The following is a 144179-nucleotide window of genomic DNA, read 5'->3' as shown; positions in this document are numbered from 1 at the left end:
AATTGCCATGGCACAAGGAATGGATAGGTAGCCTGGACTGGCACTACACTTCCATGGGAAACCCTCAGAGCTTGCGTCCATCCCCATGGCTACCACAGGATTCCCGCTAACCCCGTTCCCATGCAGCTCTCTAGTATGGAATAGAGACAGTTTTTGTGTTCCATCTTGATGATCATCACAAAAACTATAACAAGGGATCTGCCTCAGAATTAGTTTGTGGATTTCTCACCAGCCTTCAACACTGTGGGTCATATTATGTTTACTAAGCTGGCAGAAACAGGTATCAATAGAAAATCTGTTCCTGGACCTGAATTTACTTTGTTCATATAAAGGTTGAAGTCATCTAATACCAAAAGATGACCTCTTTGTAAAGGACTAGCAGAAATTAGTTTGGTCATATCATTAACATGCTACTGTTCATTTTGTTTCCTCCTCAGCTCTGGTCGTCTTCACTATTTCAATATCCTCCCCATCTCTGGCATTTTCTGTCTAGTTCTCTTATCTCTTCACCGGCTTCAGAATCATCCTCAACAACAAAAATTCCAGGAGGTGAAAACCATTAAAGAAGTGAGTGTACTCATACTTCATGGCTCTTGACTCTTCTCCCCTGTATTACCCGCTTCCATTTTACAGAGGATGCGTTTAGGGGGGAAGGGAAGAAGAATTGTTATGGATTCCAGAACGTCAGCTAACTATTGTAGGATAAGGAGAAGTCAGAGAATGGGCTCTTATCTGTCACAATGTTTCCTCCTCCTCTTGATCCATAAGGGTCAAAGTAAGAGCTGAGAGAAACATAGGCAAAAATGACCTGTGCTTATCTTTCTACTTGAGATCCCAGGTCATCCACATTATTCCAGCTCAGCTCTGAAGAGCAAGGAGTGGAGAGGTAGCCCAATGATTGGTGCAGCAGCCTGAGAACCAGGGGAACTGGGCTTGATTCTCAGTGCAGCTCCTTGTAACACTGGGCAAGTCACCCAATCCTCCTTTGCCCCAGCTACAAAATAAGTATCTGCATGTAATATGTAAAGCACTTAGATTGTAACCACAGAAAGACAGTATATCAAACCCTATTTCCCCTTCCCCTTTTCCCTTTCCTTTGAAGGACTTAGAGAGCAACAAGGGAGCAGGTAGAACTTGATAAAATTAAATATGTGTACCTTCCCTTATTTTTCTAAGGAGACACATGCCTATAATATATGGTACAATTAAACCCGTAGAAACAAAAAGGTGAGATTTAAAATATACTGGTAAATGGGAGGGGGCGGGGGAATAATCCAGTGCAGTAGAACCATACAAAGATAAAATCCATTCTTGTGAATGTTTCCAGTTTGAACATCAGCCTTAATCTTGGTTTGGCCACATGAGGGCAGTGGTGCCACACTACATTGAATGGGTCTACCACACCAAGGCTTCATCTCTACAATATTTTCCAATGGGAACAAATTACAGAGCTTAATTACACGTTGCGTGAACAAAATGTTCTCTGATTCGTTTTAAATGTACTTCTTTGTAGCTTCATCGCGTGCCCCCTAGTCCTAGTATTTTTGGAAAGAGTAAACAAGAGATTCATATCTACCTGTTCCACTCCACTCATTATTTTAAAGACCTCTATCATATCTCCCCTCAGCTGTCTTTTCTCCAAGCTGAAGAGCCCTAGCTGTTTCAGCCTTTCCTCATAGGGATGTTGTCCCATTCTGGAGTCAAGGACTGTATCAGAATTTAAAAAAGGCATGGAATAAGCATGTGGGATCGCTTAGGAAAAGGGGTTACAGAGGATGGGCAGACTGGATGGGCGTTTGGCCATTATCTGCTGTCATGTTTCGATGTATCTATCATTTTCTTCGCCCTTCTCTGTACCTTTTCTAATTCCACTGCATCTTTTTTGAGATGCGGCGACTACTATTGAACACAACATTCGAGATGTGGTCGTACCATGAAGCTATACAAAGGCATTATAACATCCTTATTTTTGTTTTTCATTCCTTTCCTAATAATACCTAGCATTCTATTTGCTTTCTTAACTCCTGCAGCACACTGATCAGAGGGTTTCAACATATAACATGGAGTAGCAGTGGGATTTGAACCAGCCACCTCTTTGTGAATCGAAATGCAATATAATACTACCACATAACAGAATGTTGCATTTTGGTGCTTATTTTAGAAGTGTTATTCAGGTTTTATATCAGACCTGTGAGTTCTTGTACCAAGTAGAGTGCTGCCGAGCCTGGTACTCGGACCAGGTTCTGCTTGGCGGCTGGACAACCCTGGGTTTCACCTGCGCTGACCGCCATTCCCCAGAGGTTGAGCCCCTAGGTGCAGCGGGCAGCGGGCAGCCTGCAGGGCTTACGAGATGGAGCAGGAAGCGGGAATATGAACGTGATGGCCAGACAGGCAGCAGGCAAGAGAGTGATCCAGGTACAGGCAGAGTCAGTAGGCAGGCAGCAGGTACAAAAGTAATCCAGGTACAGGCAAGGTCAGTAGGCAGGCAGCAGACACAAGAGTAATCCAGGTACAGGCAAAGTCAGTAGGCAGGCAGCAGACACAAGAGTAATCCAGGTACAGGCAGAGTCAGTAACGAAAAACAAAGTAGAGGAGAAGCACACTACTGAGCAAGTAACACCTACCAAAGTAGAAGCCGAAAGATGGGCATCCATCTTGTTTCAAAAATACAGGTTTCCCCGCCCCTAGATTTCACCGTTTTGCAAGGACGTCCAAATCGCAATTTGGACGTCCCTTTCGAAAATGCCCCTCTAAGGGTGCACTGACAATCTGTCTATTAATACAGCTTATTTTTATTTATGATGCGAGTTTTGATCGTACGCTTCATATTACCTATATAGACTAAATTACACAGGCAATGGATGGCATAAATAACCTGAGTGTATTATAATCGTAGGAATGAAACAATTTGAAACTCTTCTTGGTCTGTGGATCTGTAAAAGAGGTATCAGTTAAACAATGTTGGTGTACCGAACAGTGGCCACACCTACAATGTCCCCCAAAAGTGACTGCAGTGGATTCAAGCACTGGCAATGAAGAAGGTACTAATTTTTCTCTTGAGTTCTTACTCCTAGAGTATGCTATGGTAGGTCTTTTCTGCTTGAACGATTTGTGATTCTCTAAAATATACCAATGTCTCATGATGTTCCTCCTAATCTCACATGACAGATGTGAGTACTTAAGGGTGCAAACAAAATCAGGCTTAACCTTTTGCTTCCTTTCTGTTAATAAACTACCACAATTTGTAGCTCTTGTTTTCCTAAACCCATTCTGAATACAATTAACTGGATAGCCTCTACAGCAAACCTTTGCGCCATATCAGATGCTTGCTCCTCAAAATCATCAAAATCTTTGAAATTGGCAAAAGGGCTGATTTTGTTTAAGACTTCTAGAATTAATACTCTCTTTTCCTCTTCTCTTTTTTCTTCCTGTCTTTAAACATTTCCCCTTGTTTTTCTTTTATTTTTTTTATCCCTTTTCTTCTTCCTTTTCCCTCCCCATTGTTCCCCCTCCCCCTTTTTCTTCCTTTCTCTCCCCCCTCCCACCCCTGGTCTGACACAAGAAGGATGGTTTGACCTCCAAACATTAGTGAAAAATGTATTAAAATTAGTTTAAGAAAAATTCACTTTATTTCCATTTTCTATATTTATTAATACAGCTACCACACTACTTTATCCTTTTTTCTACCTTTGTTGTCTGGCCATTTACTTTTTCTAATTGTGTTGGTCAGTCTCTGGTTTCTGCTTTCCTCGTCTTCTTAACTCTCTTGGCAAAATTTCCTGTCCATTTGTAATTTTTCTGTCCTTTCTTCTCCTTTTCCTTTCAGCTTTTTTCTACTTATTTTTCTGCCTCTGTTCAGATTTCTTTCCTTCTATACAGTCTTCAGTTTCCCTTTTTTTTTTAACTCTATCCTCTTTCTTGCCCCACATCCAGCATACGCCTCCTGTCTCTCACACTTCCATCCAATATATGCCCTCTTTCTCTCTTCCTTCCAGTGTGTGTCCTCTATTCCCCTGTCCATTGTCTGCCCTTTCACTCCCCTCCTCTGTCCAGCATCTGCCCCCCTCTCTCCCTACTTCCATCCAGTGCCTGCCCTTTTTTCTCTTCTCCTCCTCCATCTAGTGTCTGCCCTTTTTCTCTGCTGCATCCAGCATCTGCCCCTTTTCTCCTTCTCTATCTCAGGGTCTGCCCTCTCTCTATCCACCTCCCCTTCCATCCAGCATCTGGCCCCTCTTTATCTGGTCCTTTCTATCCAGCATCTGCCTTCTCTCTCCCGTACATCATCCAGCATCTGTCCCCCTCTCCCCCTTCCGTTCAGCATCTGTCTACTCTTTCTCCCCCACATCATTCAGTGTCTGTACCTCTCTCCTCCTCTCTACATCGTGTCTTCCATGTCTCTCCCACCTCCCTCCCACTAAATACCTCTGCCGCCACTTCTACTGCTGTTTCTCCAGCCTAAGAACAGCAGCAAAACAAAGTTAAAGCAATCATGGGGATGCTCTGTTCATACTCACAGCTGCCAGCTCTGCCCTAGAACAGGAAGTGATGTCAGAGGGGGTGGGGCCAACAGCCATGAGTATGAACGGTGGTGGTGAGGTGTTGGGTGGGAGTGGGGAGACCTTGGTTCTCCTGTTTCACTGTCATGCAGCTTAAAGGAAACACTGATTTTTGAGGGTCCAATAGCACCCATAGCTCCCCGCATTCCAATGCCTTTGTCCAAATGGAACTATCATAGGCAGAGGACTCTCTTCTGCCCATGTTGCTTCCAACTGAAATATGTCTGCCAGGGCCTCCTGTGGTAGTCTTGCGAGGCTGCTGCAGGAAGTCTCAGCAGCCATTTTGCGATTGGAACCAACGCGGGCAGGAGCAAGTCCTCTGCTCGTGTTGGTTCCTGTCGGAAAATGTCTGCCAAGACCTCTCATGGCACTCTTGGCAGCCTTTTGGATTGGAACAGCACATCGGGCATGAACCAGTGGGGTCCATTCCTGCCTCTTAAGAGGCCACTAGACCATCAGAACCTCTTTGAGGGAGCAGCAGCATGAGGCAGGGGGCAGGAATGAGTGGGGTTTGTTCCTGCCCCCAAAGAGGCTAGGGCTTCATTAAGGTAGGCCTAGGGAGGACTTATGTGTGGTCGTGAAGGAAGGAGGGTCTCAGGAGAGTTATTGTGGAGGAGGGATACTATGATCATGGGGAAGGAGTGGGGAGAAGGACAATTTTATTTATGGTTTTGGTTTGTGCCAAAAGAGTGGCTAATTTCGGGTGCAGATTCGGTTTCGGCAGAAAAAAAAAGATCCTGGGTTTGGTTGTGCTCTAATGGCAGTCTTATCAAAGCATGACCTGGTGCAGAATCCTCAGTAAAATCTAGGTAAAGGCTTCTGGGCCTATGTGATAAGGATGGCTCCTGCTAACTCACATCCTCCCTCTCAGCCTCAGTCAACAGGGCCTGCACTGCCCACTCCATTAATTTGTCCATGACTATACCTTCTGGCACCAGCCAAACAGCTTGTCCTACCATCAACACCAGTATGTTCCCAGCTCTCACCAAGGAAATTGTCCCATCACCAACACCAGTGTGCTCCCAGCCCCTGCCAATCAACTTGTGCCACCATCAAACACCAGTGTGCTCCCAGCCCCCAAAGTATGCCCTCAAGACCACACACGCACACACCACCAGTACACAGGTCCACTGATATACACCACAGTACTTGCAAAGTGTCACAGCAATACAGCCAGTTCAATGGACATTCTAGACACAAGGACAATGAGAGACTGGGAGCAAGTAGGTTTGCAGGAGGCAATGGGACAGGGGACACAGATGAACAGGCATACAATAGGGCAGGCTGACCAGACAATAGGGTGGGGGAAGGAAGCAGTGGGAGGTTGGCAAAGGATGGATATGGCATACCTGCCAAGTCTTCCGCATTTAGCGGGAGACTCCCGCTTTGGCGGATCATCTCCCACACTCCCGCCAAAGCAGGAAAGTCTCCCGCTGAATTCTGCTGCCGCTTCTGTTGAGCAGCAGCAGGAACAAATGCCGCACTGAGCCGGAGCCACTGCTGCCGCCATTTCTCTCCATAGCCAGCATAAGAACAAAAAGAAGCGCGGTGCCGCAGCAGCCTTCAGGCATGTGCTGTCGGCTCTGCCGTCCTCTGACCCTGCTGATGTCAATTTCCCATTCCAGGGGCAGAGGACCGGCAGAGCTGAAAGCGCATGCCTGAAGGCTGCTGCGGCCCTGCGCTAGTTTTTGTTCTTGTGTCAGCGCGCCGCTGCTGTAAAGAGGCCAGGAGGGAGAGAGAAACATAGCTGGGAAGGGTAGGGGAGTGAGGACGCCGGAGGAGAGAGAGAAAGAGAGTGGAAAAGAGCAGGGGAGAGCCAGGGACATGGAAAAGAGCAGGAGAGAGATGGGGAGAGAAAGAGGGGACATGGGCAGGAGAGAGAAAGAAGCTGCTGGGGAGAAACTGGGGGAGACCCTAGCTGAGAAATGCTGGATGAAAGGAGGGAGAAAGAGGAAAATGCTGGAAGGAGGGGGCAGAAAGAGGGAAGACGCTGGATGGAAGGGTAGGGAAAGAAAGAAAGAAAGAAAGAAAGAAAGAAAGAAAGAAAGAAAGAAAGAAAGAAAGAAAGAAAGAAAGAAAGAAAGAAAGAAAGAAAGAAAGAAAGAAAGAGGAAAGACACTGGAAGGATGGGGGGAGAGAGAGGACATGCTGAATGGAAAAGGGTCAAGAGAGAGAACTGTCTAGAAGGAAGGGGAGATAGAGGGAGACAATGGATAGAAGGAGAGGGAGACAATGGATGGAAGGATTGAGAGAGGGTAATGGGTGGAAGGATGGAGAGAGAAAGAGGGATGACACTAGATGGAAGGGTAGGAGAGAAAGCAGGAAGGTGAAGGATGGAAGGTTAGGGAGAGAAAGAGGAGACACTGGATGGAAGGATGCAGAGAGAGAGGGTGAGACACTGGAAGGATGGGGAGAGAAAGAAGAGAGATTCTGGATGGAAAGGGGGAGAGGATAGAGTTGGTGAAAGACTGGAGAATAAGAAGGGTAATGGGGAGAACAAAAGTAAGGAAAAGCCATAGATAGATGAAGTAAAAAGAGGGAAATTAAAGAATGGATAGTAAGAATGAATTAAATGTGGACAGAGAGCGAGGCAGAAAAAGAAATTGAAGAAAATAAAAAAAAAGGAGAGAAAATGACAAATGGACAGGAAACCCTGGCAAGAGAGTTAAGAGAAGACAAAGGAATGCAGAAAAGAGACTGGGACCAACACAATTAGGAAAAGTAAATGGCCAGACAACAAAGGTACAGAAAATAATTAATGTGGTAGCTGTGTTAAGGAAGGATAATAAATACAAATAAAACACAAAATAGAAAATAAGGTGATGCCTTCACTGATTTTTAAAACACTTTTGATTAGCCTTCAGAGACCAGCACTTCCTTCCTCAGGTCATTAGAGGATACCATAATAGCATTATACTGTCCTGACCTGACATGAGGCAGGAGGTTTTGGCCTCTGAAAGCTAATTGAAAAGGATATTAGGCTATTAAATAAAATATTTTCTGAAATAGCTGTGGGACTGAGGTGTGTCAGGGGGTGGGGCCATGTAGAGTAGGTGGAGTCAAGGCAGAGTGGGGCGGGGCTGGGGACGTGTACTAAAATCTCCCTCTCAAAAATTGGGACCCCTTGGTAGCTCTGGATCCAATATGGAGGAGGGACTATCTGTGTTTCTGAGGGCGTGGACACAAATGGCAGGACAATTGGAGTTTGTAACTGACAAACTATAGCAGACAGTGATGACAATTAGGTCACAAGCTTGTTCACCACTGTCATTTAGTCAGCAACAATTCAAGTATTCCCTAAAGAGGACTGTGTTTGTGAGGATCTACCTAAAACTAAAGGTAAACAAAGCGATGGGGCTGGATGGCATGCATCTGAGGGTACTGACCTTTTCAATGCTTCTCCACAGTCGGCAATGGTCCCAGAGTTGTGGAGAAGGGCAGATGTGATCTCTCTCCACAAAAGCAGAAGAGGTTGGGAAATACAGCTGGTAAGTCTGACTTCTGTAGTAAGTAAATTAATGGAAACACTTTTGAAACAGAGAAAGGTAAAGTTAATTTAAGCAACAAGGTGGAATCCTTGGAAACTATGGTTAGGTGTTCAAATTTATGCCTGATCAATTTTCCAAAAGTTTTCTTTGTTTCTGATAATGACATGTTTAAGGGATACCTCCTTGAAGGTTCCAATGACTTCTATCCCTCCATGCTCCAAGATTTATTGTTTGCCAAGTGCTAAAAAGAAAACGTCTTCATCCCCTCAACCATCTGGAGTTTCTATGGACAGTTTGGATTTAACTAATTTCTTGAAAGATCGGATGTGGAGGTGGTGACTCTGGCAGCTTTGTTGGTGCAGTTAGCCTTGGATTCAGATAGAGAATGGCTCATGAAATTATTTTTCAAAAATAGAGATGTTTTGTTTATGAATTGCAAGAATTGTATGTTTCCTGATGTATCTTGGGTTCCTCAAAAGAAGAGGAAACAATTTCTATTACTGAGGCCTCAGGTGTTGCAGTTTGGGGCTTCCTTTATCCTGCAGTATCCCTGTAAATGTGTTGACATATGTATTTTGTTGATCCTGCACAGCTTTCAGCGTTTGTTTCTTGTAGGACTGAAATGGACTCCAGGGCATCTCAGTAGTTGAGTATATACACTTACAGGCTTATTTTCGAAAGAGAAGGGCACCCATCTTTCGACACAAATCGGGAGATGGGCGTCCTTCTCCCAGGGTCGCCCGAATCGGCATAATCAAAAGCCGATTTTGGGTGCCCTCAATTGCTTCCGTCACGGAGATGACCAAAGTTCATGGGGGCGTGTCAGAAGCATAGCGAAGATGGGACTGGGGCATGCTTAACACATGGGCGTCCTCAGCCGATAATGGAAGAAAGAAGGGTGTCCCTGACAAACACTTGGCCGACTTTACTTGGTCCTTTTTTTTTTTACGACCAAGCCACAAAAATGTGCCCTAAATGACGAGATAACCACCGGAGGGAATCGGGGATGACCTCCCCCTACTCCCCTAGTGGACCTATGATGTGGCTGGCACTGATCCCCAAGCCTCACCAGAAAACTCCCAATAACTGTCCCTCCTGCATATGTTGTAAATAGCAGATCTTCACCTTCAGCGAGTAGCAACTGATACGTACTGTTCGCACCAGAGCCACAGCCTTCCCTCTGATGTTTCCCTCTGCATAAACAGGAAGTTGCATCAGAGGGAAGGCTGTGGAGCCAACATGAGCAGTGTATTAGTTGCTGCTCGCTGACAGTGAAAATCTGCCATTTAAAAGGTATGCGGGGGAGGGGGATTTTTGAGAAACCATATGGCATGGAAGCGAGAGAGGAACTGACCAAATCACTTGTGGGACAGAGCGGAGTTCTTCTGCCCACCCATCTTGAGCCCAGGCCCCACCCAAAATTGGGTGTCTGGCTACGCCCCTGCATCAGAGGAGGCAGGACATGTCATAGGGAAGACCAAGATCCTGAGGCAGCTCCTTTTAATAGCTGCAGTGCCTCTATCAGCAACAATCAAGATATTAGTAGCAGCAGTGAACTGCGGAGAGCAGGAGAGCTGCTGGTAGCAGGGCAGTGCATGAACTAACAATCGGGGGGGGGGGGGGTTCTCTGGTGGAGCATTGCACTAGCCGTGCCACTTTTGTCAGGCCCCAAAATATTGGGGGTGCTTGAACATCCACAGAGCCTGTGCCTATGAAGAGGACTGGCAGTGTTAGTGGAGGGAGGGGAAAACATAGAGGGAGAGAGGAGAGGGTAGACACAAGGCTGTCTTCAGAATGGCTTGTTTGGCAGCTTTTTCTAGAACCTTCACAGGGAGATGGTGAAATTCTGCTGAAAAGAAATTGAAATCTCTACTTTCCTCTCATCTGTGTGTGTGTGTGTATTTTTTTTTTTTTTTTTTTTTTGCATTTGTGACTAATTACTGTAGGGTTTAACAAAAACAATAGTTTGTTTCTGTTCTGCTACATGTGACTAGTTCATCATTTCAGCTGCTCTTTCACAATGTCTATATGTGTTCTTTTGGAGAAGTGAAACTTCTTCTCTACCTTTTAATGCCTCTAAAACACTTTGGATTTGTGTATCCTTATTCCACGTGGTTAAGTCAGCTGCAACCCAGTTTGCATTTTGATCCAGAAAAGATAGTGACATGTGATCCAAACCATATCCTTCCATGAAAACATTTTTTTTGCATTAGCACCAGGGGCGGCTGAGTGTGGTCTGGGTGCCTGGGCAGTGAGGACCAGTGCCCCCTCCCTGGTCCTACTGCCTCCCTCTCCCCCTGGCACTGACCTTTTCCTTTGGTCCTGCAGCTAAATTGGTTCATCTACCACTGCTTGTGGAAGAAGGAAGTGATGTCAGAAGGGGACGGGCCACGGCAGAGAAAAGTTCCGGCGATAGCAGCAGATGGCTGATTTAGTTGCTGGTGCCCCCATCTGCGAAGGGGGGGGGGAGGGGGTTCGAGGATGGGAGCACAGAAGGGGGAGGAGACGGGGATGTACCGGTCCCAGTAGAGAGAGAAACAGGTGGGAGGGAATCACTGGGCCCCCCACAGCCCTGGGCCCTTGGACACTGCCCGGTTGCCCAAATGGTCAGTCTGCCCCTGATTAGCATTAGGATTCTGGAGACACACGCATAATTTATAGTTATGTGCGTAAGTTTGCACTCCAATCATATGAATATCCACCTGCAAATTATGCATTATTGAAGATATGCATGTAGTTATAGATAGCACATAGCCGAATTTCTGGTACTTACACAAATATGTGTACACATGCATGTTTAATATATGCTGAAATTCTTGTCATTTTAGGGGTAGATTCATGAAAGAGATCCATACTTAAAGTGGCGGGATTATATTTATTAATTTAATTTATTTATTTGGATTTATTTACTGTCTTTTTGAAGGAATTCATTCAAGGTGGTGTACAGCAGGAATAAGTCAAACACAAGCAATAGACAATTACAGCAGTAAAAATATTCAAAGTATAATACAAAGTATGGCATAGTATGCAACATTGCAATGTCAACACAATACACAATAAAACATTTTAATAGACAGCATAGGGTGTAAGCAAAAATGGAACATACCTAATATAATAATTCGCACCTCCAACATTCTGAAGCTGACTCCGTGGCAGTGAAGCTGTGTAGTGTTCGTAGTGTTCGTAATCGCCCCGCCCTTGAGGGAATACTGTATAGTTGCCAGGGAAACAAATGCGACGTCAGAAGGAGAAGGGACCAACCACAGGCAATCGCACTCGCTCTCACTGCCCTGCCCTCGAAGGGAAGGGAAGGCTGCATATAATATTCACCCACCGGAAGTTCGTTTCCTCCCTCCGAGTTCCAGGGTTGTCGTCCGTCCCCCCTCCCTCTCAGTTCCAGGGTCATCGTCCCTCCCTCCCTCCCTTCCAGTTCCAGGCCCTCTCCCTCCGAATTTTAAAAGTCATCCTGACTTACCTCGCGCGATAAAAAGCGTGCAGGCTCGGCACTTACTTCAGTTTTCCCTTCTCTGTCTCTCAGCTCTGGTTCCGCCCTTGCGGAAACAGGAAATTAGGGTGGGACCAGAGCTGAGAGACAGAGAAGGGAAAACTGAAGTAAGTGCCAAGCCTGCACGCTTTTTACCGCTGCTGCCGGCCACCGTAATCCCGACGAGGTAAGTCAGGATGACTTTTAAAATTCGGAGGGAGGGGGCCTGGAACTGGAAGGGATGACGACCCTGGAACTGGGAAGAAGGGAGGGGGGACCCTGGAACTGGGAGGGAGGAGGGAGGAAGGACCCTGGAACTGGGAGGGAGGGAGGGAGGGAAGGACCCAGGAACTGGGAGGGAGGGGGGACGCTGGAACTGCACTTAAAAACATTAATGGCAGAAGGTGATTACCTTGCTAGCGCCTGTTTCATTTCAATGAGAAATAAGCTTTTTCTACTAGTAGATAGATAAGATAGAGTAACTGGAGTAAGAAAATAAGGTACTAAGGGGCCCTTTTACTAAGCCGCATAGGCGCCTACATGCGCCCAACGTGTGTCAATTTGGAATTACCACCCGGCTAATGTGTGGCCTGGGCAGTAATTCCATTTATTACGCGCGTCCAATACGCATGCCAGAAAATTCTGGCGTGTGGCACTAACTGAGCAGTAAAGGGCATTCTACGTGCATAGACCATTACTGCTAGGTTAACACGTGAGAGGATTTAAAAAAAAAAATTTCCTGCTCACTTAACACTTAAATTTTAATTGTATAAATCAATATACAGTCAAAATATATCCTTCTATGGTGGGATGGGCTTAAAGCCATTCCAGATATAGGGTTTCAAGTTATATGTAGAGCTTATAGTGGTGGCCAAATAGCAGGTGTACATTTTGTATGGACATCTTACCTGTACAAAGTAATAAAGGTATATTCGGAGATAGCACTTGTATGTTTATTGCTGCGGAATATAATTTTGTACAGATAATTTATCCATACATTATTTGAATGCTCTAATTTATCTACACAAAGTTATTATACACAGGCTTGCCACTGAAAATTGACCTCAACAATTCGAACACCTCTATGCGCTAAGCACTGTCCCCTCAACCAGTCCTCGGGACACACCAGACCAGTCTGGTTTTTATGATTTCCACAATGAATATGCAGGAGAGAAATTTGCACTCACTGCTTCCATTGCATGCAAATTTTATCTTGTGCATATTCATTGTGGATATCATAAAAACCTAAGAATCCCTTTTACTAAGCCGCGTTGGTGCCTAAGCGCGCAAAATGCGCATCAATTTGAAGCTACCGCCCTGCTACCATGTGGCCCCCCCCCCCCCCCCCGGCGGTAATTTCATTTTTTACGTGTGTCCATTACGTGCTAACCGGGTGGTGATCGGCATTGCATACACATAGGCGATTACCATGCGGTTTAACACGTGAGACCTTACCGCTAAGTGAATGGGTGGCGGTAAGGTCTCAGACCCAAAATGGACGCGCACCAATTTTTATTTTGCCGCATGTCCATTTCCGGGTCAAAAAGAAAAAGCCATTTTTTTCAGGCTCGCTGAAGAATGGATCTGCACACGTCCAAAACACACGCCTACACTAGCACAGGGCATTTTTCAGCGCACCTTAGTCAAAGGACCCTAAGTGTGTCTTGAGGACTGCGGTAATTTTCATTTTTTACGTGTGTCCATTACGTGCTAGACCGGGTGGTAATCGGCATTGCATACACATAGGCGATTACCATGCGGTTTAACATGTGAGACCTTACCACTAAGTGAATGGGTGGCGGTAAGGTCTCAGACCCAAAATGGACGCGCGCCAATTTTTATTTTGCCACATGTCCATTTCCGGGTCAAAAAGAAAAAGCCATTTTTTTCAGGCTCGCTGAAGAATGGATCTGCACACGTCCAAAACACGTGCCTACACTAGCGCAGGCCATTTTTTCAGCGCACCTTAGTAAAAGGACCCCTAAGCATGTCTTGAGGACTGTGTTGAGAACCTCTGCTCTAAGGTGAGTGGGTGTCCTGTAACTGCACTTCTGCCAGTGGAGGGTGGTGCTTGAATATTGTTTTTTCAGTTGCTAGGGAGATGCAGGGTCCCTTGAGTCATGCAGAGCATGCCTGTCCCTCACTACTGAAAATGTGATAGTGAAACAGCTCCCCTCACTGGCAGGACTGTAGGTGGAGGACTCCTGCTGAGCGTAGAGGGAACAGTGGCGCTAAACACAAGTTCTATAATGGCAGTGCTGTGTAGAAATGCTGTTATAGAATACTTGCGTCAGTCTGAAATGTCTTCACCTAGCTTTAGGTGTGAGCATTTACACCATGTCAAAGGCTGGTGTAAGTAGTTGTGTTTAACTGTTCTCAGTTAGGCACCTAACCTCCTCTAGTATTTTATAATCTGCACCTCTAACTCCTAGGCATGCCCCTGGCCCACCTAGGCCCCTCCCATGTCCAGGACAAATAGTAAATGGACAGAACATCTATGCATTGCTACCAATCACATAAATAAAAAACAACATATATCTTATTTTTATGTGATTGGTAGTAATGCATAGATGTTCCGTCTCTTTAACATTTTTCCTGAATATAGGATTTATAGTACTTAGCTGTACTTTTTACTATTGTATATGGGGCACATTTTCATTTGTTATATTTATGTATCTTTAATTTTCCTATGCTGTTTTACAGCAGCGATGTTTGAAGGACATTTGTATTTCACTTTTTAATGTATGCATTTTAAGTTATAATCCTCTTGTCCTTATAGTAGGCAGAAGCAATATAAATATATGGAATGAAGTGAAATGAACAAAAAAAAAAGCACAAATGAGCCTTCAAGTCTGGAACAAGAGAGAATCCTTTAATGAAATAGATCAGACAAGGGCCGTGTTTCGGTTCAAAGTGCGCCTGCCTCAGCGGCCTGACAAGAAAATAACATTAGAATGCAATGTAAGCACGTTTCAAATAAAGTAGCCTCTATCTATTAGTGGGTGAAAGAGAGAGCCAATTTCCCGATCAAATTCTCTTCTGTTTATTTCAAGTGTTTGATCATTTTAATTTCAATTGTTTTCCCATCCTGGGCACTCCTGAAGTTTCATTTAAGCACCCTGTAAGACTGCAAGGATGTTACCAAATTGTTACTGTTGCAACGTACCAAACGTGCTTACCCTGATGTTTGGTACGTTGCAACAGTAACAATTTTAACTGATGTTTTTATATCCACCCATTCAGACAACAGTAATGAGTGCTGGATTGCCTGATTAGTGCTTCTGAATCAGTTTTTTTCATGGTCACTATGTAGTTCTTTTTAATCATTTATTTTTAACTAGTAAAAAAGCCCCGTTTCTGATGCAAATGAAACGGGGGCTAGCAATGTTTTCTTCTGTGTGCATGTGGGAGTGTGTGTGTCCCTGCCCTCTGGCCTCTCTCCCCTCCCCCCTCTGAGTCCTTCACTGTTACAGAGCCAGCGATTTGATTTCGTGCTCTGCTGTTTTCCTTCACTGACTGTGTTACAGAGAGGGCGGGGCATACACTCATAGGGAAACCGGATATCTCGCCCCCTTCACACTTCCGGCTGGAGGCTTCATAGAACGTTGGTGTTGCCTTTTATATAGAGAGATGATATCATCATCAGGGTATATGTGATTGTCACAGAACAGTATGATGTTTTTAGGTAGTGTTTACACGAAAGTTAATTTTTATTAATTTCTATTGATTTGAGTTGCTATCTGTTAGAACATGGAAACCCACTGATTCTTACTTTTTAACAAAAAATTACTAAATATTAAATGAATATTAATTTCAATATTTTTAGATCATTGAATGTGCATAAGAGATGGCGATTGAGGCTAAGCATTATGAGATTTTATTTTATTTTATTTTTGCATTTTTTAGGTGGCTATATGACTACTTTTAGGGGTTCACTTTGCTTTTTATCCCTACTAGGTAGGTGATATTTAGTATGTACAGTCACTCAGTTATTTTAGTGTTGTATATCTCCACCTATTTGTCTTATGCAGTTCTGTTGATATATATTTTGTGTTGATATTATTTTTTGTTGATATCTTATGTCTTGTATTAAAATTATTTTATTGCATGCATATTTAATCTGAATGTTTTTAACTGATATTGATTTGATATTACATTTTATTGTATTATGTTTTTAGATTTGATCTGTTTTTATTTTAATGGACCCCCTGAATTTCAGCGAAGATGGGTGTACTCAGAATATCTGTTGTTAGTAGTCATGACCGACATCTAAACTCACCCCGCTGAAACTTGAGGGACTTACAGGTCACTAACCTCGCCTTTCACTCCCATGAAATGAAAGGGGAAAAAAAACCTAAAATTGGATTTATCTTTGTTAGGGAAATAACCAAACTTACTGATGAAATTAATAAGGTTTGAATTTATTTGTCTAAATAAATATATTTTTTAAATCTAAGGGTTGTCAAATAATGTTTGTAGCTTAATCTATACCATTCAAAATACATACATTTTTTAAAAACATTTCATAAACAAATATCCTTTTAACTCTTTGTCACTCTTTCTGTTTCAGAATTCTTTTCCAATATCAACACCATGAAGGAAGTTCAGATAAGTACATATATACCATTATCCCTAACTTTTCAATATATCACTTCTTATGACCACAGGAGTTCAAGTGCTTAATGTTTCTTTTTTTCCCCTCTCTATCCTCTCTTTCCCATTTTTATGTGGGTGTGACTATTTCTATTAGGAATTTGATTCTTTGTGTTTTTCTCTTACAGGTTCGTCTAGAGTTTTCACTCCCGGGAGACTTTTCAGGTAAGTTTGTATTTTTTTTCTCGCACTATTTAACCCAGTTCACTTAGCTGCCAGGTATTGCCGCAGTTCACAGAAGACTTTCTTGCGTCGGGGCCCTTGTCATCTTCTGATCACCAGCCGGTCCTGTCTGGTCGAAGGTTCCACCTAAACCTCACACTTAAGCAACTCAAAGTGGGCAAAACCCTGTCTTTCCTACTTTCTGGAATATCCTTTTCACTGGTGGGGCATATTAACAAATACTGTGGCCAGTTACAATCTAACAAAATAAAATTAACTATAACAATCCCTAACTGTCCTGTTTCGGTTATTGGTGAGCCCTTAGGTTCCCTGAGGCCTGGTAAGACCTCTGAGGACCGCCGCGCACCCCGAATCTTCACCCGCGGCGACCGCCGTTCACCGAGGGTTGAGCCCCCAGCTGCAGGCGGACAGCAGGACTGCTGGAACCGCGGGGTGACGGTCGGCCTGGCAGGTAGTCAGCAACTCAGCCTCTAAAGGGCCGCTAGCAAGGACGGCTAGCGCAAAAAGGAACACAGCCTCTGAAGGTGGCTAGCGAGGACGGCTAGCTGAAGAGGACACAGTCTCTGGAGGTGGCTAGCAAGGACGGCTAGCTGAAGGGAACACAGTCTCTGGAGGTGGCTAGCAAGGAGGGCTAGCTGCAGAGGACACAATCTGTGGAGGTGGCTAGCAAGGACGGCTAGCTGAAGAAAACACAGTCTCAGGAGGTGGCTAGCAAGGACGGCTAGCTGCAGAGGACACAATCTTTGGAGGTGGCTAGCAAGGACAGCTAGCTGAAGAAGACACAGAGGCTCATTTTCAAAGCACTTAGCCTCCCAAAGTTCCATAGAAATCTATGGAACTTAGCCTCCCAAAGTGCTTTGAAAATATGCCTCCCTGTCTCTGGAGATGGCTAGCAAGGATGGCTAACTGAAGAGGACACAGTCTCTGGAGGTGGCTAGCAAGGGCGGCTAGCTGGAGAGGACACAGTCTCTGGAGGTGGCTAGCAAGGGCAGCTAGCTGGAGAGGACACAGTCTCTGGAGGTGGCTAGCAAGGACGGCTAGCTGAAGAGGACACAGTCTCTGTAGGTGGCTAGCAAGGACGGCTAGCTGAAGAGGACACAGTCTCTGTGGGTGGCTAGCAAGGACGGCTAGCTGAAGAGGACACAGTCTCTGGGGGTGGCTAGCAAGGATGGCTAGCTGAAGAGGACACCGTCTCTGGAGGTGGCTAGCAAGGACGGCTAGCTGAAGAGGACACAGTCTCTGGAGGTGGCTAGCAAGGACGGCTAGCTGGAGAGGACACAGTCTCTGGAGGTGGCTAGCAAGGGCGGCTAGCGAAGAGGACACAATCTCTGGAGGTGGCGATTCCGATCCACTGCGTAGGCGTCTGACGAACGAAACGGAAGCACTGACTCTTCCTGTTTCGTGGTTTAAATCTCCCGCCTGTTCCTCCCTTTCTAGAAGAGGAACCAATCCCCTCAGCTCTGGCAGGCAAGGCGCGCCTGGATAGGCCAGGCCACCTTGCAGGCGGAGTCTTTCGCTGCACTGCGCCAATCCGGTGCAAGTAGGCGGAGCTGGCTCGCTGGTCTGCGCTGAGCCAGGGAGACGACGACGACGCCGACGACGCCATCTTGGCCGGCGTGCTCCCTTCTCCGAGGCCGGCGTTCGCTCCAGCGGTTTGCCGGCCTCGGAGCAGCTCGCGGCAGCGCCAGCCCCGTCGGCGACTCGTCCCTGCCGCCCTGGATCCCGCGGCCTCCGCCGATCTTCGCCCCCCGCGTTGGGAGCCACGGTAAGGACCCGGGACGGGACACTAACACTTCCAAGCCTAGCTAATTTGTTTTTTTTATCCCTATGCTATGCAAGAGAGTCATGACAGCCACTCTGTATCATAGAATCATTCAAGCACTACACTAGCTCTCTCACACCGTTACTCTCACTCTCATTTAGATACTTTTATCACTCTCTCTCTCTCTCTCTCTCTCTCACACACACACACACACACACACGTTTCTTTTTCCACAAAATTCCTCTATGATCTTCTCACTCACAGCAGCACATCCACACGCTTTCACTGCCAGACACTCTCCTCTACAAACAAACACCCTAGTCTTACAGCTGCTTTAGTACCTTCAATCACCGAAATTCCTTTAAAATCTTTCCCCTCTCTTTCATCAAAATAAGCCTTTACCTGCTCACACACAGCACACCAGCTACTCTCACCTTGGCAATCAAAAACACTCTGCCACATCCCAGCACTTCCTCTCTCTCTGGCTGTCCAACTCACTCAGAGCTCACTCACACATCATCCTTCTCCTACAAAGCAGCAGGCTCAACACAACTGCCACAAACCCCCGTTTCCTAGGAAACTCCTCCTTAGCTTCCCATTCAAAACCCTTCTCAAAATTCCAAGCTACATTGCTGACTGGCGGAATGTTCGCCAGCACAAGTAAATCCCCATTTTACCACTTTGGTTTTTCTTCTTTCCCTAACCCCATGTTACCTTATCTATGATTTGATTGTGGTTTTAGATATGTTTTATTATAAAATATACAATGTGATGTTTATGTTTTATTCATTATGTATTTTTATTTTGTAGTTTTTTGTACCCCTGACGCAGCCTGAGGGCGAAACGTGGCCACGTCGGGTAACTTGTAATAAACCACTTCTTCTGTTACCCTCCTGTTCCATTTTTTTGTCTTTTTGATCTTTTTTTCTTTTGGTTTGCCTATATGTATATGCAGGGCCATGAAAGCACATCCTGTACTTTTATGCAACCCATGTGAAGGCATGCTTTGGCTTGGAATTTAGGTGGAGCATCGGCAGGTTTGCAGTTTACTCAAGTGGTTTGTAAAATGCATGTGTACTTTCAGCACTAACATTTAGATCCAGTCCCAAATAAGTCGATATTCGAAGTGATTAAATCGGCCAGAAACAGCTCCTAGCTGGTTAAATGGCCTTTTTGAGGCTAACCGGTCATTTTCAGTGGCACTTAACTGATTAGTGTTGCTGAAAATGTCTGGTTAGCACCTATCTCAAAACTGGCTATTTAGGGGGTGTTCAGAGGGTGGAGTCAGCATGGCTCGTTAAGTGCCAGTATTCAGCACTTCACCGGCCAAGATAACTGCATAAATAGGACTGCATAAAAGTCAGTCCTACCTTTTATGCGGTGCCCTATAGCCGGTTAAGTGCTGAATTTCACATTTAACCGGCTATCCTTAATCTCGCTCCGCAAACCTAGAAATTCAATGCCGAAGCATGGACATTGACCGGCATTGAATTTCCAGACATAACGCCAATGGTGGTGAGCAAAACGTGGCCGTTTTCAATCCTAAAAAAACATCTTTTTGTTTTGAAAATGGCCATTTCCTTTGATGTTTTTAGACATTATGCACCAAGTTAATTTTTCTTTTTTGATCATTTTCGAAAAAAGCACGACCAATTGAAAAATGCACAAAATCAAGCCATTGGGATGTAGGAGGAGCCAGCATTCTTTGTAGACTAGCCACACAGACATCCCAGCAGAGCAGTGGGTCACCCTAGGGGGCACTGCAGTGGACTTCACATAAAAGGTACCAGGTACACATCTCACCCTTATCCCCTTATATTGTATAGGGAGCCCTCTAAAACCCACCAAAAACTTACTGTACCCAACTATACACCACTACAAAAGCCCTTATGGCTGCAGGTGTCATCTATATTTATTTATTTCTTTATTTCTTTATTTATTGTTCATTTATATCCCACATTTTCCCACTCATGCAGGCACAATGTGGCTTACAAAAATTAGGCAAATATACAACCAAACAGATATACAGTGCAGAGGAGACAGAGGATAGACGATGGGAAAAAATAACTAGCAATAGAAAGCTGAGCAGGGTGGGGAGCAGGAGGGGGTTATCAATTTGCGGAGTAACTAGGGGCGTAGCTTATGGTAAAGAAGTGGGTTTTCAGCAGCTTCTTGAAAAGGCTATGGCCCATTTGTGCTTTAAGGTGCTGCGGGAGAGAGTTCCAGGATTTAGGGCACCAGTAGCAGAAGGAAGAGGTGAAAATCCATTTGTACTTGACACCCTTACAATTTGGGAAGTGTAGATGGAGATATGTCCGTGCAGCAGGCGTGGCATTCCTGGGTGGAAGGTCGATCAATGGGGGCATGTACTCAGGAGCCAACCCATAGATGATTTTGTGGGTTAAAGAGCAGAGCTTAAAAGTGATGCGCTCCTTTACAGGTAGCCAGTGGAGCCTGAAGCGCAGAGGCTCGGCATGAGCATAATGACGTTCTCCTAGAATCAGTCTCGCAGCAGTGTTCTGAACTGTCTGGAACTTTTTCAGTAAGGAGATCTTGCAGCCCGCATAAATTCCGCTTCAGTAATCCAAGTGGGAGAGAACCAGCCAGTGCACAAGGGTACGGAATAGGGCTCTGGTATGGAGGCATCGTATGCATCTTAGCCTCCACATAGCATGAAACATTTGTTTGGAGACCAAATGCACGTGATTATCCAAGTGGAGGTGCTGGTCCAGGTGCACTCCTAAGAGTCACAGACTGTTGGAAATTGGGAGAGAGTAGCCCTTTAGTGGCAGCATTGTGTCAGTAATCTGGGCATAGGTGGACGAGAGAACGAGACATTGAGTTTTTTCCTTGTTTAATTTAAAGCGAAACACCTGAGCCCAATGCGAAATGGTGGAGAGGCAAGAGTCGATGTGATCAGCGATTTCCGATATGGTGGTATGGAAGGGGATGTAGATAGTAATATCGTCTGCATAGATGAAAGGATTTAGGCCTAGTTGTGCTAGGGCGGAGGCTAGAGGTGTCAGCATAATATTGAATAAGGATGGTGAAAGGGGGGAGCACTGAGGTACCCCGCAAGAGGCTTTCCACGGTGAAGAGAATGCAGAGTGCGCTGTGACCTGGTAGGTTCTAGTGGTCAGGAAGCCCTCGAACCAGGGCAGAACAGATCCTCCTATGCCGTATGAGTCTAGTAAATGTAATAGTAGTTCATAGTCCACCATATCAAAGGTGCTTGACGTGTCAAATTGGAGCAGTAGTACCTTCCTTCCGATGGCCAATTCGTGTTTAAAGTTTGAGAGGAGGGTGACTAGAACAGTTTCTGTACTATACTGAGCAAGGAAGCCTGACTGCGAGTAGTGAAGGATGCCATGGTCAGCCAGGAAGTCAGTGAGCTGAGCGTTTACCATACTCTCCATTAGTTTGGTGAACAAAGGTATTGAAGCCACTGGACGGTAGTTAGAGATAACATCTGGCTTTGTCTGTTGGTTCTTCGGTATGGGGGTGAGGAGAATGTTACCATGGCCTGATGGGAAGGAACCAGAGCTTAACATAAAGTTTAGGTAGCAAGTCAGATCTTTGACAAAACACTTCGGGGCGGCTTTTAGAAGATGGGCCGGACAGACATCCAATCTACAATGTTTATTGGAGAACTTTCATAAAGCAGAGGATACGTTGTCGGGTAGCAGACGATTAAAATCAGTCCAAGTGCGATCAGCTGAGCAGAAATCTGTAGGCTTAACCAAGGAATCCAAGAAGTCATCTACATCCGAAAAACAACTAACAGTCGAAGACCGTAAGGTTAAGATTTTCTCTTTAAAGTAGGTGGCAAGTTGGGTGGCAGACGGAGTGACAGCACTGGAGCCTTCCAGTTTATGGGTATCAAGGAAGGAGCTTAGCAGCTAATACACCTTATGTATGTCACGGCCAGCAGACTGCAATTTAGAAGAAAAGTAGGTGCGCTTTGCTTGCCAGATTGCATATTTATTCTTGCGGTGACAGGTTTTCCAGGCCTCCAGGGTCAGGTCTGTTTTCCGTTTATGCCAAGCTCGTTCTAGTCTTCTCGTCTCAGACTTCAAGGCTCTAAGGTCCGCGGAGTACCAGGGTGTTGAGTTGTGGATAATATAAGTTTTAAGATATAAAGGCTCAATGGAATCTAGCACTGACTTGCATTTATTATCCCAGTCAGAGAGGTAGGTAGGCGAGTTTGGTAGTAACTCCCTGTCGTTAGTATAGATAGCCTTCCAGAATAGGCAGGGGTCAATGGTGCCTCTAGAATAATACTGGAGGATCTTGTGGGTCTTGGGGAGGCCTGAGCGTTGCCAACCCAAGGTGAATTGCAATTTGTAATGGTCTGATCAGGGAGTTTCAACCCATCCAGCATCATGCAGGGAAAAAAGTTGTTCGTCCAAAAATTTAAAGGAGAGGAGATCCAAAGAATGCCCTTTACAGTGAGTTGGACCAGGCATAGGGCATTCAAGGTCCCAAAGTCGAAGAAGGTCTAAGAACTGAATGGTGTACGGTGAAGTGGAGTGTTCTAAGTGGCGATTGAGGTCGCCCAATAGGAGTATATTCGAGTTGTCCAAGCAGATGTGAGAGATAAAATCCAGTAGCTCAGATTGACTGCTAGACCAAGGAACCGGTGTGGTCTATAGAACAGCACACAGACTAGGTGGTCATGAAGAGAGGAGTGATGGACGTGGACTGCTGCGATTTCCAGTGAAGCAGACAGAAGCTCTGAACTAGTTTCAACCATGAGGTAGGAGCAGTATATAAGTGCTAAACCCCCTCCTCTTTTATCTTTCCTGTCCCAGTGGATGATTTTATAACTTTTTGGGCAGAGATCTAGCACGATGGGGTCTTTAGGTGTTCTAATCCAGGTTTCTGCAATAAACAGCATATCAAGACCCGCAGAGGTGATCCAGTCAGAGATCAGTTCGGGCTTGTTCAGGATGGACCTTGCATTTATATACCCAACTCGGAATGAATGGAATGGTACAGACTTCGCTCTCTCAAGCGGTATGATTGTGCGATGATATGGCATATTAAGGGGGAGCCTAGATGAGACTGAAGCAGGCAGCTGAGCAAAAGGAGCAGCGGAGAAAGGTCGCATATGAGATGAAAGCCTCCTATGACTGGTGATGAGTGGAATGTAGGCGTAAGATTGATCAGTGGTAGTAAGGACTGAGTGAATCAAGGTGGACAGATAAAGAATTTGTATTGAAGATGTCGAGATCATGATTTGGTCATTAAGGGAACTGTGATATGTAGATACAGTAGGTTTTTGGTGGGTTTTAGGGGGCTGACACTTTCCACCACAAGTGTAATAGTTAGAGTGGATTATGGGCCTGGGTCCTCTTCTCTACAGTGTACTGTACCGACCACTAGGCTACTCTAATAGGACTGGCCATAACGTTTCACAGTGTTATAGAGGCTGGTGTGTATTGGGTTTTTTTCACATCTTTGGGGAGTGGGTGGGGGTTAGTGACAATTGGGGGAGTAAGGGAGGGTCATTCCTTTATTCCTCCAGTGGGCAATTATGGCACTTTTATGTGGCTTAGTAGTTTTAAAACAGGTCAAGCTCAAAACGTCTTAGTTTTAGTCCTGGACATTTTTGGTTTGTTCTATTATGGCAGAAAAACGTCCAAGTGTTAGGAACATCCACATCCCACCTTGACATGCCCTCCTTGTGATCTGGATGCACTGCCAATAGACTGCATAGAAAAATGTCTAAAGATGGGTTACAAAAATAGTGAATTGGATGTTTAGGGAAGAAAAACATCTAAATGGCACATTCTGCCATTTTTTTTTAAAGATGTTTTTCTCTTTTGAAAATGAGCCCCATGGGCACCTGGGTGTCATTATAAAATAGGCTGAAAATAGGTGCCTATCCAGCTTATAATCGAAAGACAAAAACGCCTATATTGCGACCTAAATCGGGAGATAGGCGTTTATCTCCCAGAAACGAATAACGCGGTATAATCGAAAGCCGAACTTGGACGTTTTCAACTGCACTCCATCGCGGAAGCGTACAAAGTTGACGGGGACGTGTTGAAGGCGTGGTGAAGGCGGAACTGGGGCGTGGTTATCGGTCGATCAGAGATGGGCGCCTTTCGCCGATAATGGAAAAAAAATATGCGTTTTTAGCGAGAATTTAGGGCACTTTTCCTGGACCCTGTTTTTCCACGAATAAGGCCCCAAAAAGTGCCCTAAATGACCAGATAACCACTGGAGGGAATCGGGGATGACCTCCCCTGACTCCCCCAGTGGTCACAAACCCCCTCCCACCACAAAATATGCCGTTTCACAACTGTTTATTTTCACCCTCAAATGTCATACCCACCTCCCTGGCAGCAGTATGCAGGTCACTGGAGCAGTTATTAGGGGGTGCAGTGGACTTCAGGCAGGTGGACCCAGGCCCATCCCTCCCCTACCTGTTACAATTGTGCTGCTTAATGCTTATTAGTCGTCCAACCCCCCAAACCCACTGTACCCACATGTAGGTGCCCCCCTTCACCCCTTAGGGCTATAGTAATGGTGTAGACTTGTGGGCAGTGGGTTTTGAGGGGGATTTGGGGGGCTCAACACACAAGGGAAGGGTGCTATGCACCTGGGAGCTCTTTTACCTTTTTTTTGTTTTGTTTTTGTAAAAGTGCCCCCTAGGGTGCCCGGTTGATGTCCTGGCATGTGAGGGGGGACAGTGCACTACGAATCCTGGCCCCTCCCATGAACAAATGCCTTGGATTTATTCGTTTTTGAGCTGGGCGCTTTCATTTTCCATTATCGCTGAAAAACAAAAACGCCCAGCTCACAAATTGTCGAATAAAACATGGACGTCTATTTTTTTCGAAAATATGGTTCGGTCCGCCCCTTCATGGACCCGTTCTCGGAGATAAACGCCCATGGAGATAGACGTTTTCGTTCAATTATGCCCCTCCACATGGCCCTTCACACACAGGCAGACTGTTATAAAATTACCTCCAGTGTTGTTCAAACTACTAGGTCAAAATACTTAAGAAAAAAGTAAAAATAAATGTATATTTTAATATTTAAGTAAAAGTACAGTGAACAACAAATTAAAAAATTTACATAAGTGAAAGTAAAAAAGTTATTGCTTAATATAATACTTTTTGAGTACAAAATAAAAGTACCATAATTACAATGAATGCAAATATTGTTAACGTTTTTATCCCAACAACTTTATTGCTTTATAATTCAATCCACTTTGATTTTACTAAAATTACATTTTACTAAAACGACTGTCATTCTTGTGAGTGTGCTTGGGAGTCATTAATTCAACACAGCTAAAACTGCACTAGCAGGAAGTGGATTATTAAGTCTGATAAAATGTTCCTTCAAATCAGACCAGGTTGCAATATTACTGATGTCTTCTGACCTGGTCTGCCGGTTTTGATCATGGGAATCTCTGAAACACTTGACTTCCATATCCTATATAATAATTCTCACCATCAACGTTCTAATGTGGGACTGCCTGTGTCCGTGCCTCCTGAGCTAGGCTCCGAAGCCCGGATGACGTCACTCACAGCTGATTCAAAGGCAAGGGCCTACTCCTCCCCCTGCCTGGGAATCAGCTGTCAGTGCGCCGCTCCCTGCCACTTCGGAGCAAATGGCAGGGAGCGGCGCAACAAAAAACTGCAAGCACAGCACCACAACCCACCCCTCTCGGCACATCACCAAATCACCCCCCCAAGCACATCAAACACCCCCCTCCCCCCACCCGAAGCACATCTACACCCCCCCACACACACACGTCACTCCCTCCCTCCCTCTCTCCCTGTTCAAGGCCCTCTCACGCCCCTCCTACTGAGATCCACACTGCACCCTCCCTCTGATTTCAACACCCCCCCTTCCACATTACTGACCCTTGGACCCCTCTGCCGTGACACTCTCGACCCCCCTTTCTGCCAAAAACCCTCCCCCGCCGCTGTCGCGTACCTGTGCTGACGGGGGACCCCCAATCCCCGACAGCCGAAGTCCGCTTCTCGACTGCACAGCATTGCTTGAAGAATGATCTGATCAAGTTTTTGTGTGTGCGTCTGACATCAGACACACGCACAGAAAGTTGATCAGATTCAGCAAGCAAACAACGCTGGCGCAGACGAGAAGAGGGCTTCGGCTGTTTGGGGTTGGGGTCCCCCGTCAGCAGAGATACGCGACAGCAGAGGCGGGGGAGGGTTTTCACCAGAAAGGGGGGTCGAGAGGGTCGCGGCAGGGGGGTCCAGGGGTCAGTAACGTGTAGGGGGGTGTTGAAATCGGAGGGAGGGTGGAGTCTGGATCTCGGTGGGAGGGGCGTGAGGAGGCCTTGAACTGGGAGGGAGGGGGAGGGGGGCGAGGGTCTCGCAGGGGACAGAGCGAGACAGCGAGAGAGGGTTGGGGAATTACCTTGCTAGCGCCTGTTTTATTTCCTACCGAAACGGGCCTTTTTTACTAGTAGCAAATAATACTTTATCATTGTTATTGTCATTATCATCTGCATTAGAAGTAGTGATATCTAATACATCACTTGCATCTTCACTTTAACATTGTCATGCTCTGCTGTCCAATTGCAAAGAAGGATTTCACAAAGTTAGAATCGATGTCTGTTGTTGTTCCAACAGTTTTTCATCTGACGGAAAACTGTTTGAATATCTTTGAGAAATGATACAAGAACGTCAAATGTGTGGGAACCCTTCAGTCTTAAGGTCAGACAAGCAGACTTCCTCTCTATAGACTCTAGGGGCCCTTTTACTAAGCCGCATAAGCGTGTACGCGCGCCCAACTCATGCCAAACTGGAGTTACCGCCCAGTTCGCGTGTAGCTCTTGCAGTAATTTCATTTTTGGCACGCATCCGGACGCTCGTATCAGACATGCGCCAAGTGGCATTTGATGCACACAGATCATTACCGCCCGGTTACCACATGAGACTTTACCGCTAGGTGAATGGCTGGCGGGTAAGGTTGCAGACCTAAAATGGACATGCGGCAATTTTGATTTTGCCGCATGTCCATTTTCTGCAAACATTTTTAAAAAAGGCCTTTTTTTACAGGCGTGCTGAAAAATGGACCGGCACGCGCCCAAAACCTGCGCCTACATTACCGCAAGCCATTACTCAGCGCACCTTAGTAAAAGGACCCCTTTATCAATCCAGTGGACAGTTGCGCCAATGTAAAATTTTTTCATGGGATGACCAGCAGTCTGTTGTGGTACTGATATATATCTGTTCACCAAGAATTGCTTCAGCTTAATCTCTGCATTAAGGTGACCCAACTAATCACTGCTCTGTTTGGTTGGAGACCAGTAAGGAGTTCAACAAACACAGGCAACTCCACTGTTCTCACAGGCTGTGTTCCCTGAACAGCAAAATTTAAGATAAGATGATCCACTGTTTGCATGATGAGATTTGCAATAGGAAGATCCTGTTCCCAGTTTTGCTGTTTTACTTGGTTTACTGTGGAATCGTCATTTACTTCTCGCTTCCGCTTGTACTTTTTAACTGCGTGCATCAGATGTAACTGAGTAGAAGTAGTAAAATTTGGTGAAATTATTACTTCAGTAAAAGTAACAAATGTTATCCTTAACTTCTTTACAAACAAGTAAAAGTAACAAAACGTATACTTAAGTACAGTAAATAGTTACTATGCAACTCTAACATAACATAAGAACATAAGTGTTGCCATACTGGGACAGACCGAAGGTCCATCAAGTCCAGTATCTTGTTTCCAACAGTAGCCAATCCAGGTTACAATACCTGACAAGATCCTGAAATAGTAAAATAGATTTTATGCTGCTTATCCTAGAAATAAGTAGTGGATTTTCCCCAAGTCCATCTTAATAGTGGATGGAGGAGTAGCCTAGTGGTTAGTGCAGTGGACTTTGATCTAGGGGAACTGAGTTCAATTCCCACTGCAGCTCCTTGTGACTCTGGGCAAGTCACTTAACCCTCCATTGCCCCTGGTACAAAATAAGTACCTGAATATATGTAAACCACTTTGAATGTAGTTGCAAAAAACCTCAGAAAGGTAGTATATCAAGTCCCATTCCCCCCTTATGGACTTTTAGGAAGTAATCCAAACCCTTTTTTTTTTAACCCTGCTAAGCTAACTGCTTTTACCACATTCTCTGGCAACGAATTCCAGAGTTGAATTACATGTTGAGTGAAGAAATATTTTCTCTGATTTGTTTTAAATTTACTACATAATAGCTTCATTGGGTGCTTCCTAGTCCTAGTATTTTTGGAAAAAGTAATCAATAGAAATAAAACATGGAAAAGAAAATAAGATGATACCTTTTTTATTGGACATAACTTAATACATATCTTGATTAGCTTTCGAAGGTTGCCCTTCTTTGTCAGATCGGAAATAAGCAAATGTTGGTAGATGACAGTATATATGAGTGAAACATCAAAGCATTTCAGTGATAGTCTAACAGGATGGGGGTGGATAGGTGAAAGTCAGGGAGACAGGAGAGAAATACAATTTACAAAGCAATACAATTTTATGCTTTGTAATAGGCTAGAAAACCCAGATCTTTGTTAAGTCCTGTCTGGTGGGTGGCAAATTATTTAATCATTTTGACTTCAAAGGTCTTACGTTCCTGTATTGTTTTATTTTATTTGTTGCATTTGTATCCCACATTTTCCCACCTTTTTGCAAGCTCGATGTGGCTTACATATTGCCGTTATCGGCGTTAGCCGATTCCGGTCTGAACAAATACATGGTACGAATGATTGATTATAAGGTGATGTTGTGGTAGATAAGGGGGAACATAGAGAGGGGGGGGGGGAGGAAGAGTCAGGTAATGTCCTTTACGTTCTTTGGTTGCATTGTGTCGCAGGTGTCCATGTATTTTTATGTTGGGTCGGTGGGGTATGCTCTTTTGAACAGGACCGTTTTTAGTGATTTCCGGAAATTAAGGTGGTCTGGCATGGTTTTTACTATTTTTGGCAGCACGTTCCATAGTTGTGCGCTGAAGTAGGAAAAGCTGGATGCATAGGTGGATTTATATTTGAGACCGTTGTCGCTTGGGTAGTGGAAGTTTAGGTATGATCATGTAGATTTAGTGGTATTTCTGGTTGGCAGGTCAATAAGGTCTGTCATGTATCCAGGTGCCTCGCCGTAAATGTATTCCATAATAAATTCCCTCTGTGCTTCTTTCAGGATCCTTACCATGAAATCACTGGTACAGTGTTCTGGTTTTCTAAAGTGCTGTCCCACAGGTGTGACATCTTTGTTTGTACTGGCATTTTTCATATGATGTCTATGTAAATTAAATCTCTTCTTTAGCATCTGACTTGTTTCTCCAATGTAGCAGCCTTCATCGCACTTTTTACACTGAATGATATATACCACATTGGAAGATAAGCATGTGAAAAATTTTTCCATAGGTTTTCCATAGTATCAGGAACCCTTGCCAGCGGCATCAGTGTGGTGCTGCAGGCCCTGTCAGCACAGGGAGCTCAAAGTCCTGTGCTGAGTTCTGCATTGAAGCTCCCTTGTTGTTGTTGTTGTTGCTGCTCAGAATCAGCCACTGCAGCCTCTTGTCTGGATTAAGGCATTCAAAACAGTGGTGTAGCTACGTGAGGCCACGGGGGCCTGGGCCCCCCCAAATTTCCTCTGGGCCCCTGGTTTTGCTGGCAGGGGTCCCCAACCCCCACTAGCTGAAGCGTCCAGCGCCGGTCTCTGGCGCCGCTGCATTGCCTGCCCTGCTCTGTCTTCCCCTCACATCCTGCACACTCCTTTTAGTGAAATTGAGCAGTTTCACTAAAAGGAGTGTGCAGGATGTGAGGGGAAGACAAAGGCAGGGCAGGCAACGAGGTGGCGCCAGAGACTGGCGCTGGACAACGCTTCAGCTGGTGGAGGTTGGAGACCCCTGCCAATCAAGGTATTTGCTGTGGCAGTGGGTGGGTAGCGGCAGGGCGGTGTGGGGGGGTGGCAGCAGACCAAATGTGCCCCTCACCTCGGGCTCTGGCCCCCTCCCACCGCGAAGTCTGGCTATGCCCCTGTAACAATGGCAACACTGGTGCCTATCATAATTTAGTGGAGGTCCACTGAGGCGGAGGAACGCTGAGATCCCACGGGAAATACAGATAAAAGCAAACAGTGGGAAATAGACCAAGCAAACCAGAGACAGACGAGGAAACTGATGACTTGAGTAAAATTTATGGATGAAGACTCGACACAGTACTGTGTTTCAGCCATAGGCCTACTTCAGGAGTCTTTGTGAAATGTCCAGTCACAGTGGTCCATCTCACAAGAACATGGAAAACTGCTGGTCTTTAGATTGTAAGCTCTCTTGAGCAGGGACTGTCCCTCCCCGTGTTTAAACTTGTACAGCGCTGCGTAACCCTGGCAGCGCTATAGAAATGCTAAGTAGTAGTAGTAGTAGTAGTGCTGGTCTTTAAAAAAAAGACCCTGGTTGCAATGAAGTTCGTTTGGATCCTGTGAATGCAAAATGGCTGCACCAGAAGCACTGCCTAATGCCTTTGCTGTTTATGCTTAAATCTGGGCCTGATCGTGGTAAACTTCTTAAATTTTGGAAAAATCTAAATTGGCGTGGAGCTGTCTTTGCTCTTGGTCCCATAAGTGTCTACTCCTTATTCCTAAGGCTCCTGAAGAAAGTCGTCCCCCACCTCCCCAAGAAGAAATCCTGGGAGCCCATGGTGTGTGTAGTGTGTGTCTGCAGTTTTGTAATTCTGTTTGCAGCGTGTATAATATAGTCTGTGGCGCTTTATCAGAGACAAATGATCTCTCACAGTACGTTCTGTAACTCTGTCCTTACCCATTAGCACATTTGGACAAAAGCCTGAACGCCCTATTTGCAGAAGTTCTGGTTTGCAAAATGATTTCTGTGCATTGTGTTTGCTTTACTGCTCTTCGGGAAATTGAAGTCCTCTGGCAAAATGATGCCACTGAAACCTGACAAAGCAATGTCTTGCAGCTTTCCTTTTTTTTGCCTCGCCCACTACCTGTGCTAGAAACGTAAATCAGTCCCTTTTAATGTTTTGCCAGTGTAGCATCCGTGCTGGACTATGACACCTCCTCCACCTCCTGCCCCTCCTCCTATCCTTTTTACACATACAGCAAGCAGTGCGTCAACAATCTGGCTATCAGTGTGTGGGGGACACAGATGATCCGAGTTTTGGTTCTCTTTCTCATTCTGATGAAGAGGAAATAACTGGAAAACCATGTTGCGTTCAGTCATGGATAACGTTGATCTTCAGGAGATCAAAATAGCTATTACTGGAGGAGGCTTGGTAAGAAACCAAAAATGAAACTTTTGTATCTTAAATGTGCCTGGTGCTACTGCTTTTGGCCTTGAAACTAATTCTTTTTTGTTGTTGTTGAGGATAACCTCTCTCAAAACTTCTGGGACTGCTCTATAACAGAAAATGATTAACCTTTGAGTGGCTTCTATGGGTTTAATCCTGCAGACTTTAAAAGCCAAAGAAACCGGTCATAAAGTCCTCCTTCCTCCCATATCATGTGATTTGCTCTTAGTCCAAAATGTATAATGATGGTTTCAACCTGTTCTGTTCTGGTAAGCAGTACCCTAAAGCAAACAACAGCTGACTTTAAATGTGTTTGCTGCCTCAAAATATAGCTACAAGGTGCAAAGCCTGGGGGCACTTTTTAACCCATGGACTGACTTTGCATCACTTTTCAGAGTGAGAAGCACACACTCATCATTTTCGCTTTGAAAATCACCAGCAGAAAAAGTGCCACAGACATGAAAACCTTGGGGTTTTTTTTTTCTGTGGCTCCCTTTCCAGACCGAAACAACATATGCACTTCTGAAACTACAAAAGTGTATTTGTTGTTTCCATCCCCACCCTCTCCCCAGCATCGGGGGACATGGACATGGCTGAAAATTTAAACTCAAGTTCCAGTGGTGGATTTATGCATATTGGGGTAAATTCTAGAAAAATTGGGGCTGAAAAAACCCCACAGTGCTCTTCGTTTTCAGGTAGCGCTTAAAACACTACCACCAATCAATTTTCATCACTGACTGAGTTTTTGACTGTCTGACTACACAGGTCTGTAGTAATTTTTAATTGCTAATGACATTATTTGATGTGTGTTTCTTGATTGATCTAATCTTGTAGTATGAACGTTTTGTCTGTTTTCTAGCCTATTTTAAAAGGAGTTCTAAGTAGTTTTAATTTATGTGTATTTTATTGTATTAACATGTAAACCATTCTGATTTGCCAAGCAATAAGTGACGGTATAGTAAAATAAATAAACTATATTTATTTATTTATTGCATTTGTATCCCACATTTTCCCACCTATTTGCAGGCTCAATGTGGCTTACATAGTAACCGTGATGGCGATCGCCAGTTCCGATATAGCAGATACAGAGTGACAATGTAGAAGGTTCATGTAGGATAAACACATCAGGGCATGAGGAGGAAGGGTTGGGTTGTGATCAATTCGAGCCTTAGTTTTGTTGTGTTGTGGGATCGAGGCATTTAAGTTGGGGCATCAGGGTAAGCCTTTTTGAATAAGTAAGTTTTTAGTGATTTCCGAAAGTTTGATAGGTCGTGCGTTGTTTTCAAGGTGTTTGGTAGTGCGTTCCATAGTTGCGTGCTTATAAAGGGGAAGCTGGATGCATAGGTTGATTTGTATTTAATTCTTGTGCAGCTTTTGAACAACAATATTGAAACAAGAATATTTTGAACAATATTCTATAAACCTTGCCTAAAGTTAGGTGTGGTTTATAGAATAAACTGTGACTAAAATTTAAGCATTGCCATTTACGCCAACTAAAACCTGGTGTAAATGCCCAAGCAAAACTTGGGTGCGGATCAGGCATATTCTATAAGAGTGCGTGTAAACTTTTAGGAATGCCCATGACCCGCACATGCCACTCCCATGGCCACACCCCCTTATGAGATCTCCACAGTAGAATTTACACATACCACTTTATAGAATACGCTTAGCAAATTGTGTGTGTAAATTCTAATTAGTGCCATAATTGCTTGTTAGTGGCCAATTATTGTCACTGATTGGCTTGTTAATTTGCATGTGAATTTTGGCTACATGGCCAAAATTGCACCTGCAACTTTACTCCTTATCAGTGGCGTACCAAGGGCGGGGAGGTGGGGGCGGTCCGCCCCGGGTGCACGCTGCTGGAGGGTGCAGTGAGCAGCTGCGCGCCTGTCGGCTCCGTTGGTTCCCTGCTCCATCTGGCCCGGAACAGGTTACTTCCTGTTCCGGGGCAGAGGGAGCAGGGAGCCAGTGGCGCCGACAGGCGCGAGCCTGCTATCTGCACCCTCCAGCAGCCAAGAATGCACCTGGGGGGGCCTGATGCACCGGGGAGTGGGGTGTCATTGCACCGGGTGGGGGGGGCTTGATGTGCCAGGGAGGGGAGTGTCATTGTGCTGGGGGGGTGTCATGCTGCACGCTGGGGGGACAGACGTCGCTGCACCCGGGGGGGGGAGGGGTGCGCAGCGGCCATCCGCCCCGGGTGGCAGCCAACCTAGGATTGCTACTGCTCTTTATATATAGATTCTGGGGGATTGTGGCACCTAAGCTGTCACATTTAAGTGACCCCTCTTGATTAAGTAGGAAGTAAATTTTTACTTTAGTTTTCTATGCTAGGGAAGCATGAGGCCCCTTGAAATGTGGGGCCCTAAGCAGTTCCTTGCCCACTTTATACCTAAATCTATTCCTGTTAAGTTCTACAATGCATAGTTGGGTTCAAAATAAGGTTAATTTCAGCTAATATGTGTTATCTGATTCCAAGAACCATTCCTGTATTATCAAGTTTTGTTAGTCTGAAAGTCTATATTGATTTTGGCCTTTCCTGTACAAAAGCCAGGGAAATGCAAACACTACACGCGGTAGTAAAGATCTGCAGGACAGAGACCCTATTTACCAAGTCAGTGCCCTTTTTTATTCTTTCCAACCCAATGGAAGTTGGAAAGAATTATACAAAAGATGTCGAGAATTTCTGTCTGTCTGGGGGCAAAATGCTCTGAAAATGTAACAGAATGGGATGACACTTGACACGAGGGAAAAACTGGTAAAAAGACAGTGAGTTGAAAATGGGCCAAATCAGACTGGGGGTCCCAGAGAAATAAGCCCCCCCTCCCCCATGAAATTGGGTCATTGCATTTCAATTTTGAGGAGGAATTGCAGCTTTTATAGCATTGCAAACCTAACAGAATGGGATGAAACTTGGTGTAACCTACATAAGTACTTAAGTATTGCCACACTGGGACAGATCAAAGGCCCAGCATCCTGTTTCCAACAGTGGCCAATCCAGGTCACAAATACCTGGCAAGATCCTGAAAAAGTTCAATACATTTTATGCTGCTTATCCCAGAAATAAGCGGTGGATTTTCCCCAAGTCAATTTAATAATGGTCTATGGACTTTTCCTTTAGGAAGCCATCCAGACCTTTTTTAAACCCCGCTAAGCTAACTGCCTTTACCACATTCTCTGGCAACGAATTCCAGAGTTTAATTACACGTTGAGTGAAGAAAAATTTTCTCCAATTCGTATTAAATTTACTACCTTGTAGCTTTTGTCGCATGCCCCCTAGTCCTAGTATTTTTGGAACGAGTAAACAAATGATTCATGTCTACCCGTTCCACTCCACTCATTATTTTATAGACCTCTATCATATCTCTCCTCAGCCGTCTCACTCGCTCAGTTCATAGGCACTGGCTAAGCTCTTTGGGCCAGGCACCCCGGGACCAGGATATACAAAAACAAAGTGTTCAAGGGGCTATCTGGATGTAGGCCGAGGCTGGGCTAAATCCCGGTAGGCCAAAGGGTGCTCTTTTCTGGGCACTGTTAATTACATTCACATACAAAATAGTCTCAGTTGCAAAAAAGTTCAACTTGTTTTACTTGATAAAGAACAGCTCATTACTTGTCAACTGGGTCTGTACAATTCAGTGTGTTTTTCTTCAGATGATCAGCACAGTGCAAAACATAGTCTGCACATGATATCAGAGCTTTCAAACTCACAGTTCTGTTTTGTATTAAATCTCCTCTGTTTGTAGCCTGGGTGATTATTTAGTTATTTATTTAGTTATTTATTGCATTTGTATCCCACATTTTCCCACCTATTTGCAGGCTCAATGTGGCTTACAATACATCATGAGTGGTGGAAATGCATTAGAAATTATACATTTAGTGTTTTTAGAAGGATCTTGGGCAACACGATAATGATAAAACACGATAGTAGTATAACAAGCATATATTGTAACACAGTTCTGAATATGTGTGGAGGAGTTATGTGTATTCACGTTGGTTTATCTTTGTGGTATGCTTGGTTATAATAAGTGGTAATCTGTAGTCTGCACTGCTCCCTTTCTAGTCATCTCTACATAGTCTCTTCAGTTCCTAGTCTGGCCCATCCTGGACCAGGGTCCATCCAATTCTGCAGTGCAAGTCCTGCCAGAAGTGAGGTATGCCCGCTCCCATTTCTCCCTACCACTGGGGTTTATTTTCCCACATTGAAAACACTACTGCAGGCGCCTTCTGCCTTGTGCAGAGGCTTCCAAACACCACACTTGCAAACTTCTCCTACTACTACTACTACTACTACTCCTGCCTTGGTACCCAGGACTTCCCCCTCAGTGCTATGGGTCTCAGTGGGGGAGGGCTACCAAAGGCCAGAGTTTTCTCCATGCAGTCTCTTTTATCAGCACTTGGCCCTGCCCTAGTGCTGGAATTTGTTCTGATTCTCCCACCAAGGCTGTCAGTGTTAACTCTGTTTCCTTAGTGACCACCCTGAAAATCCTTCTTCCCACTTTCTCAGCAGGGGCATTTTCTGGGGGGGGGGGGGGGGGGGGTCACATTGGTATGCAGGAAAAAAACAGTAAAAAGACATATGGTGTTTAAAAACAGACCAAATTGGACCAGAGGTTTCAGAGAATTGAGGCCCCCAAAATATGGGAAAAGGAGTTCCAGCTTCTGTAGCACAGAAACTTGGAGTTAAATTTAGCAGTTAGAGAAAAGGGCAAGACAGTTTAAAAGATCAAATTCCCCACTTTTCTAAACCCTCAAACTTCCCCTACCCTGACAAAGCTAGCCCCCTTGCAACTCCCCCCCCCCAAAAAAAACTGGTCCCAGAGCCCAAAAACTACCTGCCCCTAACTGCAACAACATCCTGTAAACTGCCCCATACCCCCAAAACTACCACCTGTAACTTCCTTACCATGCCGCAAACTACCCCTTCCCAAAAATTACCCCCACAACTGCCATACCCCCCCCCCCCACAAAATAGCCCATGTCCTCAGTGGCGTTCCTAGGGGGGCTGGCACCCGGGCGGATCGCCAATTCGCCCCGCCCCCCGGGTGCAGCGCCCCCCCCGATGCAGCGCGGACCCCCCCCCGGCGAAAGGACACCCCTGCGAAGGAACCCCCCCCCCGCCAGGTGCACACTGCTGGTGGGGGGGTGCCACGCGCGCCTCTCCTCCGTTGTTCCATGCTTCTTCTCTGCCCCGGAACAGGAAGTAACCTGTTCCAGGGCAGAGAAGAAGCATGGAACAACGGAGGGCAGGTGCGTGCGGCACCCCCCCGGCGGTGTGCACCCGGGGCGGACCGCCCCCACCGCCCCCCCTAGGAACACTACTGCATGTCCTAAATATCTCTGAGCAACTGCCATACCACCTAAAACTACCCCTGCAAAGTTCCCCACTCCAAAAACTACTCCCCATACTGCCCCACCATCCTGTAAACTTCCCCACCTACAAAATACCCTTGCAACTAACCCCAACCCTGCAAATTGTCAAAAATGTACCTCCCTTTCAACTGCCCCACCCTTAAAACTAGTGCCCCACAACTAAGGCTGACCTGAATATTTGATTGAGCCCTGAATAGTGCCATGAATACATTATTCATATTCGGTTGAATACTGATTTAAATTTGAATACGAATAATCCGGGGCTCTACTATGCTAAATCCTACTTAATGCACATTATTCGTATTCGGCCGAATAGTAACATATGCTATTCAGTACAGTTCTACCCCACAACTATTCTTTTATGCTGTGGGCAGGGCCAGATGAAGCCATGGACAAACTGCACATGCTTTGTGTCCACATGTTTAGGTGGGGAGGGGGAGGACCAGTGAGATGTGCTCAGGACTCAAGGAGGGTAGGATTGCCAACTGTCTGGCTTTTTTCAAAAGTTGGCAGAATTGTACATTAATGTCAAATATGTAGAAGGATGGGTAATACAGTGGGGGAAATAAGTATTTGATCCCTTGCTGATTTTGTAAGTTTGCCCACTGACAAAGACATGAGCAGCCCATAATTGAAGGGTAGGTTATTGGTAACAGTGAGAGATAGCACATCACAAATTAAATCCGGAAAATCACATTGTGGAAAGTATATGAATTTATTTGCATTCTGCAGAGGGAAATAAGTATTTAATCCCTCTGGCAAACAAGACCTAATACTTGGTGGCAAAACCCTTGTTGGCAAGCACAGCGGTCAGACGTCTTCTGTAGTTGATGATGAGGTTTGCACACATGTCAGGAGGAATTTTGGTCCACTCCTCTTTGCAGATCATCTCTAAATCATTAAGAGTTCTGGGCTGTCGCTTGGCAACTCGCAGCTTCAGCTCCCTCCATAAGTTTTCAATGGGATTAAGGTCTGGTGACTGGCTAGGCCACTCCATGACCCTAATGTGCTTCTTCCTGAGCCACTCCTTTGTTGCCTTGGCTGTATGTTTTGGGTCATTGTCGTGCTGGAAGACCCAGCCACGACCCATTTTTAAGGCCCTGGCGGAGGGAAGGAGGTTGTCACTCAGAATTGTACGGTACATGGCCCCATCCATTCTCCCATTGATGCGGTGAAGTAGTCCTGTGCCCTTAGCAGAGAAACACCCCCAAAACATAACATTTCAACCTCCATGCTTGACAGTGGGGACGGTGTTCTTTGGGTCATAGGCAGCATTTCTCTTCCTCCAAACACGGCGAGTTGAGTTCATGCCAAAGAGCTCAATTTTTGTCTCATCTGACCACAGCACCTTCTCCCAATCACTCTCGGCATCACCCAGGTGTTCACTGGCAAACTTCAGACGGGCCGTCACATGTGCCTTCCGGAGCAGGGGGACCTTGCGGGCACTGCAGGATTGCAATCCGTTATGTCGTAATGTGTTACCAATGGTTTTCGTGGTGACAGTGGTCCCAGTTGCCTTAAGATCATTGACAAGTTCCCCCCTTGTAGTTGTAGGCTGATTTCTAACCTTCCTCATGATCAAGGATACCCCACGAGGTGAGATTTTGCGTGGAGCCCCAGATCTTTGTCGATTGACAGTCATTTTGTACTTCTTCCATTTTCTTACTATGGCACCAACAGTTGTCTCCTTCTCGCCCAGCATCTTACTGATGGTTTTGTAGCCCATTCCAGCCTTGTGCAGGTGTATGATCTTGTCCCTGACATCCTTAGACAGCTCCTTGCTCTTGGCCATTTTGTAGAGGTTAGAGTCTGACTGATTCACTGAGTCTGTGGACAGGTGTCTTTCATACAGGTGACCATTGCCGACAGCTGTCTGTCATGCAGGTAACGAGTTGATTTGGAGCATCTACCTGGTCTGTAGGGGCCAGATCTCTTACTGGTTGGTGGGGGATCAAATACTTATTTCCCTCTGCAGAATGCAAATAAATTCATATACTTTCCACAATGTGATTTTCCGGATTTAATTTGTGATGTGCTATCTCTCACTGTTACCAATAACCTACCCTTCAATTATGGGCTGCTCATGTCTTTGTCAGTGGGCAAACTTACAAAATCAGCAAGGGATCAAATACTTATTTCCCCCACTGTATGTCTGTATATTGTTCTGAGTTCAAAGTTTCTTTCTGCAGTTCTCTAGTTCCCCCTCCCCCTCCTTCCCTGTAAGAGAGCCTGCCCTATCTGCTTCCATTGTAACTAGCAGCCAGGAACATCCTGAGAGCCAGAAAGCCTTCAAGCAAGGGAAGCCAGTAGTCATGGTGCCTCCACCTCCTTTGCATCTTGCACAGTCCCAGATACCTTGCTACGGCCCTATTAGCTGTGTTGCAGGAATTACCACTATTGTTAACAGAATCTGTGGTACTTCAGGAGTCAAACACCACACACCAGAATGAGAGAGAAATCTTCTTTATTTGCCAGCAAACAAAGTAGGACATCAGCACTAGGTCTCTCTTTCTCTTTCTCAGCTCTCTGGATCCTGCGTCTCCTGTCTGTCCTCTCTCGTCTCAGCTCCTTCTTCTAATGTAAGCTGCTTCTGCTCCCAGTTATATAGGGTCCTACACCTCTCTAGCCCCCCTTTCTCACCAGATGGTAAAGAATAGATTGATTACCCTGTCTTGAACTAATTATCTCTATACATTTACTCCAAAATATCAGTTACATAGGTTTAAGATATTTCCTAAACTGACCTATGACCTGGGGCCTCTCAAACTAGAGAATGTGGCACCTATCTCTTGCATTTTATTATTTCTCATATTCCCAGTCATAGCTTAAACTGCTAACTGGACTCTGGCATTCATTAAGGGGTCAAGGGGCCAAGGGGCCAGTCTTGCTTAATGGCACACATACATGATTTGTTATTACTTTCAGAAAACCAGTCCTTCATTTAGCTATAATTAATCAAGGAGAAGACTTTTCCTGACCTCTTTCACCTAGCTTCCTACACAGAACTAGCTAGGACTGTGGATAATTCAAACCAGATGATGACCTCTTAAACTGCAGACAATCTCACTTGAAAAGTCAGCCACTGATGTAACACTGAATTGAAAAGATATTCTACATAGAAATAGAACTTATTAATTACACAGAATAAAACATATTCTAAAATAAGCAGAAATCAGAATTCCTTATAAGACAAATTCTAACTCATCTAGAATTATTTATATCTAAACTATCTTCTTCTAGACAGCATTAGCCTAATCCTTTAATCTGCCTGCAAAACTGTCCAGTATGCCTTGCTTATAATGGCCTCCAGATGTGGTAAATAATACCTTTGAACTAACATTAACTCAAAAAGGGACAAAGAAAGTTTCATTTCTCTGACCTTTCTAACCTCTAGTCTAGCAAAAGCTAGACTTCTGAGCAAATTAAACCCAGATGACATTCCTCCACTTTACAGGACTGAACCAAAGTTAAACACCAAATTAATATGATTTCTTTGCCCAGGCTGCCTCAGCTGCAGATCCTGTAAGTAGGATCCAGGCAATGGGATAAGACTGAAGGACAATCAGGCCCAGTATCCTGTTTCCAGCAGTGGCCGATGCAGGTTGCAAATACCTGGCAAGATCCCAAGTAAAACAGATTTTATGCTGCTCATCCTAGAAATAAGTAATGGATTTTCACAAGTCCATCTTAATAATGGCTTATGGACTTTTCTTTTAGGAAATTATCCAAACCTTTTTTTTAACCCTGCTAAGCTAACTGATTTTACCACATTCTCTGGCAATGAATTCTAGAATTTCATTACACATTGAGTGAAGAAATATTTTCTCCGATATGTTTTAAATGTACCTCTTAGTAGCTTCAATGTGTGCCTCAGTCCTTGTGTGTTTGGGAAAAGTTAACAAACGATTAATGTCTACCTCCACTCAATATTTTATAGAACTGGCAGTCAACTCTAGTCACAGGAAGGGAGGAGGTGATCTGGAGGAGGTTTCTGTGCTATAGAAATTAAGTTTCTGCATGTGGTGGTGCCCCCTTGCCCCCAGAGGAAGAGAAATAAAGCCCTAAAAAACAATGGAAGAATCAGTTCCAGCAGCTACAGTATATATAGAGGGGCATAATCGAATGGGGCACCCAAGTTTTCATGAGGGTATCCAAGCTGAAAAGCCCTAGCCTCCTTAGTCTTTCTTCATAGGGAAGTCATCCCATCCTTGCTATCATTTTAGTCGCCATTCGCTGCACCTTTTCCAATTCTACTATATCTTTGTTGAGATGCGGCGACCAGAATTGAACACAATACTCAAGGTGTGGTTGCACCATGGAGCAATACAACGGTACCGCTTACAGTTCAAGCTTCTCCTACTCACCTACAAATGCACTCGATCTGCAGCACCTCCTTACCTCTCTACCCTCATCTCCCCTTACATTCCTACCCGTAACCTTCGCTCTCAAGACAAATCCCTCCTTTCAGTACCCTTCACCACCACCGCCAACTCCAGGCTTCGCCCTTTCTGCCTCGCCTCACCCCATGCTTGGAACAAACTCCCTGAGCCCATACACCAGGCCCCCTCCCTGCCCATCTTCAAATCATTGCTCAAAGCCCACCTCGTCAATGTCGCCTTCGGCACCTAACCACTACACCTCTACTCAGGAAAGCTAGACTACCCCAACTTGACATTTCGTCTTTTAGATTGTAAGCTCCTTTGAGCAGGGACCGTCCTTCTTTGTTAATATGTACAGCGCTGCGTAACCCTAGTAGCGCTCTAGAAATGTTAAGTAGTAGTAGTAGTATTATAACATCCTCACACCTGTTTTCCATACCTTTCCTAATAATACCCAACATTCTATTCACTTTTCTAACTGCAGCAGCACACTGAGCAGAAGGTTTCAGTGTATTATCGATGGCGACACCCAGATTCCTTTCTTGGTCCGTAACTCCTAACGTGGAACCTTGCATGACGTAGCTATAATTCGGGTTCTTTTTTCCCACATGCATCACCTTGCACTTGCTCACATTAAACGTCATCTGCCACTTAGCTGCCCAGTCTACCGGTCTCATAAGGTCCTTCTGTAATTTTTCACAATCCTGTCGCGAGTTAGCGACTTTGAATAACTTTGTGTCATCAGCAAATTTAATTACCTCGCTAGTTACTCCCATCTCTAAATCATTTATAAATATATTAAAAAGCAGCGGTCCTAGCACAGACCCCTGAGGAACCCCACTAACTACCCTTCTCCATTGTGAATACTGCGTTTAATCCCACTCTCTGTTTCCTATCCTTCAACCAGTTTTTAATCCACAATAGGTCATTTCCTCCTATCCCATGACCCTCCAATTTCCTCTGTAGCCTTTCATGAGGTACCTTGTCAAACGCCTTTTGAAAATCCAGATACACAATATCAACCGGCTCCCCTTTGTCCACGTTTGTTTACTCCTTCAAAGAATTGAAGTAAATTGGTCAGGCAAGATTTCCCCAAAAAGCCGTGCTGACTTGGTCTCAGTAATCCATGTCCTCGGATGTGCTCTGTAATTTTGTTTTTGATAATAGCCTCTACCATTTTTCCCGGCACCGACGTCAAACTCACCGGTATATAATTTCCCGGATCTCCCCTGGAACCTTTTTAAAAAATCGGTGTTACATTGGCCACCCTCCAGTCTTCCGATACCACGCTCGATTTTAAGGATAAATTGCATATCACTAACAGTAGCTCCGCAAGCTCATTTTTCAGTTCTATCAATACTCTAGGATGAATACCATCCGGTCCAGGAGATTTGCTGTTCTTCAGTTTGCTGAACTGCCCATTACGTCCTCCAGGTTTACCATGAAGTTAGTAAGTTTCTCCAACTCGTCCGCTTAAAATACCATTTCCGACACCAGTATATAGAAGAGGCCTACAGGGGACATTGCAGAGAAGTCCCACCTCCAGTCTGGTAGCCCCTGTGCTGCCTTGGAAGAGGTAGGTTTCCTAAAAGGAGAGCATCACTCTGGTGAAGCTGGAATTAATCCTGTAGCTAGGACCAGCCTACCAGGGGATGTAATATCCTCTCTCACCAAGGATGTTTCTCCAGGAGCTTCTGCCCAGGAGGGAAGGGTTAGGATGGATGTGTTCAGTTATTAGGCATGCAGATAGATGGGTGGTTGGTGGATGTGAGGATCACCTGGTCACTTGCCTGCCTGATGCAAAGGTGGTAGGCCTCACATGTCACCAAGGTTACCCTCCAATTCTAGCCAGATCATGTTGTGACCACCAAGGGACCAATGTCTGCCTCAGTCACCTGAGAAAACAAAGAATGAGAGATGAAAATATAATCAATGTGAGACACTGTTCCGTGTGATCTTGACAAGTGTGTGTAATCACTGGCCCCTGGATTTAGAGCTTGCCAGGGATCCACTAGCATCAATGAGGAACAAAGAAAAGGCAAACACTTAGAGCGGCCCAAATCTGGGATCAATCAATTTGTGGGTCCATTACTTGGTTAAAGTCTTCCACCGTTACCAAAGGCAAAGATGGGTCTTGTAGGCCCAACTGCACTAGAGATTTGAAAAAAGCATGTTCATAGATGTTCGGGGCATAAACTGTTAAAAGATAAAACTCCATAGATATCTCTCTTTATGAATTGAATCGTGCCATGCCATTTTTTTTAAAAGGACCACTACACCCCCCTTTCTATGATTAGTAGAAGAATAATACACTTCACCCACCCACCCCCTCTGTAGTTTCTGGAGTTCCTGGTCTGTTAATTTTGTCTCTTGTAAACATGCTATATCTTCCCCTTGATGTTTTAAGTGTGTTAATATTTTACTCCATTTTATCAGGGAGGTAATGCCAGATACATTCCAAGATAGGAGCTTTAGTTCAGGGCGTGACACCAAAGGCTATCCAACATATGATAACAGTACCCAATCTGAATCTCAATCCCTGGGTGCCCAGCCCTCACTCAAGGAGCATGGCCTTCTAGCGCAGCAAGCCCAAAAGAACACAAACCCAAAGTAAACCTTTTAGAGGCAGTCGAAACACTATAACCGCCCACCCATAAAATCCCTCCCCCAAACCCAACAACTTTCACCCTAAAAAAGCTACATAGCAACTTCCCCCAAAACATTGTAAGGAAAAAGTGCTGGTCACATGGCCAGTTCTCAGCGGCACCCCCCACCCACCTCAAGTAACACCACAACAACATCATATAAGAAATCTGTCGAGCATAATCGTTTTGTACCAGGCTAAATCCTGTCGATATAAAGCTAACCAAAATCAAATGAAACCGTTAAGTTTGTGTGCAGGTATGTAGGCTATAGCTAAGTTAAAGTACTTTCAAATTGCTAAACCATAGTAATGTCTCCAATTCTGCTTCTCAAGTATTAGCTGCCAGTTGGTTGATCCATTCTGTTGCTTGTTTGGCATCGTCAAACACTGACCACTGATCTCCAGGATAGATTTTTTAAATGGCCAGGTAGATCAGCATAAAATGGATATTACGTTCGCATAGTTTTGCACACAGTGGTGTGAATACTTTGCATTTCTCCAATAAACATACAGAATAATCTTGGAAAATTTTAATCGGTAGGAACTCAAATGCAATATCTTCTCTTTTGCATTTATAGTGGCATAGGATGCCCTTTATCTGAGGATAAAGATGGAAGTGTGCTATAATCGGGTAGAGTCTGTGCTCTCCCTCATGCTTACGGCCTACGCTATGGGCTCTCTCAGATTGGATCTTACATTCCGAAGCCACTTGAAGACATTTATCTGATAATCATTTTGTCAAAGTATCCAAGACTGCCGAATCTGGGATTGTCTCTGGAAATCCGATAAAGCCTAGGTTCTTCCTTCGGGCCCTGTTTTCAAGATCTTCAAGTTTTTCCGATTGCTGGCAAACAAGGCGTGCCAGGGACTCTAGTTCTTGTTTCTTGTGTTGCACAGTGTCTTTGAGGTCCGACACACGAACCTCTAATTCTCCAGTATGAGTGGTGACTTCTTGGATCAGTTGTTGCACACTCAAAATCTGCTGCGAGAGATGAGTAAATTTAGAATCCAGCACGTGTAGTACGAGTCTGTGATCTCAGCCATTAGCGCTTCACCCAATGGCCAAGAAGAGGTAGGAGACCTTTTCATGGAGGTTTTGCTGCCATCTTGTCGCTAGATTTAGCCAAAAACTTGTCCATAGAATCTCCACACATTCAGATACCAGTTGATATAGTTTTGAAGGATATGCTCTAAAGATATGGGGTGATGCAGGGGGAGGGGGGGGGGGCAGCCAAACAGCTTAAGCTAGCACAACCTGTCCTGCTCACAGCATCACGTGACCTCTTTGATTTTTCTTTTAAGGAGCATTGTAGTTTCACAATCTGAGGGAGACAAAAACATGGAAGCTGTTAATTTGTGTTGGAGCATTATTTATAAATATTTTTAAATTATGCATTTTTATTGTGAATGTTTTATTTGTTAGCCGCTGAGCGCATTTTAAGTAAAATAAATATTTTATATATAATAAAATAAATATTTGGGCTGAGGTCCCTTTAAGAGCTTACCAGGCCTCCCTTCCACTGGACTGTCCAAAGTGTCCACTGGTGCTGTATGCCCTGATCTGCCACTCCTGTTCCAGTCAGTTTGCATTGTTGGGAGAACCCTTTCTGCAGACTGCAAATGCACTGGGACTAGGTTGTAAGCTCTTGGGTACAGGGACGCCTCTCTATTATCATCACCATTTAGACAGGTTGTAGAAATAAGAATTGAGATGTGCAAATCAGTGTTTCTAAAGTTTCACTAGTATTTTAGAACAGAATCTGCCAATGTAGTGCCTATTCTAAAATACAGGAGAAATGGATGTATATGCACCTGGTGCATGCAGCACAAACATCCATTTTAGAAAAAAAAAGAAAAAAAAAAAAAATCAATGGGTTCAAACCAAGCATGTAACCAGTTCTGTTGTGCAATGGCGATGATTATCTTTGCAACCTTAGAAACATAACTGGATATTATAAAATAAAATAATGAGTGGAGTGGAACAGGTGGATGTGAAGTGTCTGTTCACTCTTTCCAAAAATACTAGGACTAGGGGGCATGCGATGAAACTACAGTGTAGTAAATTTAAAACAAATCGGAGAAAATATTTCTTCACCCAACGAGTAATTAAACTCTGGAATTCGTTGCTGGAGAAAGTGGTGAAGGCGGTTAGCTTAGCAGAGTTTAAAAAGGGGTTGGACGGTTTCCTAAAGGACAAGTCCATAAACCGCTACTAAATGGACTTGGGAAAAATCCACAATTCCAGGAATAACATGTATAGAATGTTTGTACGTTTGGGAAGCTTGCCAGGTGCCCTTGGCCTGGATTGGCCGCTGTCGTGGACAGGATGCTGGGCTAGATGGACCCTTGGTCTTTCCCAGTATGGCATTACTTATGTACTTATCCCGATTCTGTCACAGTGACCAGTTTCCCTTGTCAGTTTGGCATTTGGAGGGGAGGGGGGGGACAAAACCCCCTCCCCTCATCCCTTCAGTGGAGGACTGCTGAGTAGCAGCTGTTTATCAGATTCTAAACATGCTTGGTAGCAGGTGTAACTCCCAACTTTGATCTTTTAGGACATAGGTGTTTAGTTCCCTCCCTGAAATGTGAAGGGATGGGGGGGCAGAGGGGATGGAGTGAGGAGAGAGGAAGAGATGTTGGATAAGGAGGGAAGGGAGAGAGAGGGGGAAACGAGCGGGAGAGATGTTGGTCCTGGGAACAATTCCTTGTCATGCCCAAGACATGCCCAGCTAACTAGTGAACTAGCGTCAAACATAAGCAAGCTGTATATGCATGTTTCTCTATCCTAGCCCACATGTCTCTTCCAAATCCCCTATCTCTGCCTGGTACTTTCCTAGCTTCCTCCTGAACTTTTCCTTCCAAGACCCAGGCACTGGCAACCAGCAAACAAATGTACCCTCAAGGATGAAAACAAAGACAGCACAGTTTTCTCTCCAGATGTGCTTTCTTGATGCTGTGTGTGCACTGCCTACTTGTCTATCATTATGCTGTAGCCAGAGCTAAATCTTTTCTTTCCTGGCTTTAATTTTCACTGTAGCCGGTTCTGTTTTGAGCAAAATTACTATAGACCCAGTTACTAGTAATTGCTTGACTCTTCCTGTCTGAAAGTTTGATGCAAAATGGTTTTCTCTGGTGATCCTACCTGTGTCTTTCCAGCCCAGATGTGACATCCATTACTCATGGGATTTTGATGAGTCAGGCAAGGATAGATTGGCTGAAGTGCCTTGTGCATCCGCCTTCTCTCTAACCCCCTCGTTCTCCCCCTCATAGGTTTCTAGAGAGTTTAAGTTGACCAAGCAGATATAGCAGAATTAAAAAAGGTACAGAGAAGAGTGTCGAAATGATAAGAGGACGTTTTCCTGTGAAGAAAGTTTAAAGATGCTTGGGCTCTTTAGCTTGGAGAAGAGACGGCTGAGGGGAGATAGATAGAAGTCTGTAAAATATTGAGTGGAGTGGAAATAGTAGATGTGAATCACTTGTTTACTGTTTCCAAAAATACAAGGAGTAGGGGGCACACAATGAAGCTACTCAGTAGTAAATTTAGAACAAATCAGACAAAATATTTCTTCACTCAACTTGTAATCAAACTCTGGAGTTCATTGCCAGAAAATGGTAAAAGCAGTTAGCTTAGCAGGTTTTAAAAAAGATTTGGCTAAAGTCTGTCTATAAGCCATTATTAGGATGGACTTGGGGAAATCCACTGCTTATTACTAGTATAAGCAGCATAAAATCTGTTTTCTTACATAAGATCATAAGCATTGCCATACTGGGACTGACTGAAGGTCCATCAAGCCCAGCATCCTGTTTCCAAAAGTGGCTAATCCAGGTTACAAGTACCTGGCAAGATCCCAAAATAGTACAATACATTTTATGGCACTGGTATCTCTCCCAAATCTTCCTCAGTGAAGACTGAATCAAAGAATTCATTTAATCTCTCCATTATGGCTTTGTCTTCATTGTGTGCCCCTTTTGCCCCTCAGTCATCTAGCGGTCCAACTGATTCTTTTGCTGGCTTCGTGCTTCTAATATACCTAACAAAGTTTTTACTATGTGGTTTTGCCTCCATCGCAGTCTTTTTTTCAAAGTCGTTCTTATGCTGTTGCCTATTATTTTCAGTCAGATCCTTCTTCCATTTTCTGAAGGATTTTCTTTTAGCTCGGATAGCTTCCTTCACGTCACTTTTTTAACCACGCCAGCTATCATTTAGCCTTCCTTCCTCCTTTTTTAAAACATGGAATATAACTGGCCCAGCCTTCCAGGATGGTGTTTTTGAACGCATGCACGCCTGATGTAAATTTTTGATCTTTGCAGTTCTTCTCATTTTATCATAGTCTTGTTCTAGGATCTTGCCATATGTACTTGTGACCTGATTGACCACTGTTGGAAACAGGATATTGGGCTTGATGAACCTTCAGTCTGTCCCAGTATGGCAAGGCTTATGTTCTTATGTTCTTAGAATACTGGAAGAGAATGCTGGTAGGGAGCCAGTAGGAAGGAGATGGGAGCAGGAACACCCCTCCATGAGAAACAACTCCTGGGATCCACTGGAGAAACATAGAAAGAACCTTTTTCTTGTTATTAGAGGGGGGGGGGGGGGGGGGGTAAATGCTTTGAACTGATCCAAGAGTGGTGTGGGCCCTAGACAAACCATCAGCCTCTCTCCCTCCTCCCTTCAATTAACTTCCAACCCCCTAGCCTGCAGTCCATCTAAGATTTTGATAATTAAACTCAACAATTATCATCACACAAACTTCCTCTAAAAATGCAGATTAAAGTAAGCAATGATGGAGTTTTCGCTTTGTGAGGCTGTCAGGACCTATTGTTTTGCTTTGACTGAAGCTGCTGCTCTAGGCATCCACCTAGACTTTCTTAATTGTTGGGCCGGCCCTGTCAACACCTGATTGTTTCAGAGGTTTTCTGCAGTTCCTTGCAGAAGCACACCGTGTACCTGAAGGTGAAGTAGAAAATGAGCATGATTAACTTATGTTATACTCCTAAGAGTATCCATTCAGTACAACAGTGAAAGGAGATGGGAGACTAGTGGTACTGGTACTGGTACCAGAGTCTCCATGTATTGAGGTCTTCTTAAAAGCTCCTTTTTTCCTGCTTAGAAAACTGAGACGGATAAAGTGGAGGTTTTTTTTGGATAAGTTCTGAATTTTGGTTCAATCACTGATACTGTCAAAGTCGGATTATTGTAATTTTATATTTTTAGGTATTTCAAAACAAAAGCTGAAAAGGCTTCAGATGATACAGAATACCGTGGTCTGTCTGATGTAAAATAAGGATGGATTGAATGAGAGATTAGAAGTCAATATCGCTTTTTAAGGTCTCCAGATAGAAGTGGGAAATAGTATGTTTGGTATGCAAGAGTATGAGTGTATTTGAGTTTTAAATTGTTGGATTTGAATTATCCCTTTGCCATCAAAGGGAAACAGATTTTGTATAAAAATGTTTTGTAAGAATAATTCAAATAAGAATAAGAAAGGAAAGCAAGTCAAAATTGCAAGTAGTTACTGTTGATAGAAGTTAGTAATAATATGCATGAGAAATATATATTTGCATTCCCACCTCATCCATTATATGCAGATCTCTCTCATCCATATTCATTAGGGATATCTGAAAACAACATGTGCTTAGTATAAGATTTTTTTATAAGCTCAGGCAATTGAGGACAATAAGATCATATTTGCAACAGGAGGATTTCAGGTTTCTAGCTCAGACAGTTTTGCTGCCTCAACTGTATTACTGTAATTCGTTATACTTTCAGATTACACGTAAGTTACATAATCGTCTACAGTTGCTGCAAAATACAGCTCTCAGGCTGATTTCTGGGCTGGGCCGTTTTGATAGTGTGTCATTTTCTATGCGTAATCTTCATTGGTTATCAGTACATCAGCATATACATTTTAAGATATTATGTTTAATTTTCAAATCAGTTTTTGGATTAAATTCAGAGGGGCTAGGAGAATTGCTTTTTTCCTTTCTCTCAGTAGAAATTTGGGTTTTGTGAGAACTTTGAAAGTAGGCTTTTCTTCTTTGAAAAATGTACGTTTTAAAACTATTGTTGAGGACTCTTTTCCTTTCTTTGGGACAAGATTATAGAATATATTGCCATCCGATTTATTTATTTGTAGCATTTGTATCCCACATTTTCCCACCAATTTGCATGCTCAATGTGTGACATTCACCTTCCTACTTCGCTTTTAAGAAAGTTTTAAAGACTTATCTATTTGATCAGTAATTGGAATCTGCTAGTTGTATATTTTAATTTGTTTTATTATTTTTTCTCTGTTGTAGAGTTCCCTCAATATATTATTTCTCTCTATCGTAGAGTTCTCTTCTTATGTAAACCGCCATGAATCTTTTTTGGAAAACTGGCGGTATATAAGACTCCAGTAGACTAGAATAGAATAGGGGTATCCTGAAAACCTGGTTGTCTTGTAGCCCTCGAGAACTGAACATGGACAAGTGGAATCCCCTGTACTTTCCCTTGTCAGTAAAAATCCCCTCTGAACTTCCTGATCCTCTTTCCAGTGAGTACATTAGATGGAGTGCTACATTCATAATCAAACATTTTTTTTAATTCTAGGTTGGTGCTTTAAATGCTTGTTTCTTTGCCCAGAAAGGCTTTCAAGTTCATCTTTATGAAGCGAGAGAAGGTAACTGTAAATTACTATTTGACATACTTATAACAGGATGTAACAGAAATGTATTTAGCACCTCATTCATGTCTCTTTCATCAGAAGAGTGGGTAGGGTGCATTGCACAGATCACAGCATGCAGAAACTAGATATAACACCATCACAAATGGCTCCACAGTTATTACTGTCAGCGTATGGACAGTAGCGAGAGTTGCGTTACTGCTTACATATTTTTCAGGTACACTATTGGAAATCAGACATATGTCTACGTCTCCTTCAATGCTGGAAAAATTATGTGTTGCCAGTCCTCAGTGAACCTACAGTTCAGAGAACCAGATTCATGGGGTTACAGAACAATTTAAAAATATATATATTTCAGGGTCCCAAGAGCGGGGTTGGAGGGAGAGGGAGACTGTCCTTTAAGGATCTGTTCCTCTACCTGCTCAATGTCTTCCCATCCCTTCCCAAAATCTCCACTCTGCTGGGAGGGGTGGTTGAATGAGTCCACAGCATACAGTTATATGTCCCTGATTAACTGCTGAACAAATTCAGCTTGTACAGTACCTTTTTTATGTATTTATTTATTTGTTTAGATTTTGCTCACACCTTTTTCAGTAGTAGCTCAAGGTGAGTTACATTCAGGTACACTGGATTTCCTTGTCATCAAGCAGATGAATCCATTACGAATGGAGTTGTGTCCATCAACCAGCAGGGGGAGATAGCACTGAAAAACCATAGTGCCTCATGGCCAGCTAGCTCCATCTACCTCTTCAGTATTCTCTATCTCCCCAGTAGGGTGGTCGCAGCTTATTCAGCTCCTTCAAAAAATCTGCCTGGGGTGGCTCCTGTGCTTTGGCCAGTGGTAGCAGGGGTGTTGGGGGCTATTGCAGCTCCACTTTAAAGGCACATAGGTTCACCCTTTTCCCTGCCTTATCCGGCCCCCGATGTGGATGTAGACACATAGGTTTGCCCTGTCCCTGTCTTTTCCCACACTCTCCTTTGTGGATGCAGGCACATTGGTTCGTCCTTTCCCTGCCTTTCCCACTCTACTGATCTTCTGGAGTTGGAAATTTGCCTCTATTGCTGTTGCCTCTAACTTTCCTCACAGCGTTAAAAAAAAAAAGTCACTTAGCGCTTTGGTGCTGCGATTCCAGAAAAGAGGTTTTCTTCTGATTGTACAGCGTGACCGGAGCTCTGGGACTCGGTCTGGTGAGGTAAGAGCGTTTTGTAGCTCCTCTGGGGAGGGCCCGTGATTGGGACATTTTTGGCGCAAATCCGCCATTTTGAATTTTCCGCCATTTTCAGTGATGGCTGCGGAGGTTGTTAAGCGCTGTTCCCATTGTGGCAAGCGCAGATCAGCAGCAGGGCTCTGTAAATCGTGCTCTTAAGACATCAGGGCCGGCACGAGCATGGCGAGCGGTTTCTTCCCACTCAGTGGAGCTGGCAGCATGCGCCATTTTGGACGCGCTGCATGGCGTGACCCCCGCAGAAGCGGAGGGGTTTGAAACTGGAGGGGAGCCTCGTGTGGAGGCTAACAGGGGAGCTTCTATCTGTAGATGACCTGAAACTCTACAATTCCAATGACCAGCAATTAGCAGAACAACTCTAAATAGTGTAAAGCTTCTCAGGTGACATAAAGATGACTTTTAGGCTGGACAAAGTGCTAAGACAACTTTCCTTGAGGAAAGTTGAGCAAAACTTAAATCATCCCTCTGACTGATGACTATGAGATAAATGAGCTTGAACAAGAAGGTGTATATAAATATGTAGAAGTGGAGGAACAAGCAACAATCAAGCATAAATCACTGAGAGGAAAAATCAGTGAAGACTATTATAGGAGACCAAATAAGATGGAATAAGATACAAACCAATAAGCTGGCAATTCCTCCAAGACAGCTTTGGAATTGTAGATTGAACTTTGAAAGAGCTTGAAAAACTGGATGTATGAATGAGAAATCCGCTTCATGCCCATGAGGTAATTGTTGAAGCCATGGCATTATAAAGACGTGGCTAGATTTGTGTTTGCTGCCCGCATTCCCATTGGATTTATTTCCCACATTGGAGCAGATAAATGCAGCACATGCACTGCAGCGTTTTTAAATGTTACTCTTTTGATTATGTTTGCAGTGTTGTCTTGAGGAATATTGTTAACACTTTTTGTGTTTCTTTAGAGAATACTCACTCATATTGATTCCTGAGGAAGGCATAGATATGCCGAAACACAGCCTTCGGGTCTATCTATTTAAAGACTCTTGATTGTTCCAGTCTTGAAGGCCCATTTGTGCTTTTTTTTTCTCTGTTTCTGTTTGTGTACTTTTGAACCAGGGGCGTAGCCAGACAGCGGATTTTGGGTGGGCCTAGGCAAGAAGTGGGTGGGCACCAAATGTTCTCTCCCCCACCCCCACATCAAAAAAATATCTCAGCTGTTGGGAAAATGCTTCTCTCCAGTCTCCACCTTGGTAGTCTGCAGCAGGTATGCGCTGAAAACTGAGCATGCGAAGGTGCCAATATTGTGGAGAGCAGCATTTTCATTACCATGTTGTTGGATAGGCCTGAGCCCTAAGTGGGTGGGCCTCGGTCTACCTAGGCCCACCTGTGGCTACGCCACTGTTTTGAACCCTTTCTTCTGCTACCTAGTACTCTGTAAGTTACACATATAAGTGGAAGCCCCACCCATATCCTGTCCATGCTCATGTCCCCCCCCCCCCCCCATTGCATTTGCATGCCTTCCAAAAATATCCCACCCATCCAACTCTATGTCTGATCTTTGAATTTTTCATCCGCTACAAGGGCATTATTTTCTAAGGTTTCTACCCTTGATTTGATCTGATCAAAGTCTTCTTTTAGCAGCTCCAATTCTGTTTTTATTTCTGATGTATCCTGTTTGATGTCTGTCATCAGGTCTCTGAGGCCCTTTATTTCCTTCAGTATTATGAGTGAGGTCTCTTCTCCGGTTTGCCCGAAGTTGATTTTTGAGGTGACAAGGGTTCAATATTTCATCTTTTATCAAGCTGATCAGTTTTAAACCTTTTCAGCGTGATTTTGTTGTTGCTTTTCAATGCTTTTTATGTTTTCCTGCCAGAGCTACTGTTTCAAGTGGCCATCCGTCTCAGTGTTCTCCAGCGTCGTCGTCCCCCCGCCCCTGTATTCTATTCTTTTGATGTTTATATAATACTGTTTTTTCCAAGTAGGATTCATAGCAGTTAACAATCTCCAACATTTGAGAGATGTACAGTAAAAAAAAGTATACAAATTAAAAATAATCATAAGTTACCAATCAAAATATTTACAAATCTCTCTAGAAATAATTATGAACATTAGCACCTTTTTTCTTAGAAAAAAAGCAGTGTCTGAATGTACCTCACCTTGAGCTACTACTGGAAAGCATGAGCAATATCCCCCTCCATCCCCAAAAAATAATGCATAGGGGTTCTGAAAACACTTTGGGGTCAATTCTGTAACTAGATGTCTCCAATTAAGTGTCCAGAGGGTGTGCAGTAAGAGCCTGTTCCATAAAGCAAAGTAGGTGTCTGCTTTCACTTATAGGATTGTAATGGAACTGGGTATTAACATGATGGCCATAAAGCTGGTATACATGTGAATGCCTAAGTTTATTTATTTTTTTTATTTATTTAAAATATTTAGCCCTGGTATCTGACAATTCTAGTTGGTGTACAAAGTAAAACACATGAAATCAATAAAAACACAAAACAAGATCACAACAAAACTTAACATTACTTAAAACTTACATCATTGACTGTTACTTTCAAAACTCAACTAGCAGGTATACTATTAAAATCTAAAAATCTCAAGAGCCATCCATTTGTGAAAACAAGCAAGCTTTCAATTGCTTTCTGAACTGTAAAACTGAGCTGATAATTTGTATCCCGTATGGCAAAGTGTTCCAGAGTCGAGCACTTTCAATTTGAACCATTGCAGAATGATAAATATCAAGTCTTATTTGTCTGGCAGTAGGTACATCAAGGAGTAAGTACAGCAGGGACATGTGTAACTTGCAGTATTCTTTAAGTTATGTGTGTATGTGGGAGCCCCGCTTATGACCCACCCATGCTTCATCCCTGTGTATACCCCCTTGCAATTACATGCAAGTTAAGTGGGTAATTTGCAGACTAGCACATAGGCAGTGTGGTAGCATTTACATGTGTAAATATTCACATACGCACATAAGCAATAGTATTTTTTATTTTTGTTACATTTGTACCCCACACTTTCCCACTCATGACAGGCTCAATGCAGCTATGGAGGGTTAAGTGACTTGCCCAGAGTCACAAGAAGCTGCCTGTGTCTGAAGTGGGAATTGAACTCAGTTCCTCAGGACCAAAGTCCACCACCCTAACCACTAGGCCACTCCTCCATTATTTTAAACAGGGCTATGGAATCAGAGTCATGGAGTTGGAAGCATTTTTGGATGGAGTCAGTAAAAATGTATCAACTACAGCTTCAAAATAAAAACTTACATTGTAATATATGGTAAATGTATCATTTTATACATTATTGATGATGATTAATTATCCGACCTTCGCTAATCTGACCATCTGGCATATCTGATAGAGTCGTCCCCCCCCCCCCCCCCCCGGGTGCCGTCATTGCGTTTATTTTTATTAATAATCTTTGTTTTAGAACAAGCACATGTACAGTAATTTATGTTTTAGTGCTCCAATCATGCTGCAGAATATGCTGTAATGTTGTTGTTAAACAATTTTTGAAAATTGGGAACTCTATGCCTTTATGTATTGTTTGAAGAGTTTATTCATTGTTGTCTGCATTATCCGACTTTTCACATCCGACAGTGGGTCAGTCCCATTTATGTTGGATAATTGAGACTGTACTGTATATACATATCTTTCTCCTGGATCTAAAGTTATATATACCAGTACTTTAGAGTCCAGAACAAAAATTTAAAGCCTAACATCAGTAGGAGTCGGTGTTGGAGCTGCAGTCGGAGTCAGAGTCAGAAAGTAGAAAAGTAGAGGAGTCAAAGGTTTGGTGTACTGACTCCACATTTAAGATGTAATACATGTGTAAATGTGTCTAGGTCATAGATTTGTTTCCTTTGTGCAACTGCAGCAGGTGCCAGTATTTTTGTAAACTGGAGACAGGATTTCACCCACCCAAGATGAAACATGGAAAGTGCAGATCAATCTGTCATCAACAGTTCAGCAGAGTGGAAAGAAAAGCCATTCCTGATGGCAGTTTAGTGCTAATTAATGGCATTATGACTCCAGGCATAGGGGTAAACCCAAGAGAGTAAGATCATTTCCTGGCTTGACTACTGCAATGCTCTTTATGTAGGAATCAATTTGAAAGAATTCAAGCGATTACAACTTATCCAAAACACAGCCATTAAACTAATCACAGGATATAAAAAAATATGACCATGCTACTCCCCTGTTAAAGGCTGCCCACTGATTACCACTCACGCATCGCATTGAGGCAGCTTGGGCAAAGAAGTCATATTTGTTAATTTGGTGTTTAACTCTTCAGTCCTGTAAAGTGGAGGAATGTCATCTGGTTTTAATTACTCAAATGTCTAACTTTTGCTAGACTAAGAGGTTAGAAAGGTCAGTGAGAAATGAAACTTTCTTTGTCTCTTTTTGAGTGATGGACTGTTCATAGGTATTATTTACCACATCTGGATACCATTATGAGCCAGGCATACTGTAGTTTTAAAAGGATTAGATTGAATGCTGGTTAGAAGGAGATAAAGTAGAGATAAATAATTCTAGATACCATTATAAGTATTTAGATTTTGTCTTATAAGGAATTCTGATTTCTGCTTATTTTAGAATATGTTTTATTCTGTGTAATTAGTAAGTTCTATTTCTATGTAGAATATCTTTTAATTCAGTGTTACATTAGTGGCTGACTTTCAAGTGAAGCTTTGTCTGCCATCATCTGGTTTGAATTATCCACAGTCCTAGCGAGTTCTGTGTAGGAAGCTAATAGGTGAAAGAGGTCAGGGAAAGTCAAGTCATCTCCTTGATCAATAGCTAAATGAAGGACTGGTTTTCTGAAAGTAATAACAAATCATATATGTGTGCTATTAAGTAAGATTGGCCCTTGACCCCTTAATGAATGCCAGAACCCAGTTTGTATGAAGTTAGCTGGGAATTTAATCATAATAAAATGCAAGAGATAGGTGCCACATTGTCTAGTGTGAGAGGCCCCAGGTCATAGGTCAGTTTAGGAAATATCTCAAACCTATGTAACTGATATTTTGAATATATGTGTAGAGATGATTGGTTCAGACAGGGTAATCAATCTATTCTTTACCATCTGGTGAGAAAGGGGGGCTAGAGGGGTTTAAAAACTGTATATAACTGGGAGCAGAAGCAGCTTACATCAGAAGAAGAAGAGAAGGAGCTGAGACAGAAGCCACAAGACACAGAGAGCTGAGAAAGAGAAGAAGAGACCTAGTGCTGATGTCCTACTTTGTTTGCTGGCAAATAAGGAAGATTTCTCTCTCATTCTGGTGTGTGGTGTTTGACTCCTGAAGTACCACAGATTCTGCTAACAATAGTGGTAATTCCTGCAACAGCATCACTTTCAAACTTCTGATTCTGGTGTATAAAATTACTCCACTAAATAATTATTATTTGTTATATTTGTACCCCACACTTTCCCACTCATGGCAGGCTCAATGCAGCTTACATGGGGCAATGGAGGGTTAAGTGACTTGCCCAGAGTCACAAGGAGCTACCTGTGCCTGAAGTGGGAATTGAACTCAGTTCCTCAGGACCAAAGTCCACCACTAGGCCACTCCTCCACTCTTTTCTTTCTTGTTATATAAATCCTTACTTCCCTTCTAGGACTGCGGTCCTCACAATTAGACATCCTTGTTGTTCCTTCTTTCCACGAGATCCCTGCCACTGCAATTTGACGTTCTGTTTTTTCAGTTCAATAGCCATAGGAACCAATTACCTCATGCTCTCAAACTTCTTCCCTTTCTGTTCCAATTTAAAACTGACCTCAAAACCTTCCTTTTTATGGATGACTATGGTTGACTGTTGAGTACGAATTGCGCACTGGAACACACCACTATCCTTTTGTGCTTTCCCCTCCCCACTCTTTTTTGATGACATTGTATTTCTCCCCTCAGTCCTCATGTATCAGGTCCTGTTGGTCTCTTCTCTCTCACTCCATCATTTTTTTTAGATTGTAAACTACTCAGGCACACGTTTCATGGGTGAGGTAATAAACTTGATCTTTTGATTGTACTGCTGAATGTTTACTACTACTACTACTACTTAACATTTCTAGAGCGCTACTAGGGTTACGCAGCGCTGTACAATTTAACAAAGAAGGACGGTCCCTGCTCAGAGGAGCTTACAATCTAAAGGACAAAATGTCAAGTTGGTGCAGTCTAGATTTCTGAGTAGAGGTCTGGTGGTTAGCTGGTTAGCAAAATATGTTAACATTTGTTTTTTCTCTTTTGTAGATATTCGTACAGCCAAAAGAGTTAGTGGTAGAAGTATCAATCTGGCTCTTTCTTATCGAGGACTCCAGGCCCTTAAAGCTGTTGGAATGGAGGATAAGGTACTAGAAGGCAAATTATGTGGAAGTATAACAGTGCATTTATATCAAAGAGCATTTTCAGTGACTGAGCACTGACTAGTTCATATCCAGAGGGAGTAATATTGATTCTGTATACAGCAGTGGCGTAGCAAGGGCGGGGCGGTGGGGGCGGTCCGCCCCGGGTGTCATCGGGTGGGAGGGTGCTCCGCTCCCACTGCTCCGCCTTTAAAATTTTTTTCGAAGCGCCAGAGAGTGGCAGGCAGCGCACCTCGCGTCTGCCCGCTAGTAAAGAAGATCTCGCTGACGTCATCGCCCTTCCCACATTGAGTCCCGCCCCCCTCTGAGGCAACTTCCTATTACCGCGAGGGTGGGCGGGACTCAGTGTGGGAAGGACGACGATGTCGACGAGATCTTCTTTACTAGCAGGGCAGACGCGAGGTGCGCTGCCTGCCACTCTCCGGCGCTTCGAAAAAATTTTTTTTAAAGGCAGGACAGGGTAGGAGCAGCAGGAGAACAGATCTCAGCTGTTGGGTCGGGGGGGGGGGACTCAGAGGGGAGAAGGGGATTGGGGAGGGGTGGGGGAGCTCAGAGGGGTGCTTAAAGGGGATTAGGGAGGTTGGGGGAGCTCAGAGAGGGGAGAAGGGGATTGGGGAAGGGTGGGGAAGCTCAGAGGGGTGCTTAAAGGGGATTAGGGAGGGTGGGGGAGCTCAGAGAGGGGAGAAGGGGATTGGGGAAGGTGGGGGAGCTCAGAGGGGTGCTTAAAGGGGCTTAGGGAGGGTGGGAGAGCTCAGAGAGGGGAGAAGGGGATTGGGGAAGGGTGGGGGGAGCTCAGAGGGGTGCTTAAAGGGGATTAGGGAGGGTAGGGAGCTCAGAGAGGGGAGAAGGGGATTGGGAAGGGGTGGGGGAGCTCAGAGGGGTGCTTAAAGGGGATTAGGGAGGGTGGGAGAGCATCAAGGAGGGGAGAAGGGGATTGGGGAGGGGTGGGGGAGCTCAGAGGGGTGCTTAAAGGGGATTAGGGAGGGTGGGGGAGCTCAGATGGGTGCTCAGAGAGGGGAGGGGGGAGGGGAGTGCTCAGATGGGAGAAGGGGTCTGAAGCTGGAACTGGGGTCTGACAAGGGGGCAGGAGGGAAAATGGGTCCATGCCTGGGGCAGGTGGGAGAATGGGTCTGGGGCTGAAAAGGGGGGATGCAAGGCATGTGGTGGATGAAGGGGCTGAAACTGGGGACTAGGGGCTTTAAAGGGGACAGGGAGAACTGGCTGGGGCTGAAGCTCAGGACTGGTGAGAGAAAAGGGCTGGGGTTGAAACTAGGGGCTGAAAAGAGGACAGGGAGAAGTGGCTGGGGGCTGAAGCTCGAGACTGATGGGAGAAAAGGGCTGGGGACTGGTGGGATAGTGGGGCTGAAAAAGGGGGCATGTGGGAGATGTGGGCTGGGGCTGGAACTAGGGGCAGGTGGAATAAAGGGGCTGGAACTGGGGGCTGAAAAGAGGGGGCAGAGAGAGAAGGGATAGAAGGGGGGAGCGTGAGGGAGGGCAGACCCTGGATGGATGGTAGAGGGAGAGCAGACGGATTGAAAGGGCAGAGAGAAAGGGCAGATGGTGGGTGGAAGGGGAGAGAGAAAGAGGGCAGACTGGGGCAAATGGTGGATGGAAGGGGCAGAGATAGAGGGCAGATGTTGATGGAAGGGGGAGAGAGAGATGGCAGACTGGAGCATATGGTGCATGGAAGGGGCAGAAGTTGATGGAAGGGAGAGAGAGGGCAGACAGTGGATGGAAGGGGCAGAGAGAGAGGGCAGACACTGGATGACAGAGAGAGAGAGCGAAGACAGATGCTGGATAGAAGGAAGACAGTGAAAAGATGAGGAAAGCAGAAACCAGAGACAACGAACTGTAAATATATATTTTTATTTTTTTGCTTTAGGATAAAGTAGTATTGTAGCTGTGTTAATAAATGTTTATAATAGAACATGTAAATAAGGTAATCTTTTTATTGGACTAATTTTAATACATTTTACTTTCGGAGAACAAAACCCCCTTCCTCAGGTCAGGATAGGACACTGTAACAGTACTATACTGAATTGACCTGAGGAAGGAGGTTTTGGCCTCTGAAAGCTAAATGTATTAGTCCAATAAAATGATATTATTTGTTTTATTTCTATTTGTTAATTTGTAAAGTGGTGATTGGTATTTGTTAGTTTTTTCAAATTTACATCTGCTGTCTTTATATTTTGCACAGTACTAGAAGACATTTTCTGTTTCTGTGGTGTTGCATTGTATGCAGAGTCTGGCATCTTGGGGGTTCAGTTTAATTTTTGTCTAAATAGAAAGTTTATGATTACTTATTCTATAGTGGATTAGGGTGTATCTGTGTTTGTGAAAAAGACATGGCTTTCGGTTGGCATTGACTGTGCAGGATCGACAATCTGTACTAATCTGTCTGTTTTCGTTTTACAATAGGTGAATTGATGTTCTAGTGCTCACTGTAGTGTTTAAGATGCTTTCCTTTTCCTTGTGTGACTCGTCCAAATTACTGCTTATGGTATGGTAGAATTGCTCTATAGGTCCTGAGTGTTTTGTATTCTCGGTATGCCTAGTACTGGATTTCGGGGGGGGGGGGGGGGGGGGGTGTTAAAAAATGACCGGCCCTGGGTGTCAACTACCCTAGCTATTCCACTGGTATACAGTACAGCCTGCTTATTCTTTTTGCTTTATAACTCACCTTGCACCATTGTGCTGAAGGTTCAATATCAAAACATAAATACCACTTTCAAAAATATGGTACAATACTAAAATCAATAATCAGAATAAAAATGTGATAAAAGTACATTAGTGGAATGATTAAATTGCATTCCATTTAAAACCAAGAAATCATCCAAGAGTAAGAAATAAAAAATTGTTTTTATGCCTAAACAAGAGGATTCTCAAAGCGGTTTATAGACTAATCAATTAGAAAAAGGAAAGAACTCCAATTAAAAAAGAGATAAGAGAGGAAGGGAAGGGGGATAGAAGGGATAAACAGTTGAGACAGTGTTCTGCACTTCCGCTGCAACAGAAGGGGAGGAAAAGCAGGATGGATAATTCATAAGATCGTGACGTGAAGATATAACTTAAAAACAGGTCACACTAGACCAAAAGCTGATTGAAAAGGTATGTCTTTAAAGCACTTCTGCCACGCACCTGAGCATGCCCCATGGTAGCATATTTTGGTACATGGGAAGCACGCGTTAGTGCTTACCGTTTCTTAGTAAAAGGACCCCTATGCTTGGATATCATGACTCCGCCTGCGCTATTCCCAAACTCCCCCTCTGAACACACCTATTGTCCCCCCAGCTGTGCCATGAGTTTTATCTCTTGTGGCACTGAGTGGTTTGTCTATAGTCTGTATTCTCTATTTTGGTTCTGATGTACTCTTTATTTTATTACTGGTACTTGTAAACCGCTGTAATGTATTGTGAACAGGGCCGCCGAGAGACTGAACCGGGCCCGGAGCAGGGCCGCTGCCACCCCCCCCCCCCCCCAAATCATTGTCTGCTGCCGCCCCCCTCTGATTACTGCCGCTGCCACCACCCCCGATCGCTGCCGCTGCCGTCCTCCCCCGATCACTGCCGCAACAGGATTGAAGATTGAAATACCTTGGCTGGCGGGGATCCCGAGGCCCCGCCAGCAGAAGACGTCTTCCTCCAGTGCTGACTTTCTGCCCCTGTGGCTGCTTTTCCTCTCAGGGCATGCTTCCCTGAGAGGAAAAGCAGCCTCTCAGCAAGCAATGGGCAGAAGAGCAGCACTGGAGGAAGCTCTGGGTCCTCCCTAGCCTCCAAGGGGGGCCCGGCACCAGAGTTTTTTCTCCTGCTCATGTCGGGATGCGATCACTCGGGTCCCATCAGGAGCAGGAGAAAGAGAGAGACCATCCTTACTATTGAGGAAACTACACTTCTCCTTTCTTCCTCAAAATGTACCACCTGTTCCTCTGATCCCATTCCCACCCACCTTCTTAATGCCATCTCTCCTGCTCTTATTCCTTTTATCTGTCACATTCTCAACCTCTCACTTTCCACTGCGACTGTCCCTGCTGCCTTTAAACATGCTGTGGTCACACCTCTCCTTATGAAAAGCCTTCACTTGACCCTACTTGTCCCTCTAATTACTGACCCATCTCCCTCCTTCCTTTTCTCTCCAAATTACTTGAGCGTGCTGTTCACCGCCGCTGCCTTGATTTTCTCTCCTCACATGCTATTCTTGACCCACTACAATCTGGTTTTCGCCCTCTCCACTCAACCGAAACTGCGCTTACTAAAGTCTCCAATGACCTATTACTGGCTAAATCCAGAGGTCAATATTCCATCCTCATTCTTCTTGATCTTTCCGCTGCTTTTGACACTGTCGATCACAGCATACTTCTCGATACCCTGTCCTCACTTGGATTCCAGGGCTCTGTCCTTTCCTGGTTCTCTTCCTACCTCTCCCTCCGCACCTTTAGTGTTCACTCTGGTGGATCCTCTTCTACTTCTATCCCTCTGCCTGTCGGCGTACCTCAGGGTTCTGTTCTTGGTCCCCTCCTCTTTTCTATCTACACTTCTTCCCTTGGTTCATTAATCTCATCCCATGGCTTTTCCTACCATCTCTATGCTGATGACTCCCAAATCTACCTTTCTACCCCTGATATCTCACCTTGCATCCAAACCAAAGTTTCAGCGTGCTTGTCTGACATTGCTGTCTGGATGTCTCAACGCCACCTGAAATTAAATATGACCAAAACCGAGCTTCTCATTTCCCCCCCCCCCCCTAAACCCACCTCCCCGCTCCCCCCATTTTCTATTTCTGTTAATGGCTCTCTCATTCTCCGTGTCTCCTCAGCTCGAAACCTTGGGGTCATCTTTGACTCTTCTCTCTCCTTCTCTGCTCATATCCAGCAGATTGCCAAGACCTGTCGTTTCTTTCTTTACAACATCCGTAAAATCCGCCCCTTTCTTTCCGAGCACTCTACCAAAACCCTCATCCACACCCTTGTCACCTCTCGTTTAGACTACTGCAATCTGCTTTTTGCTGGCCTCCCACTTAGTCACCTCTCCCCTCTCCAGTCGGTTCAAAACTCTGCTGCCCGTCTCATCTTCCGCCAGGGTCGCTTTACTCATACTACCCCTCTCCTCAAGACCCTTCACTGGCTCCCTATCCGTTTTCGCATCCTTTTCAAACTTCTTCTACTAACCTATAAATGTACTCACTCTGCTGCTCCCCAGTATCTCTCCACACTCGTCCTTCCCTACACCCCTTCCCGTGCACTCCGCTCTATGGATAAATCCTTCTTATCTGTTCCCTTCTCCACTACTGCCAACTCCAGACTTCGCGCCTTCTGTCTCGCTGCACCCTACGCCTGGAATAAACTTCCTGAGCCCCTACGTCTTGCCCCATCCTTGGCCACCTTTAAATCTAGACTGAAAGCCCACCTCTTTAACATTGCTTTTGACTCGTAACCACTTGTAACCACTCGCCTCCACCTACCCTCCTCTCTTCCTTCCCGTTCACATTAATTGATTTGATTACTTTATTTATTTTTTGTCTATTAGATTGTAAGCTCTTTGAGCAGGGACTGTCTTTCTTCTATGTTTGTGCAGCGCTGCGTATGCCTTGTAGCGCTATAGAAATGCTAAATAGTAGTAGTAATAGTAGTAGTAGTAGAGGCCCCGGGCCCGGGGAATTTTGCTCCCCCTTGCTCCCCCCCCTCGGCAACCCTGATTGTGAAAAACATGTTGTCCTTTGGCACAACCTGTTATGATTGGGGTCTGAACCCCTCTCAAACTTACCTCTTTCCTGGGGGTCAGCTTCTTAGCTGGCTTCTGTTTCTTTTCTCTTTCCTTTCTGAGCTGGCTCTGTCTCTCTGTGCTGGCAGCTTCCAGCAGCATGGGGTTAATTGTCTCACTTCACTACAGCTGTGTGTGTGTTGCCTGAGTTGCTCTAACTCTCTTTGGGTGTACTGGCTTCAAGTGTTTCACGGTTTTGCATTGGTGTGGGTTGGGCCTCTCTGGGTCAGTGTGCTTTTGCCTAGGTCTAGGGAGAGTGACATCATCAGGGAGGGCCTTGATAAGGAAGTGGGGTTGTTTCCTTCAGGGCCTTTGCAACAGTTGTGTTTGCTTTAGGTAGGGTGGTGCAGTGTGCACTTCTGACATTGTGTCTAGGGTCCCTGCTTGCTTTTGCTAAGGTCCAGGTTAGTGTTAGTGCACTGTGCACTGGTGTCTATGTGTTTAGCTTTCCTGCTTTTCCCTTTTGGTTCCCTTCTGTTCCCTCTTGGTTTTGGTAGCATTGCTGTGTGTAGGGCTTTGGAAGCTCTGTTGTTGATAGAAGTACTTCGGGGTTTGGTGTTGTTAGGAACACTGCAGAGTTTGCTGTTAGAAGTACTTCTGGGATTGTGCTATTGGGAGCATTGCAGTCTTTGCTGTTGGTGTTTGGTGCTTTAGAAGCACTTTTGGCTTATGTGTTAGCTTCCCTCCTTGTGGCTCCCCTATCTTCCCTTTTAGTGCTAGGAGCTCTTCTGGTTGCTTGCCAGAGTAGTGCTTAGGAAGCACCTTGTTAGTTGTATCTAGCTTGCTAGAGCAGTGCTTAGGTAGCTGGTTTAGTTTTGTGTTTAGCTTATTAGTGTAAAGCTCTGCTTGTAGCTTGGTGCTTAGTAGCACCTGTGTTAGCTTTGTATTTAGTACCCTGCTCTGTTAGTTTAGGGCTTAGGAAGTCCCTTTCTTGAGCAGGGCTTAGGAGCTCCTGTTTAGTATAGGGCTTAGGAAGTCCTTTTGTCAGTTTACTGTTAGGAACACTCCTGCTGGTTTAGGGCTTGGGAGCAAGTAGATCAGTTTAGGTTTAGGAGCACTTCTGTTTCCAGTCCTGGTCCCTATGTCATCCGGTATCCAGTAAGTCCTGTCGGCTACTCGAACCCAGGAGCTCAACTCTTGGGGGGTTTAGTAGCTAAGTACAGGTGAAGCTGTTGGACCAGTCCAGTGTGCTCCAGTCCCGTGTTCCGGTCCTGTGTCCTCCAGTCCGGGGGACCAGTCCAGGGTGTTCCAGTCTGGTGTGCTCCAGTCCAGTGTGTTCCGGTCCGGTGTGTGTTCCAGTCCGGGGGATTGCAGTCCAGTGTTCCAGTTCTGTGTCCTCCAGTCCGGGGGATTCCAGTCCATGTGTTCCGGCTCACTGGGCGGTGCCTGCAGTCCCTGCCGGTGCCGGTGTGCTTGCCCAGCATTGGTTGGTGGGTTTTGCCTGCTGCTGTCGCTCCTCGTCAGCAGCCCAAGGGCTCACGTTTGCTCCAGAGCCCGGCCCCGCGGGCTCTGAACCTGAGAACCTGACAGATTGCAAAGGCCATGAGCCCGGCAAGAACCCCCGCCCAGCTGACCCAGCTGGGGTCCAGCTCCATCATTGTTCTTGATCCTTCTATGACTCTTCGTCAGTATCGTGGGAAACTTTTGTCTCATCCTGTTTTGAAGAAGACCCCTGAAGCGGCAGCTGAGAGAAAACGTGTCCGGTGGCTTGGAATCACTGAAAACCCAGTTTCAGATATGGACCCTTTTATCACGCTCGCTGAATATCGCCGCAGCCTGGTCTTGAATCCAGCTTTGTGGGATACTCCTGAAGCTGTCGCTGAGAGGAGACGTCTTGGGAATTCCATGCTCTGGGCCCAGCAGGGGTCCAGTCCCATTCAAGCAGAGCGTCCGCTCGAGCCTCTGAGTCCAGTCCGAGGGATGCATCTGACTGAGTCTCCGATTCCAGTCCAAGCAGCGCTTCAAGCCAAGTCTCTGCGTCCAGTTCAAGTGGCGCTTCAAACCAAGCCTCCTAGTACCAGTTTGGATCCCAGTTCCAACCCCATTTTTGATCTGGATCCGTTTCTGACACTCCAGGATTACCGGGTTGCACTTTTGTCTGATCCAGCCCTGAAGAATACTCCTGAAGCTGCAGCGGAAGGAAGGCGTGTCTCCTGGCTTGGGTTTGAAGAAAACCCAGTTTCTGCTATTGATCCCTCTACCAAGCTGTTCTTTTACCGCTTCCAGCTTCTCTCGGATCCAGCCCTGCGGGATACTCCTGAAGCCCAAGCTGAAAGAAGGTGGCTTCCTGATTTTTCCCGCCAAACTTCTGAGTCCAGCTTGAAGGGCTTTGCCTGCCAAGATGCTGAGTCCGGATCGAGTTGCAGCAGTGGCAGCCGAGATGCTGAGTCCGGATCGAGTGGCAGCAGTGGCAGTCAAGATGCTGGGTCTGGATTGAGTTGCAGTTCCAGTCAAGATGCTGAGTCTGGATCGAATTGCAGTTCCAGTCAAGATGCTGAGTCTGGATCGAGTTGTAGTTCCAGTCAAGATGCTGAGAGTTGTAGTTCCAGTCAAGATGCTGAGTCTGGATCGAGTTGGAGTTCCAGTCAAGATGCGGAGTCTGGATCGAGTGGTAGTTCCAGTCAAGATGCTGAGTCTGGATCGAGTTGCAGTTCCAGTCAAGATGCTGAGTCTGGATCGAGTTGGAGTTCCAGTCAAGATGCTGAGTCTGGATCGAGTTGTAGTTCCAGTCAAGATGCAGAGTCTGGATCGAGTGGTAGTTCCAGTCAAGATGCTGAGTCTGGATCGAGTTGGAGTTCCAGTGAAGATGCTGAGTCTGGATCGAGTTGGAGTTCCAGTCAAGATGCGGAGTCTGGATCGAGTTGGAGTTCCAGTCAAGATGCGGAGTCTGGATCGAGTGGTAGTTCCAGTCAAGATGCTGAGTCTGGATCGAGTTGTAGTTCCAGTCAAGATGCTGAGTCTGGATCGAGTTGTAGTTCCAGTCAAGATGCTGAGTCTGGAGTGAGTTGCAGCATTGGCAGTCAAGATGCTGAGTCTGGATTGAGTGGTGGTTCCAGTCAAGATGCTGAGTCTGGATCGAGTTGTAGTTCCAGTCAAGATGCTGAGTCTGGAGTGAGTTGCAGCATTGGCAGTCAAGATGCTGAGTCTGGAGCGAGTTGCAGTTCCAGTCAAGATGCTGAGTCTGGATCGAGTTGTAGTTCCAGTCAAGATGCTGAGGCTGGATTGAGTTGTAGTTCCAGTCAAGATGCTGAGTCTGGATCGAGTTGCAGTCCCAGCCGGGATGCTGAGTCTACACCGAGTGATGAGTCCATGATGAGTGCTGAGTCTGCACTGAGTGTAGAGGCCAGCCGAGATACTGAGTCCACGATGAGTGCTGAATCTGCACTGAGTACAGAGTCCAGCCGAGACAATGAGTCCACGATGAGTGCTGAGTCTACACCGAGTGCAGAGCCCAGCCAAGATGACGAGTCCACGATGAGTGCTGAGTCTGCACCGGGTGCAGAGTTCAGCCGAGATGCCGAATCAGAATTGAGTTACAGTCCCGGGCAAGATGCAGAGTCCGGGTCAAGTTACAGTCCCGGCCAAGATGCTGAGTCCGGTGAGAGTTGCCGTCCCGGCCAAGATGCTGAGTCCAGGTCAAGTTGGAGTTCCAGTCCCAGGCAAGAGGCTGAGTCTGGGTCAAGCTGGAGTTCCAGTCCCAGGCAAGATGCTGAGTCTGGGTCAAGTTGCAGTCCCGGTCAAGAGGCTGAGTCTGGGTCAAGTTGCAGTTCCAGCCAAGATGCTGAGTCCGGAGCGAGTTCCAGTGCCAGCCAAGATGCTGAGTCTATGCTGAGTACCAAGTCCAGCCAAGATGCAGAGTCAGAGTTGAGTGGCAGTTCCGGCCAAGATGCTGAGGCCGGACCAGGTTGCAGTCTCAGGCAAGATGCTGAGTCTACTCCGAGTTCCCATTTCTGCCAAGATGTTGAACTCCTTCTGAGTTCCAGCTCCAGCCAAGGGGCAAGGTCTAGTCTGAAGTCCAGTTCGAGTTCCTGTCTGGCTTCAGATTCCAGGATGGGTGTGGGCTCTAGCCCAGTTCTGGCTGCTACAGTGGAGTGCCAGGAAGTCAAGGAAGTTGTGGACTCCTTCAGGAGATGGTTCCTGTTGAATAGAACTCCGCTTGTTGCATCCAAGGCTCTGATCCTGCTTAGCAGCCGTTCTAAAGAGCCTCGTGGCGGCCAAAGCCATTCTGGTTTCCTAGTTCCAGATGTACTTGTCACGTCCTGGCCTGCCGCCCAGATTTATGTTGTGAAACCCATTGGGAGATTTCATCACAGCTACCCATGGAGACCTAAATTGTCTTTTGAGACCTGGAGCTCCCGTGGGGACACGGGAGCCTTGAGGGGGAGGTGCTGTTATGATTGGGGTCTGAACCCCTCTCAAACTTACCTCTTTCCTGGGGGTCAGCTTCTTAGCTGGCTTCTGTTTCTTTTCTCTTTCCTTTCTGAGCTGGCTCTGTCTCTCTGTGCTGGCAGCTTCCAGCAGCATGGGGTTAATTGTCTCACTTCACTACAGCTGTGTGTGTGTTGCCTGAGTTGCTCTAACTCTCTTTGGGTGTACTGGCTTCAAGTGTTTCACGGTTTTGCATTGGTGTGGGTTGGGCCTCTCTGGGTCAGTGTGCTTTTGCCTAGGTCTAGGGAGAGTGACATCATCAGGGAGGGCCTTGATAAGGAAGTGGGGTTGTTTCCTTCAGGGCCTTTGCAACAGTTGTGTTTGCTTTAGGTAGGGTGGTGCAGTGTGCACTTCTGACATTGTGTCTAGGGTCCCTGCTTGCTTTTGCTAAGGTCCAGGTTAGTGTTAGTGCACTGTGCACTGGTGTCTATGTGTTTAGCTTTCCTGCTTTTCCCTTTTGGTTCCCTTCTGTTCCCTCTTGGTTTTGGTAGCATTGCTGTGTGTAGGGCTTTGGAAGCTCTGTTGTTGATAGAAGTACTTCGGGGTTTGGTGTTGTTAGGAACACTGCAGAGTTTGCTGTTAGAAGTACTTCTGGGATTGTGCTATTGGGAGCATTGCAGTCTTTGCTGTTGGTGTTTGGTGCTTTAGAAGCACTTTTGGCTTATGTGTTAGCTTCCCTCCTTGTGGCTCCCCTATCTTCCCTTTTAGTGCTAGGAGCTCTTCTGGTTGCTTGCCAGAGTAGTGCTTAGGAAGCACCTTGTTAGTTGTATCTAGCTTGCTAGAGCAGTGCTTAGGTAGCTGGTTTAGTTTTGTGTTTAGCTTATTAGTGTAAAGCTCTGCTTGTAGCTTGGTGCTTAGTAGCACCTGTGTTAGCTTTGTATTTAGTACCCTGCTCTGTTTAGTTTAGGGCTTAGGAAGTCCCTTTCTTGAGCAGGGCTTAGGAGCTCCTGTTTAGTATAGGGCTTAGGAAGTCCTTTTGTCAGTTTACTGTTAGGAACACTCCTGCTGGTTTAGGGCTTGGGAGCAAGTAGATCAGTTTAGGTTTAGGAGCACTTCTGTTTCCAGTCCTGGTCCCTATGTCATCCGGTATCCAGTAAGTCCTGTCGGCTACTCGAACCCAGGAGCTCAACTCTTGGGGGGTTTAGTAGCTAAGTACAGGTGAAGCTGTTGGACCAGTCCAGTGTGCTCCAGTCCCGTGTTCCGGTCCTGTGTCCTCCAGTCCGGGGGACCAGTCCAGGGTGTTCCAGTCTGGTGTGCTCCAGTCCAGTGTGTTCCGGTCCGGTGTGTGTTCCAGTCCGGGGGATTGCAGTCCAGTGTTCCAGTTCTGTGTCCTCCAGTCCGGGGGATTCCAGTCCATGTGTTCCGGCTCACTGGGCGGTGCCTGCAGTCCCTGCCGGTGCCGGTGTGCTTGCCCAGCATTGGTTGGTGGGTTTTGCCTGCTGCTGTCGCTCCTCGTCAGCAGCCCAAGGGCTCACGTTTGCTCCAGAGCCCGGCCCCGCGGGCTCTGAACCTGAGAACCTGACACAACCTGTCAAGATTGTAGATTCAATAACGTGTGGCATTTGAGTTTTAAGAGCTAAACATGTGCCATTACATAGCTTTGGAGCATTAAGAGTTCATAGCAGTATGATTGGCGAACCAATTTTTAAGTGTAGTTGATGTGAGGCATTCCTGATGGATGCAGTGAATTTAGAAATTCAACCGGATAATTTGTATTTTCTAATGTTTTCCAGAAAATGCATTGCAGCTGGTGTAGAACCATTGGATAAGGATTTTAGTGGTTCTGGAGGAGCATTTAGTAAAGGGAGCCTTACTTTTTACCTCCTGAGCAACACATACCAGGGGGTTCTGCCTTAAATTTTAGCGCATAATATGATTTGCAGACAATGATCATTTTGCCAATGCTCAATTGAGGAGACGCTTCATATTTGTTCATTGAGTTGTAAGAAAAAAGCTGCCCCTTGTAAATTTGACTTCGTTATAGTCTTCTAGTGGCTTCTCTTTAACGAGTACTTTCTAAACGTTGAGCATTTCGCTGTCCGGTCTCTTGGGCTCTGATAGCAGCTTGTGTCTTTGGTACTTCTTTTTCTTGTTGGTTTTCAATACTCCTTATTTGAGCTTGCCTTTCCCTTTGGTGCTCAAGTCCTTTTGATTTTCAACTGGCATTTTATCAACTCATAGTTTAGCCTGCCTTTTTCGCTGAGCTGCAAGCCATATTTCATTTTCCATTGTAGTTTAAACCGCCCTGGATAGAAAACAAACTATTTAGTATCTGGATCCATGACTGGTCAATAAAATATGGTCTGCTTTAAATATATTTTACTTTAAGCGAGCCTTAAACATTGACAGTGCTGAGTGGGAGTTGTACTGCTGAGAGTGTGAATGGGTATGTTAGAATGGGTGAGTGAGGATGAAGGTGTGCTACTGAGTTGTACTGTTGAGGGGAGGTTTGAGAATGGGTGAGTGTGAATGGGGTGTGATACTGAGGGAGGTGAGAATGTGTGAGTGGGGGTGTACTACTGAAGGGGGGGGTGAGAATGTGTGAGTGGGGATGTACTACTGAGGGGGAGTGAGAATGTATGTGTGGAGGAGTGGCCTAGTGGTTAGGGTGGTGGACTTTGGTCCTGGGGAACTGAGGAACTGAGTTTGATTCCCAGCACAGGCAGCTCCTTGTGACTCTGGGCAAGTCACTTAACCCTCCATTGCCCCATGTAAGCCGCATTGAGCCTGCCATGAGTGGGAAAGCGCGGGGTACAAATGTAACAAAAAAATGTGTGAATGGGGGTGTACTGGTGAAGAGGGTTTGAGTGGGGGTTTTCTGCTGAGAGGTGTGTGAGAATGGATGAGTGTGAGTGGGGGGTGTTATTCTGTGGTGTGGGGGTGTACTGCTGAGGGGTGAGTGTGTGTGTGTGAAGGTGTGCTACTCTGGGGGGTGTGAGAACGGGTGAGTGTCAGTGGGGATGTGGTACTGAGGAGTGAGTGTGAGTGGGGGTATGCTATTCTGGGGTGTGTTATGGGGGTTGTTTTGCTGAGGGATGAGTAAGAACGAGTGAGTGTGAGTGGAGGGGGTGTGAGAATGGCTGAGTGTGACTGGAGTCTTTTTCTGAGGGGTATGTGAGAAAGGGTGACATTGACATTGAGTTTAATACTCCTTTAAATCAGAAAATATGGAGACTGAATCCCCACCTAGCACTAACTTTTCTTTTCCAGTCAATTTGTTTAGGTTGATTTTCATGATTAGTTGTTTCTTTCAATCTAGCAAGTGTCTGCCATTTGGCTTTCACCATTTTCCTGTCAAAACACAGCCTTCTTTTCAAGGGCATATTGAAATTGAGTTTCCCGCCCTTTTCGAGGAACATTCTCCTGGCAGGGTAGTGAATTCATGCACAGACACACACTTCCCAGCCTGACCCCAATACTTTCTCCCTACCCTGTTCCCATCAGTCTTTGAAGAACCTCCTTGTACTGAAATTGTTAGGGAAGAGGGTATTAGAGAATGAGAGAGGGACACCTGCACAACTGTTGTCTGTGTTTCTCCACACCAGTCTCTGAGCTCTCACCCAAGGTTGCCAGGTTGAAAAAATTTTCCCCACCCAAAACCAGCCCCAAACCCGCCCAAAACCCACAAATCAGCCCCGCCCCAACGTCAACCCCGCCCCAATGCCATTAACCCCGCCCCCAGCATCGCCTTAGCCGAGTCTCCTGAGTCCCGACTCCCGACGTCATCATTAGCGCGGGCTCTCTCTCAGGCAGAAAGTCCCAGTCCCTTCGGTTTCACACATATTGCATAAAGCCACGACTGGGAGCCTCCTTACCTGCAGCATTGTACACGGGTCTGGTTAGCAGCAGTAGCGGCAGCAGCACCTGGAGGAGAGCTCCGCTGAGCTGTCCTGTCCCACCTCTCCACGCATAGTAGTAGTAGTAGTAGTCCACGCATCCCGATGGCAGATCCGCGGCTCGTCACGCTGCACAGGGCTCTCCTGGGCCAGGAGTCCTGGCCCTTGGTAAACTCCAACTGTGCTCCGAGACTCTTAACATCCAATTCTGTTGTTCCTCTCTTCCTTTTTATTCTCTTTGCCCTTTGGCTTTTGAAGTTGCTTTATTGTGAAGTGGTATTTGATTTGGGCCAACTGTAGCAAATTTATTCAAACTAAATGCAGTTTAGTAGTAAGACATGGTATTTTATCTTAGTTTGCTCTTTATTAGTCTTCCATAGTTTGAGGTGTGTGGAACTCAGTACATATAAAGTTGCTTTATTAATTTTTGCACATTTAAAATGTAATAACCTGAGCATTTTTTTTTCAGATTGCATCCAAAGGCATTCCTATGCACGCAAGGATGATCCACTCCCTCTCAGGAAAAAAGTCTGCTATTCCATATGGAAAGCGCAACCAGGTATGGGTGGAGGTTAGGAATGAGGAGTGTATTTTAGAATGGGGGAGGGTGGCTTGGTGGCAGTGTTATTGTGTGGATTTGTACGAGGCTGTCTGGTCCTGAGGCAATCGTTTGGGGGCTCCTGTGTCAGTCTCCCTGCCTTTGGGGTTCTAGGAAAGGGTTTCTCTGCCTTAAGAGTCCCAGATCATTTGGGACTGGACCAAAGAGCTCTCAGTGTAGTGGTTAGACAAGTTACTTAAATGTAATTTACACCTCTGACTATTAACTTTTATTTCAAGTTGAATGCATTATGTTACTTATAGTTTAATATACAATTTTAACTATTGAGCACTGTTCATTTCTTTATTGCATTGGTAATAAAGTATAAAAAATAGGTGCAAAACGTTTGCCACAGATTTTTCAGTGTACTCTTCCTGCATGCACCATTTAGAATGCAGCTTGTACTCTCTGTCGCTTCATAGCTTCTGCTAGGGCTCAGCAGCTGCAATGCTACCTTATGATCTGATTTTCCTGAGAAACATCCATTGCACCTCAGTCTGTCACTTCCTACTCTCTCTTCCATGTCCTCAGCTTCCATAGGCTTTTATTTTTCAGACAGGACAAATGATGCTAGATAAACATGGAATACGTGACCTGTAGAAACATACCCCTTCATAAATGCACAATTTATAGAATAGGGTCACTTGCGCATGTAACTTAATGTAATAATTATATGTTTATTGGCCTTAACAACCAATTATAATTGATGTTATTTAGTGCTAATTGGCAGTTACATGCAAAACTCTCCTTAGTTTGTACTCAATGTGTGCTCAGATTTCAGAACGCTTAACTACAAGAGGGGGTAGACCTGGAAAGGGCGTCAGGGTCATGTCAGTTAGTTACACGCATGGGTTATAGAATACTAACATTTACGCACCTAACTGCCTACAGTTAGGTGTATTTATACCAGCATTTGGCTGGCGTAAGTGCTTGTTCCTAAAGTTAGGTGCGTAAATGTAGACTTATTCTATAACGACAGTTGCGCATGCCATTATAGAATCTGGGATGGCGCCTATCTTTAGATGACCGTTTGAAAATTAAACCCATAAAGGGCAATTCTATAACTGGGTGCCTGCATTTATTTATTTATTTTAGGTGGTGTACGAAACCAACATACATAAAATCAACAAAGATGTTTAAAACATGATCAAATACCAAATCAATATAAATAAAAACAAAACAGTCAAAAAAAATAAAATATATATTCAGAGACCATAGGCTTGTGCGAAAAAACCCCAAACCAAACCAAATAAATCAAAACCTCTTGTGTTGCTTTCTAAACTGTAAAACTGAGCTTATATTTATGATCTCATGGGGCGGAGTGTTCCAAAGATTAGCCCCTTCAATCTGAACTATTCTACAACAATATCCAACTCATTTTTGAAAGAGACGGGCGCCCATCTTTCGACACAAATGGGGAGATGGGCGCCCTTCTCTCAGGGGCGCCAGATTCGGCATAATCGAAAGCCGATTTTGGGCATCCCCAACTGCTTTCCGTCGCCAGGACGGCCGAAGTTCCCGGGGGCGTGTTGGAAGAGTAGCGAAGGCGGGACAGGGGCGTGCCGGGACGTGGTTAAGAGATGGCCGGCTTCGGCCGATAATGGAAAAAAGAAAGGCGTCCCTGGCAAAACTTTGGTCCGTTTTATTTGGTCCCTTTTTTTTTAGGTCCAAGTCACAAAACAATGCCCGAACTGCCCAGATGACCACCGGAGGGAATCGGGGATGACCTCTCCTGACTCCCCCAGTGGTCACTAACCCCCTCCCACCCTCAAAAAAACAACTTTAAGAACTTTTTTTGCCAGCCTCTATGCCAACCTCAAATGTCATTTGGCTACACAGCCTCCGGAGCTGTAGGAACTGTGATCGTGGAAGATTCTCCTTGAGACTTCTACTATGAAAACTGTCAAAGTGCAAAAACTGTTTTTTATCAATCGGTTTCTTTTACAGTCTGGCGGCGCCCAGCCCTGCCCAGTGCATCCTGGGATGGGCTGGGTGGGGCTACACACCATATAAGGGCATTTCTCCCTTATATGATGTGTAGCCCTGCCCAGCGCATCCCAGGATGCACTGGGCAGGGCTGGTTGCCACCATTTTGCGGCGTCGAAGAAAGAGGAGGGAGGCAGGCTGCGTCCCTCCTCCAACCAAGGTAGGGGGGCAGGCACCGGGCAGGCAGAGAGGGAGGGTGGGCGTCAGATCGGATGGCAGAGCGGACCCTTGCCAATACTGGGGGTTGGGTTGGGGGTGTGGCGGCGGTGGCCACTGGACCACCAGGGACCATTTTCGGGGGGCTGGAGAACCACCGGCTCTCCAGCCCTCCCTGAACCTAGGGGGGGTGGGATCATCGGGAGGGACGGAGGTCCGCCAGACCTCCAGTCCCCTGTCGCTGGGGGTGGGGTGATTTGCGTCGTTGGGGGGAATGGGGGCCTGCCAGCATACAAATGCATGCTGGACAGGGCTCACCATTCCTCCCCAATGATCTGCAAACCCTAACGCCAGCTCGGAGCTGGCGTTAGGGTTTGTTGCGGCCAGCGACCCAATCTTTGGTGCTGGTCACTGATCATTGGGGATGAATGCGTTAAACCCCGTTTAGCATGCATTTGCATGCTACGTGCGGTAAGAGCCCTCGAGCGCATTGTTTCACGCACTCGAGGGCTCTGATCATGCGGGGTTAGCCAACGCCGGCGCTAGTATGGCGCTAACAGCCTCTAGCGCTGGCGTTTGCTTTTGATCATGAGGGACTAAGTGAGAAAATGAACAAAGTAGACATGCTGAAGGGACAGACAAAATTAATGATATGTTCTAAATTTTTGAAAAATGACCAAAGGCATGTAACTACATTTTATTTAAAAACAAAGAAAACCTCATGAATTTGGGATGCAGAGACTCAAAGAGCCAGCACCTTTTCTGGAGGTGAAGAACTTGCAGTCCACATACAAGAAGGAAATCTGAGGTAGTCAGTCGGTGTGACAAAGCTGCTGGAAAATGTAAAAAAAAAAGGGGCCCTTTTACTAAGTCACGGTAGGCATTACCGCATGCCAAAAAGCACTGCCGCAGGGTGTGCTAAGGCATCCCGCAGTAGTATGCTGATTGCCATGCGCCAATCCCATGCTAAAAAAGTTTTTAATTTTTAGCATAGGGGATGTGTTTATTGGTGGAGAGTAGGCAAATCCTCCGCTAATCGTGTAGCTTGAGTACATTGCCACGGGCTGCCCGATTAGTGCAGGATTATAGTGGGAGCCCTTACCGCCTAGTAAATAGGTGGCGGTTAGGACTCCCATGCTAATGGCCACACTGTAGCTGGGAAATTAGCACAGGCCATTATGGGAAAAAAGAAAAATATGGCCATTTTACCACCACACTAAAAATGAGCTCAGCGCGCGGGAAACCCACATGGTAAAAGTAACGCAGGCCACTTTTTAGCGTGGCTTAGTGAAAGGGCCCCAAACTTAGGTGTCATGGCCTGATGTATGAAAGGGTTTTTCTTACTTTGAGGATACTTTGTTACAGGCCACCTAATATGTACGGCAGGAATGTGTTTAAGTTCAACCCGTTTTCAAAAGGAACGTGTGTGTTTAAGTTGCACTAGTTTTCAAAAGGAAAGTATATACATGCTTTTCCTTTGAAAATTACCCCACAGAAAGTGTATGCACACCTTACATCTGCTCTTTTTTTGCACATCTACATCTTTAATTTTATAAAACATAAAAAGACATCTAATGTTAGCCTCTGTGATGAAACGCCTATCCACCTGCCTGGGGTTACCCCGTGGCCATTCAGAGGATCTATCCCCAGCACAGCTCAGGTCCGCCTGCACCTGCTGCTTGTGCTCTAAGCTAGCACCCTCCTCCCACCAACTGGGTCACAACCGCCTCTGGGTAAGTCTTCCACTCCCAAATTATCCCCAGTGATTTCTAGGTTACTGGAGGCCACACTCCCAGTGGTTCCACAGTTCCCAGAAAGCACTCAGAGACCCAACACACAAGCCACCAGCATTCTTTATCAGTCCAGACAGGCAGAATGAACAAACAATTGTGTTTAATCTCAGAACTTGGAACAGTTGGCAAAAATGTGCAATTGGCAAACAATAATAGGTAACTGAAATATGGATCAATTATAACACTAATTAAACATTTGCATACTGGCTAAACAGTACCTGGGAAGATCAGGACATATAATTCACTGAGCCTCAGCAAAGAAATCTGTCTCTCTTTCTTCCTGGCTAAGACTGAATGCAAAATCAGTACACTCTAAAGGAAATGAGCTCCTGGGCCAATCAGAACCCAGTCAACAAGATTTGAAAGTATGCTGTTGCTTGCTTCCTGCTTGTGTTAATGAAAAAGAACATTTACAGCAAAGAAACACCACCTGCTGGCCAAATAGTAGAAATACACTTCAGGACATAATTAAAACAGGAAAATATCTAATACATTTTACAGGCTTAAAACACACTGTTTCTTCACAGCCTCCCTGTCTAATTTTAGGACTGTTTTTTTTTTTTTTTTAACCAGACCTAGGGGTCTTTCTACTAAGCTGCGGTAAGCACTCACAGATGCTTACCGCAGCAAACAGTGCCTTACCAAAGGGTGTGCTCAGGCGTCCCGTGGTAATTTTGCAGGTGTTCACGCTATCCATACACTAAAAAATAAAATTTATTTCTTAGCACTGTGGGAGGAGGTGTCTGGGGGCTGAGAATAGGCGTATTCTGTGCTAATTGGTTTGCGCAGCTACACTGCCATGCACTAACCAGTTAGCGCATGCTTAGGACATGAGCCCTTACCACCTACACAATGGGTGGCAGTAGGGGCTCACACACTAATGGCCATGCGCTAATGTGCAAATTAACGCGTGACCATTAATGGGGAAAATAGAAAACTTGGGTCATTTTTACCCCAGTGATAAAAATGGCCTTAGCTTGTGGGAATGACCCACGTAAGGATGCACTAAGGCCACTTTTTACCACAGTTTGGTAAAAGGGCCCCTTAAGCTGTTAAAGTTCAGAGGACAGCGTTGAATATCGGTGTTCTTTGGTTAACTTTTAGCCATGCCTCCAGCACTCCCCTTAGGTCTTCTTTGCTTAACAGATTAATGAGTTGTCAGGTTAAAATTTAATCAGTGAAAGGCCCAGAAAATTGAAGTTAACTGGATAAATTAGACATTGAAGCTAAGTTTTCATGACTATTCACTATACAGAAATAGAAAATGATTTAGAAATCCTGCATTAATTATTTGATATTTTATTTTTCCGCAGTACATTCTGTCTGTTGACAGAGCAAGCTTAAATAAGGAACTGTTAACTGGTAAGTGGAGCTATACTCTTCATTATTATATGATTCTGGTTAAAACAACAATTCAGTTCCAAGACTTTAACAACAGGGACAATAGATGAGCATAAAGGGCTGGATTCAGTAAATGGCACTCAAAATTTGATGCTGGCGGAGGATCCAAGATGGCGTTGAGGGAGGACGTACGCTAGTTGAGTTCCTGTTTTGCACCAGAATGCATGAAGAAGAGGGCATGCTCCCCAGAGAATGGGGAAGAGAAAAGGCAAAGCCATGGTGTTGTCCTCCTCGAACACGGCTGGGGTTCCCACCACTTCTCAGTCTATTTTGGAGAGATTCGGGGTCATAACGTAGGGGATATCGGTTCTTGCTTCGGGGAACAGCAAGGCTTTATTGCCAAATCTCAGTGGAGGGGAGTGACTTTGAGTCCCCCTGTTGGCACGACCCCTCCAAGACCCGGAAATAGTAATGCTTCGCTATGGAGGTCAATAATGGAAACGCCCGAAGTGGGTTAGGATTTTCATGTGACCCGAGGAGGTCCTGGTTCAGCATCGACTCGGATAATAAACCAACTGGGGGATTGGAGAGTGAGCTCTTCCCCCTGAAGATATCTGGAGCGGTTTCTGTGGAGAATTTGGACTTGGTGAAGCCAATAATGTCATAATGGACATACTATAGGAACTGCAGCAGAATGTGAATAACTCTCTTTTTCAGATGTTTAAATTTTTCACTATGTGAGTTAAAGAATTTATATTAATACTTATCTAACAAAGTGGAAGTCCAAGATATAAAAATAGAGACTTTGATTACGGAAATGGCTTCTCTATGAAAATCAGATAATCTGGTAATGAAGAATAGTTATCTTTCTTGTAAAAATTGGAATTTCTGGAGAACCAATTAAGGGAAAATAACTTGAGAATGATAAATTTACCTATAATATCCTATATATCAGCTACTGAATTCTTGAAGAAAATTTCTCTGATACTTTGCTAATACCTTCTGATAGCCACCTTTTGGTGACTAAAATTATATTTCCTTTAAAATCTTCTTTATCAGAGAAAATAGATGTAAGTTTAACTGACATTTTGGAAAATTCAGAAGTTATAGATAGAGTTATTATTAGTGACTTTCGTCTTTGATTTAGATAGGAACAATGTTTTTGAAATTGTATTTCCGATGGTTGATAGTTTTTTGGGTTCAAAGATGCATATATTTCCTGACACATCAAGGGAATCGCAGACTGGGAGGTGTGAGGTCTTGGCTTTTAAGCCAGGAATCATTGCCCTAGGTGGGACCTTCCTAGCGCAATTCCCTTAAAGTGTTTTATTTCCTTATTACTTATTTGTTTGAACCTAAGAAATTATAAGAGTTTGTGGAAACAGATGAAGAATTCTCTGCAGCAACTTCCTTCAGTTACCACTGTACCGGCTGCAATAACCGATTAACCTTCCTCCCTCAGAAAATGTGAAGTGTAAGATTAACCATTTTGAGTTTTTCTTATTTTCTTTAAGATTGTTTTCCTGATCTTGGATCTTCCAATTGTGGACAATTATGTAAATACATATTGTTGAGAGAAAATGTTTTCCTTTTTATATTAATTTCTGTATTTCCTTACATTTATATGATAAATGTGAATGTAATTAAGTAAAATGATTAAAAAAAAAAATTTGACGCTGGCATTTCAAGATCTGCACTCTTTATAGAATAGCACATACTGCCGGGATCCACACTCACATTTGGGCGTGAGAAGTTACACTAACTGAAACCAGGTGTAAATCCCGGCACTCAAGCTGGGCACAGATCTGCACTATTCTATAACACTTTATGTATTTTAAGGAAACGCCCTACTACTACTACTACTATTTAGCATTTCTATAGCACTACAAGGCGTACGCAGCGCTGCACAAACATAAAAGAAAGACAGTCCCTGCTCAAAGAGCTTACAATCTAATAGACAAAAAAATAAAGTAAGCAAATCAAATCAATTAATGTGTACAGGAAGGAGGAGAGGAGGGTAGGTGGAGGCGAGTGGTTACAAGTGGTTACGAGTCAAAAGCAATGTTAAAGAGGTGGGCTTTCTGTCTAGATTTAAAGGTGGCCAAGGATGGGGCAAGACGTAGTGGATCAGGAAGTTTATTCCAGGCGTAGGGTGCAGCGAGACAGAAGGCGCGAAGTCTGGAGTTGGCAGTAGTGGAGAAGGGAACAGATAAGAAGGATTCCGTTTCAGATAGCACCAGCGTTTTTGTGCTTATTCTTTTTACCCCGTGTAATTTTGGAGGAACATCTGTATACGTCAATTTGAAGACCCCTGAGGAAGGCCTAGTTGGCCGAAACATGGACCATTAGGGTCCTAATAAAACTATTTTGGTGCTCTTACTCTTTGTGGTCTTCAGTCTGATCCAAAAGGTTTCTTCCGCTCTTCTTGTGGTGGTTTCTTCTTGATTATACAGATTTCATTCAGTTTCTCTGACTCGTCAGCTTTGAATATATTTTCTGGCACCGATATCTCTCCCAAATCTTCCTTGGTGAAGACTGAAGCAAAGAATTCATTTAATCTCTCCTCTATGGCTTTACCTTCCCTGAGTGCCCCTTTTACCCCTTGGTCATCTAGCAGTCCAACTGATTCTTTTGTTGACTTCTTGCTTTTAATATACCTAAAAAATATTTTACTATATATTTTTGCCTCTAACACAATCTTTTTTTCAAAGTCTCTCTTTGCCTTCCTTATCAGCGCTTTCCATTTGACGACATTCCTTATGCTGTTTCTTATTATTTTCAGTTGTATCCTTCTTCCATTTTCTGAAGGATTTTCTTTTATCTCTAATAGCTTCCTTCACCTCATTTTTTAACCATACCAGCTGTCATTTGGTCTTCCTTCCTCCTTTTTAAATACATAGAATATATTTGGCCTAGGCTTCCAGGATGCTATTTTTGAACAACATTCATGCCTGATCTAAATTTTTGACCTTTGCTGCCACTCCTTTGTTTTTTTTTCATCATTCTTCTCATTTTATCACAGTTTCCTTTTTGAAAGTTAAATACTAATGTATTAGATTTCCTGTGTGTATTTACTCTAAAGCTGATATAAAATCTGATCATATTATGATCACTGTTATCTAGTGGCCCCATCACCATTACCTCCTGCACTAGATCATATGCTCCACTGACTAGGTCTAGAAATCTTCCTCCTCGTTGGCTCCTGTACCAGCTGCTCCATAAAGCAGTCCTTGATTTCATCAAGGAGGTTTACCTCCCTAGCATGCTCTGATGTTATTTTTACCCAGCCAATATTGAGGTAATTGGAATCACCCATTATTATTGTGTTGCCTAGTTTGTTAGCCTCCCTAATTTCTGGTAACATTTCTACATCCTCTGTTCATTCTGGTCAGGTGGACGGTAATATACTGCTATCACTATCCTTTTCCCCTTTACACATGGAATTTCAATCCATAGGGATTCCAAGATATGTTTTGTTTCCTGAAGAATTTTCAATCTATTTGATTCAAGGCCCTCCTTAACATACAATGCTACCCCTCCACCAATTTCGATCCACCCTATCATGATGATATAATTTGTACCCTAGTATAACAGTGTCCCACTGGTTATCCTCTTTCCACCTGGTCTCAGAGATGTCTATTATATCTTATTTTTCATTTAGTGCAATATATTCTAACTCTTATTTCTTAGGCTTCTGGCATTCGCATATAGACATTTCTAACTATGTTTGTTGTTCCTATTTACATCTTGCTCAGCAGTTGACAGTGTTAATTTGCAATCTTTGGTCTGCTTTTTATTTAAATACACCTGGTCTACTATGGTCTCTATTGCAACCTCGCTGTTGGGATATCCTATCCTCCCTGTTTTGGTGATATCTTTGAAAAATACCTTGTTCCGAACCGTGCGCTTTTGAACAACTGTCAGCCTTCCCCCAGGTTCTATTTTAAAAGCTGCTCTGTTTCCTTTTTGGTCTTTATGGGAATTACTTGCAGGCTAAGTACGGTCCTGCAGAGGGCACATCTGTAGAGAGGGCACAAACATTTAGGCACTGAGAGTGCACCCAAATGATCAGAATATTGGCAAATATGCACCAATGTGTGCACAAACAAACATGCAGAAATGGTCATATTCAGGCTGTGAGCTGTTCTATAACATGGCATCTAAATGCCATGATACATACTTTGAAGGTGGGCATGGACATGGGTGGATCATGGGTGGGGTACATGGTTTACATGTGTAACTTATAGACATAGGCGTAGTTTGACTGTTTCATTTGGGGGGGCAAAGGATGGGCGGAGCATATTAGCATATTCATTTGCATATATACACATGCAAATGAATATGCTAATATGGAGGAAGGAATTGAAATTTACAGGCAAAATATCACAGATGCACATTTCAAAAAGCTGACATATTTCAATTAATAAATTCTGAATAAAATACTTTTATCTACCTTTGTTGTCTGATCATTTAGTTTTTCTATTCGCTTTGGTCCCAGTGTCTTCTGTTTTATGCAGTGTCTTCTTTCCAGTAGGCTTCCCTCTGCTCCCCACCCTCCCAGTCCCATCCATCTTCTGTTCCTTCCCTCTGCTCACCATCCCTCCGTCCCATCCATCTTCTGCTCCTTCCCTCTGCTGTGCCTGACCTCTCCCAATCCCATCCATCTCCTGGTCCATCCCTCTGCTCCCCACCCCTCCCAGTCCCATCCATCTCTTGCTCCTTCCCTCTGCTCCCCACCCCTCCCAGTCCCATCCATCTTCCATCTGCTCCCCACCCCTCCCAGTTCCATCCATCTTCCTTCTGCTGCCCCCCCCCCCCGCGAGGTCCGGGATCGTGGACTCCGTTTACCTCCTTTCTTCCTCCCTCCCTCCAGTGCAGGCAGCAGTAGTCTTCTTCAACCTTTCTGTGCTCCTGGCAGCGGTAGCGACGTACACGCTGCCTTCGGGCTACCCCGGAAGCCTTCTCTTCAAGTTCCTGTTCCCACCTATGCGGGAACAGGAACTTGAAGAGAAGGCTTCGGGGCAGAGCTGAAGGCAGCGTGTACGTCGCTACCGCTGCCAGGAACACAGAAAAAATGAAGAAGCATGCTTGCTGCCTGCGTCGGAGGGAGGGAGGAAGAGAGGGGGTAGACGGACACGCTCGTCTCCGTCCGCTTCGCTTCCCTGCCCTCTCTGTCTGCGTCCCGCCCGAAAGGAAATGACGTCAGAGGAAGGCGGAACGCAGACAGAGGGCAGGGAAGCGAAGTGGACGCAGACGAGCGCGTGCCTGCTTCTTGTTTTTTTTTTAAACTACTGGCGCGGCGGCGCCAGTCTCACGTCGTCGTCGTTTGGGGGGCATTGCCCCCCTTGCCCCCCAGTCTACGCCCATGCTTATAGAATATTATAATTTGTGCACATTTTTTTAGCAATGTAACCCCCCTGTTTACTAAGCCGTGTGGCAGTGCCGACAGCCCGTTCAAAGTGAGTGGGCTGTGTTGACATTACCGCACCACCAGCTGCTAACGCAGCTTTGTAAATAGAGGGGGGAGGGGTAAGTGTTTTAGTGTATGGAGTTTTTTTTTGTCTTTTCATCCCTGTTCTTCTGCTTTTAGAATTTTGTAAACCGCTTTGATTTTTACTTTGAAAGGCAGTATATCAAGTTTTTAATGAGCATAAATATAAAGCAACTCTGTGGCTAGTGTAAGTGGTCATGCCTAAAATATAGGCATGTATTTGACCTGTTATGTCAGTAGTCTATAAAGAAAAATAGGCGCCGTATACTTCCCTTTGTAGAATAGGCCCCAGATGGGTGCATTCTTGGTGCTTATATATATGTAGGCACTGCATTATAGAATTACCTTCTTCATGTGTGTAGAGAGCCCTAGAATGATACAGCTCCCTGACCATATAAAGAGCCACTGTAGAGCTAGACCTCAGGGAAATTTAACACCCTGTTTCAAAATATTTTCTCCCATTTCTGCCATGACATAGATGCTTTGAAATGGAGCCCTTGCAGGTTTGACCGTACTTTAGTCCTAAGTCTCCAGCCCTCTTCACTAATGCCTAGAACAGCGTTTTTCAATCGGTGTGCTGCAGCTGCTCCCCAAGTGTACCGCGGGGAGTCCAGGAATCCCCTCCATATAACCTGGTAATCATGCAATCCTATGATATTCTTCCTCCCACTCCTCGGGTCTCTCTCCTCTCTGCTACGATCTTCAAACTTTGTGGTTTCTGGCAGTTATTAGAACAGGCCTTCCTCTGGCCAGCCCCGGGGTCCTTCCTCTGGCATGACTTCGTTTTGCCACGTGGGAGGTATGCGGCAGAGGGAAAGCCTTGCGATGGCCAGGGGAAGGTCTGTTCTAAAAGCTGCCAGCAATGCAGAGTTTGAAAGAATTGGAGCGGAAAGGAGAGGGAGACCCGAGGGGTGGGTGGAGGAAGGTTGGAGAAGAGATTAGACCCAAGGGAGAGGGGATACAGGCTGCATATGTATGGGATGGAAGAGAAGAGGGGAGACAGGCAGTACATGTCTGGGAGGTAAGAGGAGAGGCAGGCTGCACATGCGAGGGAGGGAAGGGAAGAGGGGAAACAGGCTGCACATGTGTGAGAGGGATGAGGAGACAGACAGCACATGTGTGGGAGGGACAGTAAGGGAGGGAGACAGACTGCACGTGTGTGAGAGGGAAGGGAAGAGAGGGAGACAGGCTTCACTTGTGGGAGGGAACGGAAGAGAAGGAGACAGGCTGCACATATGTAGGATGGAAGGGGAAACAGGCTACACGTGTGGAAGGGAAGTGAAGAGGGGAGACAGGCTGCACACGAAGGGAAGAGAGAGGGAAAACAAGAAAGATTTGAGAAGGAGACAGAAAAATTAAAGAACGCTGAAAGTGAAAGATCAGAACCAAACAGACAGAGCAGGAAGTTAGAAAAGAAATTGCAAATGGAAAGGAAGCCATGGAAACAGAATAAAGAGCACAGACAGAGGAAAGCAGAGCCAAAGATTGGGAATAAGATGATTGTAATAATAAAATCACCAGATTACAAAGGTAGGAAAATGTGTTTATTTCAGCTTAGTGATTGAATTATAGTGATATTGAGAATTTACATCTGTCGGCTTTATTTGCGCTGTACAGGAGGTCATACTTTTCATTCTATTTAAGCACATAAGCACCGCCACGCTGGGAAAAGACTAAAGGTCCATCAAGCCCAGCACTCTGTCTCCGACAGCGGCCAATCCAGGCCCAAGAACCTGGCAAAAAACCCAAAATTTAATAACGATCAATGGACTTTTCCTTCATAAACCTGTCCAGACCCCCTTTAAACTCAGCAAGGCCAGCTGCCGTCACTACCTTCTCTGACAATGAGTTCCAGAGTCTAACTATGCGCTGAGTAAAGAAAAACTTTCTCCAATTTGTTTTAAACCTACCACATTCTAATTTCATCTTGTGTCCCCTGGTTCTATTATTGTTAGAAAGCGTAAACAAATGCTTCACATCTGTCCGCTCTATATCCCGCTCATTATTTTGTAAACCTCTATCATATCACCTCTCAGCCGCCTTCTCACCAGGCTAAAGAGTCCTAGCCGTCTTAACCTCTCCTCATAGGGTAGTCGTCCCATCCCTTTTATCATTTTTGTCGCCCTTCTCTGCACCTTCTCCAATTCCTTTATATCTTTTTTGAGATGAGGCGACCAGAACTGAACACAATACTCCAGGTGCGGTTGCACCATGGAGCGATATAACGGCATTATAACATCCTCATGCTTGTTTTCCATCCCTTTTCTAATAATACTCAACATTCTGTTCACCTTCTTAGCCGCCGCAGCACACTGAGCTGAAGATTTCAACGTCCTATCCACGATGACTCCCAGACCCCTTTCTTGGTCCGTAACTCCTAAAGCGGAACCCTGCATAACATAGCTGTAATTCGGGTTCCTCCTTCCCACATTTCTCTGGTATTGTATGACATGCAGAATCTAGTATCTCTGCTTTCAGTTTTTGTCTGCATATTTTTTGCGGTTCCCTATTTTGTATCAGGTGAGAGTCATGTTCTGCATCTACAACTAAGGTGAAGGAGTCTGCTGGTATGTGGTGTCTGTGCAGGAATCTGTAACAGTCTATCTTGTTCCAATTTCCCAGTGGCAGGTATATTGGTGCTCTAATGTATTTCAGTAGCGTAATTAAATGAAATAACTGCCTCTAAAGGTTACAAGTATGGGTGGGGATGGAATGGATCTTAGTGGGGACAGGAAGGTATGGGTTAGACTCCAGTGGTGTGCCTTGTCAATGTTTGTGCCATGGAAGTATGCCGTGAGATGAAAAAGGTTGAAAATCACTGTGATATGGACATTGTGTTTTCTTAACTTATTCCGTTACTGTAGTATTGAGCATTGCATCTTAGTCCATCTCTAAAAATATTTTTACCATTACCACTGATGGAGCTTGTGTTAATCAGTTTCAACAAGCTACTCTTTCTCAGAGCAGAAAATGCTGGCTTGATTAGATATTGTTTGTGATTACTGGCTTGTGCCTATGTCATATTTATGTCTCTGCGCTCTCTCTTTTCATCCCCCAGCTGCAGAAAAATATCCCAACACGACGATGCACTTTGAACACAAGCTGCACAACTGCAATGTTGAATTGGGTACAGTGACCTTTCTTAGGTAATTGGAGGGGGAGTCATTTTTCAAATGAGTTGCAGCTGGCATGCTTAATGATTAATAGAACCTCAAATAGTGAAAAGGGGAGGACAGGTCAGTTCTAATTCTTTGTTTTTAAAAGACGATGATCAGGGACATAGTCCTTCCAAACAGGAGCAGGCATTTAGATGTACAAAAACACAGTGGAGGGAATTCTATATATGGCGCCTTAAAAAATCGGCGCTGAAAAACCACACGGTTAGTATGATTCTATAAACTGTGCCTAAAGTTATGCGTAGTTTATAGAATATGCTCATGCGCCATTCTTGCGACTAAAATTTAGGCACACCCATTTAGGCCACCTAAAACCAGGTCTGAATACCTTTGCCTAAGTCAGACGCAGATCGGGTGTATTCTATAATAGTGTGCCTAATTTTTTTTGAAATGCCCACAACCCACCCATTCCACGGTCATGCCCACTTTTTGACTGTACGCATTAGAATTTACACACACCACGTTATAGAATATACCTAGAAAGTTGTATGTGGCCAAATTAGCGCACACAACTTAAGACACCATATATAGAATTTAGGGGATTGTAAATGGACAAGTATCTGTTTATGATCTGAAGGTTCTGACAGTAAAAACCTAAGCAAGATAGTTTAAATTATTTTGTGCTTAAAAAATCGATCATTGCTCTTGCAAAAGAGTGACATTTTCTGTTTATGTTTTAGAAGAATTTAACTATTCCTTTTCAGTTGAAAAATATACCTTCATCAATATTATCAAGTTATTTCCTACACTTGTGTTTTTTAAAATTTTGGGATGAAGGACTCAAGATTAGACAAGGAGCGTGAGTACTTATATAGCAAAAACAGTATTTGAATAACATCAACCACAATTAATCTCTGTTATTCTGCAGGTGCAAATAGATCCGCTACCTATGGAAGATGGTAGCATTTGTATCTTAACAGGGGATACTAAAGAGGCGAGTTCAGAAATGGCACGGCAATTTTGATAAAGGCTTGAGATCTCATTATCCTATATAATAAAACGCACCTTTAACTTTCTGAAGCCAAGAAAGTGAAGCCTTCAAGCCTTGAAGCATTCCTGCAACTTTCCAGAACTACAGCTTCAGAACATTGGAGGTGCGTTTTATTATATAGGATGTGCTCTGTGCTTTTCTGTAGCACATGGGGGGAATTTAATATATGCTGATTAAAGTGGAGGAGTGGCTGGAGGGGGGGCAGGGGAGAGAGGAGAATTGATGGGTGGCTGGAGGGGGGCAGGGGGCACAGGAGAATTGCTGGGTGACTGGAGGGGGGCAGGGGAGAGAGGACAATTGCTGGGTGGCTGGAGGGGGTGCAGGGGAGAGAGGAGAATCGCTGGGTGGCTGGAGGGGGGCAGGGAACAGGAGACTTGCTGGGTGGCTGGAAGGGGGCAGGGTACAGAGGAGACTCGGTGGGTGGCTGGAGGGGGGCAGGGGAAAGAAGAGCATTGGTGGGTGGCTGGAGGGGGGCAAGGGAAAAAGTAGAATCGCTGGGTGGCTGGAGGGGGAGCAGGGGAGAGAGAAGAATCGCTGGGTGGCTGGAGGGGGGACAGAGGAGACACACTCGCACCCAGCAGTCTCACTCTCTCTCTGTCACACACACACACTCGCACATTCACTCTCTGTCTCTCACACACAGTCAATCTCACACATACTCTCTCAAACATACACACTCCGAGGAAAACCTTGCTAGCGCCCATTTTATTTGTGTCCGAAACGGGCCTGTTTTACTAGTTAGGAATAAAAATAATGCATAGATGTACATTTACAGCAGCTGTAAATGTACTCATGTTCAAAATGATGACTGTGTGTATTTTATACAGTATACTTTTAAAACATTTATTTTGCTTTACAGAAAAAATAAAGAAACTGTCGAAGCTACTTGTGATCTCATAGTGGGCTGTGATGGCGCCTTTTCTGCAGTTAGAAAACAGTTTATGAGGCAGCCTCGTTTTAACTATAGTCAAGTGTACATCTCCCATGGATACAAAGAACTGACTATTCCACCCAAAAATGGAGATGTAGGTTTGGTATACACCACTCTTCCCTATTATTGTCCCACACTTTCAGGCATGATCACAATTGGATTAGCGTTACAGCATGTGTATCCACATTATAACAGTAGAATGCTTCTCACAAATGGCAAAAATGAATGATGATAAATTGAGGTTTTTGTCAAGCACTATAGAAAATCCTTTTGGCAAGACTAGAGTAGGGGAATAACCTAGTGGTTAGCCTGGTTCAAATCCCACTCTTCTGTCTTGCAAGTTTGCACTAGTCATTTAACTCTCTGTTGCCTCAGGTACAGAATTAGATTGTGAGCCATCATCAGGGAAGTTATGTGGAGGGGCATAATCGAAAGGGACCAGGGCCGCAGAGAGGGGGGGCAGGGGGCACAAAATTCCCCGGGCCCGGGCCTCCAGGGGGATTTCAGTGCCGCAGTCCCCACCTGCCCCCCTCCGTCCGCCACCGGGCCAGGCCCCCAGCTTTAAAATCATCACAGTGCCTCACCTGTCACTGCCTTGACTGAAAACACAGCAGCAGCAGATTGGATTCGCCGGCCTTCCCTCCCTGTGTCCCGCCCTTGTCTGATGTAACTTCCGCGAGGGCGGGACACAGGGAGGGAAGGCCCGAAGGGAGGCGAATCTTATCTGCCGCTGCTGTGCTTTCAGCCACGGAGCGAGGTGACAGGTGAGGCGCTGTGATGATTTCAATGCGGGGGGCCTGGCCTGGTGGCGGACGGAGGGGCGGGTGGGGACTGCGGCGATGACCTTGGGGGGGGGGGGGCACGGGACGGGGCCCCAGGGGTGGCCTTGGCCCAGCCTAGTCTCTCAGCGGCCCTGAAAGGGATGTCCAAGTTTTGCTGAGGACTCCCTCGCAAAACGTCCCAGTGGAGGGGCAGGAAAACCCATATTATCGAAACAAGATGGACGTCCATCTTTCGTTTCAATAATACGGTCGGGGATGCCCAAATCTTGAAATTTAGGTCGTCCTTAGAGATGGTTGTCCCTAGACTTGGTTGTTTCTGATTTTCTGCGATAATGGAAACCAAGGACGTCCATCTCAGAAACGACCAAATGCAAGCCCTTTCGTCATGGGAGGACTGGTCCCCCTGACATGCCAGGACACCAACCAGGCACCCTAGGGGGCACTGCAGTGGACTTCATAAATTGCCCCCAGGAACATAGCCTCCTTACCTTGTGTGCTGAGCCCCCCAAAACCCAATACCCACAACTGTACACCACTACCATAGCCCTTAGGAGTGAAGAGGGGCACCTACATGTGAGTACAGTGGGTTTCTGGTGGGCTTTGGAGGGCTCACATTTACCACCACAAGTGTAACAGGTAGGGGGGATGGGCCTGGGTCCGCCTGCCTGAAGTGCACTGCACCAACTAAAACTGCTCAAGGGATCTGCATACTGCTGTGATGGACCTGAGTATGACATTTGAGGCTGGCATAGAGACTGGCACAAAATATTTTTAAAGATGTTTTTTGAGGGTGGGAGGGGGTTAGTGACCACTTGGGGAGTAAGGGGAGGTGATCCTTGATTCCCTCCGGTGGTCATCTGGTCAGTTCGGGCACCTTCTTGTGCCTTGGTTGTAAGAAAAACAGGACCAGGTAAAGTCTTCCAAGTGCTCGTCAGGGACACCCTTTTTTTTCCATTATGGGTCGAGGACGCCCATGTGTTAGGCACGCCCAAGTCCCACCTTCGCTATGCCTCAGACATGCCCCCGTGAACTTTGGTCTTCCCCGCGACGGAAAGCAGTTGGGGATGGCCAAAATCGGCTTTCGATTATACCGATTTGGGCAACCCTGTGAGAAGGATGCCCATCTTCCGATTTGTGTTGAAAGATGGGTGTCCTTCTCTTTCGAAAATGAGCCTGTTTGGGTCTCATTTTCAAAGCACTTAGAATTACAAAGTTCTGTGGGTTACTGTCAGGCTCATTTTCAAAAGAGATGAATGTCCATCTTCCAATATAAATTGGTACTTGGACGTCCATCTCTCACACACGTCCAAATCAGTATAATCTAAACCCGATTTTGTATGTCTCAAGCGAGAGTCCATCTCAAGGACATCCAAATCTCAAGGGGGCATATTGGAGGTGTGGTGAAGGCGGGACTTGGGCGTTCCTTAGACTTGGACATCTTTGAGCCATAATGGAAAAAAGCAGAGACGTCCGTGTTACGAATAAGGCACAAAAAGGTGCCCGAAATGACCAGATGACCACTGGAGAGAATCGGGGATGACCTCCTGTTACTCCCCCAGTGGTCACTAGCCCCCTCCAACCCTCAAAAACATCTTTAAAAATACTACGTGCCAGCCTCAGATGTCATACTCAGGTCCATGACAGCGCATGCAGGTCCCTGGAGCAGTTTTAGTGGGTGCAGTGTACTTCAGACAGGCGGACCCAGGCCCATACCCCCCCTACCTGTTACATTTGTGGAGGAAACAGTGAGCCCTCCAAAACCCACCAGAAACACTCTGTACCCGCATATAGGTGCCCCCCTTCACCTATAAGGGCTATGGTAATGGTGTACAGTTGTGGGTAGTGGGTTATGGGGTGGGGGGAGGGCTCAGCACACAAGGTAAGGGAGCTGTGTACCTTAGAGCATTTTATGAAGTCCACTGCAGTGCCCCCTAGGGTGCCCAATTGCTGTCCTAGCATGTCAGGAGGACCAATGCACTTGAAATGCTGGCTCTTTCCATGTCCAAATGGCTTGCATTTGGACGTTTTTGACATGGATGTCTTTGGTTTCGAAAATCGCCGAAACTCAAAGACGTCCAAATCTAAGGACGTTCTTGCTATTTTTGAAATGAAAGATGGACGTCCATCTTTTTTCAAAAATGAGCTTTTCCCCGCCTCTGGATTTGGACGTTTTACAAAGAGAGCCAAACCCCAATTTAGACATTTCTTTCGAAAATGCCCCCCTCTATGCAACTTTGTAAATCTAAGTGCTTGAAAATACACTTCCTGGTCTACTATGGTCTTTATTACAGCCTCGCTATCGAGATGCCCTATCTTCCTTGCTTTGGTGATATCTTTTAAAGATACCTTGTTCTAAATCATGCAGTTTTGAGTGACTGTCAGCCTTTTCTCAGTTTTTAAAAGAGGCTCTATCTGCTTTTTAAATGTTGATGCCAACAGTCTGGTTCCACCCTGGTTAAAGTGGAGCCCATCTTTACGGAATAGGCTTCTCCTCCCCAGAATGTTGTCCAGTTCCTAACAAATCTAAAGCCCTCCTCCCTGCACCATCATCTCATCCACACATTGAGACTCCGGAGTAGAGAATGACACGGAGATAAAATTTGTCCCTGTCCCCGCCCTGTCCCTGTGGGTTCTGTCTCTGTCCCCACCCTGTCACCGCAGGCCCCATCTCCATGCCCGTCCCGTCTCCGCAGGCCCCATCTCCGTCCCTGCCCCATCCCTGCAGGTTCTGTCCCCATCCCCGTCCCTGTGGTCTCATCTGCAGAAGCCTCGAACACTTATGATTTTATATTTAAATATTTTTATTAAAGTATAAAAAGGAACAATACGCTGTGTAACTGTTGTGTTTAATTTACAAATAGAAAAAATATTGTCATCTGCATCAATCAAATATAAATAACAGTCCAGTTGATTAACAGGCTTCAAAGTAGAAAGTGACATGGGGACAAAGTTTGTCCCCATCCTCAAGGGCTCTGTCCCCATCCTCAAGGGCTCTGTCCCCATCCCTGCCCAGTCCCTGCGGGATCTGTCCACGCCCCGTCCCCATGGGCTCTGTCCCCTTCCCCGTAGTTACTGCGGGTCCCCGTCCCCGTGTCATTCTATACTCCGGAGCTCTGCCTGTATCTTGGGCCCTGTGTGTGGAATGGGGAAATTTTCTGAAAATGCTACCCTGGAGGGTCTGCATTTCAGCGTTCTACCTAAGAGCCTAAATTTGGCTGCCAGATTTTCCTATGTCATTCGTACCCACATGTACCAAGACAGCAGGCTTCTCTCCTGCATTGTCTAAAATCTTGTCTAGGTGCTGCATGAGGTCCGCCACCCTCGCACCAGGCAGGCAGGTGACCAAGCGATCCTCACATTCATCAGCCACCCAGCTATCTACATGTGTAATGATAGAACCTCTATCTACAACGGCTGCCTTAACCCTTCCCTCCTATGTAGAAGCCCCTGGAGACACATCCTTGGTGCGAGAGGATATTGTATCCCCTGGAGAGCTGAGGTTTCCTTTTACTGTTAGCTGTGCTTTATACTGTTATTATGGTAACTTAAAATAGTCCCTTTAAATGATAGCCTCTAAAACTGTAACACCCCAGTAAGCCTTAGAGAGTGTAAACCTTTGCTTAAGGAGACATATCAAACTGTGCAAATTATAGGCTTATTGTAAATGCATCATTTTTATGGAAAATTTTAGAAGCTATAGTTGCTAGACATTTATAACCTTTTATGGATACTTTTGATTTTTTTGGCTATAACACAATCACGTTTTAGGCCAAATTACAATATGGAATCAATAATAGCAGCTTTGATATAAGGGAACTGCAGCATTGTTGGTTCAAGTTGATAAGTCTGTGGCTTGTAGATCATGGAGTTTTACTAGTAAAATTTTCATGCATAAGAGTATCGGGGGTAGTCTTCAGTTAGTTTGTGGATTTTCTTACAAATGGTAGTTGTTCAGGATTTTCATTATGCCCTATGCTGATCAATGCATATTTGCAATCTTTAAGTGTGTTACTGGAAATGTTGGGTTTGATTCCTTACTTATTTACCGATAATGTTGAAATGGACCATTTTAGACTCTTTAACCTTTCCCTTTTTCTTTTTTTACCCTGTTCCTTCTATCCTATCTAATTTGATTGTAATTATATAACAACTGGTCTGGCGTTAGCCTCATCAGTACATTGTAAGCCACTTTGTGCCTGCAAAACTGTGGGAAAAAGTGGGGTATAAATGTGCAAAATAAATAAATAAAATAAATAAATAAGGCATATGACAAACGTGCAGCATATGGAGTGATATCTGATTGTATGGCAGACAGTTCGTTGATCCAGAGAAAACAAAGACTTTATGGGTAGGGAATGGTAAAGATCAAAGTCCACCATTTTCTTTTGGAAGAAATTGAACATTTTGCTATTTCTACAGATTTGTTATAGATATTTCTGAGGTGATAGACATGAGCTCTAAAGGCAGGATTGTTATTTTGAAATGTTAGTAAGGCAGTTTTTAATATTTTGAAACTTGTATGAGTTGATTGTGTAATCTGCTTCAAATCAACTTTTTTTTTTGGCTAGAAGTGTGCTATAAGCAATGAATTAAACTATATAAAAATATTTCCACTTTGATTTTTTCCAGTTTGCCATGGAACCCAATTACCTCCACATTTGGCCCAGGAATACTTTCATGATGATTGCTTTACCTAACCTGGTAAGGATTATCACATTTTCTACTTCTTTATTAGAATCACAATGAAGACTGATATAGTTACCACTGCTTCGCTGATTCTGCATGTATTATATTCCTCTCTTCTTTTTTCTTGGTACATACAGTGCCGTAGCGAGGGTGCCTGACACCCGGGGCGGGTCGCCGCTGCGCACCCCCCCCCCCTGGGTGCAGGGCACGGTGCCCCCCCCTCAGGAGCGCACCCCCCCCCGAAACGCACCCTACCTTTCAGCGGGGGGCAGGCGGGAGGGCCGATCCTCCCCCAGTGCACGTCACTGGGAGCTGCGTCAGCTCTGCTGCTTCCCTGCTTTCTCTGCCCCGGAACAGGAAGTAACCTGTTCTGGGGCAGAAAGAGCAGGGAACCTGCGAGCCGACACCCCCCCCCCCCCCCCCCCCCAGTGCGTGCACCCGGGGCGGACCGCCCCCCCCCCCTTCCTACGCCACTGGGTACATAGAAAAGATTTCATTCCTTCTTTCTTTTAACACATTTCTAACTTGCATCATCTACCATTCTGAGTCAGGTACAACAAACTATACTTTAAAACAATACAGCAAATGCTATGTTTTTAGGTAAACTGCCTCACAGAGGTACCCCCAGAGCATTTGCATTACACAGTCCTTAAGTAGTTACTTTAATTTAACTCAGATCCATCTCTTCCGATCCATAGGCTCCTCTCCTCTGAATTCCAGTTCAGAATTCAGGGGAGCTTCCTGTTGCTTCTCTTCTGTGTCCCCCTCCCTTGGGCTTGATGCAGTTTTTTATTCTGTCCTATGTATGGGAACTCAGACTTATTTTTTCAACATGTATATTTGTAAAATGGCTGTTCCTGCTGCAAATGCCAACAAAAACACATACGCTTCTGCAGGTATTTTAGAAAAGACTTTGTGCTGGCAGATCCTTTTCTAAAATACAATCAGCATTGAGTACGTCTCAACCTGCTCTTTATGTTCTATGTAAAATAGGGCTTTGCATCTTTTCCTTTTGAAGAAGTCCATTTGTTTCCAACTTGTTGTGGTATGACAGACTCTGAAAGTAAGTAAACCAGAACACCCAAAATATCACCACAGTTCTAAAATCATAATATAAAAATGCTCATTTCGCTTGCAAATAGTGCAAATCAGAGCTGAAAAGATGTGTTAGTATGTACTTATGAGTCAGAGGGGCAGGGCTCAGACCGAGCTGCAGTTAAATGCCCTGAGGCTGAATAGATCATGGAGGCCCTGAGTGCACAGGACTCCATGGGTGTGGAGAGCAGGGCTGCAGTACCTGAAAAGGGCCTGGGGAAAAAGAGTGGCCTTAGCAGAGAGTGCTACCCTATAAGTGACAGAGCAGAAGAAGATTGAGGTAGGATAAGTTTACCTTACAACTTGGTTGACAGTGTGACTTGGGAAGTCAGGGCCAAGCAGGGCCCAGTGTGGAATATTGAAATAATAATGGTGGGAATTCCAGGAAGACACAAGGTGGTTGGGTTGCCTGGTGGAGAGGTGACCAAATATGTGCTGTGAGCCTAGAGGAGCAGGCCATGGGAGAGAGAGCCCATGACTGTAAGAAGTGACTTTGTATGTTTATTTATCTCTAACCTGTGAAGAGAACAGGTTACATAATTGTCTGCATGTAAGTAAGTATTTTGGTTGGTACCCAGTCAAAATAGCCCCGACAAAAAAGCTCTAAACAAAAAAAGCTCCTGACATAATAGCCCCTGACATAACAGCCACTGTCAATATGGCCTTCCCACAATATAGCCCTTGACAAATTAGCCCCCCAACAAAAGGGCCTGATCAGGCTGCCCAGAATATGGCACTGCATTTTTTTTCCTATTACTTTGCCAAACAGGATAAGGTTGGTAAGACTATGAAAATGATGATGATAGTGTTGTTGTTTTTTTTTAATTAGCATGTTGTTGGAAGAATATGGTGATATTTTGGGTGTGGAGGAGTGGCCTAGTGGTTAGGGTGGTGGACTTTGGTCCTGAGGGAGCTGAGTTCAATTCCCAGCACAGGCAGCCTCCTTGTGACTCTGGGCAAGTCACTTAACCCTCCATTGCCCCCATATAAGCCACATTCAGCCTGCCATGAGTGGGAAAGCACGGGGTACAAATGTAACAAAAAAATAGTTTCCTTAAACAGCAGAACAGATCATGAATGCCAGTAGCTATAGAATTTTGTTTATTTATATGTGCTTTATACAATGCAATACTGGTAGGAGCCTTCATCACTGAAGATTTCACTTGTAGTTTATCATCCTTTTTTGTGATGTGTTATTTTTTTCTAGGGGGCTATTTTGTCAAGGGTTATTTTGTGGGAGGGGCTATTTTGTTAGAGACTGAATTGTCAAGGGCTGCTTTATTGGATCTTTTTTGTCAGGGCTATTATGTCGGGTGCCATTTTCATTTCACCTTTAATCCCTATGTGGCTGTGTTTATTGAGAGCCCAGGCGTGTCCGCAGAGTCACATTACCACAGTCTCCTTAGGAAATCAGACACTATGAAAAGAACAAAAAGATTCTATCCCTCAATATTCAGCTGGGCAGCAGGACTATGGAGTCGGTACACCAAACATAAGAATATAAGAATAGCCATACTGGGTTAGACCAATGGTCCATCTAGTCCAGTATCCTGCTTCCAACAGTGGCCAATCCAGGTCACAAGTACCTGGCAGAAACCCAGTTGGTAGCAGCATTCCATGCTACCAATCCTGGGGCAAGCAGTGACTTCCTCCATGTCCATCTCAGTAACAGATTATGGACTTTCCCTCCAGAAACTTATCCAAACCTTTTTTAAACCCAGATATGCTTACCGTTGTTACCACATCCTCCAGCAGCAAGTTCCAGAGCTTAACTATTCTTTGAGTGAAAAAATATGTCCTCCTATTTGTTTTAAAAGTATTTCCATGTACTTTCATTGAGTGTCCCCTGGTCTTTGTACTTTTTGAAAGAGTGAAAAGTTGATTCACTTTTATACCACTCAGGATTTTATAGACCTCGATAATATGCCCCCTCAGTGATTTCTTTTCCAAGCTGAAGAGCCCTAATCTCTTTAGTCTTTCTTCATATGGGAGGAGTTCCATCCCCTTTTGCATTTTGGTTGCTCGTCTTTGAACCTTTTATAATTCCACTATATCTTTTTTGAGATACAGCGACCAGAATTGAACGCAATACTCAAAGTGAGATCACACCATGGAGCTATACAGAGGCATTATAATATTCTTGGTCTTATTTTGCATCCCTTTCCTAATAATTCTTAGCATCCTGTTTGCTTTTTTTGTCCGTTGCTGCACACTGGATAGATTTCAGCATATTGTCTACGACACCTAAATCTTCTTCTTGAGTGCTGACTTCTCTAAGATGGACCCTAGCGTCAGGTAACTATGATAAGGATTATTCTTCCCAACGTGCATCATTTTGCATTTGTCCACATTAAATTTCATCTACCATATGGATGCCCATTCTTCCAGTTTCCTAAGGTCTTCCTGCAATTTTTCATAATCCACATGTGTTTTGACAACTTTGAATAGTTTTATGTCATCTGCAAATTTAATCACCTCACTTGTTGTTCCTTTTTCCAGATCATTTATAAATATGTTAAATAGCACCAGTCTTAGTACAGATCCCTGAGGCACTCCACTATTCACCCTCCTTAATTGAGAAAAATGGCCATTTAACTCCACCCTCTGTTTTCTGTCCAATAACCAATTCGTAAACCACAGAACGACATTGCCTCCTATCCCATGATTTTTTTAATTTTCTCAGGAGTCTCTCATGAGGAACTTTGTCAAAAGCTTTCTGAAAATCCAGATACTCTACATCAACCAGCTCACTTTTATCCACGTTTATTTACTTCTTCAAAGAAATGAAGCAAATTAGTGACACAAGACCTCCCTTGGCTGGGCCCATGCTGACTCTGTCCCTTTAAACCATGCTTGTCTGTGTGTTCTGTAATTTTATTCTTTACAATAGTTCCCACTATTTTCCCTGGCACTCAAGTCAGGCTTACCGGTCTGTAATTTTCTGGATCATCCCTGGATCCCTTTTTAAAAATCGGTGTTACATTGGCCAACTTCCAATCTTCAGGTTCTACAGAGGATTTTAACGAAAAAGTTACAGATGACTAACAAAAGATCAAAAATTCATGTTTGAGTTCTTTCAGTAACCTGGAGTGTATGCCATCTGGTCCAGGTGATTTATCACTCTTTAACCTGTTAATTTGGCTCAGAATGTCTTTCAGGTTCACCAAGATTTTTTTCCATTCCTCTGCATTGTCACCCTTGAAAGCCATTTCCGGTACAGGTAGATCTCTTACATCTTCTTCCGTACAGACTAAAGAAAAGAATTTATTCAATCTCTCCGCTATGGATTTGTCCTCCCTGAGTGCCCTTTTGCTTCAGACTTTAGAAGCACATATGTAAGGTAGAATATAAGATACTCCATATGGAATTTAGACTGTGGTGTGTACTGTTTAAACAGCTTGGCTTGCTTTAAATATATGTTTTATCAGTGCAATTTCTAAGTCAGTTACTTTTTCTAAGCCAGTTGCTCTATGATCCACGTCTGTTTGATTGAAATTTGTGTAATCTGATCAGCCTAATGTATAATGCATAGAGCTCTGGATTGCCTGTGAGTTTTGCTGAGTGCTTCTGAATCAGTATTGCTACATCCACCGCAAAGTTTTTTCTAATGACACAATCATTAGGGTAAATGTGTTTGTTACAGAACAGTAAGCATGTTTGGTACGTTGCAGCAGTAACAATTTCAATCGATGTTTGTATATCCACCCATTCAAACAGCAGTAATGAGTGCTGGATTGCCTGTGAGTTGTGATTAGTGCTTCTGAATCAGTTTTTTTTTCATGGTCACTGTGTAGTTCTGTTTAATGATATCATCAGGCTAAATGTGATTGTCACAGAACAGTATGATGTTTTTAGGTAGTGTTCATGCTAAAGTTAATTTCTATTGATTTGAGTTGCTGTCTATCATTAGAACATGGAAACCTATCTAATAGGTATTTTTCACTGATTCTAACCTTTAACAAAAAAAAAAATTACTAAATATAAAGTGAATATTAATTTCAATGTTTTTAGATCATTGAATGTGCATAAGAGACAGCTATTGAGATCAAGGATTGTGAGATTTTATTTATTTTATTTTGTATTTTTTAGGTGGTTGTATGACTACTTTTAGGGGTTCATTTTGCTTTTTACCCCTATTAGGTAGGTGATATCTAGTATGTATGGTTATTCAGTTATTTTAGTGTTGTACATCTCCACCTATCTGTCTTATGCAGTTCTGTTGATATATATTTTGTGTTGATATTATTTTTTGTTGATATCTTATGTCTTCTATTAAAATTATTTTTTTATTGCATGCATATTTAATCTGAATGTTTTTAACTGATATTGATTTGATATTATATTTTATTGTATTATGTTTTTAGATTTGATCTGTTTTTATCTTACAGGATTTGATTGTGTTTTTAGATATATTTTATTTTAAAATATACTATCAGGCTTATTTTTGAAAGAGAAGGGTGCCCATCTTTCAACACAAATCGGAAGATGGGCGTCCTTCTCCCAGGGTCGCCCAAATCGGCATAATCGAAAGCCGATTTTGGGCATCCCCAACTGCTTTCCGTCGCGGGGACGACCAAAGTTCCCGGGGGCATGTTGGAAGTACAGCGAAGGTGGGACTGGGGCGTGATTAACATATGGGCGTCCTCGGCCGGTAATGGAAAAAAGAAGGGCGTCCCTGATGAGCACTTGGCCGACTTTACTTGGTCCCTTTTTTCTTGCGACCAAGCCTCAAAAGGGTGCCCGAACTGACCAGATGACCACCAGAGGGAATCAGGGATGACCTCCCCTTACTCCCCCAGTGGTCACTAACCCACTCCCACCCTAAAAAAACTTTTAAAATATTTTTTGCCAACCTCAAATGTCATACCCAGCTCCCTGACAGCAGTATGCAGGTCCCTGGAGCAGTTTTAGTGGGTGCAATGCACTTCAGGCAGGCAGACTCAGGCCCATCCCTCCTACCTGTTACATTTGTGGTGGAAAATGTGAGCCCTCCAAAACCCACCAGAAACCCACTGTACCCACATGTAGGTGCCCCCCTTCACCCCTTAGGGCTATGGTAGTGGTATACAGTTGTAGGAAGTGGGTTTTTGTGAGGCTCAGCAACCAAGGTAAGGGAGCTCACTCAGTCTGCAGCCCCTCGTTACCTCTCTACCCTCATTTCCCCTTACGTTCCCGCCCGTAACCTCCGCTCACAGGACAAATCCCTCCTCTCAGTACCCTTCTCCACCACCGCCAACTCCAGGCTCCACTCATTCTGCCTCGCCTCACCCTATGCTTGGAATAAACTTCCTGAGCCCTTACGCCAAGCCCTCTCGCTACCCATCTTCAAATCTTTGCTCAAAGCCCACCTCTTCAATGTTGCTTTCGGCACCTAACCTTTATACCTTTCAGGAAATCTAGACTGCCCCAATTTGACTGCCCCTATTTAACTGACTGTACATTTGTCCTTTAGATTGTAAGCTCCTTGAGCAGGGACTGTCCTTCTATATTAAATTGTACAGCGCTGCGTAACCCTAGTAGCGCTTTAGAAATGTCAAGTAGTAGTAGTAGTAGCTATACACCTGGGAGCAATTTGTGAAGTCCACTGCAGTGCCCCCTAGGGTGCCTGGTTGGTGTCCTGGCATGTCAGGAGGACCAGTGCACTACGAATGCTGGCTCCTCCCACGACCAAAGGGCTTGCATTTGGTCGTTTCTGAGATGGGTCCTCGGTCTCCTTATCGCTGAAAACCAGGGACAACCATCTCTAAGGTCGACCTAAATGTTGAGATTTGGGCGTCCCCGACCGTATTATCGAAACGAAAGATGGACGCCCATCTTGTTTCGATAATATGGGTTTCCCCGCCCCTTCGCCGAAATGTCCTGTGAGGACGTCCTCAGGAAAACTTGGGCGCCCCCATTCGATTATGCCCCTCCACGTGATGTTTATGTTTTATTCATTATGTATTTTTATTTCGTAGTTTTTGTACCCCTGACGCAGTGTGAGGGCGAAACGTGGCCACGTCGGGTAACCTTGTAATAAACCACTTCTTCTGTTACCTTCCTGTTCCATTTTTTTGTCTTTTTTGATCTGCTTTTTTTCTTTTGGTTTGCTATTTCTGTGGCAGATCTTTGCCTTTTTTTTGTTTCTGTCTGCATTCCATTAAGGACAAGATCTAATGTAGTTCCCTTTCGGTTCTTGGACCAGTTGCTCCAGGAAGCAATCATTTATTATTTCTAAGAAGTTTACCTTCCTAGCGCTCCCTGATGTAGCATATATTCAGTCAATATTGGGATAATTGAAATCACCCATTATTATAATGCTGCTCAGTTTGCCAGCTTTTCTAATTTCTGTAAACATTTGTTCATCTGTCCATTCTGTCCTGGCGAACAGTAATACAGACCTACCAGGATATTCTTTCCCTTCACACATGGAATTTCTATCTACAAGGATTCCACGCTGCTATCTGTTTCATGTAGAATATTTATTTTGTTTGGCTCAATTCCCTCTTTAACATATAGCACAACCCCTCCCCCCCCCCCCCCCCCCCCCCCCAATTTGATCCACTGTATCATTGCGATATAATTTTTACCCTGATAACGTGGAGGGGCATTTTTGAAAGGGATGTCCACATTTCGATTTGGACATCCTCGCGAAATGTCCCGATCCAGGGGCATGGAAACCTGTATTTTCGAAACAAGATGGACGTCCATCTTTTGTTTCGATAATATGGTCAGGGACGTCCAAATCCTGAAATGTGGTCGTCCTTAGAGATGGTCGTTCCTAGACATGGACATTTCTGATTTTCAGCCATTTTTGAAACCAAGGATGTCCATCTCAGAAACGACCAAATGCAAGCCATTTGGTCATGGGCGGAGCCAGCATTTGTAGTGCACTGGTCCCCCTGTCATGCCAGGACACCAACCGGGCACCCTAGGGGGCACTGCAGTGGACTTCATAAATTGTTCCCAGTTACATAGCTCCCTTACCTTGTGTGCTAAGCCCCCCCGAAACCCACTACCCACAACTGTACACCACTACCATAGCCCTTATGGATGAAGCGGGCACCTAGATGTGGGTACAGTGAGTTTGTGATGGGTTTTGGAGGGCTTGCTGTTTCCTCCACAAACGTAACAGGTAGGAGGGGTATGGGCCTGGGTCCGCCTGCCTGAAGTACACTGCACCCACTTAAACTTCTCTAGGTACCTGCATACTGCTGTGATGGACCTGAGTATGACATCTGAGGCTGGTAATCAATATTTTGAAAGATATTTTTTGAGGGTGGGAGGGGGGTTAGTGACCACTGGGGGAGTAATGGGAGGTCATCCCCAATTCTCTCCGGTGGTCATCTGGTCATTTCAGGCATCTTTTTGTGCCTTGGTCATAAGAAAAACACAACCAGGTAAAGTCGTCCAAGTGTTCGTCAGGGACGTCCTTGTTTCTTTCGATTTTGGGTCAAGGATGTCTAAGTGCTAGGCACGCCCAAGTTCCGCCTTTGCTACGCCTCAAACACGCCCCCTTGAACTTTGGCCGTCCCTGTGATTTTGATCAGCTTTTGATTATACCGATTTGGATGACCATGAGAGAAAGATGTCCATCTTCCGATTTATGTCGAAAGATGGGCGTCCTTCTCTTTAGAAAATGAGCCCAATAGAGTCCCATTGATTGTCCTCCTTCCACCAGGTCTCTGAGATGCCTATTGTATCTACCTTTTCATTTAGTACTATATACTCCAACTCTCCCATCTTATTTTTTTGGCTTCTAGCATTTGTATATAGGCACTTCACAAACTGGGTTATTTCCTAGCATCTACAAGCTGCTTTGAAGTTGACAAGGATAATTTGCATCCTTTACTCTGTTCTCTCATTAAACAGTCCTGACTTTTTTTCACCATTATTTTTATCAATAGAAATCAAACAAAATAAAACATGGAAAAGAAAATAAGATGATACCTTTTTTATTGGACATAACTTAATACATTTCTTGATTAGCTTTCGAAGGTTGCCCTTCTTTGTCAGATCGGAAATAAGCAAATGTGCTAGCTGACAGTGTATATAAGTGAAAACATTCAAGCATTACTATGACAGTCTGACAGGGTGGGAGGATGGGGGTGGGTAGGAGGTATGCATGGGGACATCAAAGCATATCATTGATATTCTAACAGAATGGGTGTGGATAGGTGAGGGGTGGAGAGAAATACAGCTTTTTGGTTTATAATGGGCTAGGAACCCCAGATCCTTGTTAAGTCCTTTCTGTTGGGTGTTAAAATATTCAATCATTCTGACTTCAAAGGTCTTACATTCTTGTATGGTTTTAAAGTTACCTTTCAGGATTCTCACTGTGAAGTCACTGGTACAATGTCCTGGTCCTGTAAAATGCTGACCAACAGGAGTGGGAGCCCTACTGGCACCAGTATTGTTCATGTGATGTCTATGTAAATTGAATCTTGTCTTAAGCATCTGGCCTGTTTCTCCAATATAGCATCCTTCGTTACATTTTTTACACTGAATGATATATACCACATAGTAATGCTTGAGTGTTTTCACTTATATACACTGTCAGCTAGCATATTTGCTTATTTCTGATCTGACGAAGAAGGGCAACCTTCGAAAGCTAATCAAGAAATGTATTAAGTTATGTCCAATAAAAAAGGTATCATCTTATTTTCTTTTCCATGTTTTATTTTGTTTGATTTCTATTGATAACCTTAAGAGTGGACTAACACGGCTACCACACTCCTCTACTTTCACCATTATTGAAACCTCTTTTTTGGGATTCCCTAAATGTCCTGTTTCAATAGTATGCTTCAATGATACTCACCGAACCATGTGCTCCTGGGTGAATGTTGGCTCCCCCTCCCCCATTTTAGTTTAAAAGCTATTGTATTTCCATTTTAAAACTTAGCAATTCAGTTAAGCTGGAATCCATCCTTTTGGAACAGGCTCCCCCTTCCACAGAACATTTTCTAATTCCTAACAATTTTAAACCCCTCATCCGTGCAACATCATCTCAACCACGCATTGAAACTGCGGTGCTCTGACTGCCTCATGGATTCTGCGCATATAATGGGGAGCATTTGCGAAAATGCTACCCTGGAGGAACTGGATTTCCGCTTTCTACCTAAGAGCCTAAATTTGGCTTTGAGAACCCCCCTCCCACATTTACTTTCAACTTCGACTCCATAGCCCTGCATGGCAGTTGGCATTTGATTTAAATGCTGGCTTCTGCAGTTTGTTTATTCCCAAATATTAAGCACTGATATCCAGATACCAGCTGGCATTGTTTACCTGGGTATAACCTGACTGCTGGCACTCATCTGGGTATTGGTGATATTCACACCAGTACCTGGATAACTACCCATGATAAAGGGGCCCTTTTGCACAGCTGTGGTAAGCACTAATGTATTTTTACTGTAGCTTAAAATGGTATATCGTGGGGTGTGTTGAGGCATATTGTGGTAAGTTTTACATTGTGCAATATTTTTTGCAGAAGGGAGCGTGTCTAGGGGTGGAGAGTGGGGTGCGTCTGTGCAAATTGGTTAGTGTGTCGGCATTGCCGTGCGCTAACCAATTAGTGCAGATTTAGCATGTAAGTCCTTACCGGCTACAAAATAGGTGGCTAATGGGAAAATTAGCTCATGGTCATTAATGGAAAAATCTGAAATTTGGCCATTTTACCCCTGTGGTAAAAATGGCCTTAGCACTCAAGAAAGACCCTCGTAAGGGTGTGTTAATACCACTTTTTACCACAGTTTAGTAAAAGGGCCCCCTCAGGAAGGTTTTTTACTATCCTGACCTTGTCCAAAGTTGGAACTTTTCCATGTAGGAGTGGCTCCTACCCTGATAACTCCCACTGAATATTGACCCATATATTAATTCTGTTTCAAAAGCTTGTTCTACTCTGGTGACACCTCTTTATGTAGAGTATATGGGTCAGATTTTCTTTGTAAATTGTCTGATCAACTGCAACAAATGTGTATATCTTCACTTCCCAGTCTTCAAAATGTTCTCTTTGTAATCCTGCAGGACAGATCTTTTACCTGTACTCTCTTCATGCCCTTTGAGGACTTCGAGAAGCTCAGTACGGGTGATGAAGTACTGGATTTCTTCAAAACACACTTCCCAGATTCCATTCCTTTGATTGGAGAGTAGGTCTTATTTCCTTTATGGCTTAGGTTTGTGAAATAAATTTGAACAGAGTTGTTCCACATCCTTGTGTAATGCCCAGTCCCAAAGTTTGATTTCCATGTTAATGATGCCTAACATATGGGACTGTGATCAGAGTTAAGATATACATTATGCTCTCTGTATACAAATAGCTATTATAGGGGTCAAAAATAATTTGTAGTAGCAACCAAGTGCCTAAGGAATTTCTGAGAATTTGACAACAGGAGATAAACAGCACTATTAATGAGTGTGAGAAAAAAAATAAGACTAAAATTCATCCCTTCCTGCCGTTTATATGCATACATCATGAAGTGGGCCTGTTGCCATATATTTAACATGCAAACATTTACTGCTTCTTCTAAGTAGGTGTAAATGTCCAAGGCCTACAATTTCTGCAGCTTTTTGGGGCAGTTTTATAAGGATACATATACACCTGTGGTGGTTTTTATTAGAAGTCCTATGTGTGTTTTGAATGAGTATAAATAAGCATGTAGATATCTATGTTGTATACAAGACTAAATTTTAATTTTAGAAAGCCAAGATATACATGTCCGAATGGTGAATATATGCATATGGCAAGGGGGCATGGTCTGGTTGGGGCTAATATTCAGACCGCAGGAGGCAGCCCAGCTAACTCTCGTGGTCAGCAGCGAACCTGGATATAATTCTAAAATGGCTGCCAGTTAGTGGACTCAGGAGCCGTTGGCTCCTGATGCCATCACCGCTACGGCCCATTGTCTGGCTGAGCCCTGGTCCGATCTTTTGGTTGTGCCGTAGTAGGTGACTGCGGAGCTTTGCTTGTCACCGGTTCCCCTGTCTACGGTCGTTTGTTTCCCTTCTCGCCGCTTGAGCTTGGCCGTGGTTTGGTGCGATCGCATCGGGGATGTGGTGACGGCCGTGGGCGGGTGCAGCGGCCCGATCCTGTATCACCCAGTGGGGTCCTGCGAGTTACAGGGGGCTCGTTTGTCCCACTGTCTGCGGGCATCTGTCTGTTTCTGATAAGGGCTTCTTCAGCGCGGCGGGTTTCCTCTTGACGTCGGCCTGCCGCTCGGTCGGTTGCTGGCCGTTGGACGTTGCGGCGGTGGCACCGTTGGGTCCTTTTGGATAGTGCTGTCTTGTCGATCCAGCTGAGAAAACGGCCTGCATAGACTGTGTATTGGCTTTCCACCTTCTCATCCTGCTGTTTCTCGTTGAAGATGTCCGAGAGTGAGTGGGTCACTGTGCCAGTTACCATGGGAGCAGAAGAGGACAGTTTGTGGAGAGGCTTTCAGCTCCATTTCTGTCATCTTGGTCGATTTCCATCTTTGCCAGCCGTAAGAGGTTCAGTCTAACCCAAGGATTCACCATATACCCTGAAGTCCTTTCTAACAGCATATCTACGGTCCATTTTCGTCTCACTTCTCCTTTCCTTGTTTTCTTTTGTCCTGTTTCTTTTATTCTCTCAAAATGAATAGTAACCGTGTCACCTCTGATTTGGCAATAGCCTATCAGTGCATTGTAAGCCACTTTGAGCCTGCTAAACTGTGGGATAAACGTGGGGTATAAATGTGCAAATAAATAAAAATAAATAAATAAATTCAATGCCAGGCCGTATCTGGTGACCGGCATTGAATTTCCAGGGTATTTTTGGCCACTATAAACATATCTGGTTACGCCAATATTCATCGGCTGACCGGCTAAGTTATTATGGCCAAAGATAGATCTGCTATTTATGTGGGTCCATCTGACTGCTAAACTGAGCCAGTAAGCTGCTGAATATTGGTGCGACATAGCCGGTAATCGGTCTAGCTGCTGAGCACTAATATTCAGTCGAGATAGCGAACTATCTTGATCTGAATATTAGCACTTAAGGCTAATATTCAGCTTAAGGCTATTTAACCGGCCAGGAGCTGTTCCTGGCTGGTTAAATAGCACTCAGGGTTGGGGGGGGGGGTGGTATTTGGCCAGGACTAGGGTGGAGCTAAAGTTTACATATACATTGTCCATTTTAAAAGGGGACTGCATGTTTATGTCCCCTGAGATCAACATTGGAATTTACAACTGCTCTCGGGGACATCTAGGTTATTTGAAGGTACTCATTTTGGGCTGGATTCAGTAAATGATGCTCAAAATTTGATGCTGAATAAAATTGGTGCTGAACAGTATTCTGTAATGGGTGTTCCAGGATTGGCACTCTTTATAGGATAGCATGTAGCACTGGGATTTGCACTCAACTTTGGGCACAAGGATTTACACCAACTAAAACCAGGGGTAAATTCCAGTGCTCAGATTGGGCACGGATTTAAGGGAACTTCTAAACCGTCCATGCCCCTTCCATGGCCGCACTCCCTTTGCAGATGCACATGGAAACACTTAGGCGCTTTTCTATAAATGGTCACATAAGTGTGTTTTCTGGCATATCTACAATTTCTGCCCCGCTCTGGTTCCTTGCATCAGTTAAAACACTTTGCGGTGCCGAAAATTCAGCGCTTAAGCTGCACCTAACATTCGGCACCATGTATAGAATTTCCCTCTTTGTGGGGAGGTCAGTCTTTTATTCCCCCAGTATTTTTTCTCCCCCCCCCCCCCCCCCCCACTCTAAAGTGATACTGGCAAATGGTATCAGGTTCTGTGACAGCTTGGGAAACATATGTGCAGGTTTCTAAAATGGCAGACATACACATGCATGTCCCAGTGCAAACATATGTATGTTCTGAAATACCAGACACACACCAGGAATATAACCTTCATGCTTAACTTATATTACGTACAGGTAAGGGACCATCAGCAGTGATTCTCATCTGCAATAAGATTTTTGGGAGGTTGGTATAACCGATCACTTTTATCTTCATCAGTCCATACTTGGCTTTATCTCATGTGATCGCTTCTTCAAATTCTATTTTATTATATATATATATATATTTTTTTTAATCACTTTTTTAAATATACTTTTAAAAATAACAACTAAACATAGGGAGATGCAATTGAAGCAGTATGCTCGATTTCAGGAGACTGAGCCTTGAAGCAGCAACCAGCGAAACATGATTTCATGTCGGTAGATTCTCCCCAACAAGATAGAAACATGGCGGCAGATAAAGACCAAATGGCCCATCCAGTCTGCCCATCCTCTGTAACCACTAACTCTTTCTTTTCCTAAGGGATCCCATGTGCTTGTCCCATGCTTTCTTAAATTCTGACACAGTCCTCATCACCACAACCTCCACCAGGAAGCCATTCCACGCTTCCACCACCCTTTCTGTGAACAAATTCTTTCTTAGATTCCTCCTAAGCCTATTTCCTCTTAACTTCATCGTATGCCCCCTCATTCCACTGTTTGCCTTCATTTGAAAAAGGTTCACTTCCTCTACATTAATGCCTCTGAGATATTTAAACATCTCTATCGTATCTCCTCTCTCCCTGTTCTCTTCCAGCATACACATGTTGAGGTTCATAAGCCTGTCTCTATATGTTTTATGTCCAAGACCGCTTATTAGTTTTGTAGCTGTTCTCTGGACCGACTCCATCCTGTTTGTATTTTTCCATAGGTGCGGTCTCCAGAATTGCACACATTAATGAAATGGAGCCTCACCAGAGACATATACAAGGGCACTATCATTTCTTTGTTCCTGCTGGTCATCCTTCTCCTTATGCACTCAAGCATAAGCATGCATCCGCTCTTTCTTTGTACACAGAAGCACTTCACCCCATATATTGTACCGTTCCCTCAGATTCCTGTGGCCCAAGTGCATGATCCTGCATTTTTTAGCATTAAATCTTAGTTTCAAATATTGGACCATTCATCAAGCTTTGCTAGGTCCTTCCTCATGTCATCCACATCCTCCGGGGTGTCCACCCTGTTGCAGAGTTTTGTATCATCCTCAAAGAGACAAACCTTACTAGACAGCCTTTCTGCAATATCATTCAGAAAGATGTTAAAAATAGCCGGCCCTAGGACTGAACCCTGCGGTACTCCACTGATAACATCCCTATCTTCAGAGCAAGCTCATTTACCAGTGCCCTCTGTCTCCTTCCATTCAACTAATTTTTAACGCAGTTACTCTAGGTCCCATACTGAGGGTACTCAGCTTCAGGGCCGCCGAGAGACAAATCCGGGCCCGGAGTAAGGCCAGGCCCCCGCCACTGCCCTTGCTGCCCTCCACCGATGCCCTCACCCCCTCCACCAATGCCCGACGCTGCTGTCCCCGGTCTGTCCTGCCTGCCCTCAGCTCCGTCTGCCACCGGGCTCCCTGCATTAAAATCAGCAGCGCCTCAGCTCCGTTTGGAAAGGCAGATCACCTCCCTTCGGGCCTTCCCTCACTGTGTCCTGCCCTCGTCTGATATAACTTCCGGTTTCCGCGAGGGCGGGACACAGGGAGGGCCCGAAGGGAGGTGATCTGCCTTTCCAAATGGAGCTGAGGCGCTGCCGATCTTAATGCAGGGAGCCCGGTGGCGGACGAAGCAGAGGGCAGGCAGGTGAGACCGGGGACTGCAGCGCCGGCAGCCTGACCCCAGCGCTGGGCCCCCCTTGGAGGCCCGGGCCTGGGGAATTTTGTCCCTGCTGTCCCCCCTCCCCCCTCTCAGTGGCCCTGCTCAGCTTATTTATGAGTCCCCTGTGTGGAACCGTGTTGAAGGCTTTGCTGAAATCTAAGTACACCACATCTAGTGCCCCTCCCACATCCAACTGTTTGGTCACCCAGTCAAAGAAATCAGTCAGATTTGTCTGAAACGACTTGTCTCTAGTGAAGCCATGCTGTCTCGGGCCCTGCATTCCATTCAGGCTGAGAAACCTCACAATCCTCCACTTCAGAAGCGTTTCCACCACCAAGGTCAGACTGACAGGTCTGTAATTCCCAACTTCCTCCTTAGTTCCACTCTTGTGCAAAGGGGACCACATCTGCCCTTCTCCAGTCCACCGGGACCACTCCGGACTCTATGAAAGCATTGAAGAGGTCAGCCGCGGAGTCGCCAGAACTTCTCCGAGTTCCTTGAGCACCCTCGGATGTATCCCAACAAGCCTCTTTGCTTTGTCTACTTTTAGTTTAGCTAGTTCCTCATGAACACAGTCTTCTGAGAACGGGTCTTGGTCTACTATACACACATCCCCATTTGCATTTGTTTTCTGCAGTCCTACCCTCGGCCTTTCAACTGTGAACACAGAACAGAAATAATTGATAAGCTGTTCAGCTTTTTCCTTATCTTCCACATATTCGTTCCCCTCAGCTTTGAGCTTCACAATGCTATTATGGCACTTCCTCCTGTCACTTACATATATGAAAAATGTCTTCTCCCCCAGTTTTACAGTTAGCTATCTTTTCTTTCATTTGCCTCTTTGCTTTCCTGACAGCTTTTCCAGCTTCTCTTAGCTTATTTAGGTATTCATGTCTGTCTTCTTCTTTCTGAGTCGTTTTATAATCTATGAAGGCTAATCTCCTTTCCCTTACCTTTTCGGCTACTACGTTCGAGAACCAGAGCAGCCTTCTTTTCTTTTTTCTTTTATGTAATTTATTAACATAAAAGGTTAGTTGCCTTTAAAATAGCTCCATTCAGTCTTGTCCACTGCTGTTCTACTTCCTTCAGCTGTTCCCATCCTACCAACTCTTCCTTGAGAAATTCCCCCGTCTCAACGAAGTTAGTTCTTTTGAAATCCAGGATCTTCAATCTTGAATAAGCCCTCTCCTGTCTTAATATTGAACCGCACCATTCGGTGATCACTAGATGCCAAATGGTCTCCCACTGTTACATCGGAAACATTCTCTCCATTTGTAAGCACCAGGTCCAGAATAGCTCCATTCCGCATCAGTTCCGTTACCCACTGCTGAAACAATTCGTCATGTAGGGAATCCAAGATCCCTTGGCTTCCGGATGACCCCACAGCAGAGACACCCCAATTGACATCCAGCATATTAAAATCACCCAACAGTAGTACTTCCTCTTTCCTAGCTATCTTGAGAATGTCTTCAATTAAGTCTCTGTCCATTTCTTCTGACTCTGAAGGTGACCTGTATATTACTCTGATGTAAATACATTTTCCTTTCCTTCTTTCCAGTTTAACCCACTATACTTCTTCCATACCCCATGTGTCCTGCAGTTCTGTCACTTTAACATTATTCTTAGCATATAATGCCACTCCTCCACCCTTTTTTCCTACCTTGTCCTTCCTGAGTAGATTATAGCCAGGTATATAAGTTAATTATTATTTTTAAAAGCATATAAAATGATTAAAAAATTATATATAATAAAATAGAATTTGAAGAAGTGTTAACATGAGATAGTCAGGTATAGACTGATAAAGTTAAAAGTGATTAGTTATACCAATCAGCTGAACATCTTATTGCAAATGAGAATCACTGCTGATGTTCCATTACCTAATATAAGTTAAGGGTGAAGGCTATATTCCTGGTGCATGTAAGTGTGTGTCTGGCATTGGAGTCGCACCAGTGTGATTATAATTTAAATAATTACCCAGTTGATAACGTTGTTCTGAAATACCATCATACATGTATGTGTTCCATGTTGGCCCTGTTGATATTTAGAGGGTGACACTTGTTAAGTGGATGCACCCACCACAAATAGCTGGTACACACATGTCCGCTCCTGCATCTGTTTTAGAAAAGGCTCTAAGGTGGCAGATCCTTTTCGAAAATACTAGCGGAAATTGACACATCATGACCTGGACATCTCAGTTCCTATTTCTATGTTCTATTTAAAATGGGGCTTCATGTGTCTTTATAAAATAGGTTACAAAAATAGTGCGAACTTGACATCTTCACCTGGGTGACCTGTTGTGAAATTACCCTCCATGCGTGTACTCATGTATTTTTTACAATACACACGTAGAGAAGGGGAGGAGCAGGACTTTTTTTGTGCCGGTATGCACTGGTACGACGTACTGGCACCTCCCCCCCCCCCCCCAGCGAGTCCTGCACCCTTCCTCTCACTCCCCTACTTACTACTACGTTGGGCTTGGCAGCGCGAACGGTGCAGGCAGCGATTGAGAGAGCCTGGCAGCGTCGGAGCTTCCCTCTGCGAGTCCCGCCTACATTGTTTCAACTTCCTGCTTCCGCGTAGGCGGGACTCGCAGAGGGAAGCTCCGATGCTGCCAGCCTCTCTCAATCGCTGCATCGTTTGCGCTGCTGAGTCCGATGCTGGCAGCCTTTCTTTCGCTTCGATGGAAGGCAGTGGAGAAGGAGGATGGGCTGGGAGAAGGAGGATGGGCTGGGGGAAGAAGAATCGCTGGACATGGGATAAGGGAGGGCAGGGGAGAGAGGAGAATTGCTGGACATCGATGGGAGGGGAGGGCAGGGAAGAGAGAATTGCTGGACATCGAGAGGAGGGGAGGGCAGGGAAGAGAGAATTTGCTGGACATCGATGGGAGGGGAGGGCAGGGAAGAGAGAATTGCTGGACATCGAGAGGAGGGGAGAGCAGGGAAGAGAGAATTTGCTGGACATCGATGGGAGGGGAGGGCAGGGAAGAGAGAATTGCTGGACATCGATGGGAGGGCAGGGCAGGGGAGAGAGGAGAATTGCTGGACATGGATGGGAGGGGAGGGCAGGGGAGAGAGGAGAATCGCTGGACATGAATGGCAGAGGAGGACAGGAGACAGAGGAGAATCGCTGGACATGGGAGGGGGGCAGAGGAGAGAGGAGACATGCTGGATATGGATGGAGGGGAGGGAAGAGAGGAAGGAGATGCACCTGGATGGGAGGGCAGGGAAGAGAGGAGAAATGCTGGAAATGGATGGAGAGGAGAGCAGGAGATAGAGGAGAATTGCTAGACATGGATGGATGGAGGGGTTGGCGGGGAGAGAGGAGAAATGCTGGACTTGGATGGAGGAGAGGGGAGAGAAAATTATTGCTTTATATGGATACAGGGGAGGGAAGAGAGGAGAAATGCTGGACATGGATGGAAGGGAGGAAAGAAAAAAGAAGATGCACATGGATGGAGATGAAGGAAAGGGAAGAGAGGAGAAAAACTGCACATGGATGGAGAAAATAGGCAAAATAGGCAAAAGTTATACCTCCTCCAGTCAATTCCACGGATGAGGACACAGCTTTTACTTTTGGATGCATGGCAAGAAATGTAAAAGAAAGGAGGAAAGTAAAGAAATAAATGGAAAGGAAGCCCTCGAAATGGAGTTAAGGGAACAGATAGAGAGCAGCACAATTAGAGACTGGGACCAATATGGATAGAAAAACAAAGTCACCAGACAACAAAGGTAGAAAAAATAATTTTATTTTCATTTTAGTGTTTGGAATATGTCCAATTTGAGAATTTACATCTGCTGTCTTATTTTGCACTGGGTATACTGGAGCTGTAACAGCTTACAGAAATTATTTATAATGGAGGAGTGGCCTAGTGGTTAGGGTGGTGGACTTTGGTCCTGAGGAACTGAGTTTGATTCCTGGCACAGGCAGCTCCTTGTGACTCTGGGCAAGTCACTTAACCCTCCATTGCCTGCCGCATTGAGTCTGCCATGAGTGGGAAAGTGCGGGGTACAAATGTAATAAATAAAAATGTTATTTTTTTCTCCTATACTAGTATAATATTTTCAATGATGTCTGTTTATATGCGCCATGGCTGGTATAAGGGGTGTGGCTACCATAAGGGCGGAGCCATATGTGGTGACCCCACCCATAACGAGTACCGGCACCTTTTTTTCTACAAAAATAAAGCACTGGGGAGGAGTAACCTGTTGGTTAGAGTTGCAAGCTGATAACCACAGAAGTCTGGTTCAAATCTCATTGCTTCTCCTTTTGATCTTGGAGAAGTACAAATTTAGGAGCGCTTTTACTTATCCACGTTAGGTGTTATGCACACTTACTGCAGCTTAAAATGGCATACCGCGGAACATGCTCAGGTATCCTGTGATAGCTTCCAAATTAGTGCTTGCTAATGTGGGCACTAAAAAATATTTCTTTTTTTATTTGGGGTGGCAGGGTACGTGTCGGTGGATGGCAAACGTGCATTCCTGCACTAAACAGTTGGCGTGTTTACATTAGCATACACTGGCAGGTTAGCGCAGGATTGCCACATAAGCCCTTACCACCTTCAAAATGGGTGGCAACATTAGCACATGGCCATTAATACAAAAAAATAGAAAATCGCCCATTTTACTGCTGAGGTAAAAATGGCTATAGGGTACAGGAAAAACCTGCACGAGGGTGTGCTAGGGCCACTTTTTATTGCAACTGAGTAAAAGGACCCCTTAGATTGTACACCATCTGAAATTATGTGTAGTATCTGAATATAACGCACCTTGCGCTGCGTCTGAAAAAGGTGTGAACTAAATACAAATAAAGTCCTTCAGAGCAGGGATGGACCAATGCATTTCTGCCTGTTTGAGCGGTCAACACGTCTAGAGAATGATTGTGTCAGGGTCCTGAAAAATACATGGGGTTGTAACAAGAAGAAGCCCTGGGAGGAGGGGCAGGATAGAAGCAATACCTAGGAAGTTAGCCCAGTTTGTTCCAACCCCATATATTTTTCACAACCCTGACACAATGATGGGTTCCTAGAAGTGTTGACCCCTGACGCAGGCATTTGTGCTGAAACACGGATCCATGTTGGGTCCTTGGACTTTACTGTTGTCTCTTCTGGTGGACATTCACTTTGGATGTTATCCAGCATTATATATGTGTGCTGTATTCCTAATAAAGACCTTCTGCATGCCACTTTTGGCTTCCTAGTTTGTGGAAATCCATTGGCCCATCCCTACTCTGAAAGACAGTGGTTGTTTGTTTGGAAAAGGGTTTTGATCTCCTGCTTTTGTACTTCTAAATCCAAATAAATACATATATTGGAATGGTACCTCTTCTCCACCCAAGCTATGCTTCTGAGAACACCTGCAGGCAGATTGTTTAAAAGTAAATGCACATTTTCATTACACATAGGGCCCTGTTTACTAAGCTGCGCTAGAGGTGCGTTACCATTTTTAGCGTGTGCTAAGCATTAGCGCGTGCTAACCATGTAGATGCCCATTCCTATGGGCATTTACACGGTTAGTGCGCACTAATTTTTAGCACACGTTAAAAATGCTAGCACACATTAGTAAACAGGGCTTATAGGGGCCCTTTTACTAAGCTGCGTAAGCACCTACATGCGCCCAACGCACACCAAAATGGAGTTACCACCCGGCTACCGCATGGCTCTTGTGGTGATTTCATTTTTGGCATGCGTCCAATACGTGCATCTGAAAAATATTTTTCGGACGCGCGTATTGGGTGCGCACCAAGTGGCATTTGACGCAAATAGGCCATTGCCGCCCAGTTACTGCGTGAGATTTTTTTCATTTTGCCACATGTTCATTTTCAACAAAAATTTAAAAAGGCATTTTTTTGCAGGTGTACTGCCCAAAACACGAGTCTACACTACCGCAGGCCATTTTTCAGCGCTCCTTAGTAAAAGGACCCCATAGTTTTTACAAACATAGGCAGTCATATGGTTTTATAAAAACCCTTTCCTTAAGGTAAAATGGGTGACTTTACGTACAGAGGAAGCTTTCTAAATTCACCCTCTATAAAATTGACTTGGAGGAGGTATCCCCCTGTCAGTGTGCTTCTTCAAATTCAAAGTAAAATGATCTGTATGACATTCAAACATGTTGATCAAGATCTTTTGTTTTTAAGGCAAGCATTAAAGCAAGATTATTTCCTGTTGCCACCCCAAGCCATGATCTCAGTGAAGTGTTCTTCATTTCACATGAACTCGAAATGCGTGCTGATGGGAGATGCTGCCCACGCTGTTGTGCCATTCTATGGACAAGGCATGAACGCTGTGAGTCACACGTGGTTAAAACTACTGTTGAGTTGCATCTAATGATATTTGTCATTTTTAGGGTGAAAGATGGCTACTGGTGATTACCTTAAATCAAACTTGGATCCTGAGCGGAGATTAGATGATTGGGTTGATGTGAAAATAACCCACCTTTCATTTTTCCTTTGTTTTCACTTTTTTTTAATCAATTTATCACGTAACAGTACAAGGAAAATCCTTATACAGCAACTAAGGTTACACGACTAAAACAAGAAAAACTAAAAAATAATGGAGTCATTATTCAAAGGCACTTATCTTTTTAGCAGCTGTTGTTAACCAGATAGGTGCCAGTGAGAGGGATATTAAATGGCACTAACAAGATAATAATACTGACCGCCTCAGCACTATTGCTCAACAGCTTTCTTAACCCTTGATCAGTGACTTTGGAGGGACAGCTTGATTGAGGCAGTGTCTCAATAGTACCAAATTCTTTTATTTTTATTTGTACTTTTATTGTTAACAAATTTCAAATTGTACAATCACATCATATACGCAACTAATGAAATACAGAAACATCACAGAAATATCTAAGGAAATTAAACAATTACATTCATCCACAATCCTAGATAATAGGACTAATGATATGGAAAATTTAAGTAAAAGGGAAAAAAAATTAGTAAATCCAGAACAGACACAAAAATCAGCAAGAAGTCTCAACCATCCCTAACGATGTCCCTATATAAACTGTGAGAAAGTCATGTTATAACATTAAGCTCTTCCTTGGACAACACAAACTCTAATAATTGTTTGGGATCATTAAAGACATAGGGGCTGATATTCAGACAGCGGGAAGGAGCCCAGCTAACTTCCACGGTCAGTGATCAGCCCGGATTTTCAGTACCAGGCTATTTCCAGTGACCGGCATTGAATATCCAGTTTATTTTGGGCCGGTAAGTTAATATTTGGAAATAGCCGGATAAATTTAAACTGGCCAAAGATATTCTGATGTAGCCATTTACAATAGCCGGCTACAGTGGTGATCCTAGCCTGCATGACACCCGGGGCGGATCGTTGATGCGCCCCCCCCCCCCCCCCGGCGAAATGACACCCCCCGGTGCACGCCGCTAGGGGGGGGGGTGCCGTGGCGCGCCTGTCAGCTGAGTTCACTAAGTTCGCTGTAGCTTCCTCTGCCCCGGCTGGAACAGGAAGTAACCTGTTCCGGGGCAGAGGGAGCTACAGTGATGTTAGCGAACTCAGCTGAAAGGCGCGCGCCACGGCACCCCCCAGCGGCGTGCACCCGGGGCGGACCGCCCCCCCCTTGGTACGCCACTGGCCGGCTATGTGCTAAATATTTGAGGATAGCCAGCTCTATTGCACAATATAGCTGGTTATATCCTAGTCACTAACTGGGAATATTCAGCAGGGAATAGCCAGTTATCCCCCACTAAATATCGCCGAATAGCCAGTTAAGTGCCATTTAACCGGCAGAATTCATCTCCAGAGCCAGAGCCCTAGGGCAGAGGCCAGAAATTCCTGGTGATGCCGCTGGTTATTCATAGAAATATCAGGAAAAATTCTAATCATCGAGCCCCAAAATTCTTGATCCATATAGTGGAAATACAATTTCAGAACAGTATCCCTATCTGGCACCAAAGCAAACGTCACTACCATGGTGGTTCTTTGGCTTACAAGTGCCAAAGATGATGATTGCAAAAGATCTGTCAGATTTACTTCCTGAATACCCGTTTTGTCTGTATTGTCTGGCAACATCAGACAATGTGTTCTCACTTTTGTTGGTAACAACTTGAACATTTCTCTAAAATACTTCCTAACCATATTAACAGGTGCTATCCAAGGTGACTTTGAAAAATTCAAGAATCTTAAAGTAGCTTTTCTCTGTTGATTTTCCATATACTCCATTTTTTCTAGCTGTATAATTCTTATCTTTAACAAAGGTTCCAAGACTTTTTTGTAGTTCACCAGAAACTTTATTTATCACAGCTACCACTCTTATTGACTGTTGATCCAAAGCCTGAGCCTAACAAGTTAAAGTTAAGTACATAAGCATCACCGTGCTGGGACAGACCAAGGGTCCATCGAGCCCAGCACCCTGTCACCGACAGCGGCCAAAAGAACAAGCAATTTGTCCCGCCCATCCTAGAAATACTGTATTCCCTCATCTAGTCAATACAATTCTATGGATTTTTACTCCAGGAAGCCGTCCAACCCTTTTTTGAAGTCCGCTAAGTTAACCGCCTTAACCACCTTTTCCGGCAGCGAATTCCAGAGTATAACTACGCGTTGAGTGAAGAAATATTTCCTCCAATTCATTTTAAATTTACCACACTGCAGCTTCATCGCATGCCCCCTTGTCCTAGTATTTTTGGAAGGTGTAAACAGACCCTCCACATCAACGTGTTCCATTCCACTCATTATCTTATAGACCTCTATCATATCTCCCCTCAGCCGCTTTTCTCCAAGCTGAAGAGCCCCAGCCTCTTCAGCCTAGCCTGATAGGGAAGCCATCCCATCCCCTGTATCATCTTTGTCGCCCTTCTCTGCACCTTTTCCAATTCCACTATGTCTTTTTTGAGGTGCGGCGACCAGAATTGAACACAATACTCGAGGTGCGGTCGCACCATGGAGAGATACAACGACAGAATAATATCCTTATTTTTGTTTTCCATCCCTTTCCTAACATTCTATTTGCTTTCCTAGCCGCAGCAACACATTGAGGAGAAGTTTTCAACGTATCATCAATGATGACACCTAGATCCCTTTCTCAGTCCGTGACTCCCAACGCTGAACCTTGCATAACGTAGTTATAGTTTGGGTTCCTCTTTCCCACATGCATCACTTTGCACTTGTTCACATTACAAGTTATAGACAAATTACTAAAATCTAAAAGAGGTCAGCGACCTTAGTGATGCCAAATTCTTTCCAGTTTACAATGATAGAGCTGAGAGTGCCTCAAGGGATATTCAAAAGCACTGAAATGATCTTATAGCCCAATTCCTGAAACTATCTGCTGAAAGGAGATCTAACAAATGCCTGAACGCTTGAATGTTTTCTGTACTTTTCTGTTGGACTTGATCATAGGAGAGGGAGAGCTAGGGCACTGTGATCAGAGTGACTACTTGGTTACAAGGTGTTAGATAATAGTATAATTTATGCTAAAATGTCAGTTTAATATTGGTGTCATTTTCAGGTCAAGACAGTTATTGACATATTTGTTCTGTACACATTCATTATCCAAAAGGAATAAAGACGTTGCAGCAGACAAGGTGATAAAAGAAGCAGGAAACTTTATTAATTAAATAAAAAATGTGCCTGCCATGGATGTGTTTTGCCCAGCAAGGGCTGCTTCAGGGGCAAAACATACCTTATGATGTGAGCCTTTCACTTCACCATAGGTATTACAGGACCTCCAACCTCCGGGGGAGGGGGGTGTCACTGTTCAGGCAGCATCTCAGGATAATGTATTAGAAAAATAGAAAGAGCAAACCAAATTACCAATAGAAATACAATTAAGGAGATCTTTTACTAAAATGCAGCAGAGTACTGCACATTAACAGTAAAAATGAACATGTGGTCAGTGCATCCACCCTTTATTTACTATGCAGGGCAGACAGCGAAGGACAGGTCTATATCTGGGTGTCTGTCTTGAACAGGTACATCAGCAAATTGTGCCACTTACACACACGAGTGCCCTAAGCACTATTCTGTAAGTGGGCACTGAATCTGGCATAGGGCCAGATTCAGTAACTGGCAGGTGATGGGAAAAATCTGCACCAAGATAATCTATAAAGAACACTCTGGGCCGAGCACCCTTTTATAGAGTTTTGCTTAGCATGGATTTCCACGTCCACCTTTGGACTTGTGTCTGCTGAAACCTGGTGTAAATCCTGGTGAACAAGTTGGGCGTATAACTCTGGTATTCTGTAACACTGCGCCTACAGTCTGGGACCATCCCAGTCCCTTGCCATAGCCACGCCCCTTTTCAGTTTACACACGAGACACTTCGGGCATTCAGCCTTATAGAATAGTGCGTAGGCAGCGGGGCACATAAACCCAAATTAGTGCCAGTTAATGTCACTAATTCATTATTAACGGTTTGTTAACTGAGTCATTTGCACACACATTTGCCCTGCAAGCCCAAATATAGAATCCAAGGAATAGTGCATAACTGTGAGGAGCATACACATGAGTGTAGCATAGGTGGGACATGGGTGTGTATCCCACTTATGCTCATAACTTTGTAAGTTGCGCGCGGTGCTTGCCTCACATAGGCCCATCCATTTATGCCTTCCATAGACCTGGCAGAAGTGGTTGCACTTAAATGTAGGCGCGCCAATGTGGGTTATGCTAGTATTCTATGATGGAATCTGGGCGACCAGATGCCATTATAGAAAAGGTTCTCACCACACTATATTGAGGTGCCTTCACTTAAACACCCCTCTATATAAATGCCCCTTAATGCAGGGGCACCATGTAACATGCCTGGGCCATTAGTGTGGGCCTTTCGTGCTATCAGCCTGGCTATGTAACATGATGCCTATGTCTTAACTGTCTACAGATACCCACAGCGGTGCCATCCATTCTCAGCTTCTCCCCCCAGATCACCACCCAATCAGCTCTCCCTCCTGATCCTCCACCCCTGTTTGCAAAGTCTGAACCCTGACCCCGCCCCCCCAATCACAAAGTCCGAACCCCACCTCCACCGTATCCCTCCCATAAGCACCTCCTCTCCCACCTGTCCCCAACCCAACCCTCCCACCACCCCTCAGACCCTCCTGGAACCCCTATTCACTTCTTGGACTTATCTGGATGCAAGGCCTGGTGGTCCAATCCCCCTGCGTTCCCACTCTCTCTGGCTCCAGATTCAAGATGGTAGTACTGCTAGGGGTCAGCCTTCCATACAAGGGTAGGCTTGGGAAGTGGGTGGTAGTATTATTTATTAAGCTTTAAAAATAAGCATCAATTTGAAATATCTTGTTAAAACATGCTGTGCAAAGATAGTTAAATCTATCTATTGAAGTGAGTTCTAGCTACTTTAGGGTCCTTCTAGGTCTAAAAAATATTACTAACTATGTCCAGAATCTAGCAAATATAATTTTTGACTGAAGAGTGCCTTCAGGTTCCAACTGGAGATGAATTTAAGCCCTCTATAAACAGATCTTTGGAAAATAAGCTGGGAGTACCCATTGCAGGTAAAAGCATAGACCTGGATATTTGCTGTTTCCAGCTTCATCTTCATTTTGTAAATCTCCAATTCTTTTTAAGGAAGCAGAGTAAATTATAGCATTTCAAAATGCGCACCATGCCAAGATGTATCTAAACGTGTCAAGTTATAGATATCAGTAAACATGAGTTGTTTACAACTTTACCGTAATACCTACTTCCATATCATCATGCTGATCAATCCATAGACTGGTGGGTTGTGTCCATCTACCAGCAGGTGGAGATAGAGAGCAATCCTTTTGCCTCCCTATATGTGCTGCCGGAAAATCCTCAGTATGTTCTCTATCTCAGCAGGTGGTGGTCACACACAGCAGCAGCTCTGGCTAGGTCTCCAAGCCTAATTTTTAGGTTTTGTTGAGTACCTGGGGTTGAGGGATCTTCCTGAGCAAGTGCAAACCTGGTGGTGCCAGGTACCTCCTTTTCTCCCCCCTCCCGCTGGCTCCGTTTAAAAAAAAAAATTTTTTGGACGTCCTTAAGGGCGTTTATTTCAACGTTTATTTCAACGTTTATTGCAGCTGCTCACTGGGACACCAGTTCGTTACAGCTCGGAGCGAGAAGCAGGTAATTTTTACCTTTTTATAGCGGGCAGGGGGTTCCCCGTTCGGTCTCCACGTGGCTTATGGCGTCGGAGGGCGAGGGCGCGAGGATTCGCTCCCCGGACCGCTTGGGTGCGTCTAGCGGGGATTTCAAAACATGAATCGCCTTTATTAGGCATCAGTTTGGAGTCCGGTCAATGTCCCGGCTCCTCCTCCGGTGCGGCGGTTTTTCCCGCCATAAGCGCCCATCCCCCGCTGCTCGCCCACTCCATGTTGGCCGGCCACTCTGCTCGGACGGCTTCTTCTTGGGCCGCCCTCGAGCTGGGAGACGTTAATACTATGGTCGCCCTTGATTCGGGCGATGGTAAGAAAGCGGCCAAAGCTAACCGCCGTTCTTCCCGAGCGGCTCCTTCTCGGAGTTTCATGCCGGACGCCATTTTGGATGCGCAGCACGTTTCTCCCCCGCTCTTGCGAGCGCCGGTTGAGGGTGCGGCTAGGGCCGTGGCCCAAGCTGCAGAAGTGCACAGTTCAGGGGGATTCTCCCCTGAGTTCATTTTGCTGCTGCATCAGGCTTTTCTTATGCAAAACGCTGCCCCTGCCCCCCTGTCAGATAAAGGGGTTGAGGCCTCCGGAAGCAAACGCCCTCGGGTGGATTTCCAGGCCCTAGAGGACTCTGTCTCCTCTGATGTAGATGAGGGCAGCGTATCTGAGTTCTCCCAACGGTCCTTTGGGGATTCCTTGGAGGAGACGGATTCCCGCTCGGATGGAGCGGATGACCCCTCTGCAGCGCGGATCTTTCGCTCAGAGGATTTGCCCAACCTGTTAGTGCAGGCCATGAGCATTTTGAAGATTTCCTCTCCGGAGGACGTCTCTACCTCAGCCTCTGTTGGCTCCGCCATTATGCTGGGGACAAAGCGCCCGCCTAGAACCTTCCACGTACATGAAGCCATGCGCACCTTGATTTCGGCTCAATGGGATGTCCCAGAAGCGAGCCTCAAAGTGGCTAGGGCTATGTCCCGCCTCTATCCTCTGCCTGAAGGTGAACAGGAGGCCTTTCTTTGGCCTACCTTGGATTCTTTAATCACTGCGGTGACTAAGAAAACGGCGTTGCCGGTGGAAGGTGGCACGGCCCTAAAGGACGCCCAAGACAGAAGATTGGAGGCGGCCTTAAGGTCATCCTTCGAGGCGGCTGCTTTAAGCTTGCAGGCCTCAGTTTGGGGCTCCTATGTGTCCAGGGCGTGCCTGACGATTGTGCAGCGGGCTTCCCCCTCGGATCATTCCTTGAGGGCTGATTGGCCGGCCCTGGAATCGGGCTTGGCTTATTTGGCAGACTTGCTGTATGATGTCTTGAGAGCCTCAGCTAAAGGTATGGCTCAGACAGTCTCTGCGCGGCGGTGGCTTTGGCTGAAGCATTGGTCTGCGGACCACGCCTCTAAGTCTCGCCTGGCTAAGTTGCCTTTTAAAGGCAAGCTGCTTTTTGGGGTCAAGCTGGACAAAATTGTGACAGATCTCGGCACGTCTAAGGGCAAGAGGTTACCAGAGGTCAGGGCTCGGGCCAGTGGTGCTTGCCCCGGGTCCTCCAAAGGACGGTTTCAGGAAGCCCGTCGGTATCGCCCGGGCAAGTCGGGCTCCTCTGCCCCCTCTTCCTTCAAGAGGAACTTCTCCCCCAAGCAGCATTCCTTTCACAGAGACCGCCGTCCCGGAGGTGCTTCCTCCGGTCCTCTCCCAGGGTCTCGTACCCAATGACGGGGCCCTGGTCCATGGCCCAGTGCAGATTGGAGGACGCCTGTCCTCGTTTCTGGGCGAGTGGACCAGGGTAACTTCAGACGCTTGGGTCCTGGAAGTCATAAGAGACGGCTACAAGCTAGAGTTCTGCCGACCCTTAAGAGACGGGTTTGTACTCGCTCCCTGCAAGTCTCTGGTCAAAGCTGTGGCAGTGCAGCAGACTTTGGACAATCTGATCCGCCTGGGTGCGGTCGTTCCGGTGTCAGAAGATCAGCTTGGCAAGGGACGTTACTCCATTTACTTTGTGGTACCAAAGAAACGAGGTTCTGTACGGCCTATCCTCGACCTCAAATGGGTGAATCGGGCCTTGAAAGTTCGGCACTTCTGAATGGAGACTCTCCGCTCTGTTATAGCGGCAGTGAAGGCAGGGGAGTTCCTGGCATCCTTGGACATCAAGGAAGCTTACCTGCATATTCCCATCTGGCCTCCTCATCACGCTTTCTGCGTTTTGCAGTCATGGGCCGACACTTCCAGTTCAGAGCCCTCCCGTTCGGGTTGGCTACTGCTCCGCGGACCTTCTCCAAAGTAATGGTGGTCATCGCGGCCTTCCTTAAAAAAGGAAGGAGTACAAGTCCATCCTTATCTGGACGACTGGTTGATCCGAGCCCCCTCTTATGCAGAGTGCGGCAGAGCTGTAGACCAGGTGATTGCTCTTCTGAGCTCCCTGGGGTGGATCATCAACTGGGAGAAAAGCCAGCTGCGCCCGACTCAGTCCCTGGAATATCTAGGAGTTTGTTTCGACACCCAAGTGGGCAGAGTGTTCCTGCCGGACAATCGAATTGTCAAGCTTCAGGCTCAGGTGGACCAGTTCCTAGTAGCCTCTCCTCTTAGGGCTTGGGACTATGTGCAGCTGTTGGGCTCTATGACGGCCACGATGGAAGTAGTTGCTGACCTGAACATGTATACCCTGGAGGAAAGGAGGAACAGGGGTGATATGATACAGACGTTCAAATATTTGAAAGGTATTAATCCGCAAACGAATCTTTTCCGGAGATGGGAAGGCGGTAGAACGAGAGTACATGAAATGAGATTGAAGGGGGGCAGACTCAGAAAAGATGTCAAGAAGTATTTTTTCACGGAGAGGGTGGTGGATGCTTGGAATGCCCTCCCGCGGGAGGTGGTGGCGATGAAAACAGTAACGGAATTCAAACATGCATGGGATGTGCATAAAGGAATCCTGTGCAGAAGGAATGGATCCTCAGAAGCTTAGCTACAATTGGGTGGCAGAGCAGGTGGAGGGAAGAGGGGTTGGTTGTTGGGAGGCGAGGATAGGGGAGGGCAGACTTTTATACGGTCTGTGCCAGAGCCGGTGATGGAAGGCGGGACAGGTGGTTGGGAGGCAGGAAACACTGCTGGGCAGACTTATACGGTCTGTGCCCTGAGAAAGACAGGTACAAATCAAGGTAAGGTATACACATGAGTTTATCTTGGGCAGACTGGATGACCCGGCAGGTCTTTTTCTGCCGTCATCTACTATGTTACTATGTAGTGCCCTGGGCCAGGGCTCATATGAGACCACTACAACTCTCTCTGCTGCAGCGCTGGACTCCAGTGTCGGAGGATTATGCTGTGCGCCTTCCCTTGGACCCAGCGGTGCGCAAGGCGCTGAGCTGGTGGCTGAGGACAGACAAGTTGTCCGCAGGGATGCCTCTTTTGACCCCGGAGTGGGTTGTCGTCACGACGGACGCCTCTTTGACGGGCTGGCGAGCCTATTGCTTGGGAAGGACAGCGCAGGGGCTCTGGTCTCCTGCAGAGGCAAAGTGGTCTATCAACCTCCTGGAACTCAGAGCCATTCGGTTGGCGCTTTTGGAGTTTCTCCCGGTACTGGCGTTGAAGCCAGTACGGGTCCTGTCGGACAATGCCACGGCTGTGGCCTATGTCAATCGCCAGGGAGGTACCAAGAGCGCCCCTCTAGCCAAGGAGGCCATGAATCTATGCCAGTGGGCGGAAGCGAACCTGGAACAGCTGTCGGCGGCCCACATTGCTGGAGTCATGAATGTCCAGGCGGACTTTCTCAGTCGCCATACCTTGGATCCCGGAGAGTGGCAGCTATCGGCTCAGGCGTTCTTGGACATCACGAAGTGCTGGGGCCAGCCGAGCCTAGATCTGATGGCGTCATCGGCCAATTGCCAACTGCCTCGCTTTTTCAGCAGAGGACGGGACCCTCGATCTCTGGGAGTAGATGCTCTTCTCCAACAGTGGCCTACACAGGAGCTTCTCTATGTGTTCCCGCCCTGGCCCATGTTGGGCAGGGTGCTAGACCGGGTGGCAAAGCATCAGGGCCGGGTAATCCTGGTGGGTCCGGACTGGCCCAGACGTCCCTGGTATGCGGACTTGATCAGGCTCTCAGTGGACGGACCTCTGCGACTGCCAGCGGAGCAGGGCCTGTTGCATCAGGGTCCCGTGGTGATGGAGGATCCCTTCCACTTTGGTCTTACGGCCTGGCTATTGAGCGGCAGCGTCTGAGGAAGAAAAGCTTCTCAGACAAGGTCATCGCCACTATGCTGAGAGCGAGGAAGCGCTCTACTTCTACTGCTTACGCCAGGGTTTGGCGTACCTTTGCATCGTGGTGTGAGGCAGGCTCACTTTCTCCCTTCACTGCTCCAATTTCTTCAGTGTTGGCATTCCTGCAAGAAGGTCTGGAGAAAGGCCTGTCGCTCAGTTCCCTTAAAGTCCAGGTAGAGGCTCTGGCTTGCTTCAGGGGCCGCCTGAAGGGTGCTTCCCTGGCTTCGCAGCCAGATGTGGTGCGCTTTCTCAAAGGCGTTAATCACCTGCGCCCTCCTCTGCACTCAGTGGTACCTGCGTGGAATCTCAATCTGGTGCTAAGAGCCTTGCAGAAGCCGCCTTTTGAACCCTTGTCGAGGGCATCTCTGAAAGACCTGACGTTGAAAGCAGTCTTTTTGGTGGCTATCACTTCAGCCAGAAGAGTTTCCGAGCTCCAGGCGCTATCATGTCGAGAGCCCTTTCTGCAGTTCACTGAGGCAGGAGTGTCTATTCGCACAGTGCCTTCCTTCCTGCCCAAGATTGTTTCTCGCTTCCATGTGAATCAGCAGCTCTGTCTCCCATCCTTTCGTAGGGAGGACTACCCAGAGGAGTACTCTGCTCTCAAATATCTAGATGTGAGACGAGTCATCATCAGATACTTGGAAGTGACCAATGATTTCCGGAAGTCGGATCATCTGTTTGTCCTGTTTGCAGGTCCTCGTAAGGGTCTGCAGGCTGCTAAGCCTACAGTGGCAAGATGGGTCAAGGAAGCCATTGCAGCAGCTTATGTGGCCGCTGGGAAGGTGCCGCCTATCCAGCTGAAGGCTCACTCCACTAGAGCTCAGGCGGCCTCGATGGCGGAGGCCGGGTCCGTCTCCTTGGAAGAGATTTGCAAGGCGGCAACTTGGGCATCGGCTCATACCTTCTCCAGGCATTACCGCTTGACTGTGGCTGCTCGGGCGGAGGCCCGGTTTGGAGCTTCAGTGTTGCGGTCAGGGATTTCTATGTCCCGCCCTGGGTGAGTACTGCTTCGGTACATCCCACCAGTCTATGGATTGATCAGCATGATGATATGGAAGGTAAAATTATGTATCATACCTGATAATTTTCTTTCCATTAATCATAGCTGATCAATCCATAGCCCCGCCCAGATATCTGTACTGTTTTTATTCTGGTTGCATTTCAGGTTCAAGTTTAGTCTTCAGTTCCTGTTCAGGAGGACTTCGTGTTCAAGTTTTTTCAATTGGATTCTTCAGGAGTTGAGACGATTTTGTGTTACAGTGAGCTGCTGCATTCCTCTCCCCTCCGTTTCACGGGGCTGGATTGAGACCTAAATTCTGCCGGCGCTCCCTCCCGCTTCGTGCGGCTGTAGGGCAGCTTTGTACCCCTCCCGCTTCGGCGGTGTTAGGGTCAGTCAGCTCCTCCCGCGGTTGCGGTTGCAGGATAAGCCAGATCCCCCCGCATCGGCGGGTGTGGTGTCCCTCCCCCGCTCCGCGGGGATGAGCTGGACGGATTCTCCTCCCCCACTTGTGTGGGGATGAGCTGGGTTAATTCCCCTCCCCCGTTTCGGCGGTGGTGAGCTGGGCAGAGTGTCCCTTTGTGGGTGTAATTCTCTAAGTGCTGAGTCCTGCGATGGAGCTTTGATATCGACATACTGAGGAGTTTCCGGCAGCACATGACCACATATAGGGAGGCAAAAGGATTGCTCTCTATCTCCACCTGCTGGTAGATGGACACAACCCACCAGTCTATGGATTGATCAGCTATGATTAATGGAAAGAAAATTATCAGGTATGATACATAATTTTACCTTCCTTCAGTCAGGGCTGGTACAACCATTAGGTTAGGCCTTTGCCTAGGGCAGCAGCTTCTGGGCGATAAGCAGATACAATCAAAGCGAAACAAGAGATCCTGACAGCCAGAGAAACTCAAAGAACCATCAGTGTGTATTTTTACCTACAAGATGGGTGGGTAATCTTCAAATAGCCCATTTAGCTGGGTAAAGGACATTTGGAAATTGCCTTCATTATTTGTGTGAGTGATACATACACATACACACACAACAAAGTTTTATATTTTAAAGCATGATGTTTTGGGGGGTTGAGGGCAGATTACGGGCCTAAAAGTTAATTGGCAGGGGGGAGGGTAAGGTTTAAGGTTTGCCTAGAGTGTCCAATACCCTTGCACTGGCCCTGCCTTCAATATGGGATATAGATACTAAATCAGAATAATGGCACTGTGGTTTAACTGTTATTACATGAACAGCTGTTTGCAACAGCTGGAAAGAAAATCTGTAAGTAATTTGTAGCAATTACTTCAAATTGTGCCATACAGCTCTAATTCATTACACAATACTGTGTTCTAGTATCGTAGCAGATGTGGGACATGAAAGTATGTTTGAAAAGGCAACTATTGCCTATAAAGAAGGTTGATTTTAAGATTGGACAAACATATGTAAAGTCTGTGGGTACTCTTTCACCCATAGACATTGCATGAAGGGTCCTAGTTGTATTTCACTGCATGAAAATTTACTGCAGGATACCTTAGTGCCACAGTTTAGTGAATCCAGTGGTAAATTTACTTTTTGCTGCAGCTGAGACTATCACATATTCCTGGCAGTATCAACACAAAGATAGCAAGCACCAAGTTGGACCAATCCTTTAAAAAGCATTCTCTTACAGGCAGATGATCAGAAGCCCCACGCTGTTCCAAACAGTGCTCTAAAATTAGTGCTGGAACAGTGCGGGCCATTAACACCCCTATGATCAGAGCTAATAGCATGCAAATTTAAGCCCAAGGCACAATCCTCCCGCAGAAGTTGTTTGACAGGTCCAGGCTGTCAAAAAAAAAAAAAAGACTCAGCCTTGTGAGGACCCCATCCCAATCTGACACAGGGCCTGATACCCCCCCCAACAAAGCACCAGACCCCCCCCCTAGCTCCCCGACACAGCACCTGACTCCTGGTGGTCTAGCGCTCCCCAATCCCCCCAAAAATAGCAGCCCCCCTGTGGTCAAGCACCCCTCCTGAAAAAGGGGGTGCAGAAATGGGAGAGTCATGGGTGTAATGGGGGTGTTCCTAAAATTAATGCGCATTGTTATAGAATAACAATATGCCTAGTGTATTGCCTAGTGTATATGCCTAGTGTAGATGCGTTCACTTGCACCACGTTTCAGTTGGTGCAAACAGCCATGCCTAAATTTAGGTGCAACTCCTGGATGTAAGTGCTAGTCTATAAACCACGCCTAACTTTAAGCGTAGCTTATAGAATAGCGCTTTTTTCGGCGCCAATTATTTAGACACCATATATAGAATCTAGCCCATAGAGTGGGCCATTTTTAAAAAGTTCATTTCTGCGCATACAACACTGGTTTACCAATGAAAAGGACTTTGAAAACTGCCCTGAAAAAGTCTATAGCAATAGTCGCCATTCACAAATGGAGAAAATGGGAAAATTACAGGAGAGTGTTGAGCAGCGTTAAAGCTGCTGAAAGTACTGTCGGACCAAATCAGATATTCTGATTCCACACCTAAGTTGTTAAGAACAAGTTGTAAGCTGCTTTCTTATATTTAATATAATGATTGCCTGTCTAGAGGTTGCATATGATACGTGTCTGTGCATCTGTTCTAGGGCTTTGAAGACTGCCTTGTCTTTGCTGAATTAATGGACCAGTACCACAATGATCTCCGTAAGCAAATCAATGTCTTGTATCTTGTTTTCACCCCACTGTTCCTTAGTGAGCATTCATTAATGTGCATTCAGTGTGTGTCAAATCGTCATTACTGCTCAGCTGGCGTGTGCGCCTGGTGGTAATTCTGAGTTTGACGTGTGCTGAAAACACACGGTAGAAAATAATTTATGCAAGTAGACACCTATTTTTCTTTATAAAATAGGTGCCATAACGCGCTTATAGAGTTTTATTATAGGAGGGTAATTCTGTAGCATAGGTGCTAACATTTGCATGCCAATTATGCCCATAAATGTTTAGAATAATGTCATTTATCCCCTGGATTCTATATATGGCACTTAGATTTGGGCCAAGAAAGCAACAAGGCAAATGGTTTGCAGGATCCAATATGAGTACACTCTCATGGTTCGTCCTCCACCTCTATCCCGCTCTCTGTTGGAGTTCCTCAGGGATCTGTCCTTGGACCCCTTCTTTTTTCAATCTACACCTCTTCCCTGGGCTCCCTGATTTCATCTCATGGTTTCCACTATCATCTTTATGCTGACGACACCCAGCTTTATCTCTCCACACCAGACATCACTGCAGAAACCCAGGCCAAAGTATCGGCCTGCTTATCCGACATTGCTGCCTGGATGTCCAACTGCTACCTGAAACTGAACATGGCCAAGACCAAACTTATTGTCTTCCCACCCAAGCCCACTTCTCCTCTCCCTTCACTCTCTATCTCAGTTGATAACACCCTCATCAACCCCGTCTCATCTGCCCGCAACCTCGGTGTCATCTTCGACTCCTCCCTCTCCTTCTCTGCGTATATCCAGCAGATAGCCAAGACCTGTTGCTTCTTCCTCTATAACATTGGCAAAATTTGCCCCTTCCTCTCTGAGCACACCACCCGAACTCTCATCCACTCTCTCATTACCTCTCGCCTTGACTACTGCAACCTACTCCTCACTGGCCTCCCACTTAGCCATCTATCCCCCCTTCAGTCCGTTCAGAACTCTGCTGCACGTCTTATCTTCCGCCTTGACCGATATACTCATATCACCCCTCTCCTCAAGTCACTTCACTGGCTTCCAATCAGATACCGCATACAGTTCAAGCTTCTCCTACTAACCTACAAATGCACTCGATCTGCAGCCCCTCCTTACCTTTCTACCCTCATCTTCCCTTACCCTCCTTTCAGTACCCTTCTCCACCACTGCCAACTCCAGGCTCCACCCTTTCTGCCTCGCCTCACCCCATGCTTGGAACAAACTCCCTGAGCCCATACGCCAGGCCCCCTTCCTGCCCATCTTCAAATCATTGCTCAAAGCCCACCTTTTCAATGTCGCCTTCGGCACCTAACCACTACACCTCTACTCAGGAAATCGAGACTGCCCCAACTTGACATTTCGTCCTTTAGATTGTAAGCTCCTTTGAGCAGGGACCGTCCTTCTTTGTTAATTTGTACAGCGCTGCGTAACCCTAGTAGCACTCTAGAAGTGTTAAGTAGTACTAGTAGTAGTAGTAATCAACAAAAAGAGAAGACCATGTAGAAGATGCAATTTTTATTCACTACTTTAGCTCCCAGGTTTATACAAACACGCCCACCATGGCCATGTTTTGCAAAAAATGGCTGCCTCAGGGAAGAATGAACACCAGCTGTTGAAAAATTCAAACTTCACCAAACTGGTGAAAAGTGAATAGAATAGGCTCGGAAAGCGAATAGAATGGCCCGGAAAGCAAATAGAATGTTGGGTATTATTAGGAAAGGTATGGAAAACAGGTGTGAGGATGTTATAATGCCGTTATATCGCTCCATGGTGCGACCGCACCTTGAATATTGTGTTCAATTCTGGTCGCCCCATCTCAAGAAAGATATAGTGGAATTGGAAAAGGTTCAGCGAAGGGCGACTAAAATGATAGCGGGGATGGGACGACTTCCCTATGAAGAAAGACTAAGGAGGCTAGGGCTTTTCAGCTTGGAGAAGAGACGGCTGAGGGGAGACATGATAGAAGTATATAAAATAATGAGTGGAATGGAACAGGTGGATGTGAAGCGTCTGTTCACGCTTTCCAAAAATACTAGGACTAGGGGGCAGTGCAATGAAACTACAGTGTAGTAAATTTAAAGCAAATCGGAGAAAATTTTTCTTCACCCAACGCATAATTAAACTCTGGAATTCGTTACCGGAGAACGTGGTGAAGGCGGTTAGCTTGGCAGAGTTTAAAAAAGGGTTAGACGGTTTCCTAAAGGACAAGTCCATAAACCGCTACTAAATGTACTTGGGAAAAATCCACAATTCCGGGAATAACATGTATAGAATGTTTGTACGTTTGGGAAGCTTGCCAGGTGCCCTTGGCCTGGATTGGCCGCTGTCGTGGACAGGATGCTGGGCTCGATGGGCCCTTGGTCTTTTCCCAGTGTGGCATTACTTATGTACTTATGGTAAAAACTGTAACTCTGACCTGGGCTTTCATGTAGTGAGTCAGCTTAGTGGGACAGCCTAACTCTAACCTGGCTTTCATATAGTGAATCCAGAGTTTGAATTTTTCACCAGCTGGTGTTCATTCACTCCTGAGGCAGCCATTTTGGGAAAACATGGCCATGGTGGGTCTGTCTGTATAAACCTGGGAGCTAAAGTAGTGAATAAAAACTGTGTCTTCTACGTGGTCTGCTCTTTTTGTTGATTATTCAGATATGAGCACCTAACTTTTGGTGCAATTCTGAGATGCATGCGCAACTTAATTGGCAATATGAGCGGCTAACTAGCAATAATTGGCTGCTAGCAACCAACTGTTGATGTTAATTGGCACTGGTTAGGATTTGCGCACGTATCTGGCTGCAAGTTATTCTGTAACACATGGCACCCAAATCCCATAATGCATAACTCAAAAGGGGGCATGGCCATAGGAGGGGCATGGGCGTGTCAGGAGCGTTCCAAAAAGTTGCACACATTGATACAGAATAATGGGTTAGGCCGCTCAACTTAGACGTCAGCATTTATACCAGGTTTTAGCAGGCGTAAGCCTGGTGCCCAGACTTAGGGTGCAGGAATCGGTGCTAAACACGATTGTATAAAGAGTGCGCACCCTTTATAGAGTCGTACGTAGTACCAATATTTTCTGGTGCCCATTTTTGAGCACTGTTTGTGGAATTCAGCCCTATGTGTGTTCGTGTGCAAATGCCAAAATTCTGCCTAAGAGTTATTCTGTAAATACCCGCTTAACTTAGCATGTGTTTTTGCAAAGAAGGGGGCACACATGGGTGAAGCTTGTATGGGACTCACAGTTACAAATATAACTGATAGAATACTATAACTTACACGCATATCTGCATTAATTAGGTGCTTACATAAGCTCAATGGCTGTGTAAGTCTCACTTTTAAGGGTATGCAACAGGGGCATAGCCAGACTTTGTCAAGAGGGGGTCCAGAGCCCAAGGTGAGGGGCACATTTTAGCCCCCTCCCGGCGGCGGCACCGCCACTGTCACCACCAACTTTGCCCACCCCTGCCGATGACCCTCTCGACCCCCCCTCCCGCCACCAACCCGCTGTCACCTACAATTTACGATTGCCACCTCTGCATTATTTATCATGTCTATTGCAAAGCACTGTAGATCTTCAAATTTGTGCTTCTTATCTATGCAGTGCTGTACAAGGGGTTCTTTATGAACCGATCTTCTGATGTTTGATCTGTTTTCAAGGATCCTCACCTTTAGAGGTCTGGTTGTCATTCCTACATAGAATTTAATTCAAGGATAACTGACGTGGTCAGGCAAATAATTAGTGAAATGATGCAATTTATAAGTCTTCTCCGTGTTGACATTAGAAAATTCTTTTATTTGTTTGGTTCTGGACAGACTTCTACGGTCTGTGCCCTGAAAATGGCAGAAACAAATCAAGGTCAGGTAAACACATAAAGTAGCACATATGAGTTTAAATTGTTGGGCAGACTAGATGGACTGTGCAGGTCTTTTTCTGCCGTCATCTACTATGTTACTATGTTTAGAAATTTATACTTACCCCCCAGTTATGTGCATAAGAGTGCATGTTTTTAGAAGGTGCATACTTTTACACAAGAGACATGCAGGCATGTTCAGGGGCGCAGCGTGAGCAGAGCACAGGTAGATTGAGAAATTGCATGCATAAGTTTTAAAACAACACTTACACATGTACTTTAGCAACATACATTTGCTTCTGCTCCTGAGCAGGTGTAGATGTACACAGGTTCATTTTAGCCATACCTGCAGCTTTTGTGAGGCTGTTTTATAAAGATATATAAGCAGGGGTGTGCTGGTAAATTTTTAACAACAGGCTCTTTCTCTGGACGTAGCCAGCTCTGCAGTTGGAAGGGCCAGGGGTGGCCGGCCGGGGGGGGGGGGGGGGGGGGAGCAACACTTGCCTCTCTCTCCTCCCTCCCTTTGTGCGGGCACGCTAGGCATACCTTTGCTTGCAACCAATAAATGGACTGCCACCACTCCCAACGTCTTGCTCTGAGCAGCATGCTGAAACTTCTCACACATGCTGGAGAAGTCCCAGCCTGCTGCTAAGAGCTGGAAACAAAGAGTGGGGAGCAGTAGCAGTCTATTTACTTGGCTGGCAGGGCTCAGCATCCCCACCAGCAAAGTAAAAGAGAATTCAGCAGGGGGCCCAAGCCCACATTTTGGGAGCCAGTTGTTAAAGAAGCCAAGGAGGGCCCTACTTTAACAACCGGCTCCCAAAATTCTTAAAAACTTAACAACCGACTCTTGCGAGCCTATGAGAGCCTGCTCCAGCACACCACTGTATATAAGCACCCATGTGTCTTTAGAATAGCCTCAAAAAAGGTGACCGCTTAAAGAATTACCATGCCACAAGTACAATGACTGGAAACACATGTTGAAAGTGTCTGGTATATAATTAGTTTGTTTACATTCCAGGGATTTGCCTTCTTGAATTTTCAAGACTTAGGGTACCAGATGCTCATGCCATTTCAGACCTAGCCATGTACAATTATAAAGAGGTAAGAAAGCAAGGATCTGATGATATGCAAAGTCCTCTTTTGCATAGGTCGTTGAGTTAGGAATAGAGATAACTGGTCGAGACATGCTCAATTACCCCACAAAAGGCTCTGCCAAACACAGAAGCACTGATATTCAGATTATGAGAGTTAGCTGGGCTGACTCCTGTGGTCGGCACTGAGCCCAGATGTTCAGTTCCAGGCCATTTCCGATGACCGGCATTGAATATCCAGTTTATTTTTATCCGGATTCAACTTATCCACTCAAGTCAATATGCAGTGCTGGCCAGTTAGGGGCCCTTTTATTAAGACGCTTAGGCGCCTAAGTGCGTCGAACGCGTGTCAGTTTGGAACTACCACCCAGCTAAAGTGCCCCGGGTGGTAATTCCATTTTTTACGCATGTCCGATATGCTTGGCAGAAAATATTTTTTATTTTTTACTGCATGGCACTAACCGGGCGGTAATCGGCAGTGTACGTGTGCTGATGATTACCGCCTGGTTAACGCATGAGACATTACTGCTAAGTCGGTGGGTGGGGGTAAGGTCTCAGGCCCAAAATGGACATGCGCCAATTTTTATTTTGCCGCAAGTCCATTTTCGACCCCCCAAAAAAAGGAGGCCTTTAAAGTACCGCTAGTAATTTTGCACAGCCTTTAATTTGTGAAAATTTCACATTGTGTGCACAGCATAGGGTTTAAGAGGGTGGAGGTTTTTGGTCAGTGATTATATCTATCACCAAAAGTCTAACAGAGCACTCCTTAAATTAATGGAGAATTGACTGGGTGATTTATGAGAACTTTTCCTCCGGGTCAACCCTATGCTTTAATTGATATCAAGTTTTCTGGCACAATAATTTTCGTGTAGCTTCTCGATTGATGACTATTTGGTCTCCAGCTGATTGATATTGGTTAGGTTTTTTGACCAGGATTTTAAGTCTGCCAGTTATTTTGAAGTTTATAGTTAAATAATGATGAACATCGAGTGGAGAGTATTTTGTAAAATACCTATATGGATGCTGGTAAATATATGGGTATTTCTTGGAATTCCAAATGGAGCAGCAATTTATAAGTCTGCGTATGCAGAAAAAGCAGCATCTCTGGAGGCTTCATGCATGTATTGCTAGCATGTACAAGCGTGTGTGCCAGTTTTGCAACATATGCCTATTTGTATATTTAGTGGATTTTAAAAATCTGCTCGTATAAGAGGAGCTAAGTAACTCCTTACACAGAGTTTCTGAGGTATTGGTAGACGCCATAGAGTAATGTTTCCCAAGTCCGGCCCTGGAGTACCTCTTGCCAGTCAGGTTTTCAAGGTATCCACAATGAATATTCATGAAAGAGATGTATGTGGTATGTGAGAGCACAGGGATGCTAGCAAAGCATGCTGTTGCTGCTGTGAAAGTTGAGGTGGCAAGGCAGGCTTTTGGCGCCCTGAGCCAGTGTCTCACCTGGCCAGTGGCTTCAGCTGACCCTGCTTAAATGTATGGTGCAACTGAAAATGCACCTAAAGATATCCAGATAACTTATCTGGTTATCTCTGTGCAGTAACACCCAATGATTACTGACGTTGTTTAATCATGTATTCACTGGCATTCTTCTGACTGGACTACCTTTTGTGTTGTGGCTCTTTTTTCTAGATGCGTGCACATGTCAATTCTAGATGGTTCCTTTTCCGGAAATATTTAGATACCTTCCTGCATTTGCTTCTGCCTTCCACCATTGTTCCACTTTATACTATGGTAAGGTTTGTTTTAGTTTTGTCCTCAGAAATGTTATTTATCCTCCAGAAATGTCCACTCATGCCTTTTCCCAATTTTATTCAGGTCACCTTTAGCAGGAGACGATATCATGAAGTGGTACAGAAGTGGAAGTGGCAAAATAAGGTTAGTTTAAAACATGTTTGTAGCTGAAAAATTGAAGCCTTGAAGACTGGTGTTGCTACTTTGGGAATAATTTCAAAAGCTATTTCCACACATAAAACTTTTGTTTGTGCATGGAAATAGCATCAAATACAATTTCCTGATCATTGTAGGGGGTTGTTTTGTAACTGAGCACCTATGTATAGGCTTCCAGAGGGAGCTTGTTTGGTCCATATTCTATAAAGGAAACTATGGCGCTCATTTTCAAAGCACTTAGACTTACAAAGCAGTGGCTTAGCCAGACCCAGTATTTTGGGTGGGCCCAGAGTTAACTTAGGTGGGCCCTTCCATGGCACGGCACTCCATAGCCCCCCCCCCCCCCCCCCCCAAGATATAAAAAAATATTATAGATTTTTTTCACCTACCCCACATCGACATCTCTCCTTCTCCATCCGGCATCTGACCGCCCGTCGCTGAACCCCATCCCTCCCTGGTGTACCTTACAGGTGTCCCCGATGCCTGCAGCAATTCAATTATTGCCGCCTGTGCAGGCTCCGCAGGCTTCCATCAGCCGGGTCCCGCCAGACAGGAAATGATGAAAGCGAGGGCGGGACTCGGCCGATGGAAGCCTACAGGGCTGGTGCAGGCAGAAATAATGAATCAGTGCAGGTGCCGGGGATGGGATGCTATGGAGGAGGAGCGGTGTTGATGTGGGGTGCTGCCGCTTGGTGGGCCTGTGCCCACCCAGGCCCACCTGTTGTTACACCACTGTCACAAAGTTCCATAAGTTAATGTAGTAATTTTGTAAGTCTGTTTTGAAAATATGCCTCTGTGTGCCTACTTTCCTTCATAGAATGCTATCATAACCACTTCCAGTGGTGTCTGACCTAGGGCTGTACCAAATGTTCAGATTCAATTCGATTCGGCCCTGAATAGTGCCCGAATACATTGTTCGTATTCAGCCAAATAGTGATTTAAATTCAAATGTAAATAATCCAGGGCTCTACTATGCTAAATCCTACTGAAATAAACATTTGATCTCTGATTTCACTTTGCTTCTTTTATTATTTATGTTAAAGCTCAATGCCCATTATTTGTATTTTGATTTGTATTTGGCTGAACAATATTTTTCATTGGCTGAATAGTAAAATATGCTATTCGGTACAGCTCTAGACTAATCTACTTTTGGTCAAGGATGCTTGGGTGCATAAGGCGAGGAATGGCCAGCAGGAAAAAGGAGGTGATAATGAGTCTGTATGAGACCCCATTTTGAATACTGTGTACATTTCTAGAGACCACACCTTAAAAAAATTATAAACAGGATGAACTCGGTTCAGAGTACGGCTACTAAAATGGTCAGTGGTCTTCATCATAAATCATGTGGAGACAGACTTAATGATCTCAATATGTATACTCTGGAAGAAAAGCAGGAGAGGGAAGATATGATAGAGATATTTTACTACCTCTGTGGCATAAATACATAGGTGGTGAGTCTTTGTCAGTTAAACGGAAGCTCTGGAATGTGGGGGCATAGGATGAAGGTGGAAGGGGACAGACCCAGAAGTAAGCTGAGGAAATACTTCTTTATGGAAAGGGTGATGAATTGTTGAACGGCCTTCCAGTGGAGATGGTGGAGACAAAGATTGTATCTGAATTCAAGAAAGCTTGGGACAAGTACATAGGATTTCTAAGGGAGAGGAATGGATGGTGGATGGTAGATGGTATGGATGAGCACACTGGATAGGCCATATAGTCTTTGTCTGCCTTCATTTTCTCTGTTTCTACATTTAGCTCTGGACAATTTGGGAGGTTGCACAAGATTAGTGTTTGTTTAGCATTGTTTTACATGAGTGTTTATTTGTTCTGTTCAAGTGGGCTTCAGCATTATTGACCAGTGACTGCAGTGCTACAACTTATTATGGAGAGATAATTACTTATAAAGTTTGGAGAGACAACTGATTAATTGCTATTGTACAGAACAGTTTCATTTCCTGTTCAGCAGTATTGTCATAAGTATATTCTTAAGCTACAGATACTGAATAGATTTCTGATGGTCCTTCTATTATATATGTCATAAATATTTACTTGCATATTACAATATTACAGATTACTCTTCACTTCACGGGGGGGGGGGGGGGGGGGGCTCATCAAGTGCGTTAGGGCCGTAATGCATGTTATTTGACCCATCAAGTTGCGTTAGGGCTTTTGCTAGGGTTATTTTACCTCCGGGATCATTGGGCCACAAAACGGAAGCCCAATGCTCCTGTGCCACCAGCTGAGGGTCTGATAGGTTGCTGGTCCAGGGTTGGGGTCTTCTGGAGTCCAGGGGTCTCTTCGGTTAGGAGGAATGCCCAATTGCTTATACCCTGTCCAGCGCCACCTTCAAAATTGATAGGGCAGGAGCAACTGGGCATTGCTGCTGCCCGAAGAGCCCGCTGGATCCCCGAATACCTCCACCCTGGACCAGCAACCTATCAGGTGGGTGCTTCAACAGGAGGGGGCCTTGAGTTGGGGGGGTTTCAACTTGTGAGGGACTCTCATCTAGTGGCCCAGGAGCATCAGGCTGCTGTTTTGTAGCCCGATGCTCTCATGCCACTGGAATAACACTGCTTGTGAGGTGACTCACAAGCAGTGTTATTCCTCCAAGGCAGATTCAGCAACCTGCGGTACTGGGATCATGCAGGATGCAGAGTCCCACAGGAAATCAAGTTGCTTTAAAAGGCGAACTTTTACTGCACCGTGTTGAATCTCCCCCCCCCCCCCCCCCACCCTTGGTGATAATGGTGAGCTTCAAAGAGAATTTTGTATTGGGTATTTGAGTAATGATATTTCTAACGTAGAAAATGGATCTCACTTGTCTTCATAGTAGAGGGACTTGTAGATATTCAGAAGTAGACAGCAGAAGTTTTGTTTCTACTGATTTTAGATATGCATCAAACAGGTCAGGACATACAGTGGAAAAATCAGGAGAAGAATAAAATGTTGTGTGCCATTGAGTGACATCGTAATCTTTGACTTTAAGAATTAGAACCTCTAAAAGTTATATTTCATCTTAAGACTATTTTTTACTACAGTTCTCTGGTTCCTATTCAGGAGTCTAAGTATAAAGCTGTAACAATGCCATATGATTGAGATCTATAAAATCCTGAGTGGCATAGAACAGGTAGAAATGAATTGATTTTTCACTCTTTGAAAAAATACAAAAATCCAGGGGACACTCAATGAAATTCATGGAAATACTTTTAAAACAAATAGGAGGAAATATTTTTTTCACTCAAAGAATAGTGGTAACAGCGGTTAGCATATCTGGGTTTAAAAAAGGTTTGGACACGTTTCTGGAGGAAAAGTCCATAGTCTGTTATTGAGATGGACATGGGGGAAGCCACTGCTTCCCCTGGGACTTGTAGCTTGGAATGTTGCTACTGGATTGGCCACTGTTGGAAGCAGGATACTGGGCTAGATGGACCATTGGTCTGACCCAGTATGGCTATTATATATCACATGCTAAATGATGAACATGAAATTATTGCATGCTGCTTTACTCATGCAAATCTGGTACAACACATGACCCATTAATAAGTTGTGTCGCACTGAAATGCATGCAAAGCACCTCAGCCCCAGTAGATTATTTATAACAAAAGGTGTAGTTAGCTTTCTGTCAATTCTATCAGGGCCCCCTAAGAGAGGCTTAAAGTGTTATGCAGCTTTCACTTGGCCTGCCCTCCAATTTCCAGATGCATCTTGTAGAAAAGGAACAAAAAACAGAGGAAACCTCCACGATAAGTAGAACAAACCAACAGGAGTAGAGGCTGACTAATAGACAAACCAGCTCGGGAGATGATGCTGGAGACCCCTGGGTCCTTTATGCAAGTTATTAATAAAATGTCTCCAGCATCGTCTCCCAAGTTGGCATGTCTGTTAGTCAGCCTCTACTCCTATTGTTTTGTTTCTTGTAGAAAAGGAACAGGTCCTTTGTGAATCCCACCATTGCCCAAACTGTCTCCTCATACCTCTATAACTCCCAGTCTCCTTCATAGGGTATTTTTGAAACCCTACTTCCCTACTTTGGAGTGGAGGAGTGGCCTAGTGGTTAGAGCACCAGGCTTGACATCCACAGGTATTCAGTTCAAATCCTACTGCTGCTCCTTGTGATCTTGGGCAAGTCACTTAACCCTCCATTGCCTCAGGTACAAACTTACCCCCCTGTTTACAAAGCCACACTAGCAGCTGCCAGAGCAGTAATGCTGACACAGCCCATTTGTTTTAAATGGGGCTGTGTCTGCATTGCCACTTGGCTTTGTAAACAGGTGGGTTAGATTGCCTCAGGTAGAAACCTAGGGGCCCTTTTACTAAGGCACGTAGGCACCTACATGCGTCCAACGCACACCAAATTGGAACTACTGCCCAGCTACCGAGTGCCCCGGGTGATAATTCCATTTTTGACGCGAGTCCAAAACAACGGTTGAAAATATTTTCTATTTTCTACCACGTGGGACGTAACCGGCGGTAATCGGCAGTTTACACGTGCTGGCTGCTTACCACCCTGTTAGCATGTGAGACCTTACCGCTAAGTCAGTGGGTGGCAGTAAGGTTTCAGGCCAAAAATGGACGCACGCTGGTTTTAATTTTGCTGCATGTCCATTTTTGGCCACAAAAAAGCGCCTTTTTTCCAGGTGCACTCAGAAAATGACCTGTACGCATCCAAAACATGCGCCTACACCAGCGCAGGCCACTTTTAGGCACGCCTTAGGATGTGAGCCCTCCTGGGATTGAGAGCTACTACTGAAAAAGGTGTGAGCAAAATCCAAATAAATAAATAAATTGTTTGAAATGGCTGTTACTAACAGCAGGTTGGGGTAGATGCCTGTTCATAAGACATAAGCATCACCACACTGGGACAGACCAAAGGTCCATCTAGCCCAGCACCCTCTCTCCAACAGTGGCCAGTCCAGGTCACAATCACCTGACAAGATCCACGGAGCAAAGCATATTGTACTGCTTGTCCCAGGAATAGTGGATTTTTCCCTACGTCCATTTAATAACATTCTATGGCCTTTTCCTTCAGGAAGCCGTCCAAACCTTTCTTAAACTCTGCTAAGCCTTACCCACATTCTATGGCAACAAATTTCAGAGTCGAATTACGTGCTGAGTAAAGAAAAATGTTCTCTTATTTGTTTTAAACTTACTGCACTCCAGCTTCATCGCATGCCCTCTTGTCCTAGTATTTTTGGAAAGCATAAACAGACGTTCCATATCTATCTTTTCCACTCCACTCATTATTTTATATACCTCTATCATATCACAGCTCAGCCGCCTTTTCTCCAAGCTGAAGAGCCCCAGCCGCTTTAGCCTTTCCTCATAGGAAAGTCGTCCCATCCCCTTAATCATCTTTGTTGCCCTTCTCTGCACCTTTTCTAATTCCGCTATATATAAGGTCTGTTTCAAGAGCCTTCTTCTCTAGTTGAGATTTATACACTTGGATTAATTTGTTGGTGTGCATGTGATTTGTTAGCGTGCCTTGAGAACTTTAATGAGCACTGACTTGCTTAAATATATGTTAACCTACAAATTAATGTACTTTGTTAGAAAGTTCTAAGGGTCTTGCCAGTCCAGTATTAAGCAAAATTGAAACTTCTTTTCCATCCGCAGGTGATCAACAGGGGACTTTTCTTTGTAGGAATGACAGCAGCATTTGGCAGCACATACCTGTTAATAAAATACAGACCTTACAACTCAGTCTGGCTGGAAATGTGGTGGAGTTGGGCAGCTCATCTAAAGAAAACTGGAAGCTTTTCAGTAAGACACAACAGCAACTGAAGAACCAAGTGTTGTGCCGGCTATAATTGTATGGGACATGTAGCTCAGAAAACAGACTTTTTTTTTTGGGGGGGGGGGGTACAAAGCTGCAATAATAATATATTTTTTAAAACTGAAGGATAGAAATCAATGGACTTAAATAACATTACAGCCATTTTGGAACAATCTTTAGAAGAGGCAACCGAAAGAGCAACCTTGATTGTTTCTTTTGTCTTCCAGCAAGATTTGAACTCAGTAATGAGACTTTATTTCAAAACTACAAATCGTATATTTGGAGGACAAAAAATCTGGATTTATCCAGATGTAACAAAGATTACCCAACAAAAAAGAAAATTGTTTCTTTCTGTGAGGTCTAAAACAATAGAAATAGGAGGATCCTTCCTTCTTGTGTACCCATGTAAATGTGTTGTAAGGTTAAGTCAAACAAAATATGTGTTTTTTAATCCTGATCAGCTTAAATCTTTCCTAGACTCAAAACAACGATAGAGACTTTGAAGGAGTAAAATGAGAATGCAGGCGGCATCAATTTCTTTCTTTATTAATTTTGAGATAAATACAATGTAATCTTCACAAATTCCTACCCCCCTTCCTTTATTGAGGTCTAATGAAGCTAAATGATATGTTACTATTGAGGAAAGTAAATTCCTGTATGTTTGGTTTGTTTCTAAAGCTGTATTTCACTTAGCAGTTTTTGTATGTCTGTTTAAGTTGTAAAAATTCAATAAATAAATAAATAAAAACTGAAGGAAAATGCAGCCTCTTATAAAATACAAAGAATGGCACAAAAAGTAAACATATATTTGGTGGCATGCACAGCATAAACAACTATTAAAAAAGCGTGTTCCAAAAGATTGGTGTCACTCAGGTTTTATTGTAACACTGCTCTCATGTAGAACCTGCAATTTTGCTCCTTACATGTGTAAGCAGTTGATCAAGCAAAATTTCTTGTGAAAGGGGAGCCAATTTAAAGAGCTGAGCTCCAAAAATCACACGTTTGGCATTTTCAGGTGGTTTTAAACACCTGAGAGGTAAGTACAACCCCCTCCCCCAAACCCTTTCCCCCCCAGCTCTCCTCTGCCCATATCTAAATGAGAAGTCAGTTGACAATTGTACGTGACTTGAAGTGGGTTTAAATGGTGATATGGAAATTTTCCCCAAGGATGAGTAGACTGTCATTCTTGAATATGAGGTACATGTGTATTCCAAAGGTTCAACCAAGCTACATCCACAGCACACCTCTTTGAAATGCAGTGTTGTTCAAAGTACTAGGTCAAAGTACTTAAGTAAAAGTAAAAATAAATGTGTATTTTAATACTTAAGTAAAAGTACAATGAAAAACACATTTAAAAATGTACTGCCTAATATAATAGTGCTGCAGATGTATAAGTAGCCCAATATCAGTCACCACATACAAGGGTAAGATGCTCCAGAAAAACCTTTATTGGGACCCAACACGGTCTCTTGATATTGGGCCCTCTCCACCCCATTTCCTTGTTGTGTTCGATTGCTGTTGAGAGCGTGAACCCCGCTTTGCCTTTCTGGATGTATAAGTAGCACCTTTTCTAAAATTGATACTTAGTGGGGGAAGTTAGGAACGTGTGCTACAATTAAACATGTTATTTAACCTAGGTTATTAGTAACTAAGACTCATGATGTTTGCTCTGGACAATTAACTCGGCACTTTGCCTCCTGTCCCTGAGAGAGGCCAAGAGGAATAAAACACATTACAGTCAATGACTTTTCACAGACAAAAGCTTTTGGGAGAGGCTCATGGTATTCACCCTTATTAATGAAGTTCACCTGAGTTCTTCACCCCTCTACTTGCTTCTTTTCCTTTTTATTTGAATATCGGACACATTTGCTCCACA

The 144179-nt window shown here is 45.0% G+C and overlaps 1 protein-coding gene across 2 annotated transcripts; it reads left to right on the top strand.

Moving 5' to 3' along the window:
• The first annotated feature begins 31119 nt into the window (after positions 1–31119).
• Positions 31120–143160, top strand: KMO (kynurenine 3-monooxygenase). Of its 2 annotated transcripts, XM_030196418.1 has the most exons (15): positions 31120–31376; positions 50377–50446; positions 57888–57985; positions 72490–72579; positions 77867–77915; positions 86444–86531; positions 88412–88577; positions 93895–93966; positions 105049–105170; positions 115795–115942; positions 129597–129654; positions 134556–134638; positions 136273–136374; positions 136459–136518; positions 142144–143160. In XM_030196418.1, exons 1-15 carry the CDS (start codon positions 31308–31310, stop codon positions 142309–142311), a joined length of 1443 nt encoding a protein of 480 aa, XP_030052278.1. In that variant the 5' UTR covers positions 31120–31307; the 3' UTR covers positions 142312–143160. The 2 variants fall into 2 exon arrangements, with proteins under 2 accessions (XP_030052278.1, XP_030052279.1); XM_030196419.1 differs by lacking the exon at positions 50377–50446.
• The last annotated feature ends 1019 nt before the right edge of the window (positions 143161–144179 follow it).

This window comes from Microcaecilia unicolor, chromosome 3, assembly GCF_901765095.1.
Source record: "Microcaecilia unicolor chromosome 3, aMicUni1.1, whole genome shotgun sequence".
Classification (NCBI taxonomy): domain Eukaryota; kingdom Metazoa; phylum Chordata; class Amphibia; order Gymnophiona; family Siphonopidae; genus Microcaecilia; species Microcaecilia unicolor.
This window is presented reverse-complemented; position numbering and strand designations above follow the sequence as displayed.

Bases quoted from the DNA above. Each gene is read 5' to 3' on its own strand.
- KMO (XM_030196418.1), top strand. From the start codon at position 31,308: ATGTTGCGTTCAGTCATGGATAACGTTGATCTTCAGGAGATCAAAATA. The intron at 86,532-88,411 runs GTAATTGGAGGG...TTTGCTTTACAG, and splicing joins GGTACAGTGACCTTTCTTAG to AAAAAATAAAGAAACTGTCG. The intron at 88,578-93,894 runs GTAGGTTTGGTA...GATTTTTTCCAG, and splicing joins TTCCACCCAAAAATGGAGAT to TTTGCCATGGAACCCAATTA.